Source organism: Vigna unguiculata, chromosome 6 (assembly GCF_004118075.2).
Source record: "Vigna unguiculata cultivar IT97K-499-35 chromosome 6, ASM411807v1, whole genome shotgun sequence".
Taxonomy (NCBI): domain Eukaryota; kingdom Viridiplantae; phylum Streptophyta; class Magnoliopsida; order Fabales; family Fabaceae; genus Vigna; species Vigna unguiculata.
The window spans coordinates 21998969-22107200 of record NC_040284.1 but is presented as its reverse complement, the minus strand read 5'-3'; the positions used below and the strand labels follow the sequence as shown (position 1 = coordinate 22107200).

The window sequence follows — 108232 nt, the reverse complement described above, 5'->3', positions numbered from 1 at the left end:
TATATGATTTTTCTATTAATATATCTATGAGTTGCTTAACATATATAATACTATTCAATTTTGGTTTTTAATATCACAAATGTGAGGACAAAAATAAAAATTGCCATTTAATACACGTGTCATACTACATGCCAATTGTGACGTTATCATGCAATATACCAGCAAATAAATAAATTATAAGAACGAAGAGATTAAAAGAACACTGATAATACTAAAATATAACTAAATCTTAATTATATATTTGTCATGAGTTTAAGAAACTGTATATTATAAACAATTTTACTTAAACGAGATAGAACTATTAGAGTTTAATAGTTATGTATCGAAAAGGGAACTAACTTTATTACATTATGAAATCACACATCATAATTAATATTAAAGTAGTTATTATGAAAAGTAATAATCTTCATTTTTTGGGCAAAAAGTTAATATATGTTGAGGAAACTAATTATAGCATCTATTGTAAAAAGGTTTATAAAACCTGAAAATGGTTGATTTGGTGGGTCCTATGGTTGCTCACAAAACAATCTCAAGTGAAAAAAAAAAAAATCCAAGCCACCATGAGAATTTCTAACAATTTTTTCATATGTACTGATTTTAATTTATGAGATTTTTTTTCTAGAAATACTTAAAATAAATTCATCTATGCTAACGATTAGTCATACATATAAATGAATTAGGATATTCCTTTCAACTTTTATGTCGAATTTACGAGTTTCTATAATATATACACTTTATCTGGTTGATTATTATGCTATGTGGGACTTGAATTTAGAATGGAAAATTAGTGTCATTATATATATGATAGAGTGGTGAGAACTCAAATGCAGAAATTTGCAACAATGGTGACACATTGTTAATTTAGGAAGATTTGAATATTGATAAATTGATAGCATTTTTGCAGGTTGCAGTTGCAGATAAGATTAAGAAGAGAAAGTGGCAATGGTTGATTGGGTGCTTGTGTTTGTCTCTTACTTCACTCATTGGATCCATTCTCCACAACAAGACAAACTCACCAAAAACCCTTTTTTCATTCTAACCATTTTCATGTGCTTCCTATTCTAGCCCTCATCACTTTGCTTCAATCAACAATCAACCAAAACATATCTAGTGCTCAACATGTGACATAATTACAATTTCAATTACATGTTTCTTTGTTTTTTTTTTATGCTTTCAAAAAAAAAGGTAACTAAGAGTTAATTTATAGGGTTCATAGGGCACCCTAAGATATAGCAATGTGAGTGTATATGTTGCATTGTCACTCAACATATTGATGGAGAAGCCATCATGTAATACTACACAAAGTTACACATTCACTTCAAAGTTTGGTGACAATATCAGAATCACAAAAAATAATAAATCATATATAGAAAATGTAGAGTGATGATAAATTATTATATAAACTTGAGATAGTTCATATTGATTCATGTCAGCTTAATTTTCCACGTCGACAGTTTCATAATATATAAGTGATGGGTTTATATATAATATTTTTCATGGTTATTGAGAGATTATGGTTCTATATAGTTATAGGACATTAGTCTTACATATATAAGATCTTAGACACCAATTTTATACCAAAACCTTAAGACAATGTTGTTATGGGTCCTTATTCACACTTGGACTATTCCCACCATCAATCACTGATGGGTTTATATATTTCTATATGGTTATAGGACATTAGTCTTACACATATAAGACCTTAGACACCAATTTTACACCAAAACCTTAAGACAATGCTTTTATGGGTTTTTATTCTTATATAGTGTTTAACTTTGTCTTTTTTATCCAATGTGGGACTTTGACTCACACTTGGACTATTTCCAACAATAAGTGATAAGTGATAATCATTTATATATTATAAAATTGTCTTATTTTTAATTAATGTGAAACTTCCAACCATTATAACATTAAAAAAATGTTCATTACGATTTTTGTATTGAAAACCTAAAATTTGGGGTGTGTGATTCAACAAAAAAGCGTGATCATGCAAACTAAAGTTTAGCTTCCGATGATTCACAACACAGACAAATTCTGTATGTTATATCATATTTTCAGTAGATAAGTGTTTTAATTGGTGTTATAAATTCATCTAGAGAATGTTATAAGATTATTGTGAACAGTATAAGAGTTTCTTTAAATATTTAATCCACCTAAAACTCCATTATAGTATTCATTAAAGTAGAACATTATTATTTATTCCAAACCTAGCCTTAGATTATTAACTTATTGCTGCCACATAATCAATATGGTTTTACGAGTGAAAAAGGATAATTTAAGCTCTCTTTACGACTGAAGAAAAGAAAAATGGTCACATTTTAAATTATTTCTCTTTAAAAAAATAGTATAAATTGACCCATCTTATAAATGATTGGATTTCATTTAACATATAATTAAAAAAAACATGAATAAAAAATTGACCAACATGAATTAGTAGATTATGAAACATATAGATTTAACTAAATTTTAAAATAAAATAAATTTAATTTAATTTTTGTTATGAATAAAACTTAAGATTCCACAATCAATACTTAAAAATTTCATACATTACATATTTAAAAAATAAAAAAATGTCAACCCAACTTTATTTCTCATATTTTATAAACTTCAACTTTTCTTTTAGGTTGTAACATTATTTCATACCATAAATAATAAGTTCAAGAAATAATGCTTTATTTTTGTAATTTTGATTTTTTTTCAGTTAATGTTTAGGGTTTAATTTTTAACATTCAATCAACCACACATTCAACCCCATATAGAGATGAGATTCAAATTTTTACACATTATAAAATGTTTTTTCTTTTAATTTTTAATCTAACCCAACTTGTAATAATATGAGTTGACCTATTAATATGAAGTGTTTATGCCGGCTCTAGTAAATAGATAGATCCAAGGGAAACAAACTAAGAAAAAAAAGGCTATTTGAGGCTTTCAATGACGTGAGAGGGACAAGGGGACAAAGCAGATACCTCAAAGATTATTTATTATTCAACAAAAAGAAAATAAAACAATTTTTGAAAATACGTGATCAGTGATAAAATATTTACTATGGACATATCTACTGAAATGTTTGTATTTGACTCGTATAAAAAACTCGATATAAATTTTTTTACAATAGAATTAATATTTAACCAAACAAAATATGCAACTTTATAATAAATAAATAGAAAAGCTAAATGTAAATTGAAGAGAATAATAAATTCTGAAAAGTGCATAAGGGATAAAGGAAGGAAGGTTCATAGAAGGTAATAGCAAACTTTTCTAATGCAAGAGTGGTTGTGTTCAGCATCAAATCTGGTAGGTCAAGTATATAAGTCATACTCAAACAAATTTTTTTTATAATGTCACTGCATTGAAATTTCACCTTACAAATTAATTTTATGAAATTAAATTAGATTTAAAATATATTTTTAATATGGTATCAAAAATATAATTAGAAAATTTATCTTTGTAAAACTTATCTTAACAGGATGTGTGTATGTGTTGAAAATTCTACATTTATAGTATATAAGTGAAGTGCAAACCTCACCTTACATGATGATTATGTAAAATTGAGTTAAGTCTTTAAGTCTCCTTCCTAACATATTCAAACCCAAATTATCATTATTTAACTTTTACTATTATTTTGAAATTGAATAAACTGTTACACACATTTTATATTTTTGTTATCTAAAAGAACATTTTTCCTAGTTTTAGGAATTTATGAAACTAAATTTATTAAATTTACAACAATGTTCCTGTGAAAAACCAAAGTGTAACCACTGAAGCATAAGATACTAGTTTGATTTTGTTTTGGTTTGAAGAAAATTGCATAAGATACACGTGAAAGAAAAAATAAAGAAAAAGAAAAAGACAAAATGTTGAAAAGTGTAGTGTGGGTTATAGTTATGAGGAAATTTCAGGAACCGTGAAAGAGAATAGTGTTTAGGAGAAGAAGCAAAAAATGAATGGGTTTTGGAAGAAGAAGAAGTACATAAAAACAACCCAAATAATGTTTAAGAGACATTTCACAAAAACCAAAATCCAAAATTCTAGCTTCCAAGAAACCTCCCAACACTTTTGTGATAGAGACCTTTCATTCCAATATTCAATTCTTTCATCTCACCATTCAAATTTCAACAACAACCTCTAACATTTACTTCCATCTTGCCTCTAATGCCCTACATTCTAGAATCTACGATATTCAACTTATCGTTTTTTTTAGTGTTAATAAAAAAATTAAAAATAAGAACGTTATGATATCCTGCTAGGTCAGTATCACGAAATAAGGTTGAGTTAAAATAATATATATAATTTTATTTATAAAGAAAAAATAAAGTATAACTTATATAATTATAAAAAAAATCGCTTGTTCGAAGAAGGTGAAATATAAATATTTAAGTTCTTATATTCTAACTACTTTTTTCGTATTAAAAAATTACACAAGAAACGGTAGAAAGTTATATATCAGAAATATTGTACTATAAAACTAATATCTATTGTCAAAAGTCGATAAAGAATTACTTTTAATTTCAGAAATTGATCAATGAAAAATAAAGACAAGAAATTTTTATTTTACTTCTTTTTCGATTTTAAATATGATAAAAGAAAAAAAAAATAAATATGTTCTTGGTATTTTGATCTCCGGTGAAGATTGAAATTAGTTCTTATTCAAAACTGGGGCTTAATTTAGTCCCCAAATTTTATAAATGTGTAAATTTATTTCTTTTAACCAAATTTTGTTAAGTTTAGTTTACATTTCAAACGTGTTTTATGTTGTTTAGACCGTTTGACACATTTTTACCTCAATGTTAGTTAGAAAATATGGTTGAAACATCAAATAAACTTAATAAAATTCAGTTAAAAAAAACCAAATTCACGTATTTTTAGAGATGGATGACTAAATTAGTCTAAAGTTTTGAGGAGAGACTAATTCCAACTTTTTATTGATATTTAAAGGACAAAAACATATTTAATCCAAGAAAAAATTATATTTTTTTTTCAAATTAACTCTATATACATTTTATTATTTTTTATTCTTTATTATACTTAATTGTATGTTTTATTATTTATTAAATTAAAAAATTTATTTTATAAAAATTTATTTTAATTTAATTGTTATTATTATAAACATAAAATTGTAAAAATATAATTCTCTCTGGTGGTTGGGACCTCATTCTTTCCATGTGATGAGAGTAATGATGGACACGTTTGCCCCTACCCTCTTTAAGTACTGTTTAGGCACCATGTATTTATTGTAAACAACAAATTGTGGCAGATATTCAAAATAATGACAACATTAATTTCTAATGTACAAACAATAAAACATTCCCAACCTCTCTTTCTTTTACTCTAATGTCATGATTTACTTCTTAAATCATCATCATCTTATAAAACATACAAAAACATCATATATTCTTTTAAATTTTAACTCTGATTTTTTATTATTTTGTATTACAGAAACTGTGTTTCTTAGCATAGGTAATATTATATTTTTGTTCACAATTCTATTAGAAATTGTTGTATGATTATTGTTTTCAAGGATTAAAATTTAACAAAAAACTGCTTTTAAATCAAGATTATCAAGTAAAACTATTCAGAAAGTAAATTTACTTATGCTATCGATTCTTTTTAATACAATAGAAACTTTTAATTATGTAAGACGTTACTCCTTTTTATTTTTTTCATTAGTGGTTTATTTTTTCATATTTTTAACATTATTTTCTAACACCCTGAATTAGTAGAATTACTTTACTAATTAAAGCATTAACATAATTGGTTTTAAGCATAAAAAGAATACATAGGATGTTTCATGTATTACATTATTTCAATAATTTACATATAAGAAAGTTTTCAAAACATAATACTGAAACAAATGAAAGAAGAACTTTATGTAATACATAAGAATCTAACATAAATAACTTTCACCATCTACACTCTTATGTGACTATTTTAGTGTTGATGTCCTTACTTGCCCTATATATCATATACTCATATATAATATATAATAACATATTATCATTGTAAGTGGATAAAACTATAATAGACACAAAAAGGTAAAGGTAAGTTAGAATTATTAAATTTTTACCAATAGTTCTATATTATGATCATAATAAAATATCATACTTATATTTATATAAATTTACATATGATGATCATAATAAAATATTTATTATATAATTATATTCTTATATTATTTCATAAAACAAACAATTACATAGTTTCACTTTACACATTCACAGTATTTCATACTTATCTATGCTTTCATTCAATAGTTTGTGGTTTGATTTATGCTTAATGATGAATTAAAGACTCGTCTATTTAACTGGCTTGGATTGAGTTGAAAAATTGGTCTCAAACAGTGGTCGAATCAAATCATTACACTCTTGTTAGAGGCTACCACAAGATATAAAGGGTGTGTTGGATGAAAGAGTCTTGCACAGTAAAGTAATGATTGATTCAAACGGAAGTGGAGTAATCACATTGGGTCTGAAGTCTTTAGGTTCTAGGCTCTAGGAATGCACCTAAAATCCATTTTTTTTTTTAGATTTGCCATTCCATTTGTAGCATGAAGAGTAGAAACTAAACCTTCATTTTTTAACCTTAATCTTCACATTTATTTTCAGGAAAAGATCATGAAGATCCCTAAGCTAAGCTTGAAACATTCAATGAATGTTGGGCGCAACAAAGGGAATTGACATACGAGATTTGAATCCTTGACCCCACTTAAAAGACATAACTAACTAGTACTGAAGTTGGCCAAATAAGTCAAAGTTTTGAACCAGAAACACAATTTACCAGTACTGGAGCTAGCCATCAATTTGTCAATACTGAAGCTAGCCTAACAGTTAAAGAACTAAAGCCATGACAAAGGAAGGGAATGTTGATGCCTTTAAATTTGAAAATGGGCTCAAAAATAGCCATCAGATAGATCGAATATGACAATCATAGCTAAATTAATTTTGTCCTGCAAACAATAAGACTATAACAACCTAAAAACAATGGTCCAAGCTATAAACAATTTATCAATAAGTTCAACATACGATAGATCAACACATACCATAGAATTTACAAACACTCTACATTGCTCATCACATATTAGTTTCCAAACAAACAAAACCACAATCAAACAATCATACAATTCCAATTGAAACCAACACAGAAGTTAACAAAGATATTGGCAAGTATATAATTATTATTAGCTTCTCTTACCTAGATAGACGTTCCTAGACTTAGGTGTTCCTCACAAACTCTACCTCACATAGGTTGCTCTACACATGTAAAACTCTAATCAACGATCATAATACATCCTAACAATTCTAACTGAACAAAGATTCATCTTGAATCCTTAAACACCACATGCAAGCCCAAAAGACCCCACATGCAACAAATTTCTTAAAAGGCAAAAAAGAAGGGCAAAAGATAAGCTTACTTTGTTTAAAGATTATGATCGGATATGATTGTAGACCTTGATGCCAAGAGCCTTATGACATACTTCGATCTTTAAACAAATAAAAGATGAAGTCAAAGATCTACAAAGGAGACAAATGTTAGAAAAAAGTTTTAGAAAGATGATAATTCTTATAAAATAAAACTCGATTATTATTAATAGTTGAACTTTTAATAAATAAAATAATCAAATATCATCATTAAAATCACTACTACTCTTAAACTATTTCTTAGGTCCTTAAAGCTTTCAATAACAATATTAATTATTTTAGTCACAAATTTGTTTATAAAATATAGAAATGTCATTTGTTTGTTGTATTCATTTAATGATAATGATAGGTGTAACTAAAAAATGTCTCAATATCTCATATGATTACTCTAAATTCAAGTCAATGTAAAGAGTTTAAATGAATTAAACATTTCAAAGAAGAAATATTTATAATTATGAAAATTTTTGAATAATTAATTTCCCCATAGTCTTAATTAAAATATACATTAAAAGAGAAAAAACATTCAAAATTGTAAAATAGTAAGTTTGAAAGTTGACTCAAGGAAAAATTAACTATATTTACGTTAAAGTTGACATTTTAATCCATGATTAATATTTTTTTTATATATCTATCTAAAAAAAGTTATAACATTCAGAACATTAAATTTCATAAAAAAAGCAAAATATTTTTCTAAATTCATTAATAATTTTTCAATATAAGTAAGTTTGACTAAATGGTTTATTCAATTCCTGAAAAAGCTATTTGATGACCTTAAGGGGTGTTTATTGGAGAGAAGTCTTTAAAGTTTTTCAAAAATCTTAGGTCAAAAATATCAAATTCCTTCATCTGGTATGGCAAATTTCAAAATACTCAAGAATACGCATAAAATTCTTAGAAATCGTTTTTTATCAAGTCTTTCATTAATTTGTTTTTTCCTATGTCTAACATTTTGAGATATTTCAAACATGACATTTCCAAAAAAATTATCCTTAGAAATAAAATAAAAAAATTGTATATCAAACACTTACATTTAAGAAAATCAAAACCAAAATCTATGAAGTTTTCCTTAGTTTTATTTAAGTCTATTAATGCGATGACGCTGTTTTAGTTTCTTAACATAAATATATATATATGTTAATATCATTAATTGTTTGCACTTTTTTACTTTTAATTCTTTTTACTTTCCTTAATCATTCAATTAGAAGCATTAATAAAGAGGGATAGAGGTTGAAGAGAAAGACACACACTCATATAATTCTCCATTTTCATCAAAAAGTTTCACACACAACAAAAACAAAGTCTAAAGTATAAACGGGTATTTCTTTCTCATTTTAAAATTTTGCTTCTTTGTTCATCATTTTCATTCATTTTCTTCTATTTTTATTTTATTTTCTTTGTATATGATGGATTCTTAGGTTTCATCTCATGCTATTTCAATTCATTTTCTTTCATTTTTCAGTCAATTTGATTCTTACTGTTAAATTTATCTCATGGAGGTGTAATTTGGTTGCTTTCAATATTGTTATAAATAAGTTTTATGTATTCTACCATTGGTAATAGATATTTAGCACCTAAATTTTATTGCACACATAAAAAAAGTTTCTACAATTTAATATACAAATTTTAGTGCTAGTTCTGTATTTCAAAAGTAAGAAAAAAATGTTTCAAAATATATACTCTATATTATTAATTTTTGCCTAGAATGTCAAATACTCTTACGTCGAATCTTGTATGAAAGTTTTCTAACCGAAAAAAAAAAGAAAAAAATAACGATGAAGGGATATCCATGTTGAACAAAAAAAGTTTTCTTTGATTTTTCACATTTTTGTAGAAACATTTTTTTTAAGTGTTACTGTTTTGCAAAACTTTGACCTCATGCATTCAACGATATATTTAATTACATTAATATTATTAATAATGACATAAAGAATTAACATTTTCAAAATCAGTCTGGTCACTAGATTAGGAGACACAGTTATTTAGGTTGAATATGTCAAGTATCGTTAAAAAATATTTATATAACCACTAATAAAAATTTATTTATTTGATAACCTACTTCAATTTTAAATTATTATTATTATTATTATAATTATTAATATCCAACACCAAAGTGATATCGATTTCCTTTTCATATTTTCACAACGTTTACAAATTTCTGAAATAAGTTTTGTTTTTCAAAATTACCGAAACCAAAAAATAAATGTTAGGTTTAAAGAAAAAAAGAGAGCTTATGTCTAATTTAAAATAAAAAACTAAAATCATATTTAAGTCTAACTAAAGTTAAATGTCAGAACATCTAGAGTTCAAAATAATTATGAAACTAAATTTCATAAAATTTAAGGCCACTAACACACAATAACGTTTATTAAAAATAAACTAAATAAACATAATTATGTATTATCACAATCCATTGAGCAAAGTCATATCAATTATATAATATATTTTAATAAAGAAAAAAAAATCTCCCAAAACAAATTACAGATTTTGGCCCATTAACTAAATTTGAACAAATTCAACTAGATTTAGTGATTTTAACTAGAATAATTTTAAAGGGTAAATGAATCATTCAGTGACCAATTCTCAATTCAACCAGCTGGAGCACCTCATAAAACTGTAAAAAAATATGTTATCTCTCTCTTAATATGGTATAATATAATGTCCAGAATTTTTAAGAAAAAAAAATGTATCATTTTCAAATCAAAAATTGGATGCATTTTAGGACACAATAACATTTTTTTTTATGATTTTCAGATTCACTCTAACAAATTAATAAAGGATGGAATCAAAAAAGTTGCAGTCTTGGATGTGGGGCAGACTCATCAGGTCCAAGACTTCTAAGTGGCATTCAGAAAATCTTAGAAGTATGTAATGCAAATTACAATTGGAATAATCTTATGATATGCTTTTCTTATCATTGTCAAAAGCAAAATTATAATGTCTAGTAAATAAGGATTCAACTTTTTCTAAATATATTTAAAATAATATAATTACAACTTTACTAAATATCACTTAATTAAGTTATATATATATATAAGTAATTAAAAGTTGTCAACTTAATAACTTGACCACGCCCATATTAATTTTTGATAGGATTGTGACTTTTTACTACATTAATATAGTTAAAATAATGAATAAGTTCATTTAAATACCTTTAATTTCTCAAATCAAAATAAAAATTGCATTTTTTTTTGTTTCCTTCAGAATATTAGTTATTTTTAGCAAGAACTTTGAATTCGTGCCTGAAGAATATATAAGCTAAAGTTCCTGAGTGTTATATTGTTATTTTGAAAATACATGTGATTTATAATAAGCAAGAAAATTAATTAACAAGAATGGAATATTTTGGTGCATTTATTATTAATATTTTGTCCATGAACCTCAGAACAAATATTAAGAAATTGTTGTTAGAAATGTAGCAGGGTATTCCTTAATTAAATCTATCTGTGTCTGTGATAACTAACGAACCAAAAGGTTCTTCCAAACAGACATTTGTAGCTAGCTTTAACAAGAAAACAAAAAATAACGTTGGTGTCATGTTATAACATCTTGTTTCAATACTCTTCCTCACAAAACATACTGGGCAAAAAGAGGATCCACCATTCCCAACTTTTGTTTGCATTGCAAAAGTTGGGAAGGGTTGTTTGAATCTTGTTTCTTTTTCCATTGTTTTGTTATAGCTTTCTCATCCAAATCAAAAACCAAGATAATCATTTATATAGATACATACATACGTATACGTAGATACATTCATATTACATACTTTGCACCTTGTGAATGATAATGAAGAACATGACAAAACGATCCTTAACCACAGAGATGGAACGCAACGTGAGGCAAATGCATAAGCTGATTGAAGATAACGGAGATTCCTTTGCGGAAAAGGCTGAGATGTATTACAAGAAGAGGCCAGAGTTGATCTCTCTTGTTGAGGAGTTCTACCGGGGCTACAAATCTTTGGTTGAACGTTATGATCACAGTCCCACATCGTGTGATCTTCAATCACAGGCTTCTTCTGGTGTTTCAGATTGTGGTTCTGAGATGGCTTCTCCCTCTCCGAGGAAGATGGGGCGTCGCATATCCCCCAACCGTGCCCCGGGGTTCGATGTGTTTCTGGGTTCTGGTGGGAACGGGAATGGTTTTGATGCATGTCAAAAGGATGGGGATGGTTCTTCTACTTTGACAGAATCTGATGAGGATTATTATGATGATAGTTCTTCAATGAACAGCTTTTCAGGATTCTTTGGGAATGGAAACGATCAGAATGGTATGAACAGAAGGGTGATGGAATTGGAGATTGAGATACCGTCTGAGGGGAAAGAGAAGGTGTTGAATGAGGAGGAACGTGTGAAAAATGGTGAGGATTTTGGTGCAAGGATCAGTGCGTATGAAGAAGAACTAAGGAATGTGAATGAGAAGTTGAGGGTTTCTGAAGGGGAGATTAGTAAGCTGAAGAATGAGGTTGAAATGTACAGATCAAAGGAATTAAGGAATTTGAAGGGTGGCGTTGGATTATCTTCAAGTGTAGAAGGGGTGAGGATGGGAGGGGAATCCTTGGAGTTGAAGAAACTTGAGGAGGAGCTAAGGATGAGCAATGAAAAACTTGAGTCTGCGGAAATGCAAGTTACTAAAACGTTTGAAACTATTCAGCAATTGCAGGAAGAGTTTGAGTTGGCTCAGAAGGACATTGCTTCTTGGAAAATAAAGTTCAACGCTCAGAAAAGAGAAAACTCAAGACTGGTAGAGAGGCAAGCAAAGATGAGAACTAATGTAGCAGAGAGGGATCGTGAGGTGAGGGATTTAAAAGCTCTTCTGTCTGATGTACAACAGAAAGTGTTCTTTGAGAGATCAAGTTTGAAGTCTGAAATAACGAGGTTGTTGGGAGAAAAGAGTGTTTTAGAGCAGAAGATGAAAGAATGGGAATGTCAATGCCAATGTTTAGAAGGAGAGATAAAAAGAATGGAGTCTGAAAAAACAGAGAGGGTGAAAGGAAAAAGTGAAAGTGGTGAGGGTTTGAAAATAGAGAAAGAGAAGCTGAGTGCAGAAGTTGGTGCACTTAAGAAAGTGATAGAATCAAGAGATAATGAGATTGAAGAGGGTCGTAAAGAAGTGGAAGAACTAAGATCAAGAGGTAAGATACTAGAGGAAGAGATTGAGAGGCAAAGGGTTGAGATATTAGGAGGAGCTGAAGAGAAACGTGAGGCCATAAGGCAGCTATGCTTCTCACTTGAGCATTACAGAAATAGGTATGATATGCTTCGCCAGGCTTTCGGAGGAAACAAGAGGCTTCCTGTTTCGACCACCTGATATGTCAAAAACATGCATGTCTACTTGTACAATCTTCCTGCTGTGTATTACAATCTGTCTGTCATGTCTTTCTTATACTTTGTGGTGTGTGATGTGTATCACCCAAGTTTACGAGAATTTAGAACTTAGAAGTCGTAGTCATGTTTCATGGTTTGTGATAATGTCGTTTCTTTGCATATATTGGTTCAGTTAGGAAGCTCTGCAGGACCATCTCTTCTTGAGGAGGAGGCCCGTTAGAAGATTAATGGAAAACTGGTTAGGTTTGTATGCTCTCCATCTTTCTGTTTAGTTGGAAGTTGGTTGTGCTGCATAAGTAAGAAATTATGTCGTCGTTCAGTTCAGAACAATATGTGATAATATCTCATTATCATGAGTTGTATTCTTATAATTTCGTGATGTATTTTACGATTATAATTTATTTTGTCACTTTCCTCATATATATAAAGTGAGAACGATGTCGTTTGTTTCTGCATTCAAAGATTTTATATAGAAGCTACTCGTTACTGAAATCACAGACTAAAACTTATAATAAAACTTATTATAAATGTTACATTTTGTACACATATGGTACATGGACAATAAAATCCACCCCCATTCAACTGTTACGCAGTGGCGTTGTGATGTTCAGAGATTTGAATGGAAACCAACTTCATGGTGTCTTCATATGCAGAGAGAAAGGGGTGCAATGCCCCACACAATTAATCTCATTTGATTTGGTGATTGTTATAAACAATCAAAGGTGAAAGATAAATCCCTACCACTACTTTCTCAAAATTGCTTCGTTAATCTCGAACATTTGAATCCTTTTAAATCTTATATAAGATTTTGCGGGGAACATCTAATATTTAAGCCTTAAAAACGTTGCGTCAAGGCCTCTTTACGATTAGTTGAGTGGCATGCTCAACACAGAAAAGTTTTAGTGAACATTTATTTCGCGGATAGTCTATGAAAGCTCAAAAGTGCCAACAGAGAAACATAGTTGCGAAATGCAGCAAGCAGGGTATATATACATTTCATGATGATGATGAAATATCTATGCGAATAGAGGAATATTTTTTTGACGCAAAACAATTAAAAAAGAAAGAAAAAAAACTTGAATATTTCTACGATTACAAAAGATGCACTACCTATATGACTACTCTACAAACCACCTAATAGTCTAGCAAGCTACTTGTGACTAGTGTGCTAGCTACCTACCACAACGATGCCAAACAACACGTAGCGTAGACTTGGAATGTTAACTAGAAACTTCTCCATCACCGTCATCTTAGAAGCAACAGGCCTATAAATGCACTTGGTCTGAAGAGCGTATCATATCAATAATGCACCAGCACTGCAAAACACAAACAATATGCACGATGGAGAGCAAAAAAATGTAGAAAAACCAGAGACAGACCGCTGAGAAGATGGAAACAAACCCGCCACAAAATAAATAAATAAATGTCATATATCACCCACCTTAAGGGCTTTATCAGGTGTCATCAATCAAATATGGGAAGCACCAGACAACACATTAATCGTCCCAGGCACTATCTGCTGCGCCCTCTCTTTTAATGTTTGCGGCAGTAATCATGAATTTATATTTATCTTCGATGTTAATTGAAGCAGCTCCCAATCCTAACTGTTTGGATAAAGCAATATTTGCCTCTTTTTGTGCAGCTGCTGCTTCTTTCTCCTTCCGTCTAGCAACCTACAAATCAAGGGTACAAAGTCAACCGTGACATATAAGGTTCAATACAGTATATTGAAAATGAAAGTTTTTTGGGAGAAATTGAGCATCTTGGACCGTCAGACCCAAACCTGCAGCGCCTATGTATACTAACTAATCTAGGTAAAAAAAAATCAATATAGATGTATAACAGTCTAGCACAAGCCCACCTCAATAAAGCTACTAATACCGTAAGACTTCTAAACCACTAGTTACCTGTTTGGTATATCTTTTAATATATGGGTAAAAATTCAGTTCTTGAACTTCTACCCTCATTTTTTACGGTTTGCCAAATGAACTCCAAGAATCTTAAAATTATGGCAGAATAAAAAATATAGTACCTTTCCGGTTGCAAATGTCAGCGTGTTCCCAGATTCGGCGTCAGCTATTGCCTTCCTTATATTTGCAACAAGGAACTAAAGAGAAGAACCATATTAATGTTAAAATCTATAGAACAATACAGTTCACTTTTTACAAAGAAAAAGGAGAGTGGCAAGCACCATGTCACGATCAGTGTAAAATGAAGTAGCTAAGCCAGTTGATCCTGCACGCCCGGTCCTTCCAATCCGGTGTACATAATCTTCCATGGTCTATAATTGAGGCAGCCATAACTGATGCTTCAGGTATGCATTTGTCAAGAAAATTAAATTTGACTGAAAAATACCAGGCACATGAGATGCCAACATAGCAGTAGCAGAAAGGCAATCCACAAACAGTGGAAAATACCTGTGCGCTTTCTGATAATCTTTTCCTACTGTATTACAGATAAAATTCAGTCATCTCAATTAGTATATGCTTGAAGCAGAAATACCTTGGGAAGATCTAGATTGATGACATGGGACACTCCAGTGACATCCAAGCCACGGGATGCAACATCAGTGGCAACCTGAATCGTACAATATAGTTAGTGGATAAAAAGTAACTGAACCTTTTTAAAGTAATTATGCAAAATTGTTAAGATTTCAATATTTTAACAAGAATTACCAAACAGTGTGTTTGGATAAGGTATTTTAAGAGGGTAATTCCATTTATTTTGAGAACTTGAAATACTTTATGACAAGATATATTGTTTGGGTAGGGAATTTTGAAAATTTCAAATTAAGAATTTCTAATTCTTCATACTATCAAATTCATATTTTGGTAGAGCTGTCAAAATGGGTTAGAACACGCGAGCCAACCCGGCCCACTATAGGTTCGGACCGAGTTGGGTTGAAATTTTTTATTAAATTTTAATACGGGTTGATTTTGACCCGGTTCACTTAGAACCCGGCTCACCAACCCGCAAATAAAGAGTCACACAAGTGTTTTTTGTTAAGTTGGACTTTGCATTTTGATCAGGTTAGGTTGTTTTTTTAGCCAACACAGATAATTTGGTATTTTTTTTATTTTAGTTTTTATTTGGAATTTATTAAAGTTTATTTAGATTTTAATTATAATTATAATTTAGTTTTGACTAAAAAAATTAAAAAAAATTGTAGTTTTTTAATTAAGTGAACCTATGAGCCAACCCGTTTAACCTACTAACCCGTGGTGGGTCGGGTCGAGTTCGACTTTTTTTGACTCGCTAATAAGTGAGCCGGGTTGGGTTAACTCACTAAGTGATCAACCTGTGGTGGATCGAGCCGGACCGGGTTACCCGTTTTGACAGCTCTATTTTGGTCTTCAAAGTTTGGCTCGACCTAGGTAAGGACACATTTGGCTTGATCGGGTCAACTTAGCTCAATTTGGATCAACGCCTACTTGGTTCAAGCTGGGCCCAAATTGACTCAACGCGACCTAAGCTCGATCAACTAGGCTTGACTTTGACCCGGGTTGACCTTACATGATTGTGACCTAGTGCTATCTTACTTAGGTTGGGCTCAATCTATCATTTCAAAGTTGAAATAATCTTGTTTAATGTAAAGTGAGAAAAAGTTTTGCAAATATAAAATAAACAAATCTTCAAGAACTTTGACCAAAAAATAACATCAATCAAGATCAATTACAAAAAATTATCAATATTGACTTTTTTAATTTTTAACAATTACTTGATATTTAAATATTTTTTGAATTTGATGGTAATTGAAATACTTTATCCAAACAATATATTAATCATGCATAAAATACAACATGGTACCTTAATGGGCTCACTAAATTAAACAGCAATTAGATATTTTTATCATAACAGTAACAACTTTGCCCTTAACATTTTCTTCTTTCTCCGTGTTGAGAATAAAAAGATAATATAAACTTGGAGGGCTTTAGAGATCCCTCTTGTTATTATGATAGAAGGTGATACAATGGAAGATGAAAGATAAAAAAACTATCCTAGATTTCTAGGTACAACTCATAGAGTGCACTAGACTCATAGGTACAGTTAGAAGTAGTTCCCAACACACTACTCCCTGCTTTAGACTTAATAATTACTCTAACATACATAAATTTAACAATTATTCTAACACTCCGTTTGATACAACAAGAAATGTCATTTTTAGCAATCAGGGAATAAAACAAGCCCAACACTATATTTAGACAAGCTACAGCAGGGTTATTTTCAACAATGTTTTCAATACTGCTAAATAATGTAGAGAATATCAGATTTTAGACAGGAAGAAATGCTAAAAAACTTGAGTAATATGCACTGGTAGGAGAGATTACCAAAATGTTGGTAGAGCCACTACGAAAATCATGCAAGGCAGCCTCTCTTTCACTCTGACTGCGACCACCATGAAGAGAAACTGCAGATAATCCTTGAGCTACCAATGCTTCAGCAACTTCATCGCACCTTGTCTATGTACACATTAAAAAAGAAATAACAAGAAACATATACACATCAATTTTCAAACAATCTATTTAGATTTTCAAGACCGTAAAATAAAAACTTCATGTATGAATCTCTAGCATAACTATCTATGATTTCCAATTTTTGGAACTAATCCACTTAGATCATACCCAGACTTGAGACTGGGAAATATGAAAAATATTTCCAAAAGAGCTTAATCATATCTTAGCTGATTCATCCGTTTACATAGATTCTTACATTGCAATGGTGGTAGCCATTCTTCATTGGGGTCTTCATCAATTACATATTAAAAATATGAAGAAGTCTACATGATGCAACCTCTTGGGTTTGTTGTTCAGGGGAGTTTGGTTTGGTTTGTAAGTTGTCTCGAACAATCTCCCCATGCTTGCTTTGGAAAGTTTAACCACATTGTTCAATCCTTTGGATTGAAACACAATGAGGCAAACCACTTTGTTTTCTATTGTCATACCTCCCTTTTTAAAAATGTGTACTTAATAATGTATGTTGATGATATTGTTATTATTGGGAATGATGCTACTAAAATCTCTCAATAAAGGAATACCTATGCAATCATTTTCAGATCAAGGATCGTGGAAATCTCAAATATCTTTTGAGCATAGAAGTAGCTCAATCAAAGAAAGTAGTAAAATAGCTCAAAGGAAATATGCTTGACATCAAATAAGAGACAGAATAGGTTTTCTCTAACCTAGAGAGATATAGAAGACTGATTGAAAAACTTATATATCTCATATTTACCAGACCATATTACCATATTTGTCTTTTGCAGTTGGAGTTCATTCATGCAAAATCCTTGTATTGATCACTAGAATGTTGTCATTCCTATTCTAAAATATCTCAAAAAGACTTCAGGACAAGGACTACTCTATGAAGATAAAGGGAATACCCAAATCTTTGGATTTTATAACACTGATTGGGCTAGTTTTCCTATAGATAGATGTAATAGTAAAATGTTGTTACCCGATCATCTATTGAAGTTGCGTATAGAGCAATGGCATCCCTCACTAGTGTGAGATTATATACAAGAATTAGATTTTTGAGACATTTAGGCGATGAAGATGTATTGTAATAAATAATCAAGTTGCTCTCCAAAATGTTTCCAATTCAATGTTCCATAAGAGGACCAAACACATTGAAATTGATTGTAATTTTATTCGAGAAAAGTTGTTGTCCAAAGAAATCTGTAGTAAGTTTGTTCGTTCCAATGATCAACTTGCAGATAAATTATAAGAATCCTTGAAAGGTCCTCGAATTAAATTTATTTGTTCCAAGCTTAGCATATACAATTTGTATGGTCCAATTTGAGGGGAAGTGTTAAAATAAATAGGATTTATTGTAAGAAGTTATGTGTTTTGTGTTGGACCTAATTCCTAGATGTATCTTTTTGAATTCTCTTTTCTTCCCTCTCATACATTATATTTGATGTATCCAAAGTGATTATAAATATGAAATCATAAGAGAGGGAAACATACTCTCTCAATTTTATTCTAATTCCTTTGTATTATCTTCAACTACATTGATGCATATCAGGGACACAAAACAAAGCATACCTTCCTCTCAACAAACACAATTGTTAATGGAAATGGATGACCACATTTTTCAGCCTGTGATGCATCCTCTACAAGTAAGTCTAGAAGTCGGTCAATCTACAAGAACAATATAACATCTCAGAACAGAGGCCAAAAGAAAGAGCAAATAAAGGTAAAAATATCATGGAAAATGACCATGCCATATCATGGGGTCAAAAATGCAAATAAACAACCTAATTTGTCACTATTCTCAAATTTCTTCACCCTAATCACTACACCTTTGCTCATCACATCTCATTCTACCAATACTTCTTTAATTTTATGCACATGTGTACCTCATGGTAAGTATTCAAGAACTTGTGTGAAACAACAATTTTCAGTAAACTTTTAGGAAGCATGAAACATTAAAAATCTTTGAAATCAATGACTGCCTTCTAGGAAGCATGAAACTAAACTTTTAGTCCAACTATTCACATATATGCTTCATTTTTAAAGTAAATAAACAAACCTTCTCGTTTTCAGAAATTTTCACAAGCGTTTGCGAAACATTAGTTGTTGGGCTACTCACTTTCCCCACCTTCACTTGCACTGGGCTAGCCAAGTACTCCTGAAATCGAACAAATGATTGGTGAACCCCAAAAATATTCCTTCCACAGCTGAGCATACAAAGAAATATATTGCTGAAATATAATATTCTTCAAAAGAATGTATTTTGGGGATATATTTAATTTTAAGGAAGAGAATCATGGAAGAAAAAGATAAAATTGAAAATCCTAAAAAGAATAACTATACTTCAATTACAACACATCTAATGTGCTACATGTTATGATCAAGTAGCTAGGCTGCTTACAAAGTTATGCGAAAAGCAAATAATTAATGATAGAATTATTGTTGCCTAAGCATTTTTCCAAATCAGAATACCAAACTTCATTATTTTAGAATTTGTATAAAGGAAAAAATAACAACGTTGAAAATTTTCTATCAACAATGAAGGAAACCTAACCTTTGCTAATGCTTCAATCTCCACAGGCATTGTCGCACTAAAAAGCAATGTTTGATGCTTCTCTGGAAGACTTCTCATTACCTGAGGATAATATAGAATATTCATATTTTCTTGAGTAATCTAGAAAAGGCAACTATTATTAATTTAACACGAGAATGTTATATTGAAACAACATAAAGGTTATCATCATATTAGAAATATTGCTGATAACCCATTCAAATGGGACCATAATATATATACAAAAATAACATAAATTTCAAGCATGGTCATAACAGCTAGATCACAAAAATCAAACTAAGGTACAAACTAAATAAAAGTTATAGAAGATTAAATTGGAGTATGAAAATCAAGTTTTGTCCAAAAAGAGAGACCATTTTCATGCTAATTTTTCTTCAAAAAGTATAACATTGTAACCTCTCTATGCTTTCTGATGGAAGGACATCTTCTCCAGTTAAATGCTTAAAGAACTGCAACTCAATATAACTAGTTCTAGTGTAGCGTCATTGGCTTGACTTCAAAGTTCAATGACAGAAACAATTTAAATAGAGAGGGAAAAAGTTACGAGGAAACAACCGTTTTGAAACACCGTATAGAGAGCACAAACACCACAAATAGGTCACACTAGTTATCTTACATTAGGTATGAAGCCGTCAAGAAAATAAAGGAGAATCCAAATACAAGCAAAAAGCTAAAAATACAGACCTCTCTTATCTGTGGTTCAAACCCCATATCCAGCATTCTATCTGCTTCGTCTAGAACAACAAAAGAAATTCTAGAGAGGGAAGTGTTGCCTTGTTGCAAGTGATCAATGAATCTTCCAGGCGTGGCAACTGCTATTTCAACCCCAGCTCTAAGTTCCGCCCTCTGTTATAGAGACCAGAAAGAGAACACAGAAAACTGTGTTACCTTCAAGAAGGGGAGTTGAATTAACTTGAAATAAAACTTGTTACAAGACTCCTTGAAGCAGAAAGTTTTGCTTTGTTGGACACTATTTACAAAGTCCCCAGTACCAGTTCTTAAACTAGCCTCTAATCTATGAAACACAGTGATACATGCATTTCCTCCAAATACAAACATGAAAGAGCATCCACTACCACTACTCAGAGATACTTCACTATAGAAGTATCCAGTGTTAGACTTGTCAACTACATATCTTGATTTTAATGTTGCATTTGCACAGTTATAATTGTACATCTGTATGTTTTATAAATTTTAAACATACATAACTCCGTATCCTGCAAGCATCGTAACCTATACATTTTAAGAATAGTTGTATCGACAAATTGGAAACAAATCATATAAGTGCATCATACAAATAACATAAATATCAGCACATCAGGAGAGCTAGCTCTGCAAAACTGAATACACAGCATCTCCAAGTTTCTAAGGAAAAACATTAAAATGATACTAAATATTACAAATGCTTATGCATAATTAACATACAAAGACTTTTATGATGCTCTCAGATCATACTTAACACAATGGCAAAAAAAACAAATAATACCATCACTTATCTTTATGAAAATTTTTAAAACAACAGGAGAAATAGCCAAGAAATAAAGATTATGTCCACATTTATTACCTGCTTCTCAATGTTAGTTCCACCCACAACAATAGCAGTTTTTAATGACTCAAGGGATCTGCTAAAAGCTTTAACCTACCAAAAATCAAAACAAGAATGAATAGATAAGCTGATAGTTGGAGAAAGGAAAAACATTAAGTACGAAATGACCTGATGTAGAACATGTTCTTTTCAGGCATAGTACGAGAGATGTCAAGCTCAACAAAACAACATATAATTCAAAAGTAAGATAGCAAGAATCTTGTACTAACACAGACAATATTTATTAAGATCCCAATTCAAAAAGGTAAAAGCATAGAGAATAGACAAACTGCGAACCTAGGTATATGAAAATTATTAGGAGATAGTTTAAAAATCATTACATGATGGGAGAAACAAACAATAATTTTGTCTCCAAATTACCCATTATTCATCCACAACAAAAACAAATACATATATCACCTCTTTTTCTATTTGTTGAGCAAGTTCTCTGGTAGGAGCCAAAACTAATGCCAGAGGACCATCATTGCGCCGAATTGAAGGTTGGGCTAAGCAATGCTAAAAAATGAAGGAGAAAAATTAAATCACAACTAAAAGGTTGATCATTTACATTTGGCTTGTTTTTCACAAATATACAGTATCTAAAGATGAGTCCAGTCCAATATGCCATGTCTAAGAAGTTCCGACCTGTATCATAGGAATTGTGAAAGCTGCAGTCTTTCCACTACCAGTTTCAGCACAACCTAATAGATCCCTTCCACTGAGAGCAATTGGCATGGCTTGTGCCTGGATCGAAGTTGGCCTGGTGTATTCATGGTAAGCAATATCCTTCATGATACTTGAGTCCAAACACTGAGAACAAGAAGTTCACAATTGCAAACACATTTGCAACAAATTAAATAACAGTTCCAAAAAAATGGGTGCAAATAGCTCATAATTACCGAGCAAAGTATGAATACGATTAAATATTAACAAAACTAAATACCATATCAGTAAACGACTCTATTGGTGCAGGTGCAGGAGGAGAATCAGATGCAACAGTAACGTCAAGATTAAGCCGAGAACGGACCTCTTCAATCTGGACATGACAAGCACATGAATTTCAGTAACCAATATTTGTTTGTCTAGTCACAAAAAGACAGATCAGCAAGACAACCAAACATCGAGATAAAATAACAACACGATAAATAACAACTCTATTGAAGGCATCGGAAAAGAGTACAAATTGAGACTGTCAAATCAAAGCACATGAAAGAGGGAGAGATTATTAGGTCAAAGTATAAAAGAGAAGGACAAGCAAAAGGAAAAACTCATCAGCGTTCAGTAAACTGAAGAAGAAGAAGAAGAAGAAGAAGAAACTCTGTAATAGTCCTCAATCAACCACAAAGTTCAAGCAAACTTTACTCATTTATTTTCACAACATATATCCTACCCGTACCAGGCATAGTTTCATACTAAATGCAGACAACCTTCCAACAGATATGTCAACCTTAGTAGTCATGTTAAATTCTTCAGCTAGACCAAAAAAAAAGCCCTTACTTCATGACAATACCACACTGCCGTACAGTTTCAAATTCAAACAAAGCCTTCAACTTTATAAAAGTAGTTAAAAATAACTCGGATTGTCATCGTTACAAGCAAAGCAATGCATTTCACTATAAGCCTCGCTCAGATTAATCCGAACCCTCAGTCCTCGTAATCAGCTTCCTGAACTGACAAGCAAATTAGCAATTCCCCCAAACACGCACGCACTTCAATTGAAACACAATTTTCCTCCGCCGAGATTCAAGAAAAACCCTAACCACGCGAATTTGAAAAGAAACTCACATTGGTCCCAAAAAAAATATCGAAATCAAAACATTACACGCAAAGGTCAATAGGAGAGAAGCCCGTGAGATACGAGACTGAACAGAAAAGACGAGAAAACAGAGATTGGATTGCGACCTGCTCCGGAGTCATGCGCGAAGCGCGTTCAGAGGGTTGCCATTGCGGGAAGACGGGGTCAGGGGTGGCGAAAATCCTCGGGGACGGAGGTGCGGCGGAGCTCCGGCGAGAGGCATTGTGGAAGGTGGGGAGCGAGGGAGAGCAATTGGCGTTGGTGTTGTTGTTGTTGGAGGTGAATGCGAGCTTGTGGTGATTGTTATGGTGGTGATGGTGGTTGTTGTTGTTGTTGTCTAGGGTTACGGAGGGGGTTCTGGCGGTGGCGACGGCGGCGGAGCCGTTATTTCGGAGGTGCGGAGGCACATACGACATCGTTTGGCGTAATCTTGTTGTTGTTGTAGTTGCTCTTCTGGGTAAGAAATAAAAGGGGTGAGGGAGTGAAGTGAGATATGATAACGATAATAACGAAAGAACGATGATGAGTGTCCTCACTCTCTCTCTATGGGCTTACAACTTCACGTTCAAACCCAAACTACGAACAAAAACTAGCTATGACCTATCGCACAAAACCACATCTGAATTATAAAAGCAAGATCTTTTCTTGATCAAAATTTAGAAATAAAAATATATTTGTTTTCTAAATTTTTTTCCTTTAAATTTTTTATATGTTTAATTCGTAAAAATGTAAAAAATAACATTTAAGAATCTTATAATTTGGTTAGTTCAACGTGGTTTATTAAATATTATTTTAAATTTTAAATTTTAGCGTAAAATTAAAATTCGTTTATTTTACATTTTTGATAGGTTTTGATTTCAAACTTTAAAAATTAACAAATATAATTTTTTAATCTAAACAAGTTCATTTTTTTATATGTATTTTAGAATGATGTTTGAGTTGTCTTTGGATTTACGTGAACAATTTCTTCCTTCAAGTATGTTGATAATCTGACCTCCGCCTCTTTTATCTGTTTTTGAGGTTTTAATTTTGCTTTGATCATGATCAAAATTCTAATTTATACATGTGTTCTTGGGTTTTGGTTCCTTTAGGCTGAAATGGGTTTTTAAAGCTCAAAAAATTATCTTGGGGGTTCTTAATTATCTTAGTTTTGGTCTACGTTTGAGGTGAGAGAAGCTATTCTCTTTTTATAGAAATAAATTTGTCTTGCATGTTATAATTTGATATATTGAATTGCTTGAAATTGTTGTGTTTGATGTGTTGATTTGATGAGCACATCTTAAATGTTAATGGTTTGGGGTTCTGGTTTTTGCAGGTTGAGAATAGTGAAAATTTGTTATTTTAGCTTAAGCGATAGTCTTCTAGCTTAAGCGAGAAAAATCTAGTTTAAGCGAGAGTTTTTGTCGCTTAAGTGAAAATTTCTAGCTTAAACGCGAAAATCACTGAAACTCTTTTTGTTTCTGTTTAATTTTAGCTCAAACGAGAATCTTTAGCTTGAATGAAAGCTCATGTCGCTTAAACAATAATCTCTAGCTTAAGCGAGAGCAATGTCGCTTAAGCGAGGATTTCTAGCTCAAGCGAGAATTGCTGCAAAATTTTTAAATTCCTTATTTTTAACTTGTGGTTGACTGCGTTAATTTTAAAAATATGATTTATGAAGCTATGCATGAATGATGTGGTATTTTTGAGACTTGACTTAGTATGTTGTTGCAAAATATGTGATTGTTTGATATTTCAAATTTGAGATGGAATTATTGATACGTGAATATGAAAATATGATCAAGGATGTATACAATTATGAAAGTATTATTGTGGAACTGTGATAATAATGGGTTTATGAATATATATATATATATATATATATATATATATATATATATATATATATATATGAGCATTATATGTGTTTGACGTAATTCTACATGTCTCATGGGAAGATTTTATGGTAGTGTTATTTAGTGTATGCATTGGACTATGGATTCAAGTAAGGTGACATCCTGAAACTCTAATGATCATTCACACTCAAATAAAGTATGATGGTCATGTGGTAAGAGTAGCATGAGGTTCTAGTCTAAGGCAGGATAATAACCTTAGATGGTCATGAACTAACCTTGTATGGTAGGGTGAAACCCCTTGGCAATGGCTCTACAAAGCAGTAGAGGTCACCACAAGTGCAAGTATCTGATGATTCCAATTCCAAATGCATGTATCTAGATAATTGAGTTTAGTGTCAAATGTATGTGTGCAATTATGTGAATTATAAAAGTTTGTCTATGTATGGCTTATAATATTGATACATTTTAATGGTTAAGACATCTTTTTTGTATACTAGCTTATCCTTGCACTTTGTGGTCTTGTGTTATGTTTTCCTTATCGATTATCACCATTATGGTGGAAGCAGATGAAGATACAGGTTTTAAGGCACTTCTGAAGGATGAGAATTCCATAGTTAAAGTTGTGAAATTGCGATGGAGATATAAATGGTTTGTATGTTGTATATAGGGTTATCTTTAAAGGTTTGATATTGTTGTATAAATACTATATGTTTATAGTTTGAACTCTTAAAATATTGTATTAATATATTTTTTATTCCATTAATCTACTTTTAAATATCATTATGAAATGTCTTATTTCATTAATTTTATATTATTAAAATAGAATGTTACAAAATATCCTAGTTTGATTGTCCAGAATTAAACAATTCAATTTGACCTATTTTAGTTTGATTTTGTATTTGGTCCTTTTTTATGAATGTGCATAATAAACTATTTGATACCTAACTCAAGATTAAATAGATTAAATGAGCCTATCTACATTAGAGAAACTTAACAAGTTGTAAGGGAGTATGCTTTATTAAAATTGATTGTTTATCCTCTATTACAACAATCAAATATTAGAATTATATAACGTTTAACAAATATTAAATTACACAAAGATCACGATTTATGTATTTCATACTTTTTCTAAAAAGTTATTCCATCTACAATTGTATTTAGTTTAATATAAGTTATTATTTTCTCAACTTGTAATGCAATGCATTCAACAATAGTTACAATTGATATAACACACTAAAAATAAAGTTGTAAAAAATTATGGCGAGTTGAATATCAAAGTCAAACTAAATAGTTAAAATAAGTAATTCTAACAAATTCTTTTTATTATAAAAACCTTTGATTTATCGTTAATAAATAATGCACTTAAATGTACATTAATATATTTTTTGATTAAGGTGAACATAACAAAATTATATTCACTTGTTTAATTTTATAATAAGTGAAGGTTAAACTTAATATCATAAGGCTACTAACTTTTTCTTATATTTTTATGAAATAGTTTAACTCTCACTTGAATTCAACAAACTCATCAGCTGTGACGCATGTAGGGATGTCAAAAAAATTCGTATCAGCAGGTATCCGTAAGTGTTTGCGGATAAAACCTACAATTGGTAGAAAATAAATATTGTAAATAGATATTTACGGGTAACATATATGAGTATTATTTATACCCGCATGTATATTCATGTTTGAAAATTTTACCCGCATGTCTCACATGTATATTCATGTTTATCATCAATTTTAATTTTACTTTTCATTTATACAAATTAACTTTTTAATAATGCTTTTAATACATGTAATTTGGATTAAATCCATTTTTAGCTCCTTAAAGTAAACAAAAAATTGGAGTGCCATTGTAGTAATCCTTCAAATTAGATATCACATTATACTTTTCAACCCCAATTTATTATGTATACAAATGGCAGACCTTAACAGAGACTTAGCCCATTTTTTTTACATTTATATATTTAATATATTTTTTTAATATATTTTTTTTAAAATTTAATATTTTTAATATATTTTATATATTTGATATTCTAATAAAGTTTTATACTTTTTTATTTATATATATAAGAAAAAAAATCTTTTTGTTGTCCATATTTATTTTATAATTTTACCTTTTAAATATTTTAAAATAAAAATAGTTATTTTATTAATATTATCTTTTAAGTGATTATTTGTTTAATTTAAATATTTTTTATTTGATTAGTGTTTTAAATTTTATAATTATAATAATACATAATTATAACTTTATTATTTTTTATTATTATAAAAGACGTAAATACAATGTTTTAATTAGTTTATATAAAAATTTTGAAGTTACTCTTTTGATTATTGTTTTCGTTCAAAAACATTAAAAGTTGGTCTTTCAATTCTTCTAGTCTCAATTTGGTTCCAATTAAAAAAAAATGGGTTAAATATGTTTTTGGTCCTTCAAGTTTTAGTAAATTTTGGAATTAGTCCCTTATCAAAACTTTATACCAATTTAGCCCTTCATCTTTTAAAATGCGTGAATTTAGTTCTTTTAACCAAATTTTGTTGAGTTTATTTGACGTTTCAAGCGCATTTCATGATAGTATTTAAGTTAACATTGAAACAAAAATGTGTCAAACAGTATAAATAATTTAAATACTATCATGAAATGCGCTTGAAACGTCAAAAAAACTTAACAAAATTTGGTTAAAATGACTAAATTCACGCATTTTGAAAGATGAAGGACTAAATTGGTCAAAAGTTTCGAAGAGGGACTAATTCCAATTTTCGCTGAAACTTGAGGGACCAAAAACATATTTAACCCAAAAAAAATTGATACATTTTTGTCATTTTTTTGTTAATTTCTTGAAAATGATCAATATTTTTTCATCAAAAATTAAGTTGTGAATAAGGATGGTTTGCTTTGTTGGTGTAATTGACATAATTCTCATGTCAATTTTAATGAAAAATTCTTGCTCCGCTTTAATAAATTTAACGAAAAAAATCAAATTGCATTAATGTTTAAAAAATTGGGACCAAATTCAAATTAAAAAACCTAAGATGACCAACTTGACATTTTTGAAAAAAAATGAATCAAAAAGTAATTTAACCAAAATTTTGACATCCCAAAATATTGGCCAAAGATCTGCCACTGTATACAATGATCACACGATTACAAACCAATTTATTATGTATTCAAGAGTACACGTTATCATAAATCAGCTCCTGATTTAATTTCATGAAATTTGAATAAACTCAACTAAAATTATAATTTAACCACTTCTTTATAAAAACAATTACTAAGCACAGAAAATATATACACCAAAAAGTAAAAAGTCACAACCATCCCACTTATATATAGAGGAATTTAGATTCTCTGTTGAGTTTTTTTTGTGTTGTTTCTCTATTGTGCCTCCATAATACACTGATTATCACTAGTTTTGACGTTTTAAAATATATTGAAAATACAATACAATATATTTTGAATGTTCAGCAAAGGACAACACCAATAAAATCAATAAAGAATCTGAACTTTAGATGGAGTCATTCACATAAATCAATTTATCATTTTCTGAATGGAAAAACTTTTAACATCTTATCACTTTTGATATCATCTTTTACGTAGTTTGCATATTAGCGAAATATAAATCTCATGTCATTTTTAGCTTATTGTATAAATCTCAAGAAGACCAATTATCATCACTTAAGTAAATTAATATTCCCATGGACCATATTTATATAAGTTCAAACAAAACAAATTTTATCACGTAAAAATTCAATTAATTAATTAAAACAAAGCAATAATACAAATATATACATTTATCTTAGTAATATTATCAACAAAATCATGCAATAGACATTGGAATTCTTTAAGACATGCATTAAACTAATAGAGAAATATTACTTGAAGGAAATTGTGTTGTATAAATATTGATTGATAGATCAGAGTTTATATGAGTAATCAAAATCTTAGATAGAATTGTCATAATAAGAGTCTTCTTATTACTTAAACTATCACTCAAATATTAAACATCGCCTCTTCATATCATACCATACGAGATATAAATTTTATAATATAAAATTACACTTAATTAAATTAAAACTTGAAACATAACAATTGAAAACTATTTTCACATTCATTTTTTCACAGACAAACCTGTTTGTGTTATAAATTTGTTCATATATAAATAATATGATTGAAGTTCATATAATTTACAAAATAAATGAATTTAGCGTTTTTAGTCAAATATTGATAGTTTAAAAATCAATGAAATTTAACACTGAATTTAAAAATCATTTGACTCTCATTTCTTCAGCTATGAGTCCACTCTTAAAAACGCACTTTTAAGACATGCACGTAATGAGAATTTTTACACTTTTAAGAGTCTAATAAATAATACAGAATATATCTATCAAACCATTTTAATCAAATACTATAAAATTTACTTTTAGATATCAAGTTTTGCGAAAGGAATCTTGTCCCTGAAATTAAAAATAAATAACATTATTCTTTTTTGTTTTGTTTATAAAAAATAATTTTCCTCACCAACCTCAAACCACGTCACGGCACGGGAACAAAGGTGACGCGCCGTTCTTTTAATTCTTCCAAAAAGTCAAATTTGACGCCGTTAAGTTCTTCACTTCCCTTTCTTTAACTTTGTTACCTCACTCACACACACCTCTTACAGTTCCAAGTTCCATCAACTCTAACGACGTCAAACTCCCATTTCTATATAAAGTCCCACACCCTCACTTCATTCCATAACCATTTCTTACACAGTTTTTTTCCATCTCAAACTTTCTTTCTTGTTCCTTAATCCATCTCAGATAAAACTCTTCAATGGTGTTCATGTTTTGGATAACATTATCCTAAATAATTTCATATATAAATTGTTTTGGTTGAAGTTATCATTAATTATAAACATTGTCTCTATCAAAGTTTATCGAAGAAGATTGGTTTTGGTGTAAGAAATTTGAATGGATATCTTAGGAAAAGTTCTATCCGCGCTCTTCTTTGCGGCGGTGATTGCTGTGACCGCTGCAAAGCTCCGCGGGAAGCGGTTCAGGCTGCCGCCGGGACCGTTTCCTGTACCGATATTTGGTAACTGGCTTCAGGTCGGCGATGACCTGAACCACCTTAACCTCGCCGACATTGCGCGTCGCTATGGCGACATATTTCTCCTCCGCATGGGGCAGCGGAATTTGGTGGTGGTCTCTTCGCCGGAGCTCGCGAAGGAGGTTCTCCAAACGCAGGGCGTGGAGTTCGGCTCGCGCACGCGCAACGTCGTCTTCGACATCTTCACCGGGAAAGGCCAGGACATGGTGTTCACCGTGTACGGCGAGCACTGGCGCAAGATGCGCCGCATCATGACGGTCCCGTTCTTCACGAACAAGGTCGTGCAGCAGTACCGCGTCGGGTGGGAGGACGAGGCGGCGCGTGTGGTGGAGGACGTACGCCGCAACCCCGACGCCGCGGTGGGAGGGATCATTCTGCGGCGGAGACTGCAACTCATGATGTATAATATCATGTATAGGATCATGTTCGATAGAAGGTTCGAGAACGAGGAGGACCCGTTGTTTCAGAAGCTTCGGGTTTTGAACGGTGAGAGGAGTCGTTTGGGGCAGAGTTTTGAGTACAACTACGGTGATTTTATCCCCATTCTACGACCATTTTTGCGTGGGTACTTGAAGATTTGCAAGGAGGTTAAGGACACAAGGTTCAAACTCTTCAAGGATTATTTCATCGAGGAACGAAAGTAAGTGGTTTCTTTTAATCTTTACTTTCCATTACTAGGAATTTTATGTGACTTGCAGTGGTAGTAAGTTTACTATTTTGAGTCATTACAAGTGTGTACTAATATAATTTAAAGTTTTGTTAGTTTCATTATGTTCTTTAGTAAGTAATTTTATTGGAAATTTTATTTGTGTTTTGATGTTGATTTTGTTATAATTGTAATTTTTGTAAATTTAGCAGTTTGAATTTGTCATTTTAATTAGTTTCCACGATTTTATTTTACAACTTTGATGTTGTTAGTTTAGTATTTGACAAAATTATTGACACTATATTGTATTGCCATCTCAAAATATATTGTGATCTGGTAATTTGCATGTCAACATGTTTTTAAAATGTTAAATTTTAGACCAAAAGTTAGACTAAGACTAAGACTATATAATTAACATGGCAAAGATCCTGTTAGAAAAATCAAATTTGCAAAAGGAGATAATGATAAAACTGATATAACATCAAAGCATTAATAGAATTTGATATCACTTGTGAAAAGTTTCAGTTTGACTTTTGGTATTGTTGTTTTGTTTGATTTAATGGAATGGAACGTGACAGGAATCTTGAAAATACCAAGAAAAGGGACAATGGAGGACTTAAATGCGCCATCGATCACATTTTGGATGCTCAGAAAAAAGGAGAGATTAGCGAGGATAATGTCCTTTACATTGTTGAAAACATTAACGTTGCTGGTAAATTACCTTCTTTCACTCTTTTATTTTGTGCTCAGAACAAATACAAAATGCTAATCGAAGGGAAAAGGAAGGCCTGGACACGAAAATAATTCGATATTTTACAATTTATAATGAAAATATATCAAATCAAAATTCAATTCATGGAATTATTATGATAAGGTAAACAGAAGAAAGGTTTGGTGGGGGAATACAGAATACTACCTTTTCAGGTAACTTTAAAATGCTGATGTAATCAATTATGGGATATGACAGTAGTGACCACTTCATCTCATAGGAATTGGTAACAAATAGTGATTAGTGGACCAGGCACAACCTTGGTAGGAGGGTGATGTTATAAATGTTATAATAGGTAACAGATGCATTATTTTTAGTGAGAATTTTGGAAAAAAAAAGTTTTCTGATGTGGATAATGTTGAATATGGAGCAGCAATTGAGACAACTCTGTGGTCAATAGAATGGGGCATTGCTGAGCTTGTGAACCACCCAGAGATCCAAAAGAAGGTGAGGGAGGAGATTGAGAGAGTTGTAGGAGCAGGAAAGCAAGTGACAGAGCAAGACAGTGAGAAGCTACCTTACCTTGAGGCAGTGATAAAGGAAACACTTCGTCTGAGAATGGCAATTCCACTCCTTGTCCCACACATGAACCTCCATGATGCTAAACTTGGAGGTTATGATATCCCTGCAGAGAGCAAGATGTTGGTGAATGCATGGTGGCTTGCCAACAACCCTGCTAAGTGGAAGAAGCCCGAGGAGTTCAGGCCTGAGAGGTTCTTGGAGGAAGAGTCCAAAGTAGAGGCCAATGGGAATGACTTGAGATACCTTCCTTTTGGTGTTGGGAGGAGAAGCTGCCCTGGAATTATCCTTGCATTGCCTATTATGTGCATTACTTTGGGGCGTTTGGTCCAAAATTTTGAGCTCTTGCCTCCCCCAGGACAACATATGCTTGATACCACTGAGAAAGCAGGCCAGTTTAGTCTGCACATACTCAAACACTCAACCATTGTCGCAAAGCCAAGATCATTTTAAGCTTGTTGGGTTGTCTTTCACACTCGTCACGAAAATCTCTCGAATCCGAATGATAGTTTTGAGAAGATTTTGGAATAAAGGTTAAACTTAAACTGTGCTTCTTGAAATAAGAGTTATACCCTTCTCCTTCACACCCTTTCTTTGGTTATTTGCATCTTATCTTATTAAGGTAATTTATTGACTTCTCAGCTTAGGATCTAGGTTTGATTATGTTCAATCCAAGTTATGTAACTCTGTTTTTTTACGTCTTTCTTTAAAACTTAACATGTTCAAAATTATTTAAATTCTCTCTCGACATATAATACTTATTTCGATTGCAACGCTGGAGATATCATTGACAGTAAATAATAAGGTGAATTTGATTCTTAATACACTACCAATCAATTTCAGTCTATAATTCAGTAAATTTAGATAGATTAAATTAATCCGCAGAGGAATGAATCAGTCGCCGATTAACAAGAATTATGGTTTTAAATCATTTGACATCTTGAAATCAAAGATTTTATTCATCTTCCATAATATTCTCTAAAGGAAGTGATTTGTTATAATTATTTAATTTAGTAAATTTGACTAATTATATTTAAATTTCTTATTTTTTCCATTATAAAATATTTGAATATTATTTCTCGTTTCATTTTTGAAAGAATTATTATTCTTTTAATTAATTTATTTATTCTTGTCCTCTATAAATTTCATAATTCTTAATTATGATCCTATATATTTCGTCCATAGAGTTCATCCGCAACGTCTCACTGTTTAATAAAAATGACTGTAAATCACCATGCAAAATCACCACTATTTGGCACAAAATGAATGTAAATCACCACTGTTTGGCCCAAATGAAAGTAAATCACTGACTGTTTGGCCAGAATGAGAGTAAACCACTGACTGTTTGGCCAAAGTGAATATAAATCACGACCTCTTGGCCAAAATGAATGTAAACACAGTTTTGGCACACTTTAAACATTAAACGAAGAAAAACAATAATTTAAAAACAAAATTGTATAAATAAATTGAATTAAAAAACACAATACAGACACAAAACTGGTTCAGATTACCCTAATGTTTCACTATAGGTATCAAAGTATCCTGTTTTTAAATAAATACATACGAGATAAGACACTGATATTGGAAAAAGCAATTAAAATGTTAAATCTAAGATAGAAAAGAAATGTAGGTCGCAACCAGGCCCTCCCATCATTGTGTTGATCAGGGAGAGCAGACATATTAACCTAAAACATCAATTTCCGTGCACACAACCATGCTGCCTTCATCATTTTAATCCAGAGCATCGGCTTATTGTGCACGGCTTCACACCTTCAGATCGCACAGATCGCAAAAACATTCACAAATTATCGAATGAATGAACATGCACGCTAATATGCTAATACGCAAACCTAATAAATCGATAACCTCAACCTCAAATCAAAACCCTAGGAGAGAATAGTAGTCAAAGCGAGTCTAACCCTGCGGCTCAACGATGCTTTATCAATAGACGAGGAATCCAGAGTGATGTGAGACGCTATTTATAATGGGATGGAACAATTTAGGGTTTACTTGCGCCGTTGGATTGGAGGTTAGTTTGGTGAATTTCTCTGTGCCGCTGTATTTCATGGGCTTTCGTACTTCAAATGCCTGGCCCAAATACAAATGTGGTAAATAGTTGTTCAGATAGTTTTTTCTTTTTCGTTAAGCGAGTTATTAGATTTTTTAAGTTTTAAAAATTTGTTGGCAATCTACAATATTCGTTGAGTAAATAAATTTTCTTACTCCTTACTTTGCTCAGTCAATTTTTAGGCATAATCAATTTTTTTTCAAAAATTCTAAAATTTATTTACAAATCTGGAATATGCGAAATAAATGCCCTTATTAGCTCCCTTTTGACTCTTATTTAGTATAGAGAAAATTGGTGCACATTTTTTTTTCTTTCTTTTCTGTTTTAATCTATAAATATATACATAAATAGATAATCATGACTGCAATATTTTAAAAAGTGGCAATATATAAATGTTTTATTAGGTCTACAACACATAATTTATTTTATAAACAACAGATTCTAACTTCAGTACTACTATCATCATAAGAAAAACACAAACACACATGGTAGTGTATATATTTCTTATACTTAATGTTATATGATAACAGATATGTATCTACTGAAGTCCATGTCTGTGTTTATATTGCAGGGCAAAATCATATATCTGGTGAGGGTGAGGGAGTGATGTAGCCACACTCTCTTTCTGCATGCACCTTTTGGCCCACGCCACAAGTTTTGGACACTCTTCTTCAATGCTTAGTTTCCCAAATGTCTCAACCGTGTAAAACCAGGTAGTGAAAGGAACAAGGGCCACATCCACATACCCAAACTCTTCACCACCAAAATATGCCTTGTCTCCAAGTTCATCTTCCAGGCTCTTCAAACATTCTATCAATTGTTTCTTCCACTCTTCTTGCTCTTTACCCTTCCCCGTCCATACCCTCTTCACACCATTGTATACCTGCATCAAACACATTCACACAATCCTTTATCCTCCTTATAATCAATTTATAAAAGTATGTGTATAACTTACATTTTTGTCGATGTAATCGCCCCAAAACCTGGCTTGGGATCGTTTGTAAGGGTCAGAGGGAAGCAGAGAAGGTTTGTGTTTCCATGCCTCATCAATGTACTGAACAATATTGAGTGACTCACTGATGGGTTTTGCATTATGAATCAAAACTGGTATCATTTTGTGAACTGGGTTCATCTCTGTAAGAAGAGAGCTTTTAGCTTCTAAGTCTTCTTGCTTGCATTCATACGAGATTCCCTTCTCTGCCAAAGCGATTTTCACTCTCATTCCATAAGAGCTTGGCCAGAAATCCAGCAGAACTACGTTGGAATCTTCCATTTTTGCCTTGAAAACGTGTGTGGTTTGGTTGGATTAGTTTCAATCCGAGACTGAGATTGTTCATATGGTTTAGTTGCTTCTGGGTTTGGGGTATTTATACACGTCCATTACTTGTTTGCCAAGAATGAAACATGGAAGTTTTACCAAAGGTGGTGTCTTTGTTCATTTTGGATTTGAGATCTATCTTTGTTATGCCTCCTGGTCGTTCAACTTGGTCTTTTGTTTTGACTTCTATTTCAGGGATATCGTTATCTGATAATTTTTCAATATTTAATCGTTTCATTTGTAGAATAAGAGCATACACGGTATATCTTTGATGCTTTGCTGGAACCACTCAGAGTGTGGAAGGAATAAATTCAGATGAATTTCATATACTTTAAAAGAAATCAAATTTGACACGCTAATATAGATAGATATACACGGTGTATGAAATTGCATGTATTGACACAAATTTCTTCTTTATAAATGCTAACGACTATGTAGATAAAAGCATTTACTGCTACATCAGCTTTTTGGCAATGAAGACAACCTTTGTTGATTTTCATTCAATGTTAGCACTTCAAGAATCACAATGTTTTGTGTTGTGTAGTGACATTTTTTCTTGACAGCAGCACATTGCTAGCAATATACAAGTTTTTATATACAGCAGTTTTGCTTTTCAGCGTTTTCATATATAGTTATCTGGTTATATCATGTTTGTTTCAGGATATAATTTTACACTGTTAAAATAAGTCTTCTTCTTCGTATCATGATTCATGTGGTAAGAAATGCTTACAAAAAATGATTAAGAAATTATTTAAGATCTATAAGTATTACATTGTGTACCATTACAATAAACATTGAAAACTACAATCTATCTATTGTATGAATTATTCGAAGAAATACCCTCTTCTTCAATGACAATTGCCAAATTACTGTTAGAATTTATGGTCTCATGATTCCAACTATGTACTGGCTAAGTATGTAGGCATCAAATAGAATATTTGGTTTCTTGTATAGTGATTTTTGGGTTCCACTTTCTCGATGTAATTTCTTCATTTTCAAGAAACAAAGGCTAAAAGCTGAAGAACTGAGTAGCTCAAATTTGAGAGACGAAGTGTTCTGCCACAAGTCGGCGCAAAATCTTTCCTGTAGCAGTCTTGGGCAAAGCATCAGTGATGAAAACCTTTTTGGGGACTTTGAAGGATGCAAGATTCTTCTTGCTGTATCTTAGCAACTCTGCCTCGTCAATGTTTGATCCTTCTCTTGGGATCACAGCACAATATATCTGTTAAGTGCAAAAAGATGTGATCAGTACAATATAGTTAGCCACAAATTTCTGAAGTCTGTCATTTGTTTCTTTAAGTACAAACACACTCAGCTTTTGAGGTAAAACTCATAAATAAATCAGAAAAAGACATACCTCCTCCCCATATTTTGGATCAGGCACTCCGAAAGCAACTGCTTGAGCAATGTCCTGGTGTGAAAGAAGGACAGCATCAACTTCTATTGGTGATATCTTTTCACCTGAAAACACAAAAAACCTTCACCAGTTAACAAGCACATTCATTGAAGTTTTCTGAAAGTCAAACAGATGAGTTGGACATTGTTTCAAACAAAATAACTGCGAAAATGAATTTTAACAAATCAACGTTCTAAATATGAGTTGTTGGTAACATAATAATACCAAATAAAAAGCCTACTTCATCAAAACATCTTGTCAGGTGTGAAATATAGAGTCAGTTAACACGATGTCAACCCAGCTAAGTAAGTTGTTTAATGTTATCAAATATAATTAACCATGATTAGTTTGAACACGCTCAAATATTAAGAAGTTTCATGAATTGCGCGTGCCCACAAATTGGACAGCAAGAATGAAACTCACGTCACCAATGCTGAAGTCAACCTAATCTTTTAGAAACAAACACTTTCAAAGGCAGTTTCATAAAATTACACCTTCACAAAATCAATGGTTAAGCTGAATTCAACCTAATATTTTTCTTTAAAAAGAGTTGTGTACAGAATTTCAAAATCAAACAGAAATTATTTAATTGTCATACCCATTCAAAGAAAATAGCAGGGCATTATTATTGTTTTTTTTATTGTTCTAAAGGTTTAAATTTAGATATAAACATATAATGAATATGTAATACAAGCTTTTATTAGATAAATTTGAGATAAAAAATTGATTTTGATTAAAAAACAATAAAATAACATCTATAAACGTATTTAAATAGTTCTTTTAAAAATTAAAAATTCTTAAGCAAAATAATACTTTAATTTGTGAATCAAAATTAATTTGCTTTTAAGTAATGAATATAATATAATAAAGAAACTGTATATATGATAGAATGTGGATATACCTCCGCGGTTGATGAGTTCCTTGATCCGACCCACTAGGTGCAAATACCCATCAGAATCAAAGTATCCAATGTCACCGGTGTGAAACCAACCAAACTGAAACGCTGCCGTGTTAGCTTCCACGTTGTTTTTATAACCTTTCGTTACATTGGGTCCCCGAATGCAAACCTCTCCACTAACTCCAACGTCCTGGACCCGACCCGATTCGTCCAATATACCCATTTCTTGGCCTACGGGCTTCCCAACTGACCCGGCCTTGTGGGGTCCATCTTGGGGCAAAGGGTTCGAAGCCATGAGATGCGAGGCTTCGGTCATTGCATAAGCCTCCAAGACGGGGGCACTGAAAGCCTCCTCCAGTTTACCCATAATAGCCGGTGCAAGAGAAGCGCTGCAGCTTCGGATGAACCGGAGCCTCGGGTAAACCGGTTCGGGATTGTTAAAGTGGCGTTCCAGAATGATTTGGTGTATGGTAGGAACTGCGGTGTACCACGTGGCGTTGTACTTAATCATGTCCTTCCAGAATGCTGAAGCGGAAAACCTCCCTGCCGCCGGCAACGCCACCGCCGCGCCGGCGCCGAGAGAACTCAGCAGCCCGGCGATCAACCCGTGCACGTGGAACAGCGGAAGCACAATCACCGTCGAGTCAGACTCAGTGAGTCGATACACCGAGTCAATGTTCCTCACGGAAGAGAGCAAGTTGTGCTGAGTCAGCGGCACCCCCTTGGGACGGCTCGTGGTTCCGGAGGTGTGAAGGAAAAGCGCCACGTCAGCAGGATCGTTAACGAGTGACTCAACCGAGTCAAAAGATTGGCTCAACGAGAGACTCAGCTCGGCTTCTTCGTTTTCAGCTTGGGTCAGCGAAGCCGCGGCGTGAGCGATGTTGAGTTTCGAAGCCGCAGCTTGAGCCGGCGTGTTTCCTTCCAATGATGTTACTAGAAGCTTTGAATCTGAGTCGGATAAGTAAAACTCAAACTCCTCCTCCGTGTAAGCTGGGTTTAACGGCGCCGCTGTGGCTCGCGCTCGAATGACGGCTAGAAACATGATAACAAACTGAAATCGAAACAGAGAAAACAAAATGTTAAGACATTTCTACGTGTTCTTAAACAAGTTTATGTTGAGAATTTAGTAGTTAAGGATTATTATCCGAACCTCGACGGTGTTGGGGAACACGAGGGCGACAACGTCGCCCGGTTTGATGCCGGCAGCGACCAATCGAGCAGCGGCGGATTCTGTCAGGCGGTGGAGGCGGGAGTGGGTGAAGTCGTATTTCCCGGCGACGGAAATGGCTCGGCGGGAGGGGAATTTGTCAGCCACGTGGTGGAGCAAGCTGGTGAGTGTCATTGAAGTTTCAATTGTGTCTTTCATTTGTATCTGTTTCCCTTGACGATGATTATTGAAATGTGTGTTGTGTTGTGTAGTGATAGATTTGGGGGGATTTGTAAGTATATATAGAGGTGTAGATGGAAGGCGCTTTGGGTGGCATCTGGGGAAGAATGGAAGATATGAAAGAGAAGCGAAGTTGGGTACGTGGAAGGGATGAGAGTGGCATGCATTGACACACGCGGCTTAGTCAAATCTGACCACCACTCAGAAGTCATATTCTTGTAGGAATTATTTTCATACAGAACTTCTCACTAATAAAAACAAAAATTAAATCAAGAAATAAAAGAAAAATAACTGAACAGTCAAATATAAACTATAATTTAATGATCAATTATTTATTTATTATTTAACATGTGTTATTCTTCCTTTGGTGAGTTATCAGATGATTTAACGTGGTTAAAATCCTTCCTTACTCAAGACACGCTTTTAAAACGTGGGTTTTAAGTTGTGCCAGGAAACATAAGGCGTCGTTGGACCGAGTGTACACCTATTTTTAGAGGAGTACTGGAGTTTCCTTCTTTTGACAAAATTATCACAATTTTGAAACATAAAACACAACTTAAATATATTTCAAAATAAAAACAAAATTAGGAATGAAATCAAATATATTCATGTGGATTAATATACCATGTAACCTCTTTACAAATATGAAGTGAAATTACCACAATTATAAGAAAGTATCAAAATCTTTAAAATGACTAATATGTCCGGCTTTTAGGTGAAAAGTCTAATATATTTTTTGATTCTGGAAATTGATAATAAATGTTTCTAGACTTACAAAGGCAACTCTCCCCAACATCTAAGGGTAGACATAAAATATTTCTAACTTAAACATCTCTTCAGTTTTTACTAGAACAATTACATTGATATTATTTTATCTTCTATTTTTAATAATTTAAGGTTAAATATGTGATTAAACTTATTAATTTAACCACAAGTTTCAATATCAACTCATTAACGATATTTTAAACCCATCTAATAAAAGAGTAAAAAAAAAAAAAATCTAACTTACACGTTTACACAGTTAGAGTTTTAAGTTAGACTAGTCCACGCGTCATAATTATTTTAATTTGTTTTCAACCATTTAAAACATATTTCAATTGAATAAAAATAAATTTTAACTAGTCTAAGATAAAGTCACTTTTTACACAGAAGAAATATTTGCTTTGATCGAGACACTTTTGACTTCACCTTAAAACATGTTATCTTAGATATGGTGAAACATTTTTTTACTGTTTTTAGTCAAAAGATCTTGTGGTTGGTCTTGGTAAGGGTTTTTTTCAACCTTTATGAAATTTATCTTTATTACTTTGTCTTAAGTTTAATCTTCTCAATGAAATATTTGTCATGGTTATATGAAAGATATTTTTGGTTAACTTTAGTCAAGACATTGTTAAAATATAAACAATAATTTCATAAAATTAATACCAAACAAATTTTGTTGTATTGTTATGAGTATTTTTGTGTACTTGTACATGTAATCGATACTTAATTAGTGAAATTATTTGCACGTGATTTGAGAGAATCGGATACAATCCATATTCAATCAACATGTAATAGTTATATTCAAGCCAAATTACATTTCAACATTTATTTCTTTGTTTTATTTTTTCCATTTTATATTTTATATAAGTTTTTGTCAAAGCAAACTAATCAATTTTGTTAGGCAATATGGTAGTAAAATTTATTGGCTATTGACTCTGACCTAAGTAATTTCACAGTTCTACTTATCACAAACTATTACACTAGTAACATACATTACAAAGTTTACACAGAATTTCTGAATATAATGTAGCATAACTTAAGATCAAACAAGTAAAATCTTAGGTAGTTTGTAAAATCTTAATACATAAACTCAGTACTAAAAAACCTTCTTTATATAGCATTGGGTTCAGTTTTTTTCCCGCGGTGGCATTCGAGTTCAAAATTTCGGTATTCACAAGGGCTCTCCTAAGCTCCACCTTTCAACGATCATCTCCTCTCCACTACGTTCCGAAAAAGAAATTCAGATCTGGATTCGCTATTATAGGTATCATTCTTTTTCTCTGTAATTGAATACTCTATCTGAGACCACGATTCGTCCTTATAGGTGTCATTCTTTTTCTCTGTAACTGAATACTCTCTATCTGAGACAACGTTTGCCTTTAGAATTTCATTTCATGATAATGCTAATTTTTTTGAACTATACTTTTTCAATCGAAACTCTGAACGCGATTGTTTGAACGTTGCGGATCTGCTTTGTTTCGTGTGAGGTTGCAGATCGCATCCTGCACGATGTTACAATGGATGGGAGGATCCAGGCGGAAAGTTGCTACTGTGAGTTGGAGCTTTGTTGAAACGAGCTAATTGCATATTGCAATATATTTTCAATCGAATCTAGATATTATGTGTACTTAGGAAGAAACAAAATCTGTGTATCCTTTGAAGGATTACAGTATCCTATAGGACCACTGAATTTTAGCATTTGTAGATGTTTTTGGAAATCACAAGGTTTTCTGAATAGAAAATGAAAGTAAAAAATTCTAGTCATCGCCTCTGGCGCAAACAAAATTTGATTTTCATGTTATGCTAGCTGACGTAGTTGGCGTGGTAGTTGGCGTGACGAGCCATCCAAAACTGCAAATTGTTTACAAAAATATAATTGAATGATGTTAATTTTGCTTCTGATGTCCAAACATTCTATCTAATTGATGCATGATAATCACTGGCGCCGGGATGGGAGATTTTCAGTCAAGGAAGTCTACACAAAAGAGGTAAAAGTTTGATGTTATGTTAGTTACAAACCTATATGGAGGTTGGTTGGTTGAGGCAGGGAAGAGTGGTTCTGCTGAAATTGGGAGGTTATATATATTGTAGAATTGTAATGAACTCCTTATTTTCACCAGGCAAAAGCAATACTTTGAACAAAGAAAGCGTAAGCAACAAAATTTGCATATGATGGGATCAGATAACTGTTATGATAGTCCAGGAATAAGTGGACAAAGCCTCAAGGAACATCGGTCTCTGGACATTCTTAATTTGCTTAACTTGTCAACAAAAGCTCAGCAGTGCAATCCATTTTTTCCAGAGGGTAAGCATCAAATCTTCTTTCTGCATAACACTATTTCTTTACAGACTTGAAATATTTCATGTTCTGAAAAACTTCCTGAAGAACAACCACATTGGCAGGGAAAAGGACAGCCAGCTAATACAGCTTTCTTTTTTTGGTTTGCTTTGTCCTGATGACTATCTGCTTCTTTTCTTGCTTATGTCTTGTTTAGTCAAATTATCAACTTCCCCCCACGCTAACTGTACAACAACGAAAGAGAGGGACGATGGAGACATCAATATTTCTACCCTGCCAGTCAATGTCTCAACAGATCAGCCAACAATGTTTACCAATATGGATACTACAGTAAATTCTTTCAGATTCGAAGAGGCAAGTACGTGATCTAGTACATTAGCCAACGCAAAAACCGTCAAGTCTGTTTGGTTCAATTTAAATGCAATTTGGAACTAAGATGTGAAATATATAATGAATGTATATGCAGGGGCACCTTTGTGCCGCCAGACTGAAACATCACCGAAGTGAGTGATACTTTTACATTGTTATTGAGCCTTCTTCTATATTGTTATATTGGTTAGTCTTAAAGAAATTGAATGGAACCAAGGGGTTCTTATGAGGTTGGAGAAGGACTGCATTGCCTACTTGTAGGCATTGTTTCACTTGTTTCGTCTTAACTTATTGCTCCACATAGTAATACATCAATGGCTGGCAAACATAAAAAAGGTGTCTGCAACGAAGCTAGAAGGAAATGTGAAAACATTACATTCGCTGGTTTTTTCTGAGTTCATTTTCTTTTTCTTTCCTTTTATGGGTATGCAGGAGTTGGATTGGCGTGGATCAAAAGCTTCTAATCCTTTTATTAATCGAGTTGGTTCAGTCTGGCCTCAAAATTTTCAGATTTCTAGATGAAACTAGTCAAAACAAATTTAAAGGCAAACAAAATGACAGAATTTGAAACTGAACAGAACTTTTTATTCATTTGCTTTCCTGTGTTTGTTTCACCATTTCCTTCTAGACTTTTCTCACTTCTCTCTAATTTTCCCTTCTCATTTTGAGAGTTGGACGACTATAGAAAAAAAAAAATTACAAGAGGGATTCTTTCTAAATGTATTGGCTTGGTATTCTTAGGCTAACCTGCAACCAGTACGCATTTGTTTCACATAACACCACTTATTTCTCAGCTTCCGAAAATTTGACACTTTTTTTTTCACTTGACAGGAGTTCTTCCGATCACCACAATACTGCCTTCAATGGACCCCTGAATCAATGGAAGACAGTATCCGATCAATGTAAGTAGCATATTATAGATATTCAATAAACATGTTGGAAATGTGTTTCTTGCTTTAGTAAATTTTAGATTATTATATCTTAGCATATTTTGCTTTCGAAGCCATTACAGTGGAATTTATTGAACATTTATCTTTACATTCAAATTCAGCGCCTGCCTCTCACCTATTGGTTTGTCCTTGTTCTCAGACTCGGAATTTTCTGTTATTGATTTGGTGTGTGATGATGAACCTAATGCCACTGCAGAAAAGTGTCCGACCTGCGAAGATCATGTTTCTTTTTCACTTGAAGGTACATATTGCTTTTCATTCATCTTGGTTCGCCTCCCGTTTCATATTTAGTTATTCGTAGGATCACTGTGACTATTGTTATATACTCGTCAACTAAAATGTAAGGATATATCCCTTTTAGTTGATTTAAAATATGTTCAGATAAAGTGAAACTTTTTACATATAACAATTTTATGAAATTGTTTTTTACTCTGACATTTTCTTCGCATATATATATGTTAATTGAATCCTTCTAGGCCTGGGTAAAGTTGGGACAGAGACGCCAGTTCATTCGCCAGAGCAACGTGCTAGGTAATTAAATTGATCCTTTTTGCATTTTCTTTTCTTTTTTGTTTCTTCTCTCCGTAAGAATAACCCTTTAACCTTAAACAATTTAGTTTTCCCACCGTGTGATTGGTGCAACTTTGCCACTTCAATGACTTTGTGGCTAAATATCTTCATTTAATTACAATGTCGAAAATTTCTTCAGTTCACATTATCACCATATCATCTCACACATCTATGAAAATTTTAGTTAAGCATATGTTTAACATTTGTCATTTTATACATGACCTGTTATTATTTAATATCCATCAAGACTTGTTAAATTGTTTACGAATAATGATGCCCGTTTTTTAATTGTTAAGTAAGTTTTTTCTTTAACAAATACTACAAAGGTAGATTCTATTGCTACCAGTCGCCTGTTTGTAACAAAAGCAATGGTACCATTGCTGTCTCAGAGAAGGATGGTGTTTGCTATCTGATAGCCGCCCTTTTGATTTTACCTGTATCCTATTTTTCAGCAGTGTTTAAAAATGCATAAAAAAAAGTCTTATATTTCATAACAACAATAAGTGTTAACTATAGTTGGTGTTCTTCTTTCAAATTTCATATCTTATGCCACTTGTAAGTTTTAAATGTTTGGGGCTATCGTCCCTTCAGTTTCATGAAAGGTAGGCTTAATCATAAAATTATTTTAAATGAACAACATAACCTCACTTGTTCTTTTAAAAAAATGATAGTATCATTCAAGAATTTCACTGGATGTCACAGATTGATTTTTTTGTGTGCGTGTTTTGGAATTTTTTATTTGCAGAATCCCATATAGTTATTCTCCATTGCAGAAGGATGGAAGTAAATCAAAATTGAAGAAACTTAACCATGTGCTGGATGACATTGAACTTGAAGTGGTGAAGCAAAAAATCATCTTTACACACCACACACTTGCATAATCAGCATCTTCTATAGCTATATTTTCCTTGTCAATCATTAATGATACCTGAACTGATATACATCTTCTATTTTTTGTTTTATTTTGAAAAATCAACGAGTTCTTGTTTTATTAAAGTGCTTTCATAATTATATCTCATTTTATTTTATTCCTCATCCATGGAATAAAAATTCAGTCTGCAATTGATGACCATTAATTGGCAGGATGCAATGACGTAATTGTATAACATTGTGTTCGTAAAGTTATTGAGCGCTGATTAGTCGAGCCATAAATTAGTCCACAGTCTTCAGTGATAATATGATATTTATGCACAATATTGAGATTGCTGCTTTGGAAAAGTCAGATTAGTGTGTGTATGTATTGGGTTCTTGGAGAGAAACTTCGGAGAGTTCGGTAATAACCATGACCTAATGAGAGTTGACTTAATGAATCATCACTTAGTTGTTGTATTTTAATTTGAAACAATCATGATTAAGGCGACGGATCTGTCGGTTAAGCAGAGATGACTTAGTAATAACTGGGAACGATCATATGATTAAAGATATTAGGGAAAATTACACACTCTACCGCTTCACCCTTTTTCAAATTATATTCTCATTTTTCTTTTCTATCTCTTAATCACCTCAATGAAAGCTGCCTATAGCTCTTGGATACAAGGCAGCAACCTTACGATGGCCCATGCCACTTATTTTACATAGTATCCCTTAAAATTTTTGAGGGGATTGTTAAGTTTTTACTGCTGTTTATGTTAATCTTTTATTATATTTTGCCTGTTTTAGTCTTTTGATTTGATCACAGCTGGACTTGGACGTATAATACTGTTCACCTGATTGATAGACTTTCCAATAATTTACATTATATTCTGCCTAATTTAATTCAAAATGAGTTATGTTGGGTAATTCTGATATTATACATTGTGACACACTACTTATAGGATACAATGGTGCAAGATATCAAGGTCTCGCCTATTAGTTCTTCGGACTTCCCATTTAACAAATTAAGGCGAAGCTCAGCAATTGTTGGAAACGGCAATCATTTTTATGACATTGATAACAGAAATGGCTCTGCCGATAGGGAAGAATTCTTCTACAAGACTGAAAATAGTGATGGAGACTTGTGGAATGGTAATCATACCTATTTTTTTTCTTTCTTATTTGTTATATCTAATTACTTTTCTTTCAATACTTTTGTTCTGTAACACTTTGCGAAAATGCATTTGAAATAACTTGAACCGATTTCTTGTATACATAGTAACTATTTGTTATCATCAAGATCTATGACATGTAGCAGTAACAGATGAACAAAACATAAAACTGAAGAACTGTAAAATAAGAAAAGGAAAGAAAAAAAAAAACGTGAAATGCATGTAACTTGTAAATTTCAGAAATGACCACATTATTTGAATTAGATAATTTATATTTAAGCACTGGAGATATTGACCATATCATCATTTACTTAATGGATTCCGTGAATCGCGAGTCAATGATTCAATTAAAACCTATCTATCTGGACCAACCACATTTATCTAGATTTTATCCATACTTAATGTGGTAAATAATAGAGCTGGTCATTGGTTACATATTGAGGCTTTGCAGTAAATGACATGACTATCTCTTTTCGGTTATGAAAAACTGTTTCTCCGCCTTTTATGGAATATATCATGTTCAGTTTTCCTTGATGAGACCTTTGACAACGAGATGGGATATGATACCTCGTGTAAGAAGACTTTTCAAATGGGTTCTAAATCTCCTGAATTATTGAAAAGTGGAACCTATAAAATGGAGAACTATGCTTTTGAAGGCCTACTGCCGAAGAAATGGTATTTGCTATACTAGAGAAGCTAGACCGCACCTTCCCTTGTTTCCCATAATGATATTTTTGACTTAAAGATGGTTGTATGTATGGCTATGCAGGTCTTCTTCAGCTGTAACGAAGAAACAGACGGATATGGGCGGTACAATTTGCTTCCTTAAGCTACCAAATATAACCTTACTTCAATATTTTAAAGAATATTCTTAGAATGGAACACCGATGACACTGACAAGATAATTTAATTTATGCGGCTTTACCTATTTTAATTAATTCGCACCGAAAATTTAGAAATCACCTGGTCATTTTACACTTCATGAACGTATTTGGAAACTTATGTCCTATTTTCTCTAGAACGACAGTAGATACAATTGTTAGTTAAAATCAATTTGAGTACAAGTATGCATGTGTTATCACAATTAACGTTAATTTGTTAAACAGTAGTTTCTCAACCCTTTCCTACCAGCATGTTGTAAATGCTAAGCATCTTCTCTGGAGAGAAACTACATCTACTACAGGACTAACTATTTAGGTGATATGTAAATGTTTTTCAAACACAGAGACCTCATGACTGGTTGTGTTGTACTTGAATTTAGTGTTGGGCACAAACTATTTGACACCTAGCGAAAGAGAGAAATCCAAGTATGATGGAAGATATATATTATAAAAAGAATGGAAAATGATGAAATGTTTCGAATTATTCTATTTTCTTAATTTGAATTCTGCACTTGTTTTTAACTGCTTATATTGGTCAAATTTTCGTCTGTTAGATGGATAGTCAATGAGATCCACTTATTCATAGATCTGATGTCATCATCTAGCATGTATGAGATTATGTTGATTGGTTTGAGTCAAAAACATATTTGACATAAGTAACGATTTATATATCACTCCAATGTGGTGTTTTTACTCTTTTATGCTTTTTCTTTATCTTCAGAACCACGGTCTTCATTTTCTAAAGACGAATTAGAGGAAGATTTTGACTTTTATGTTGCTAGCAGGTCAAGGTATGAACATTATTCTTAGAAGGTCCGTAATGACATGAGCATTTTCTTATGTTTTTCTGCTGTCGTTAATGTTATAGATTAGATGGGAACTTCAATGCTCAAAATTTCATTCCAGAAGATGTAAGGGATAATTCGAGCTTGCTGAGGTAAAACCAGAATAATCTTGTGTTTCATGATCATTTTTTTTTCTGTTCCTTTATATTGCCACCTTGTCTGACTATCTGTGTACCTTCTGTCAGCGAAGAGTCAAGCTCATGCGCTGCCGGTAATATAAGTCTCTCTCTCCGTCTCTTTTGACTCCCAAGAGGGGTTATGCATATGATTAGTAGATCTATTTGATACATGATGAGACATAGGCGCTATTCCTAATTGGAATGTCTTCATTTTTGTGTCAGTGAGGGGTGAGTCCACCGCGCATTCACCAGCAATAATATTGACAGGAGAGAACAGAAGAAAGCATAGAAATGCTTTTGCAAGCCCTAGAAAACATAGAAATGCTTTTTCTAGCTCTAGAAATAGGTCCAGTACCAAGGACGAAAAGTACAGAAGTATGCCAAACTCATCAAAGCGAGTACCATCTCAATTTTCAAACTCTATTCTCCAGGAAGAGTTGGGGTCACGTAACAGTTGGCACTTTGAGGAAAGAAATCCTTCACTTGATAAAAGTTCTGTTGCCGCCTCATTCTGTCTAGATTTAGAGACAGATTTTGCAGTCTTCGGATCCAAGAATAGAATTGAAGATCCTTTTAGCGTCTTTAATACCCTCGAATTAAGTGACAAGGCCAGTCCTTCCTTCAGTGGATTTAATAAAACTGCACCTCGTCCAGATTCACCTCCTTGCAGTTTTACCTCTCAAAAGTTGGCATTTGACTGTTCAGCCGCATTCCCTACCGTTGATTCCTGGCCAACAAGCCCAAGTTTATCTCCAGATTTTCATTTCAAAGGAAAATCTGAGGATGCTGGAGGTTTTCATTGTGCGACTTCATCTACTGATATGTCAGGTCAGGGAAGTGTTAGCAAAAGCGAGAAACAAGTGAAACTGCAAAAAGACAGACGCAAAAATTTTGATCAAGAAAATGTTTTCATGGGAGATAATGAATTGCTCTCTGAAAAGAAACTAGCAGAAGATGCCCCATCTTTCAAGAATCATGAGCAAGAATGTGAAGGAACAGAGGACACAAATCCAAAAGCATCAGCAACTGAGTGTCTTGTAACAGCTGACTCTTCGGGTCATGTGGAGGAGATATCATCATTACTGAAGAAACCTGACAAAGAAGAAAGCCAAGTAGATAAAAGAAAGTATGTCTATTCTTAATTCTACATATATATCTTTTTTCTTGCATTGGAGGCAGGGTCAACACTGTCATAATAATTCTTATGAGATATATACTGAGGGGAGTGAAATTTTCACCAGGAGCAATTGCGAAGCTGAAACTCCTCTTAGATGTAAAACTTCAAACGAAGGTATGTGATTAATTTTCTTTATCCATCTAATTTCTTGCTTTTGAAATGAATTCAGTTCACATCTACTTGTGAGGCTATCATGCTTTGAAATTTTAAAAACTCCAAAAATTAAATGGATTTGGATTTTTTTTTTCAATTTAATTTAGATCCATATCTATTTATTTTGAATAAAATTGATATTAAAATCGAATCTATCATTTTTAAGAAATTAATTTTAGTTTATTTGAATTAAGTTAATTTTTATATTTTCAACTAAATCATTGGGATATTTTTCAAGATTAAATAGTTAATTTAAATATATATATATATATATATATATATATATATATAATATAGTGACTAATAATGGTTCAAAAAGAGAATAAAATCATTTAATATTTGTAATTGAAACTTTTATTATTTTCCATTTATGCATAGTTTTCCTTTTATAACTATTTTTTTCTTATAGTTTAATATAAGTATTATTTGTCTCTCTATATTAAGTATAATATAATGATTATTTTTGATGAATTTTTATTTTCTTTAATAATAATCTTCTTTAGGTTAATATTACATAATAACCATATTCTTTATCCTTTTTATGTTTAATAACCTATTTAAGTTTATTGATTTGTTTGTAGGTATGCTCATAAATCAAACTACAAAATAAGACTGCGTAGTTATGCCAGACTTTTAAGCATTTAAATAAGCCATATTCAGATGTAAAATAAATTTATAATTTGTAAATAGGTTAATAATATCTTAATTGAAGTTGTGATAATGATATTTTTAAGTGGAGACCAAACAAATAAAGTCTCGACTGAGGCGTAATTGATAACTTCTAAATCTAGGTTGTGTTGAATGATATTTTAGTCAATCTTGAATTAAAAATGATTTAGACGAAGTAGAATCAATAATATCCCATTCAAGACCGACTCAGCAATGTCCTTTCGTTCGAATTGGAAGAAACATTTTACAAATAGAATAAAAACTCTGTAATTCAGAATTAAAAAATAAAATATATATCTTCACCAAAAAATTTCTTCATAACAACATTTAATTTTATTTACTGTAAAAAAAAATCTCCAAATCCAATTAAATAAAATATATGAATTTAAATATGAAACGAATTTATTAAAGTGGGTAAGTGTAACAATGGATGTAATTTAAATATTTGAATTTTTTTGCACACATTCCCTTATGTGATGCAAATGCTACATTTGTTTCTTTTTACAGATATTCAACTATGGTTGCCCGAAGAAACAAAGAAGAGTGAAAAACATAATAATGATAAAATTAGCATGTCAGGGCAGGTGATGTTTGAAAGCTTCATCTTTCAGCTTCTGCATGTTCAGAAGGTATTGAAGTAGGCACCTCCCTGAAGCAGTAACGCTTTCGTTGAACATAGCAGTACCAATAAAATTTCTCTGTAGATGCCTCGTGAACAAAGGAACGTTGAATCATCTTTTTTTTCTCTCAGCGACCATTCCTAATACGGATAATTTTCTCGGCCTAGTTACTGAAATCGTTCTTTTCTTCGCATATTAACGTGAAGGTTTAAATTTTTTTTCGTCTTCATTTTTCTCATTTTTATAGTGTTTGTTGTGGATGGTCTTTATTTTTACTAAATGTTTAGAATGGTCATCATTTTCACAATTCGTGTTTAATTTAGTTTTTTTCTGTGACGTCGTTTAAATCAGTAACGGAGCCTGTACATATGACACTGTTTGTATTACATTATATTGGGGTATATTACGTGTACTATACATGTGTAATAATTAGATATTTGGGGATAAATAGGTGAACTAGGGTTTATCGTTGAACCACTAACATTGCACGAATTGCTACAACACTGTTGTCTCCAACGATTACATCCAGAGGTAAACGAAGAAGATTGGATCGTGACATGGGATTGCAGGAAGAAGAAGATTGCAACAACACAAATTGTGGGAATGGAGGAAGAAGATTACAGCAACTGATCAACTGCCCAACAATTCATTCTCAAAACCCTAGCATTTATTCCTAAATATTTAATTACTACATTGTACAGTACACGTAATACACCTCAGTACAGTGCTCCGTAACTGATTTAAACGACGTCACAGAAAATGACTAAATTAAACACGAATTGCGAAAATGAGAACCATCTAAAACATTTGGTAAAAATGAGGACCATCCACAACAAACACTACGAAAATAAGGATGAAAAAAGTATTTAAGCCTAATATAATCTATATTCCTAAAAGTAATTTAAGTATTCATCTCAACTATATTTAATACTTAAAATTAGTTTCATCGCATTTTTAAATATACGTGTCAGTCGTAAAAAAATGCTAAAAAAGCTCAATGTTTTTGATAATTTGGAAAAGAGAGATTTAGGGAGAAATTTAAGTTAGCTATAGAATATTTCATTGGTTTGTTTAAGAGAATTGAAAAGGAAAAGGATGTCAAATTTACTCAGTCTCTCCATATTATGTTCTCTTAAAAAGGCATTTAAGGTGTTACTTTTAAAAAAGATAAAAACTGGAAAAAAAATTGTTATAGAATGGAACAGTAAAAAACATTTCCATTGATGTATTTTTTTTACGTAATTTAATTTTTTATCGATGCAAAAATAAATGAAGAGAAAATTTTCTATTTTTTCTTTTTTAGTTGTATCCCTCTAAACATATTTTAATAATAAAAGATTTAAAGTATAAATATAATTTTAATATATGAAGTTCTGAGATTTTTTAATTTTTTTTTTAATTAGGAAATGTAGAATTGTTTCTAGTAAGAAGTTTCATGAAATCAATTGATTAAAGACTTAAACAAAATAAGTTCTTATTTTGTCCTTATTACGTGTTTTAGGTCTTGAGCTGCATGTGAACTATAGGATATTGCATGTGACTTAAGGTTATTCTTATTGAACCTTTGTTGCTCTATGATCATGATGTCATGTTTTGATCTAAAATTGGGATTTGATTTGGTTGTTTAGGTGATATGTGGATATAAACTCTAGAGAGCAATAGTGTGAGAAAGGGTGTTTGTATCGTGTGAGGAAAGCTAATTCTAGCTACTAAAATAAGATTGTATCTCATAATTGATTCTGAATTGTATTTAGGAATTGTGGTTGTATGCTTAATTAGTATGTTTACTTTGTTGTTAGATGAAAAAATTAGGATTTATTGTTGATATATGTTTTGTACATTATGAATTTGGGGGTTTTATAATGGTTGTGTGGAATATAGATATTTTCTCATGTGTTCAATTTGGTTTTGAATTGTGAAATGATAAGTGGAATGATTAATGATGTATTCAAAGCTAATATGAATGGTTTAATGTGATTTTTTGGATTCCAGGTCAACTCGGGTCGAATTTCAACTTAGGTAAAGACACTGATCGACCTTTAACCTAGGTTAAGTTAGTTCGACCTTTGTTTAGGCCGACTTAACTCGATTATTCGACCTAACTTTTTGCCTAGGTCACTCGGCATGGTTCGACGATCGGTCTTGTCCTGGACCGACTCAACTTGGTTCTTCAACCTAGTCGACTCAACTCAATTTTCAATTCGAGTTGACTTGTCCCGACCTTTAGCTCGAGTCAATTTTACTCAACCTTCAACTTAGACTGACTCGTCTTAATTATTCGACTTGAGCCTGCTTATCTTAACCTTCGACTTGGACCAACTCAACATAAAGTATATTTGGATCAACTCTATTAATCTTAACTTAACCTAAACTTAATTTGATCTGAACCTAACTTAAATCATCTACTTGACTTAGTCTTAACTCAACTTTGCATATTTTAAACTAAAATGGATTCACATGGACCAATCCATGAATTATTACTATTTGTCGTATGAATTGGATTTCATGTTGTTATATGCTTTTTTTACCACGATCCATATGGAAAGTCAAATCTTATAACTAAGTCACCATATTAGTGTAATTTTATTTTAAATGCTAATATATATATATATATATATATATAATATTATGTCTTTAAATTTAAAATGTGTGTAGCGTTATGAAAGGGGAAAGCTTAAAAAAAAAGAAAACATTATCCATTATGGATGCTGGCACCGCCGGTTGCCATTCCTGTTATCTTATTTCCATCCAATTATTTTCACACCCAATGCTGCCTTTTTCATTAATTATTATCATATTATATATTTTTTCCTTTTTCTTGGGATGGGGGCGGAAGGCAAAAGAAGGGTGCAGAGTATTTTAACATAATTGATTTTCATCAATTATTTTTCAACTTGTTTACAAACTTAATTTTTTCAATCATTGAATCTTTTATTTATATTGATTTCATTATAAAAATGCTTAAATTAGTTGAATATTTGACTACAATAAATTTTATATATTTTACTCATGTTTAATCTTTGAAGTATTGTTTCTTCGATATAAGATTTATTACTTTCAACTAACCATACTTATATTTTTACAAGTTTAAAATAAACTGTATTTCTACAAGTCGTAAATAATAAAATATTAGTGTAACAATTTTAATAATACTCATATTTTTTATTAAAAATGATGTCATAATATATTACATTTTTTTCTTAATTATTAATTAATATTTTGTTATTCACAACTTTTACTATTAAACTTTGATATAAATATCAATACTTAATCGTGTAAATATTTTTAGTAACAAATATCAATATAACATTTATATAAATAATAAATGTTATCTTAAAAGATATACAATATTTTTCTATTTTGAAAAAAAAAATATTCGAACTAAATTAAAACAAATAGAGTGAAGACTAGATTAGATCGAAACAAATAAACATATATGAGTACTAAATTGAAATAAATAGACACATGTGGGCACTAAAATGAAATCAAAACTATAACGATTGACAGGAATACCGACACATGGCAGTATCTTGTTATGTGGCATTGACAATCCTATGTGTCACACCAAGGATTTGACATGTGACAATTTTTTTTAATTAAAAAAAATTAAAAAAACCAGAAGTTGACAAGTGGCATGTTATTAACGGTGTTAATAATTTTTTTTTTTTGAAAAAGACTAATTAAAACATTTTTTCAAAAATTGAAACAAAATTGAAATTTTTTAAAAGTAGATATCAAACTGAAAGTTCCTAACGAAAACGGGTACTATTCAATTAAGCCTAATTTTTTTTTAATTAGTAAATACGACAATTAAAAAATTTCTCATAGAAATCACTGTTTTTATTTATTTATTTATAAGAATAGTTACTAAATAAAAGTTAGATCTTAGTCTTTGAAAAATCAAATTTCGATATTTTCAGAATAAAACGTGTATAATAAATAAAAATAAAAATAAGTTGTATGTGGATTTTATATCCACAATCCCCTAAAAAGTAAAAAAGAAAGTAAAAGTATGAAAATAAATTTTAAAAAATGGAGTTATAGCGTTCATTTGATGTAGGTCGGTGAGAATAAATAATATAATAGTGAGTGGTCCTCACTGGTGTAAAAAACTGCTATTATTCACCAACTAAAGTGTAAAAAAAAGTTTGATATTTAGATTATATACAGTTGTACGCTAAATTAAATTATATTTAGAAACAAAATCAGATTTTTTTATTACATTAACTAATTAATGTTAAAATTAAGATAAAACATGTGGGTTTACAATGATAGTTTCCAAAAATATTTTCTTTGAAAATTATGTGCTAAAGCACTTTTACTCAACACAATAATTCAAACTATTATATAGATGCACGATATTCAGTATTATGTTATTTTGAATGATATTAAAATCAACTCTTTTAAATAATTTAAGTAATTAAGGCGATCTAAATTTTAAAATTTTGTGCGCAATCAATGAATATAATAGATTATGGCTTTACAAAAAACATGATGATAGTTTTGTGGTGGTTGTTGGAACCAATTAATACTTTTAAGATACATAACCTCATCATATCACTTTTGCAAAGATTCTTTATGATGTGATCACTTTCGGAGCTTCCTTCTCTTAATGTGAAAATCTTGTTCACTTGAATTTCATATATGTTTGATATTAATAATTTTTATCCAAATAATTTTGATTTTTTAAGGTTTTATAAGGAAATATTATATAGAATCATGATATTTTGATTTTTACAATTTTACTCTCATTTTGTATTTTTTTACGTGATTTAGTATTGAGTATTAAATTTTTAAAAAAAAAATAATGATACATTAATCAATGTTATACACTAAGTCAAATCAGAAAATACAAAATAAAAATTTTGAAGTTAAAATATGATTTTTTTATTTTATATATATATATATATATATATATTATTTTTTTTTTCGTCCATGTTATACAACAAACCTAACACAAACATAATGTCTTAATGGAACCTTTCATGTCCCAACCAAACATTTTTAAAATTAAATTTTGGTTTTATATGATCTCATTCGTCTAGGTAAGCAAGCCAAATTAAATCCAAAATTTGCAAAGTCTAATCCATTGAATATTGCTTCTTAATATGAACAACCATTATAGAAGCATGATAGAAATGTTTTGTAAATTACCGAGTCTCATGCATAATTGTGGAGATGATGATGATGTGTTATTTTAACCATCTCACATGAAAAAGTCAACATATAAATATTTCTATTATTAATTGCCGACTCAAAAGTTCTCCATCAATTTGGTTTCATGCATTGTGTGAAGAAGTATGGAGTAATGTATTATGAATGCATTTTAAATGTTCAATTAATTAATTCATCGGTTTGGATAGTCAATGCATAATTAATAAAGTGTTTCATAATCAATGGATTTTCAATTTACTATCAAAAGAAAAAGTAGGATTTTATTTACTTCTGTTGTAATTTCTTATTTAAGTGTTTTGAAATAAATTAAATTTTATTAATATTTTCTCTCTTCTTTTTTATAAGTATATGTAAGTACAATATTTACATATGAAGTGAAAATAAGGATATATAACTCAAAAGGTCTTCATATTTTAAGAAATAATCTCGTCATTAATGCCAGTTTCATATAACAAATTAGAAAGTGAAATGTAATCTTATATAGCATTATTTTTTTAACGAAAGACATACGAGAAAAATAAAAATGATTTTTAAGTAAATTAAACTCGATTTATTTACGCTAGTTTTGAAGAAAATTAAACATAATAAATTAGTTTATAAAAAAATGTTCCATTTTAATTTTTTTAAATAAAATATAAAAATATATTTACTTTAATAATATTAATTTGGCATTGAATATTTTTGTACATAGATGATCATATTTAAGATAAAATATGAAATATGTACAGAGTCGTGGAGTCTTCATATATATATATATATATATATATATATATGATGTGATGTGATGATTATAAAGTATTTAGATAAAAATAATATAAATTGTGGTTATATATTTAAGATGATATATGAATTTTTATTTGATTTGTGAATTAAGTATCGAGACCTATATTTTAATATAGATCTTATAGTTTTAGTGATAAAATCCAAGAGAGGTTGCAACATGTCTAGTTATGTGGTGAGTTGTAATCAACTTATTATGATCCTATATTATTGGGTTCATATGTAAATTTAGGTTTTTATCGAATCAAATGTTAATCTAGTAAAACTTATTTAATAGAAGTCTTTCAAAAGGAGTTAGTTGACATTCCATTTATCAAATATGAAAATGCTATATTAACTCATTTTTTCTTATCCACTTTTGACATTTGGCAATTGAGGTTTAATTTTAATTTTGCATTCCAGTTATTTTAGGATAATTGACGTTGGCATTTTGTGTGCATTAGATTTAGGAGATTAAAAGGGCGTGTGATAAGCTTTTGAAAGAGAAAATCTAGTTTCGTATCCATTCTCTCATGCTCGCTCAAACCAAATCGCTCCTCCTTTCCAATTTCTCCTTCTCGCTAAAATGAAACCGCTCATCCCACTAAAGGTGTGTGTCACTCTTTCACTCCACTATTAATTACAATCTTTCAATTTCTAGAAAAATAAAGGACATCAAAACAAACCAAGATATTCAAATGACATATATTATCTATATCATTCTACAATACCTATTATACCTTTCGTCATTTTAGTAATACCATTAATTGTTATTGCTTCGCCACTGAAAAGTAAACCCACAAAACCACTTTTATTTAAGTCAAATTTTACGTCAACTCTAACTACACATAACCCCAAACCCATACATACATCTATCATAGTTAAGGGCACCAGGTGTTACCTGATACGAAATAATTCCTCCACCACAACCTATCGGCTAAAAAACTCCTTTAATAGCGAACCACAAATATCTAAAGGCATCTCCATATACAAACACCATTCGAAAGGTGTGTCTCCAATTTGTGAACGATAAGCACACCATTCATTTCAACAATGTATGTTTTTTTCTCAACACAATTACGAAGTCGTACCTATAGTTCCATAGAAAAAAGCACAACACATTTTCTTTATCTGCTTTGACTTTAGCCTTACCACCCACATGACTGATATAAAACATATTACACCAAACATAATCAAGGACACATAAACAACATTCCAATTAACCTAAAAAACGCTAAAAACATCATTAAACAAACTTCATAAAGGTTACCTTACCTATCCAATTACTGCACAAAAAATTGACTGCACATAAACACTTCAAGTAACAGTACAAGTAAGAAAGCTAACTTTTTTTGTGTTCAACTACAATTCATGAGTTTTGTATCGTCCAGGGAATGACCAACCTCAACATGCTCATTTCGATTTTGACCAAATAATAAAACGAAGAGTTTCATTAAATATTTGTCATGGGCTGAGGTGACGAGCAATGAATCTGAGCAGGATTTGGGCCGAGTTTCTCGGCAGAGAGTTAGGATAGGTGTACTGCCTAGGGATCGAGGTCGGAATCTGACCTAGTTCCATTCTCGGATAATCTTTTACTTGCTCAGAATACTCGGTTAAGTCATATGATTAGTTGGCCCAAAACCCAATCCACATGCGACAGTCCCAACCCATTAACAAGATTAGCGTGGTCCAAAGAAAGCGGTCCAAAGAACTCCCTGGATATTCTCCGAGATATTAGGGCAGAAAAATAGGAATCGGTTGCTGATATTTTGTCACATTAACACGTCTTCCTACAAATAAGGTAAGTAGGAGGCCTATATAAAGGAGAAGAGAGGAAAAGATAGGGGGACCTTTTCTTGGAACCAGAACTACGAAACTCCAGAAAGAAAAATGCATATCTACTAGTATAAGAGCCAAAAATGTAGTTTATTCTTGGTTTTGTGTCTCCTTGAGATTCGAGACCGAACATTAACATACCCAAACTCAATCAACACTTTAACCAATCATTGACAACCAAACCATTATAATTAAAACATTTAAATGATGAAAAATATCCCAAACACGACAAAAGAAATATCACATTTTTAACCCAACAATAACAAAGATGAAAACCTATTTATCGCCATGGAAATGGGGTTACAAGTATGTTACCAACAAGTGGTGAAATGGGTATTGTCTGTGCAAAGTACGAGATTCGCGAAACTGAGAACAATCACACAATAAACCTAGTTTTACTTACGACTGACATAATCCCAGTGTGCAAGAATGACAATGAAATACTGCAATGTGGTTTCCTTTGAGCAATAAAGAGAGAATATCGAGACAACAACAATAACAACTCAAGAACCACACTCATGACTATAGGTTTGTAACCACTGGGAGAACGAAAACAATGTTTCGTAGGGACTGGAAGAACGATGGAAGTGGAATGTGCAAGAAGGATATAATGGAATGAGAAAGTGACACACATTTAAGATGAGCAACTTCGTTTCAGCGAGAAGGAGAAACTGGAAAATATGAACAATTTTGTTTGAGTGAGCCAAGAGAATGGTCGCGAAACTAGATTTTCTCTTTCAAAAGCTTATCACACACCCTTTCAATCTCCCAAATGCAACGAGTACAAAATGTCGGCACCAACCATCCCAAAATAATTGTAAATGCAAAATTAAAATTATACCTTAGTTGCCAAATAGGTGTGTCAAAAGTGGGTAAGAAAAAGGTGGGTCAATGTATCATTTCCGTATCAAATATTCTTTATATATAAATCCATGTAAGGTCTATATAGTTGTATATGTTGGATTTTTAATAAAATTAAATTGTTGTGATTTGTTAATTAAAATGTATTCTTTTAATATTTATCTTTTAAGTAAAAAATATATTTCAATAATTTATCTTGTACAATAACTATACTTTCTATACGGACAAATATAAATAAAAAACCTTTCACGAGTTTATAAGTTTGGACAATGATATTATGACTCTCATTTTTTGATTCTCATCCTTTATTTCATGACATGACTTAGTGTGTACCATTGATTAATGTATCACTATCTTTTCTTTTGAAAAAAATCAATGATCCACACTAAGCCAGTCACACTAAAAGTAAAGGCTGAGAAAAAAAAATGAAAGTCTAACTTATAATTTTCATGAGTTTATAATATAATAGGTCTTAGTTTTTGAGTGTTACAAATTTAACATTAATTAGTAAGAGATATAAAAGTCCCATGATAATTTTTGGTTTGACCCGTATATTAAATCTACATACAAATATTAAATATGAATTATATTTGAATAAAAATACTAAATAGATTAAACAACATACATTTGTATAAGTATCTATTTTTCATATTCATTTAAAAGGAATATAAGGGATACGTATTCGTACAAATGAGAATCATGGGTGATATGATTTTTTTTATTATAATTTCCAAATATATTTACAAAATAAACTTATTATGTTTTTCCAGTCATGTTATCTTGTCTCAAAATTTCATTTTTTAGATTAATTTTAACTTGACCGAAATGTCAGTAAAGTCTAAAATACAGGTATATTAATTAGTATTATTTAATGCATAATCAAACTTACGTTAAAAAAGTGTGTTTAAATAATCGTGGTGTTATTTTACACACATCAAATTTACATTATTAAACTACTAAATGGTAATATATTATAAAGTAGTAATATATGAGTCGCGATGCTAAAAGTATTCCGTAATTAATTAGGGTCAGTCAAAGTAATTTAATTCAATTATTTAATATTATTTTTATTGGATTTGAAAATTTAATTAAATAGGTACATCCAATCTAACACTATCATTTAATATTTTAAAATTATAATTTTAACGATTATTAATAAGTTAAATATAATTGTATTCTTAAAATAACATTTTTTTTCATAACGTAATAACACTTATTTCAATATATTCATTCACTAGTATCTTATAAAGTGCCACTTCATTTATTTTTTCTTTTAACATCAAATTATTTATAATTATTATTCTGATTATGATTAACAACACGAATAAGTTTAAATTAAGCTACACAGATTCACGTACACATGCATATACCTTATAGTAATACCATTATATGTAATAAGTAAAATCAAACTTTCTACAACAATATAATAAAATAAGACAGAGGAAGGATGGACCATTAACTTTCACATGGATTTCTCGTCTAAAATATTTTTATTCTTTGTGTATCAGTAATAATTTCCGATTTTAATATTCTTGAATCCTTCAACAAAATAAAAAAATGCAGAATTATAATAATATATTTAATAATTCTAAAATAAGTTTTTCTAGAAACAGTAAAATGTAAATATTAGTTTTCTAAAACTAAGAAAGTTTAAATACATTTTTAATTTTGTTAGGGTTTCAGTTAATTATGTAAATTTATTTTTTATTTTGAGTCTTATGAGATATTGTTAGTATTAATCATTCTAATTTTTAGATTAAGAATCAATGGAAAAAAGTTAATTTTAAAGACTTTAAATTAAAATTTTTAAAATAATAAGATACACGTGCAAGGCATGGATGGATGTTTCACCTAGACGGATACACCGAGGGGTGAGACAAAGGAGTCCAAGTCACAGTCACAGCCACAGCGAGACAGCCCCGTGAACAGAGGGTGAGAATATCAGTGTCGCCAAAGTGAAAACATAGTGAAAAAGAAAAGAAAATAAACGACTTGTGTGCGTTAAGGTTAGTGGTGGTGTGTATGTGTTATGTCTTCAAGTGTCCTGCATGCATTTTATGCATCTGTTGCTTTGCATGCACACACACTCTCTCTCCTCTTTCTCTCTCATCACTTTCTCTCTCTACACAGACACACATCCTCGGTTTCTCTCTCTGTAAAATTTCAGGTCAATTTCCATTGCCTTATGCTGATTTCAGTGCTTTCGCTCTGTTTTTCTTCGTTGCTCTGCCTATATTCTTCCCCAGCTAAGTGTTGATGTAACAGATGATGTGTGTGGTTGTTAAGATTTGAGGAGATAGATTGATAGATAGAGGTAGCTAGCACTACGAAGTCGGGTTCTTTTATGTTCATGTGAATGACCCATTGGTTGGTTTTCACTTGGGGTGAGACAAAGGTTTGTTTTTTCGTCTTGGGGTTCTGTTTCATTGTAACCCCTTTGTGAATCTTGAAGCTTTCTGCATGGGTGTGTATGGAGTCTGAATAAATTTGTGATGATGGGTCAAAGTGTTTTTTTGTTGTTTTGGATTTTGGTTTAGGGTTTGTGATTTTGATTTGAGTTTTGGATTGTATTTCCTTGGCAGTGGAATTTTGGATTTTGCATCAATGGGTTCTGATATTTGCGTCGTTAATGGTTCGTGCACTCATGAATGGAGAAAGGGGTGGCCTCTGCGATCTGGTGGATTCGCCCAACTGTGCTGCAAGTGCGGGTAAATTTGAGTCCTTTTCCTTTGAATTTCATCTATTCGTCAATTATGGGGGGAGTGGATGATGCGAGGGTAGTTTTGGGGATACGATTTTGGGACTCGTTCTTGTTGATGTTGTTTTTATAATCGGATGCATTTTTTAGTTTTTGATTTTGGTGTAATTAGTCTCATGAGGGTTGAAACTGTATTTGCGAGGCTTGGTTGGGTCCTTTTTTTTGCCCTTCCCGGGATTTTGTGGTTTTAAGTGTGTCTGTTTAATATCAAGGAACTATCGCATTGATGTGAATAAGAATCACATTAAGTGCTCAATTCAGAGAAGAGTATTTATGCCATGCAATGCTTTTTACTTTTCTGATGACAATATGAAGTTGTTGCTGATTAAGGGCGGGGATTAATGCTGCTAATTTGGGAAATATTTCTAGAGAATGACTTGGTGACGGTGTTCTGGTCATAATGATTGTGAAATAAAAATTCTTAATTGTTATAGTAAAAAATAGATTATGTATTTTTTTATTTCATAATATATATTTTGTTGACTAATGTTGGCTTATATCTGTAATGCTAGATTTATGGAGGAGTGGAAGGGTGACATCCATGAGCCATTGTAAGTGTCATAATGTGGCGATTGTATAAAAGGCAATGTGGCGAATATATATATTTTTCCTTAATGTGGATGCAGTAAATGCATGATTGGTTCATTTTCAATATTTTAGTGTAGTTCTACTATTCTAACCAAGGTTTTAAGTCGTGGTTTCCTTGCAATCCTTGACATTGCGAGAAATTGCAGGTATATGTGGCTGATATGGCAACTATGGTTGCAGGCTGTTTTTTAAAACCAAGATTCCAGAATAACTTTTTAAGTTGGTGATTGTTGTCATAGGTGTTACTGGTTATTGTAAAAAAACATTTATTTTATCCCTCATAATGATAAGGAAATTTTAGTTCATGTGATGCACTAGTACTTATGTATATGTATCTAGCTGAGTCTATTTAATTTTTAAATAAATGTCACTTAGAGTTATTTTTTCTGTTAGATAGTTTCATAAAATGGTACCTGGTTGCAGTAATTGTAGTGCCATGTTTCTTGTTTATCCTGGAAAGTACTTTTTCTCTGTATACCGAAGCATCTTGCTCCTTCATAGTGTAGGGTGTGTTAAACAGAGTTGATTGCAAATGGTAATCAATAATTGAAAGTATGAATCGATCTTAGGTTTAGTTTTCTTATTGAAGTTTTGTCATGGTAATGTAATATTATCTCTGTACATATCTTCCCTGTCATATCTTTGGTAGTTTTGCCATGCATTTTATTAGTAATAATTCATTTATTGATTCTTTATATTTCCCACTTGGAAATGCTTAATATGTCAGATCCGCATATGAGAATTCAGTTTTCTGCAGCAAATTCCATCACCAACAAACTGGTTGGAGGGAGTGTAACTTTTGCAACAAGGTAAAATGGTCTTCTATTTTCATGTAACTATTCAGGCATTCCCTTTGTTCCTTAGTCATTGAAGTCTATTTGATTTGGTTTCACAGCCTATCCACTGTGGTTGCACGGCATCTAGATCTTTGTTCGAGCATCTTGACTTTGGTGGTATAGGATGTGTTAGCTGTGTAAATACTAGCCAACTTAGTACGGTAAGTTTAATCTGGAAGTTTTCCAGCTATAATTTTTTGTTATTTTCTATTTAATGCAGCATGTCCTCATTTCTTGCTAAATCTTGAATCTGGGATCTCACTTTTATTGTACAAGAACGCATGTTTAACATCATTCTTTTGCCCCATAATGTATGTGGAATGCATGCATATGCTTCGGATTTGGATAAATCCTATATAAAAGTGATCATTGGAAGACCTCAAGCTTTTTTATATATAGAATACTCTTCTAATTATGTTCAGCACGTTACTTGCTGCTGCTTGCTTGCTGGTTCTTTGAAGTGATCCCGTGTCTTGTTGTTCTGCCATGACACATGCAGTTGGGCAAGATTTTGGAAAAAGTTGACTTAGGTGTATTGTGTTTTTTATCCTCTGACAATTTCGCTGGTTCCTTCTGTTTGATGTTTTTCTGCAGATGAGGAATATTGAAAATCCAAATGGGCCTGTTTCATTGATAAAAAATAATGCAAGTGATCGGCCTTCTCGTTCTGAGGGAAGAATGTTTGCGCGTGGTGTTGATGAAGGAAAACTTATGCAGTTCTGCAAAATTATTGAAGCTAGTGAATCCAGCAGATGGAATAATGCTCAAAGAGATGGTATCGTTTCACGTCATGGCCACAAAAACCAAGAAGCCAAATGTTCATTTGGGGAAGGAGACATTGGTTTTTCAAATGTGGTGAAGCCATCTGTTCCGTCATTAACATTTGGTACATTAGAAAATAATAGGTCACCATGGGAGATTAAAAACATTCACGAAGCAAATGCTCAGCCATCATTGAGTATGTACCTGGGAAATGCATCTGGGAACAACTCTGTCATGCCTTCTGCTGGAGAGGCTGTGGAAGGAAGACTTGAGGGAAAAACATCTCCTTTTCATCAAGGCCAAAGATCTCGTCCTATATTTCCAAAACCACTGAAGAGTAGTGGGCTTACCATGAATGTGGAAATAGAAAAAGGTGCACTTTCTCAATCTCGAGTTGCTCGGCCACCTGCAGATGGCAGAGGAAAGAATCAGTTACTTCCTCGATACTGGCCGAGGATTACCGATCAAGAGCTGGAGCGACTTTCCGGAGAGTATCCTTTATATTTTTTATTTGGCTGTTTTGAACATGTATTATGGACTCTTAGTATACAGTACACCCCTTGTTTATCATTAGTTTTCCTTAATGTATGATAACAGTTTGAAATCTGCAGTTGTGCCATTATTTGAGAAGGTATTAAGTGCCAGTGATGCTGGTCGAATTGGCCGTCTTGTTCTCCCAAAAGCCTGCGCTGAGGTATCTTTGAGGTTTTGTTCTTTAGTTTCCTTATTTTCTGTGCATGCTTTGTTATATCTGTATAAGTCTATGGAGAGGTGTTTCTGCAATTTTTTCTGTTTATAAATTTTAAAATATCTCTTTATCCTGTAATGGCTGAAATAATCCAAACTGGCCTATGATTTGCAGGCATATTTCCCTACTATTTCACAATCTGAGGGTGTTCCTCTGCGAATGCAAGATGTGAAGGGGAATGAGTGGACATTTCAGTTCAGATTTTGGCCAAATAACAACAGTAGAATGTATGTATTGGAGGGTGTGACCCCATGCATACAGGCCATGCAATTACGCGCTGGTGATACTGGTAAGAATAAAGCCAGGGAATAAACCTTGCACATGCCTTAGATAGGCTAGCTGTGTGTTATAAATATTGTTCCTATAATCTTTTCAAGACAAATAGAAGAATTCAATGCCTTGAAAAATTAATCTCTTGTGCATAATTTACTGGTTAGTATGAGGGGTCAAGCTTCAAATATTCTTTGAGGTTAATATGAATTGCAAATCTGAATAGCTATTATTCTTTTATATGCTGCTTTTATGCAGTAACATTTAGTCGGATAGATCCAGGAGGCAAACTTGTAATGGGTTTCAGAAGGGCATCAAATTCTCCAGATACACAGGTTTTGGGACAAATTTCCATTACTGTGTGGTCTCTTCTTTGAATAATACATCTCTGTTATTATTATTAATTTTTTCTGTTGCTGAGTATGATAAATGACTATTGTCAAACAGGATACCTCCACATCTGCACAATCTAATTCAGCAAAGGGAACCACCTCTGCTGGAACTGAGAATCCGCCATCAGGAAGTAATCATGCCAATCTTCTCCTTTCAATGAAGGGGAATGTGGAACCTAACTTTAATGGACAAAGAGAACATCCAGTTTTGGGTACTGGAACTTCTGGGTTGCTTATAACTGAAACTAATGGGATGATGACAAACAATACTTCACTACAGCGAAAAGTTTCAGTTTTAGAGAAGAAGAAGACTCGTAATATTGGGCCTAAAAATAAGAGGCTGCTTATTGACAATGAAGATGCCAGGGAGTTGAAACTTACATGGGAAGAAGCACAGGATTTACTTCGTCCTCCTCCTTGTGTCAAGCCAAGCATCGTCACAATTGAGGACCAAGTATTTGAAGAATACGATGTAAGTGTGACGGTGTCAAATGAGTCCATACATTTTTATTTTGTAGGTTAGCTATTGCGAGTTGAATATGGACTGATGTAGTTTGAAGAATTCTATTCAAATTTCTTTGCCCCAGCTAATTTATGTGATTTATGCACTTCATTTCATTCAGGAACCCCCAGTTTTTGGAAAGAGAACTATATTCAGTACCTGTTCTTCTGGGTAAGAATCCAACCTTCCGGCATATTTGGCATTGTATTTGGTACATTCGAACACTACTTTTTTATCACTCAGGATTTAATCTTACCTATGAATTTGTTCATCCACCTGACAACTGTTTGGTATTTTCCTGAATTCATGTGTGCTGTGGCAATAGTTGTATCAGAATTAGGCATTGGATCTTAGTTATTCTCCACAAGAGCACTTGGACTTGTTATATTGATGTGAGCAAATTTTCAACTTGTGCTTGATTATGTTAACTATGTCATTCAGGGTGAAGGCACAATGGGCTCAATGTGATGATTGCTCTAAATGGCGAAAGCTTCCCGTTGATGTTCTTCTTCCTGCCAATTGGACATGTTTTGACAATATTTGGGATTCGAGAAGGTGTTCCACTATTATTTACTTGAAGAAGACTACTTCATATGAGATAGTGATAGAATGATCTAAAATTCTTATTGTGACATGATTTTTTCAGATGTTCATGCACAGTACCTGAAGAGCTGAGTTCAGGGGAATTAGAAAATCTTTTGAAACCCGACAAAGGTGTGATTCTGATATCTGTAATTTTGATATACTCTGTGTGTCATGTTTGAGATTGGGTTGAGGTTGAGGTTTCTGTCGCTTACAATTAATTGAATGTTCAAATTGAAAGATTCACCCTGCAAGTTCTGCATTCAGCACTATACTTAGATTCCATCTGGGGGTCTAACATGCAAATTGCTATGCTTTTATAACTGTGTGTGTTGTAGTGCCACATAAACCGCAATTTTACTTCCGAAATCAAAATTAGTCCTACATGGTTAACACAAAATCTTTGTGCTGTTCTCAATGCTTTGCAGATTTTAAGAAGCGAAGAAGTGATGAAAAGAGCAAGTCAATCCAAGAACATGAGGCATCTGGCTTGGAAGCTCTTGCCAGTGCAGCAGCCCTGGGAGATAATCTTGTTGACACGGCCGAATCGTCGGCCGGAGCCACCACCAAACATCCTAGACACCGTCCCGGCTGCTCTTGCATTGTGTGCATCCAGCCACCAAGTGGCAAGGGGCGACACAAGCCGACATGCACATGCAACGTGTGCCTGACCGTGAAGCGGCGGTTCAAAACCCTGATGCTGCGAAAGAAAAAACGGCAATCCGAACGCGAAGCAGAAGCAGAAGCTGCCCAGAAAGATCAAGTTCTCCCCAAAGAAGAGTCAGATACCAATGAAACATCAAGAGATGATGCAACTCAGTTGGAGAAAGAGGTAGTGGGACTAAGCAGAAGTCAAGCTGAAGCGGGTGAGTCCAGTGCTGCTGGACAAATTGATCTGAATTCTGATCCCAACCGTGACGACATGGTAATTGATTTATCAGCAGTTCTGTTTTGTGAATCAGACCCTACTACAGAACATGAATATATGAACCAAAATGATCCAAGAAGCTACAATAATGAATTGCAGAACGGTGAGAATTCTTCTTTGCACACTCCTCAATCCAATGGAGAAGGTCAGAGACACTTCTCTGATCTAAGAAGCTTTGCATCCCTTATGTGGAACCAAGAAAGAAGAGATGAAGAAGACAATGAACCCAACCAAAACCACAACAATCTTTGTTAACAATTTCTTTATTCTTACATTCAACCCTTGTTATATTTATCTTTACTTGCACTCACAGTACAGTTTTTGGTTTCTTTTACAGAGGGGTGGTCCAAGATAGTTCTTCTTCATATAAAAAAATAATGTATTTTTTAGTAGTTTATCTTTGAAGCCTTTTTTTTTTCATGGACGTGGGTCGTGCACATTTCTTTCTCCGACAATGATTTTGTTAATTTGTTTGTTGGTTATATGAATGAAACACAGGAAAAGGTTTACATGTTAGTATGTTTCTCTGCATATGTTCATGATTATATATATTTTTGTTTTTATCATTAAGCGGCGAGATTCTACGGCAATAACGATATAACACGTGGTTATTGCATTAATTATGATTGTCTTGGAGTCGATAATAGTTTCTTTTTGGGTGTGAAATCATTACAGTTTTTGTTAGATATAGATTCTTTCCAAGAAAAAAGAACTAGGGATGATTAGATTCCAAGGTTCCCAATATACAAACCTAATGTGGTTTTTTACAAGATCTAAGTTCGAAAATTTCCTTAAAATCTAAATGTTGTTTTTGTATTAACTATTTTTTCAATAAATATATTTATTTGAGTGTTTTTTAGTTTAATAAACAGTAGTAAAATACGTTATATTACAGACTTTTTGAGAGTCTAATTTGTCTTGTATAAATAATAGTCAAAACTTCAATTTGACTTTTCCATATATATATATATATATATATATATATATATATATATATATATATATATATATATCAACACAAAAAGTTAATAGAAATTAAATTAAAAAAATATGAATGATGAGAGATTGAAAATATTAAAATGAATACATATTTGAAAAAAATTATTATTTTTACTGATCGTAAGGTTAATTTTGAAAACAAATTAAATATACTTTAGTTATACTAATTAAACTAAAGACTTTTAATATTATAAAATTAATTAATTGGATCTAATTATATAGCAGGACAAAAAAATCAAATGTGTACTTCATAATTTTGTTTGGAGAATGTAACCACTGTCCTAAGAATACGGATTAAGGAATAATAAATGTGCTTTGGTATCATCATTTTTACATTGAAAGCTGAAATAATTAAATACAATAATAAAAATAGTATAAATACATATAATATATTTTATAAGGATAAAAATACCTTTTTAAAGTTTTAGGCAATAACTTACTTTTACAAAACAAGGACTTTAAAATTTTTAAAGTGTCTATTAAAAAGAAAAAAAATTAATTAAGTTTCAAATTGACACTTTAACTGTTTTTTTTATAACATTTTTAGATGTTTAACACTACTTTTTTTTGTTGATTTTTCTATTAATTTATAGTCTCTTATGTTTTTTCTTAATTTTTAGATGTTTAACAATATTTTTTTTGTTGGTTTTTATGTTAATTTAAACTTTTTTATATTTAATTATATTTAATTTTTAGCAACATTAAAATAAAATTATTTTATTATTTAATTATTTTTTAACTTTTATTTGTGAACATTAAATAAAATATTAAATCCACATGCACAATATTTATAGACATTTTTGTCCTTTAAAAAAAATAAAGTTGCATTAATGATTATTAGATCAGATTTTATTTAATATCACATCTATCTATATATTTTTGTAGGATCCAACGTATATTAATTATCCTTAACACTGATTAAGAAGACCCATTTTGTTTTGGTAGTTTAATGCTGGCACTTTGGAAGTCAGTAATCCTTTGTTTTCGAACTCAATTAAGAGAAAGGCACAGAAAAAGCGGTTTAGAAGAGAAAGAAATAAACCTTAACTTTCCTCGTAAAATTTAAAAAGATTTGCATAAAAATTGAAATAATTTATTAATATATTAATGTTTAATAAATTATATCAAAAATTTTTTATTAACATTTACTGTATACTATTATTTTAATAATAAATATTTTATTTATATCTTTTTCTTTATTAAATTAAAATAATTTTATTACATAATCGCATTAACTTAAAAATAATTATTCAATTCTTATATTCTTTCTTAGCAATATCTATTTTTTTTTTGTATTTTTCAAATTATAGTATTTTAATATAAATATGTATATTATATGTTTACGCTAGTTCTTATAATAACAATAATAAATAGTTAAAAATCATATTAAAATTAGAAATAAAAGAAAAATATTAATAATAAGTACGTTTATTTTATTTTCTCCTTATTTTTATTATCTTACACCTCATTTAAATAATATCATTTTTTCATTTCTTTTTTTTTACCATCAATCCGATTAGCTCATTATTTGAATTCTAGTAATATTATTTTAGGTGTATAATAAATGATGTTTAAAAGAGAAGATTCACCTTATCATGTTCAAAGTTTATGATAATGTTAATAACGGTTAATTTATGAAAGGAAGGAGGGTACTAAGAAAAACAAGATAATTCCTTTCTAAAGTTTAACTATTGTGAGTGAGTGTTTGCTGAAAAAAAAAAGAGACTTTTACTTTTTTTTCTTTCTAATAAATAATTTGAGATCTATTTGCAGAAAGAAAATATTAAAAAAAAGTGAATACCACCTACCAATAAGCTATTTAAAAAACTACGCTTTGAAGTTGTTCAGATATTTATTGAAATGTTGTAAGCTATGTGGATAATATAATTTAAATTGAATTGATTTGTTGTACTATCAAAATCGATCATACGTTAATTTAGGTTTAACTAATATTTTGATCTTCACTTTATCTTTATTTTTTTCTATTTTTATTTAATTTATAATTTTTTTATAAAATAATTTAATTAAGTAATTTTGGTTAGATTTACATAAACTATGTAAAAATTGTGTTATGTATTAGTTTGTATTTTTATTTTTTTTTTAATTTTTTAATTTGTTTTTCAAGTATTAAGATTGTGTTCTGTCACGTATAAATACCACATACAATTATATGTGTTAACGTTAAAGATACGTGAAAATATCTTGTATTCAATTCGATCTCTATATTTAAAATTAATCAACGTTGTCCTCTTAAAATTGGAACTAAATTACAACTAAAAAAAAAAGTAAAGCACACAACTTTCATATGCATGGATTTACTTATTTATTACTTATTTAATTGTAGGTTAAATTATCCTTTTGGTCCCTCTATTTGTCATGAAATTTCATTTTGGTCCTCACATTTTTTGTTGTCTCAATTTGGTCATCATTTTCTTAAAAATGACTCAACTTGGTCATCACCTTTAACTTTGACCAGACGGTGTTAAAGTCAATGTTACATGTCAATTTCTAGTTTTTTTGAATTTTTTTAATATTTTTTGAATTTTTTTTTGAATTTTTTTTATTTTTGACATGTGTCATTTCACCGTTGTGCCACATGTCAAAGTGACTTAATTTGGTCCCTATATTTGTTTTTAGTTTCAATTTAGTTCCAATTTTTGTAAAAATGAAGCAATATTGTTCCTCCTTATATTGAGACTCAATTTAATCTTTGTATACAACTTATGATGATATTCTTAATAAAATTGATATTTTTATTAAATATTTATAGAAATATTTTTAAATATTTTTTTTTAGTTTTATTATTAAACAAAGTTAAACCCCAAACTTAATTTCAAAAATTAAGAATTTTGTCATCATATATAAAGGCATCAAGTGTATCATATTATACAAACTTGGTAAAAATTAAAAATCAAATAACTTGTCACACATAAATTTAGGAACTAAATTTGAAGTTCAAAACAAAATCAAAGTCTAATGTTTTGTGTAGAATTTAAAGTTAATTTAAAATATTTATAGAAATATTTAATAAAAACGTTAATTTTAATAAGAATATCACCATAAAATTTATAAAAAAGTAAATTTAGTGTCAATTTGAGAAAGGACAATATTGCTTCATTTTTACAAAAATTGGGATTAAATTGAAACTAAAAACAAATATAGGGACCAAATTGAGTCACTTTGACACGTGACAAAACTATGAAGTGACACGTCTCAAAAAGAAAAAAAATTCAAAAAATTCAAAAAAAAAACTCAAAAAGTATTAAAAAATTCAAAAAAACCAGAAATTGACACGTGGCTTTGACTTTAACACCGTCTGGTCAAAGTTAACGGTGATGACCAAATTGAGTCATTTTTAAGAAAATGAGGACCAAATTGAGACAACGAAAAACTGTGTGAAGATCAAAATGAAATTTCATGACAAATAGAGGGACCAAAAGGGTAATTTATCCTTTAATTGTAATACAACTTTGATGCTAATCTTGGTTTGGCTTCTAAAACAAGTGGTTCAGCAAGCATACCACCACTATCAGACTTAAAAGTGTTGATACTTGATAAATTGGGGGGTGCACTCCAGGAAAATGCATGGATCAACCTGGCCAATAACATCACAGTCATGGTGGACCCAAGTATGATTGCAGGACAACCTCTTCTTCCTGTGCCAAATGATATGAACTTCAAGTCAAGTTCTGACAAAACAACCATAGATCCATCACTCTTTTGATGGCGTTCAGGTTTGAACTTGTGAGGTTCACTCCACACTTTAGGGTTTCGTCCAAGTCCAAGTCTGCTTAGCAGTACATGGCTACCCTTTGGAATAAAATAGTTTGCCACCATTGTGTCATTGCTTGAGACATGGGGAGGATTAAAGGGTACCACAGGATGAAGGCGAAAGGCTTCTCTCAAACAAGCCTTTAAATAATTGAGATTTGGAATATCTGATTCTTGTACCATTCTTTGCTTACCTACAACCTTGTCTACTTCATCAATAGCTTGTTGAAGTATATGGGGTTGATTTACCATTTCTGCAAGGGTACATTCAACTGCATTAGATGGATTGTCTGCACCTCCGAGCATTAGTTCCTGCATAATAAATGCTTACAAATTAAATATTATTTTGTTCTCTATAAATAATAAATAAATAACATTTAGAATAATGATACTTTAATTCATTTTTATTAACCACTTCAATCACCCTTAGATCTTCGTATTACATTACTAAACAAATTAAAATTGATAATTGAAAAATAATCATAATGATAGATTAAAAATAGATCAAAATATCGTTATTCTTGTGATAATAATTATATAATATTTGCCGATTAAAAAATAAGACAAAAAAAATCTTTATTTCTAAAATAAATTATTTAGACATATATAAAAAAGAAAACTGAAAAATGAGTTTATATTATTAAAAAACAAAGCAAATCTAGAAAATAGTAATAAGGAGTGGAGTGGAGTGATATATTACTATCGTAAGCGCCTTGATTTCCTTGGTTGTCAAAGTAGGATTATTATTGTGATCTTTGAGTGATATGAGAACATCCAACAAGTCTTCTTCAACGCTCTTTGCTCCATTCTTCCATTGCTTCATTCTCTCTTCAATCATCGGATCATGATACTTCTCCATCCTTCTCATTCCTTCCTTCACCTTCCTCTTGTGCCCATCCAAATCAAAAGCCCTCAACCACGCCACATAATCAGAAACAGAAAATGCATAAACGTGTTTAAGCAATTTGAAAATGGCGTTCACTTGTTCTACTTCCTCTGGCCCTGGCCCTCCATCCACCCTACCCTTTCCAAAGTACCTTGTGTTAAAAATCATTTTTCTCGTCACATTGCAGCAATAGTGTTGTGTAACATCCCTCACATTCACGAGGCCCTTACCGTTCACATTGTTGCATCTGTTGTAGACATAAAACATGATGTTATCAGCTTCTTCGTTCCTTTTGTGTTGGAATGAGTGGTGCCTGAGAGGGGAGAACAAGTCGTTGACGAAGATTCTCCTCATTTTCTTCCATTGCTCCCCAAAGGGTACAATAGCTATGGTCACATAACCACTGGACATGATATCAGTGGCCATTGTCAGTGGTCTTGATGCAAACTCAGCATCATGCTTTCTCAAAAACTCACATGCTATGGAGGGACATGTGACAGGGATTACATGGACATTTCCTAGACGAATGCATGCAATTTCAGTGTTCATATCTTGCATGAGGTTGTGAATCCATTGAAAAACAGGTTTGTTTGAAAGCATTTCAGGAAGATTACCAACTATAGGCCAGGGTTTAGGACCTGGAGGCAGTTTAGGCTTCTGAATTATGTGATTTTTGAAGACTTTGATGATAGTAAAACCACAAATCACAACTAATAAAGAAATGAGAAGGGATTGAAGGTGCAGACATGAAATATAGGGATCGTAACCCATAGGTGGTGGGAATTGAAAAGGGTATTATTGAAAGGAAGAAAATGGCATGAGTATAAAAGTGTACGTAGGATTTAGTGCGAAACTGGGGTCACTCTTGGTTAATCAGGTACCTATTTATAAAGATTTCTATAAAGGAAGATGATACATTGAGAAAGCTTCTTTTGACAATTCACAAATAACTATTTTTAGTAAAAAAGTCATAAAATTTTATTATTTTATTATCTTAACTTCCATTAAAAAATAAAAAAGTTACTCTATTTGGTAACTTTGTTAATTTTGTCAACCAAATCTTTTTCAAAACATTATTTTCCTTCTATAAATGGTAATGGTTGCTTGTCAAATCCATCTCTTCAGAAGTGAGTTCTGTGCAGCGGTGCAATTAGTGTCAACTGGCCATTCCTTATCAATAGTTCTGTATTCTATAACTATATCACTATTTATATAATTTATTTTTCTGATAGTAATAAAAATGGTCGGAAATCATTTCAAATATCATATCAAAATTTTTAAAGTAGGTTGAATATATCGTATGATTAATTTGAATTTGTCAATTATCAGGGCTACCAAATATAGAAAAAGGCTTTAACACGATTGCTTCAAATTCTTTTTCCCATTCTTCGAAATCAATGATAAATAAATTATACTGTTTGGTGTATGACTGGGTCGGTTCGGATACAGGTAGGGTCATTCTATTATCTAATCCGTAACAAAAAATCTGGTATGTTATCTCTCGATATTTATTTAAAAAAAATTGTATATTTTTTAAAGCTTACAGATATTTATAGATATACCCGCAGAATTTAAAATTATAAAACAAAATTCAAATAAAATTACAACAATCAACACAATGTGCTAGGTAGGAATGACAACCGGTCGGGTCGAGACACGGATAGTGCTAAACGCAATCTAACTCACAAAAAAAAATTTGCTTGCTATCCGTCCGTTTATTTATCGGGTATCTGCTTAAAAAATACATGCGGATATTTTTAAAACCCGCAGGTACCTGTGGATACCCGATACCTGCAAATATTTAAAAAAATATTTATTTTATAAATTTTTTAATATAAAATTATAAAAATAAAATATAAATTAAATTAAATTTTAATTATAATTATAATTAAATTTGACATAATAAAATATACTGTTAATTTTAATTTTAATTAAATTTAACTTAATAAAATATAAATTAAATTTTAATTTTAATTTTTTGAGGATAACGAGTATCCGCAGGTACGGATAGTATGATATTCGTACCCGACACGTTTATAAGCGGGTATTAAAATATCCGTTACCCGCAGATAATAAATACCCGTGGGTAGTAACTATCCACTGCGAATTTTATCCGCGAATATCCGCGGGCACGAGTATTTTTGTCATCCCTAATGCTAGGTTAGGTATTCATAGAAAAATAATAAATTAACATATTTTATTTTTAACATATAACAAATACATGCGAGTATGAATAATATGATATCCGACTCCAATTCATTTAATAAATGAGTACTATTTTACCCGTTATCCATTATTTGCGAATATCCGTTTAAGATATTCATTTACTATCCATTACAAGGTTTATTTGAGGATACCCACCAACATGGATATTTTGTCATTTTAATATATATATATATATATATATATATATATATATATATATATATATATATATATCACTACTAAAAAACTCATATTTTATGTCAATTTTGTTTTAAAATTTTTTTAAGAAATACTTGTAAATTTTGTTATAAAAAAATTGCAGAAAATTATTGTTGATTTTTTGTAAAATATACAACACTTTTCACAACAAATTTTGTAAAAAATACTTATGAATTTTATAATTTTGTAGGAAATAATTATGCACGAAAGAATTATCTGTCAATTAAAATTCTTAGAAAAAATAGCATGACAAATTTATTTATTTTTTTGCAAATTTTCTTAATAAATTTGCAAGAAAAATTCCATATAATGTGAGAATTTTTAGTAGTGTATTCTATGTTTTATATTAATATTTTGTATCTTCTTACTTTTTTCTCAAATATTTTTAATTGTTCAATTTGTTTTTTTCTTTTGATTTATCCTGTTAATATTTCATTGTATATTTTGGTATTGACATTCGTGGAGTTTATTATCGGGATGGTATGGAGAAGCAATGGGATAGAAATGAAGTCATCAAAATGGCTTTTTTTATCAACTATAAATAAAATATTCAACAAACACTCTTGACTTAGCATATTACAAAATCATCCATGTATGCGGATATTCATAGATAAAATTCATAATAGATAATAATTGGACATTACAACATGAATATCCGCGAATAATGGGTAATAAATAATTTATATTAGCTCATAAATGGGTTGGTGTAGGTATTATATCACGTGTATTCACGTATATCAATTACTTGCAAAAAATTACAAATAAAATATATATTTTATTAGGTTAAATTTAATTAAAAGTAAAATTAAATTTTTATTTATTAGGTTAAATTTAATTTAATTTAATTTATATTATATTTTATAATTTTTTTTAATTTTATTCAGATTTATTTAAAAAATCTATAGACTACTTTTTTGTCAAATATTCACGTGCATACATGAATACCCGCAAGTTTTAAAATACCAGCATGTACTTTATAAATGGGAATTTGAAGCTTATAACAAGTTGAATTTTCTTGTATAAATTGAATAACTAGTAGACACATCAATGTTCGACCCGACTAGGGATGTCAAAAAAATTCATACATGTGGAGCATCCACGGATAAAATCCGAGAAAATGAATATTGTAAATGGATATCCAAAGGTAATGGGTACGGTAATTTTTTTAATTTTTACCCTCTATATTCTAACTTAAATTAAAAAATGATTAAAATATTAACACCTTGATTTTTGGGTTGTTTTTTTATCAATTGGTTTTAAAATACAATAGGGTTTCCTTTGTAAATTGTCATTTAACACTATTTAATTAGGTTATTTAAAAATTGTTTAAAATTTATGAATGTTATGTATTATATTTTATTTAAATTTATGGTTAAAATATGTTGTTAAATATTTTAATATTTTTTTGTAAATACCTGCAAATATCCACGATTATCCGTAGATATTAAAAAAATATTAGGTACCCCACTACTAAAAATTCTCATATTACATGAGATTTTTCTTGCAAATTTGTTAAAAAAAATTACAAGAAAAGATTTCTTTTCTGCTATTTTTTCTAAAAATCTTAATTGGCATGTAATTTTTTTATGGGTAATTATTTCCTACAAAATTATAAAATTCGCAAGTATTTCCTACAAAATTTGTTGTGAAAAGTGTTTTATACAAAATATTTTGCAAAAAAATTGGCAGCAATTTTCAGCAATTTTTTTCATAACAAAATTTATAAGTATTTTCTACAAAAAAAAATCACAACAAAATTGGCAGGTAATATGAGTTTTTCTAGTAGTGTCCGCATATAATAAAGACCCGTACGGATATGGAATGATATCCAACGGCTAAGCTACGGAAGCGCTATTACTTGTACCCTACCTGTCCCGTTGAAATTTGAGAATATTATAAATCAAATGTTATCTTTAATTATTGTTTTATAAATGATCTTGTTATCTATAACGATATATAAAGATGATTCCCTCTTTTGTATCCACATTTCAAAATACCAATTTTACCCTTTAAAATATAATTATTTATTAAATTTTTTAAAATTAGCCATTACTTTTACAAATTTTTTTTCTCTATTTATCAACAATTATTCTCTCATCTTTTATTATATATTTTACTTTATTTTTAATTAATATAATTTTATTTTATATATTAACTTAATAACATTATATTATCATCATCTATTCATGTAATATTACACATATTTAAAAAATAGGTACACACATGCGCGAGAGCAGTGTGTGTATGCTAGTATGGGTAAATTTGTATTTTCTCTTTCTACAAAAAGTTTATTTGAAAGTGGAGTATGCACAAACCCATTTATAAAGAAAGAGTTCCAGACAAAACATATGCATTGAAGAGCGAGAATTACGTAGCACCGCTATTAACATACTAACAACTCATTTATAAACTTAGTCATAAATAAATGTTTTCTCTGATCGTTGCTACACAAATCTTCTATACTAACTGTAGTTTCTTTTTATCACTTTAAAAAATAAATCTATTATTTTATTTTCATCAATATTTATAACAATCTAATCACAAATTGAGAATTCCTAAACAAAGTTTTTTTTAAAACAAAAATAAGTTATCAAAATTTAATCAAAAATTGAGAGTTTTTAAAGAAAATTTATGATAATCAAGCAACAAATAGTAGCTGGTTATGAAACAACACATAGTACATTACTTTTACTTCTATATTCATAAAAAATGAACATAACTCATGAGATAAAAAATATGCTAACTATTAAACAAATATTTCAAGATCAAGTGAGACAAGAGAATTACATTTTTTTTTCTTCAATAATGGAAGGTAACAAATGAAACGAAAAAAAAAATAATGAGTTTGTGTCCAACTGTTTTTCTTTTTAAAAAACAAAAAGAAAACACATGAAAGTAAGAGAAAACTCAAAAAGACAATAAAAAATAAAATAAAATATATCAAACTTAATATTATATTTCAAACTGACTCACCACGGGTTCAACCCGGTGAGCCGGGTCAAAAATTAACTCATATTAAAATTTGTAAAACAAATTCAACCTAACCCGGCCCGAACCCGTGGTGACCCGAGTTGGCTCGCGGGTTCCAACCCATTTTGACAGCTCTAATTACTTCAATAATAATATTTACAACAACATAACATGATTTTTATAATATTTCATTACATAATATTTTCACTATTTTATTATTTTAATATACAAAATAAAAAGAATACAACTCGTGCGTACGCACGGATAAGTGTACTAGTTTCATAATAAAGTAAAAGACTTTCTATGTTGTTTATATATAGAACCAACATAGAAGTCAAAACATATTATTTTAAATTTAAAATACAAATATTATGTCAGTTTTTAACTATATAACCACATAAAATCTTTATTTTTCCTATTCCTCCTTCTTCTCTCTCGTTGCACTTCATTCTTTTGCACCCTCGCACTCCTCCTAGCACGACACTTCTTCTTGGGCACTTGGTTGTCGTTCTCGTCTTCTCCCTCTCATTGTACTTGGCATTCGCCCTGGTGGTAGCTCTCACTTTTGCTAGTGGTTGATGTACTTCTCACATATGCCGCTCTCACAGACCCTTAGTGCTCTCACAACTCTCTCGCTCTTGTATACGTGTTTAGGGTTAGGGTATTTCCTATTTGAGGGCCCTCCATAGGCTTGGTTCCTTGCTTGGTTTTAGTTTTCACCTCAATGGTCTTATTGTTATCCTTTGTTGTTGTTGTCGAAACTCTTCATCACTTTGTTTCACTTCTTCTGATTTCCGATCTACGAATTTTGATTTGAAGGTTATCTGATATGTATTTCTAATTGAAATTAGTTATATGTCTTCCATTACATTTCACATTTTCGATTAGTATATCTGAAAATGTCTACATAAATCAAGAATAGGTATATATTTATGACTTCCTAACTTAATGGATATTCAAGAAATTTCCAAAATTTTAGTACAACTTGATGGCCTTAGAAAGCAAGCCCAAGGAAATAATTTTACTTTTAAGTAGCTCATATTCTTTACATTAGAAAATAAGAAAACATATAGATATAGAAAATGAATCGACATAGAATCTTGATTTTCTATGTCAATTCTAAAACAAAAATAAAATCTTTCCATATCGGTTGTATATGTTAATTTGAAAATTGACATAGAAAACATTTTTTTAACTGGCATAAAAATTCTCTGTTCCACTAATTTATTTCATGTGTATAAGTAATTTTCTTGTATAAAGTATACTCACCTCATGTTTCAAGTGCCTAATGAGCAAAAAAGTAAACATAAATTATATATTTGAAATAAACAAATTATGTTTTAGTTTTCAATAAATAACTACGTCGAAAATTAAATTTTAACTTTTAATATGTTAAGGAATTTAAGTTAAAGATAGGATCAGTAGTTTGAGAGAATTTATTTCATTATTAGGAATAATTTGCGAATTAATGCATCTCCAAAAGATTTTTAATGAATACGCCGGTGACCTAATTAACAAACATTATGTTATTTTAAGATATTCACATAAATATATTTAATTATTTATAATATATATATATATATATATATATATATATATATATATATATATATATATATATATGTTTCGGTAGGGATCAAGAGCCTACTAAAGAACCTCTTCAAGCTTACTCCACTTCTCATTACAGCGATAACTTCTTCAAGAAAATCCACTCCTTTACTCGATCGGCTGGGATGACGATCGGAGTACCCGTCTAAAGGGCTTCGATGCTTAAGTCAGTAATGAACCGATCAGTGTGGTGTATCAGTGTAACTGCTGTAATAAATGCGAATTTAAGATCCTCACCAACCTACCTTTGGGCCCTATTTATAGTTTTCGGTGTGGGCATGTGATTAGGGTTCCTTAATCACGGCTCAATGATCCTCTAATCAAGATTACTGACTCGTTTAACGTTAATTAATCCGATTGACTGGTTGTTTGACCGTGCGACCGATGGCCGCTTGACTGAGTTAGTTATGCCATGTTTTTAACAAGTGAACGATTCGTGTATGGCTGATCGACCGATTGGCGCATGTAAAGGACTACGCGAATCTAAAGAGATTGATCGACCGATCGACCCGATGGTTGATCAACTGGTTGTCGTTTATTAGGTTTAGGAGCTGTTCGTGTGGGGCCGATTGACCGATGTCACATTGGGGATCATAATGTCACTCGTTTGTGCGTTACCGATTGACCGATGGGCCTGAACGTGGTTTGATTGTGAGACCGATCAATCGATTGCTTCTGGCGATACAGTGACTTATTTGTAGAACCGACTGACCGATGGACCTATACAATTTATTCACCTGGCCGTTCGACCGATAGTTTCTTAACGATGCGATGTGGTGTTTTGTAGAACCGATTGACCGATGGTCCTATACAACTTATACACCAGGCCGTTCGACCGATGACTTTGTTTTATATACGAGTTTTTCCAACCTTGTCCGATGGACCTGAAGACTGGCTTTGGCCGATTGACCAATGGGGCATATAGTACAATATATATAATATTATAAGTGTAATGTAATAATATATTGATATAATACGTATCTAATATTTTTATTTAAAAAATAATAAAATACAATATATATATATATATATATATATATATATATATATTAAAGAATATGTAATAATTTTTAAAAATATAAAATATATGATCTATACTTTATAAATTTAAATTTAAATTATAATTATTAAAATTATTAATATAAAAAATTATAAATTTTTGTTATAATAAAAATACTAATTTATATATTAAATATTTTATTTATAAAATATCTAAATACGTAATTTTCGAAACACAGCATTTGCAGCGAATGATTTGAAGTCATAATTAATGTTATTTATTGTAAGCAGTTAGCATAATTTACGAATCTCATCAACTTTGAGAATTGACCGCCATGTGAATATAATGATTAAAAAGAGTGATGGATATAAAAATAAGGTTAAATTATATTTTTAGTCCTTATTTTCTAAATAAAATTTGAATTTGGTCCTTCAATTGTTTTTTATCTTAATTTGATTCTTATTTTGGAAAATTTGATCCAATCAAGTCTTTTCCGTTAGTGATGGAGTAAAGGTGTTAAATGGGGTGTCACGTGTCAGCTTCAGGATTTTTTGAATTTTTTTATTTTTTAAAATTTTTTAAAATTTTTTTAAAAATTAAAATTTTGCCAAGTGTCAAGTTGACATCATGTCACGTGGCAGTGACAGTGCCAAGTGTCACTATTTAGGAGGTGTCATTTTCTCATTCTCAATTTGGTCCCTGTATTTTATTTTGTCTCAATTTAGTCCCAATTTTTGTAAAAATTATGCAATTTTGTCCCCTCCAAATTGAAACAAAAATTATAGAATGTTATACAAATATTTTTATTAAATTTGATTTTTTTATTCAAATTGATATTTTTATTATATATTTTCAATAAAACCAAGTTTCTTTAAATTTGTTTCACATTAAATTTCACTTAAAATTGTTTTCAAATTTTAAACTTATTTATTTTTTATTGTTACATAAACTATTTAATTTTTCTTAAATTATATAATTGTTACTTTTATACTAACTAAAACATTTGTATAGAAATTATTGAATTTTACACATTTTAAAAATATATAATTATTTAAAATATAAATTCAAATAAAAAACAATATTAAAGTATAATGTAATAAAATATCAATATAATTTATGAATTTTTTATTAGCATTATTTTCTATTAACAATTTTAAAACAATTTTAAATAAAGTTTAACGTAAAATATAAATTAAAATAAACTTAATCTTGTTAAAAATGTTTACTTGAAATATCAATTTTGATAGAAATATTTGTGCATATTTATATAAAAATTAAATTTGGTTTCAATTTGGAGAGGGACAAAATTGCACAATTTTTACAAAAATTGGAACTAAATTGAGACAAAAATTAAAATACAGGGACCAAGTTGAGAATCAGAAAATGACGCCTCCCATAACCCATAATAGTGACATGTGGCACTGTCACTGCCACGTGGCACGATGTCAGCTTGACAAGTGACAAAATTTTAATTTTTAAAAAAAAATTTAAAAAATTAATAAAAAATAAAAAAAATTCAAAAAAAAATTCAAAAAATCCAGAAGCTGACACGTGGCACCCTATTTAAAACGGTTACTACACCACTAACGGAAAGGACTTGATTGGATCAAATTTCCCAAAATAGGGACCAGATTGAGATAAAAAATAATTGAGAGACCAAATTTAAATTTTGCTACGAAAATGGGAACTAAAAGTATAATTTAACCTAAAAATTAAAAAGAGAACGTTGGTGTCTTTAACGTAAGGGTTGAGGTATAATTAATAAGGATAAGTTTATAGTTAAATATGAATATAAATAATTTTAATTTTAATAATTATTATATCGTTTATAAGTATTATATAGTTATAGTTAATAATTTATTTATGTATATAAAAGAAATTATAAAATAATTACATAAGTATAAAGTTCATAATTAATTTAATAATTATTAATATAATTTAATTCATTTAGACGATAAACATGTTTATAATTATTATATACATGTAATTAATATGACATCTCAATTAATAAAATAATTCTAATAAATAAAATATCACATATTATAATCAAAGATAGAACAAAAATAGTAGAAAATATATAAGAATTTAATCATACAGTCATCCCAAAATATATTTAAAATAGAAGTGTCATGGACACAGAACAATATCATAGACATTTCTTAAAACATAAATCAGATTGGCAAAAAGTTGCTCAAAAGAACAAGGAATTACATAAGACCAATTTTTTGAAAGATACTCAAAAGAGTAATAACCAACAAGCCTAAATTACACAACAACATCTTCATCGTCTTGATGATCATCAAAGGTCTTCACATCTGCTCACACCAACATTTGATGATCATTGCAAAAAGAAAAATACAACAAGAAAACAAACACAAAAAGAAAGAAGGGTAAGCTAGTGTATTTAAACATTTATACGTAAGTATAGTTACATAAGTACGTCACTCAAGAAACACATACATACATGGAGTAAAGAAACATTAACTCAAAGTTTTCACTCAATTAAACACCCAACTGACTCTTGACGTGATATACAGATCATGGACTTGATATAGAATTCTAAGGAAGTATGTACCTACGTTGATTTCTAAACTCTACAGAGTCTAATCACAAGGGGTTATCACCCAATCAGTCACAAGGTTAATCCCAATATGTCTCAAACACCTTCCGAGACTAAGATCTCATGTCACTCTCACCACACAATCACTCTACTCTACATGAGTGTGATCGATTATTAGAGTTTAGAAGACCTTTTTTATCTAGACATCTCTCATATTATGGCATACACTAACCACACAATCACCAAGAATTTTCCTTGAAACTCTTTTACTATCAACATTCCACATGTTATCTCAGAATAATTATCATCCCAAGCTAAACACATCAAGTATAGGTTAAAAAATGCCACATCATTCATGCATAACTTCATATATCATATTTTTTAACATTAACTCGTTAATCACAAGTTAAAATAAAGAATTAAAATTATGCAACAATTCTCGCTTAAGCTAAAATTCGAATAGAGAGCAAAGTCAAATTCTGCAATTCTAGCTTAAGCTAGACTGATCTCGCTTAAGCTAAAAATTATCGCTTAAGCTAGAATAACAGATTTCCACTGGTTTCAACATGCAAAAACCTAAAATCCCAAACAACAAAGCTAAAAAAACATAAATAGGAACATCAAACCAACATTTCATGCACAATTTAAAACCAAAAACATGCAAGACACTTAAATAAAGTTTTAAAGCCCTAACTTCCCTTACCTTGACTGAGAGTTAAACTTAAGGGGAAAAAACACTAACAAAAAGAGTACCACAGCTCTAGAAGCAACTAAAGGTCTGAAAAGAATCATGAACACAAGAACAAAGATGAAGTTCCAAGGAAGAACCCATGACAGAACTAATACACAAAGCTGGAAAAGGAGAAAAACGAAAGTTTGAGCTCAACTTACATGAAGGAAAGACAGTTCCGTTAAGTGGAAGGGGGGTTTCGCAACTATCCTAGCACAACTTCTGCTTTAGAAGGGGAGAAAGAAGGCGAACTATTTTTTGAAAAAGACGGGATGGAAGAAGTGAGTAGATGGAAGGGTCCTGGGGGAAAATAAGTAGGCTGACCTTGGGCCCTCTAATAAAGCAAGACCAAATATTTTTATAAATAGAAGTGGACTTTACAGGGAAAAATATGTTTTTGGTCCCTCAAGTTTGACCTAAATTTGGAAATGGTCCATAGTCGAAACTTCGTCACTGTTTTGTCCTTACACTTTCAAAATCATTGTATTGTTTTTAGTCCCTATTTTTGGACGGCGTTAAAAATAACAAACGACGTGAAACTTGTTATTTAATTTTTTTACAAAAAAAACTAGCGTCGACTAGGCCGACACTTTTCATGAAAATTGGAAAAAAATGTTTTTAGTCTCTGAAGTTTGAACTTAATTTAGAAATAGTCCTGATCGAAACTGGTCATAATTTTTGCCCTCCACATACAAAATCATTGTTAAGCTATAATAATAATAATAATAATAATAATAATAATAATAATAATAATAATAATAATAATACTAGTATTAATTATAATAACATTATATAATAATAATATTATTATATAATTATTAATAACATTATTATTATTATATGATCTTATTAATTACTAATATTACTAACATTAAAAAATATTAATAAGAAATAATAATAATAATAATATTATTATTATTATTAATATATATATATAATAATTATTATTATTATTAATATTAATAGTAACTATAATATTATTATTTATTTTAATATTATTAATAATTATTATTATTGTTATTATTATATAATAATAATATGTTATGAAATAAAGCGAATAACATAGAGAATGACGACAGATAATAGAGAAGAGAAGAAACAAGAGAGACTATAGAATGAGAGAATAGGGAGCAACTCATCTGTATATTCTTATTGATAGGAAGAGTCCTATTTATAGATACAACATGTAATCCATAAAGGAAACAAATCAACCAAGTTAATACAAATATTTACATAAAGAGTAATGAATCATATGAGTATCAATCATATGAAATCATATGAGTAACTGTATCAAATCAATGGACAATCATTAATTCATAACACTCCCCCTTGAGTGTCCATTGATAAAAGAATGTGCCTCGTTAAAACCTTACTAGGAAAAACCCTTTGGGATAAAAACCTAGTGAAGGAAAAAGAGTACATCATTCTATATAATAATGTTCTTTACATCTTCTATTTCTCCCCCTCATGTAAACTTACATCATTAAGATGACGAAGTCCAATCTTGTGGACTAATTGCTCAAAAGTTCTTCTTGGCAAAGACTTTATAAATAAACCTGCCAAATTTTTACATAAATGAATCTTTTGGATATCTTTATCATCCTTTCAATACACTATTGTCTTCATATATGGTCATCTTTGTTGGGGATAGCCACAAGTTTCTTGCACATGTTGAATAATAAACCTTAACCAAACATTCACAACTTTCCTCATAATATGATTAGACGATATTGCTACTATGGTTTGTTTCATATACCTTCATGAAACCATTGTGCTACCACATGTGAACAAACATCTTGTGTGTGATCAACCATTGTGACATTGTAAGAATATGTAAAATAACATGCATATCCATAACCCATTGGTCTGAATCTGAATCATTTGGATGGAATAAGCTCATATTCGTAGTACCCTTAAAGTAACGAAGTATATATTTTACTCCAAACCATTTTCTTCTTGTAGTTGAAGAACTATATATTGCTTAACAAATTTACAGCAAATGCAATATTAGATTGAGTATAATTAGCAAGATACATTAGTGTTTCTATGACACTAAGATATGGTGCTTCTAGACCAAGAAGATCTTCATCATTTTCTTGAGGTCTAAGAAGAGTCTTTATCAACATTTAACGACCTCACAACTATTGAAGTGCATAATGGACATGACTTGTCCATTTAGAACATTTTAAGCACCTTAATTATATAAGCTTCTTGACGTATAAAAACACCTTTATTTAAATACTCAATTTCTAATTTCAAATAAGACTTTGCCCTTCAAAGATAATTCTTCTCAAATGATTTCTTTGAGCAATCAATTGCCTTTGTGAGCTTATTAGGAGTTCCAACGATGTTTATGTCATCTACATAAACAATAATTATGGCAAATTCATTATTTGGATCTTTTCATATAAATACAAGAACAAATAGGATCATTTTTATATCCTTCTTTTAATAAGTATTCAAAAAGACGGTTATGCCACACACATCTTGATCTCTTTAATCAATAAAAGAGCATGTTCAATTTTATTAAATAACTCTCTTTAGAATTTGTCTGGTTGGGCAAATAAAATCCTTCAGGGATTTTCATATAAATATGATTCTCAAAAGAACCGTATGAATAGGTTGTAACATCATTCATTAGATGTAAATGCAAACCTTGTTGTGCAACTAGATTAATCGAATATTGCAATGTTGTTGCATCCAATACTAGTGAAAATGTTTTTTTTTCACTAATCAATACAAGGTTTTGTGAACAACCTTGAGCAACCAATTATGCTTTGTATCTAACAATTTCATCATTTTTAATTTGATTTTTGCGCAAAAATCCATATGTACCCAATGGGTTTCACAACTTCAGGAGTGTGAACTATACGTCCAAAAACCTTTCGTTTAGCAAACAAATATAATTATGCTTCTTTGCATATTTTCATTTTGGCCAATCTTTTCTTTGCCGACAATCTTTTGTTGATCATTGCTTATTGATCCTCATTGTCATTCATAGCATTCATCGCTATGTTATAAGTAAAAGTTTCGTCAATGTTAACTTCATTTTGGTTCCATATTATATGATTCATGACATAATTTATTGAGATCTCATCATTTTCAACCATTTCAGGTACCTGAAATTCTTCTGGAACCGAACCATTAATTATGTCAAATGAATCTTTTGGGATTTCAACCTTTTCGATTAGGTTATTTTGCATATTAGCCCTCTTTCTCATTCAAGAGTTTTTATCTTTGGAACCAATAGGTCTATCACGCTTCAATTGTGTTCACATGAGTTTTTCAACCCTTTTTTTTTCGCATCATAATAACTAATCTTGTCAAACAAGGCAATCATTTTGATTTGTAAACTTCTAGTTTACCATGACATGCATTTAAATTGTACTAATAAACTTGTAGTACAAACTATAAGAGAATGTTGATAATTTCTCCAATACACTTTCTTTTTCAACTCAATCATAGAGATATAAAGATATTTCATATCTTTTTCATTGTTTGTCTCAATATAATATCCATTTAGACAAATATCATTGAAACTTAATAAGTTTCTATTCAACTTCTTGGTAGAAGTATAATAGCTCTTCTAGAGTCTTCAAATATATTTGTAGTACTATAAATAATACTAACATCGATGTCTCACATTATCAAACAAGAGAAAAATTTATTACTCTTGAGAATTGTATAAGTTGTTGCACAATCAATAAGACACATATCTTTTGGTACTAGTGCAAAACATTCGTTTTTCATATAAACGTAAATATCAATATGAGATTTTTTTTTCAACACTCTCATAATCAATTAGGTGATCAAGATGAGTAGCATCCATATGGCCATAATCAGAATCACCATCTTCATAAGCAAAGTGTGTTTCTATGTTATTCTCATTATTTGTAAGATGCTCTGGTGTACAATAAGTACAACTCAAATGGCCTTTACCATCGTAATGATAATATACACCTTCATCTTTTTGTCAATATTTTCACATTTTCCTTTTCCTTTTTTCACATTATCGTGCCACTTCTGGTGACAAAATGTATCTTTGAAATTTTCTTTATAACCATGTCCAAAATCAAGATCATGATCGATCATGAAAATATAAATAAAATGTTGTTGCATTCACTTCTGGGAATGGAGCAGAACCAATTTGGACAGGTTTCATGATTTTTTATCAAAAGCTCATTGCTTTGTTCAGCCATACAAAGGCATGAAATAAATTCATAATATTGATTGCTGCATTCACTTCTGGGAATGGAGCAGATTAGGCGGATCTCATGATTTTTCATCAAAAGCTTTATTGTTTTGTCCAACCAGCCATACATAGGTATGAAATAAATTCACAATATTTGTGAAATATCTTTTCACAATATTTTTGTCATGTTGCTTAGATGCTTTATTTCTATATTTAATTGTATCCCAATATCCATTGCATCTAAATATATTTCAACATTTAAAATCCAATATAAGGAATTCTTCCTTGTAATATCAAGGGTCACAAATCCAAATTTTGCAACATTTCATGTGTTTAGAACTAGCACATAAAATAATTATATTAATAATAATAATCACCGTCAAAATAAAAATAAAAATAATAAGACGAAGATGAAAATTGATAAAATTAAATAATTCTTATCACAAGAGGAAGAATATAAGGTAAAATTAAAATTATAATTTGAGAAAGGATTAGAAAGAGCCTGAATTGAGACACGCATAACACTGTCGTTATAGATAAAAAGCTTCCACTAGTCCTCAATTGGTTGAAGCATCGTGCTGATAACGTGTTATGAAATAAAGCGAATAACATAGAGAATGACGACAGATAATAGAGAAGAGAAGAAACAAGAGAGACTATAGAATGAGAGAATAGGGAGCAACTCATCTGTATATTCTTATTGATAGGAAGAGTCCTATTTATAGATACAACATGTAATCCATAAAGGAAACAAATCAACCAAGTTAATACAAATATTTACATAAAGAGTAATGAATCATATGAGTATCAATCATATGAAATCATATGAGTAACTATATCAAATCAATGGACAATCATTAATTCATAACATAATACTATTAATAGTTAATAATAATAATTATTATTATATGATATTATTATTATTACTAGTAATAGTATTATTATTATATAATTCTTATTTAATGTGCAGGACCAAAAAGTGATCCAATTTTTACCGAGTATCATTTTCAAATTAATTTCTAACTTCAGGAACCAAAAACAATTTTTTTTTAATATTCGTGAAAAGTGTTGGCCTAACCGATGTTAGTTTTTTATTTTATTAAAAAAATTAAATAACACGTAACACACCATTTATTATTTTTAACGTCGTCCAAAAATAGAGACAAAAACAATGATTTTGAAGGTGCATGAACCAAATCATGACAAAATTTCGTACCATTTCCAAATTTAAATCAAACTTCAGGATCAGAAACATATTTTTCCCTACAGTTAATAATTTATTTGATGTATAAAAAAAGAATTATAAAATAATAAAATAATAAAATAATATTAACATAATTATAACATATTTAAATAAAATTACATTAAAAATATGAATATTATAACATTCTTTTATGGTTTTAAAAAGTGTAGCATAATAAAATTTAAATTAAATTTAGAACGCTATATAAAAGTTTTTATTATTCAACATTTTCTTATTATTTTAATTTATTTTACCATTGGAGGTTATTATGATTATCTTACTGACAATGTTGTGTTTCTGAAAATAATTCTACAACGTTTTTTTTTTATTAAATTCAAAATATTATGATTTTATTACGTAATTAAAAATAAAATAAAATTTTGAACTGAGTGATGAATAAAAAAGTTAACTATAAAATTTCATAGAACAATATTAATAGCGGAAAGACATTAAATTTGATTATTTAATAAGTTTAAAGGTACAATTATTTAAAATTATTTTATTATTTAATTTTTTTTTAATTTTTTTATGTATTAAATAAATCATAAATGACAATTATATAATATTTATGAATATTTTTATTCTCTAAATAAAATAAAATTATATTAATAATTATTAAAATTAAAATTAATTTAATACTATAATTAGTTATGAAATTTTATAAAATTTAATATTTATTAATTACTTTTAACTAATTCTTAAGAGCACTTTTCTGCAGGATCCAAATTAAAATAAATAAAATAAAGATAATGAAATTTAAATACAAGATAAACCGTTGTTTGTACATGATTTTTCAGGGATTCGTCCAACAAACAAAGTTCTAATATATCTATAACAATATATAAAAATGGATTCTCTTTTTTGTGTTCACTTTTCAAAATATCGATTTTATCCTTTAAATATAATAATTTATTAAATTTTTAAAAATTGACTGTTACTTTTACCAATTTTGTATAGAATCAGATGTCTCTCTTATTTCTTTATCAATGGTTATTCTTTTATCTGTTTTTTGATATATTTCACTTTATTTTTAATAAATATAATTTTAATATATATATTAACTTAATAACATTATAATATTATCACATACTAATATAATATCACGCATATTTAAAAAATACATACACAGGCACGATAGCGCCTGTGTTACGCTAGTATATATATAATGAGAATATTTTTTTCAATATTTTGATATTTTTGTATTGCTTTTGATTATTATTTTTAAAATTAATTATTATTTTAAAATATTTTTTGTCTTTAATTGTTATATTTTTTTGTATATATTTTATTTTTAAATTTTACATCTAATTATATATTTTTTATTTATCTTAATTTTATGTGAAAAAGTAAGAAAATGCAAAGATAGGTGCGATAACTAGGGATGGCAACGGGGCGGGGCGGGTACGGGTATCATGATCCCATCCCCATCCCCATAATAAAAATTCATCCCCATCCCCATCCCCAAACCCAACGGGTATACAACTTTTGACCCATCCCCATCCCCACCGGGTAACGGGTATTTTCTTATACCCATACCCATACCCATTTTTTTATTGTTCCATATATCAATTAAATATTTTTTATAAAAAAAATTTAAAAATCACACCAACGGAATCATGATACTATCAAAATATTCAATATTAAAATAACATACTCTTTTTGATTTTCATGATGTCAAATATTAAGAAAAATATTATAATAGTATAAATCTCAAATTAAAGTATCAAATAACAACTAAATAAAATTCAAATAATTATATAAAAGCTAAAAAATTACACATTACTAAAATTTTATAATAACCAAAATATTTATTAATTTTACAAATGATCAGTGGTTTCATTTGCATTCGATCCACCTACACATAGAAAAAAAATGAAAAATTAGATATGATATAATAATTGAAATTGAAAATTTTAATTACTAGAATATAATGTACCTTCTTCATCAGATTCATTTTCACTCATGAGAACATCTTTTCCTTTTAATTTTTTAACACCTACAAACACCAAATGTAGAATATTAGATGAGAATTCACAAAAAATACTAACAAAAAATATTAATAAATTTGAGTAACTTACCTAGATGGTTTGAGTTCCATATCCAACTTCTTGTACACATCAAAGCCTCTATAGTAATATGATGAAGTCGACTACGGTGAGAAGTTAATATCTGACCACCAGTACTAAAAGCAGATTCAGAAGCTACAGTTGTTATTGGAATAGCTAAAACATCCCTTGCAATTGCTTGAAGGGTTGGAAACTTTAACCCATTTGTTTTCCACCATGATAGGATATCAAATTCTTGTGTAACCGGCAAATTATCTTCTTCCAAGTAATAATCCAACTCTGTTTTCATAACTGTAGTTCTAGATTTTTTCTTTTTTGCCATAAACTCTAAAAATTCATTCGCATCATTATCAACATCCTTTTCCAACTCCAATGATGTAGCTCTATAAGAAGAAGTTTCATTCTTTTTTGATTGATATTCCAAAACCAAATCATAGCACATTTGACGAATCCTACTAAGTTTCAGATCAAAATCATTACCATACAATTTATAAAAATAATATTCTAACATGTCCATCTTGTACCTTGGATCTAAAACTGAAGCAATTGCCAATATGTTATATAACAAAAAACAAAGAGAATGAGAAATATGTTATATATATATATATATATATATATATATATATATATATATATTATATTATATTATATTATATATTATATTACTATGTATATATATATTATATGTGTGGATATCTTATGTTTATATATATATATATATATAATTATTTATATATATTATATTATATTATATATTATATTATTATTACTATGTATATATATTATATGTATGGATATCTTATGTTTATATATATATATATATTTTTTTATAGATATATATTTATTTTAAGTATATATTATATTATATTATATAATAATATATATTATATTATTACGTATATATATTATATGTATATGCGTAGATATTTTATGCTTTTATATATATATATATATATATATATATATATATATTTCTTTTAAATTTTTATAAATTTGTAATGTTATAAATTTGTTTATAAAAGATCTCACTAGTTAAATGATTAATTTGTTTTATACGTATATATTATATATATTATATTATATTATTATGTATATATATTATATGTATATTATATTATATTATATTATATTATATTACATGTATATGTGTAAATATATATATATATATATATATATATATATATATAAGTATATTTTATTTATATGTATATATATTATATTATATTATATTATATTTTATGTGTAAATATATTATTTATTTATATATATTTTTTAGATTATTTAATAAATTATAAATAGTTTAGTAATTTAAGCGGGGACGGGTATTTGGGCGGGTATATATATATCCCCATCCCCATCCCCAGTTGAAAATTTCGGGTATTACCCATACCCATACCCATACCCAGTCAAAGCGGGGATTTCCCGTCAAAACGGGGACGGGTTCGGGTGATACCCACGGGCATGAGTTTATTTGCCATCTCTAGCGATAACGCTGTGTTTGTTAGTATATATATTAAGTTTCTTCGCTTAGTCCGATTGAAAATGCGTACTATTAATATAATTAAATAGATGGGATATAGTTCTACTAAGCATCATCATATAATTCTTATGGTTTCATGTGATTAAAATTTCTGACTCACATTTTGGTATTTACAAATGGAATCTTCATGAGCAATTAACTCGTTCCATAATCAAAATTGTTTATTTTTTTAGATCCTGTTTATTTATAAAACTTATTGATTATAGGGTTTGTTAACACAGGGATCTAATAAAACTATAAAAATATCTTAAAGAAAAATTATGAGAATATATACTCATAGTACTTGAAATCAATTAAAAAAAATCTCCTGGTACTTGAAATCAATTAAAAGAAATATAAATTTTGAGGATTCTATAATATCGGATTAAAGATATTTTGAGGATTTTATATATTTTAGTTTTAACTTTAAAAATGAATGAATGGTATAGTTTTTTTAATCTAATGACATAATTTTATTTTATGTATTAATATGAACTTGTTTAAGGATTAACCTGAAATTTTTGATCCAGAAGTTTGTATTTATTTATTTTTAAAATTTTAAAATTAAATTGTATCAAAAATTTAAAAGATGAACTAATTTTTTGTATTAAAGTTTGAAAACTAAATTCATTTATTAATATTCAAAGATACAAAAAGAATTAACTAAAACGTATAAAATATCACATCTCATTATGAGTAAATTCACTCAGACCTCAATATCTAAAAACTGTAAGAATCGTACCAAAGATACTTTTTGCACATAACAAAATAGTTAATAAGAAAATTAAAAGAATATTAAATGGTAAATAAAACAGGATTTAATAAAAGAATGAAAGGATAGAAAAAGATAATGAGAGAAGAGAAGTTGTGTGAGTGGGAGGAGAATTGGGCAGCAGGTGTAGATGGGTTCCAAAAATCTAACCATGAGTTGTTTAAATATATATTTGTTCTTTATTACCATGAATCGTTTAAATATATATTTCGCTTTTATTTTTATTATGTTTGTTCAATTTTATTTTTATTTTTATTTTGCGTTCAATTAAATCTTTATTTTTATCACATTTTAGTCAATGATTTGATCACATGTTACACTGCAAGAAGAAAGAAAGACAGAAAAACGTGTACTGTGAAATTCTAAGGTAGGTACATAATCGTGTTGAAATTGAAATTCTGGTCTCTTTCACATGTTTCAAATGGCTTACGAGAGAAAAAAAAAGTATATATTTGAAATAAATAAACTATGTTTTAACTTTTCAACAAATAATTAAATTTGGATTATTAAATATTTTTGACTTTTAAAATGATATCATTTAACAAACACTAATGTAATATAAACAGGATTACAACGCGGCAAAATTATGATGAAAGAATTTTTTCTACGGAGATAGGTATAGAACAACAAAACTTTGCCCCGTTGTCATTTTTATCTCCGTAAAAAAAATTCATCTTCATTTCCATTCCAAAATCTAATGGATATCAAATTTTTGTCTCATCCCTATCCTACCAGGTAACATGTATAATTTCGTACCCTGTACCTTTTACATGTTTTCTTACTACTTCAATATTAATTTTAATTAATTTTTATAAACTAATAAAAGTTACGGTAAAGAAAACATAACATTATCAAATATTCAATACTAAGAGGATAGTTGTTCCTTCGATGTCAAATACTTTGAAATAAATTACAATTGTTTACATTTTATATTAGAATATCAAATAAAATTTTATGAGAACCAAAACATTTATTAAATTTTCAAACATTAATGAAAGCTAGTTGATAAAATTTAAAAATATTTTTTTAAAAAATATAAAACGAAAATAAATTTTCAAATTAAAATATATTTCAAATTTTTGTTTACTTCAATTTTTAAATTCTAATGAATCTTTTTTATACACTAATAAAATTTATAATATATCACTTAATCAAAATGACACAAATAACAAATAATAAACATTATAATAAATTTTTGACATGGATATTGTATCTTTTGAACTCCAATATATGTTGGATGGTGATAAAAAAATATTCATGACAATTACATTAAATTTTTATATTGTAGTAAATAAAAGTTATTTATACAATTATAGTGAAAAAATTACAGTATGATTAATAATGAGTTAGAAAATAAAAAATAATTAGATAAAATATATCGAAATAGTATTCTACATGATAAAAATAAACAACAAATAAAAATATTAAAAAATTAACAAATGCGTGTCTTATAAATAATTTGAAAGACTATTGAAAGAAATCGTACAAAGAAAAATAAATGTATAATTAAGGGTATGATAAGATGAAAAATACCTTAGAGATCTAAGAAAACTTTTCAAATATCAACATATATACTCAATGGTTGAGAAATAACAAAAATTGTTTTAACAAAATAAAATAGTTCTTCAAATGAAACAAAAATGAATAATAATAAGTAATTTTTTTTATATTACCTAGTAAATGAAAGGTTTATGTTATTAAATACTTAAATTGAGAGTATTAAACATTGTCATGTGAAGGAAAATATACAATAAATAAAAAAATTAACAAATGTGTATCTTAAAAATAATTTGAAAGACTATTGAAAGAAATCGCACAAAGAAAAACAAATATATAATTAAGGGTATGATAAAATGAAAAATACCTTAGAAATCTAAGAAAACTTTTCAAATATCAACATATATACTCAATGGTTGAGAAATAAAAAAAATTGTTTTAGCAAAATAAAATAGTTCTTCAAATGAAACAAAAATGAATAATAATAAGTAAATTTTTTTCTTTATATTACCTAGTAAATGAAAGGTTTATGTTATTAAACACTTAAATTAAGAGTATTAAACATTGTCATGTGAAGGAAAATATACAATAAATTAAAAAATTAAAAAATAATAGAAATATTCAAATGTAAGACATAATTTTTTTTAATTGACATATATCATTTTAACATAATTAAATAAAGGTTATGATAAGATAAAAAATATATTAATAATGCGAATAAGTTTCATGACAAATCAAATAATTAGAAGAAATGAAAAATAAAATGTATACATATAAGGTTACTTAATTTATTGTGAATATTTTAATAATTATTATAGTAGGGATATGTACATCTCCATACCCATTTAAAAAAAATTGAGAATTTTTAATACCCATATTTATATTCAGTCAATACATAAATTTTTCATAAAAAAAAAACTGAATAATACTAAAAAAAACGAATTTATTTAGGGTCTCTAAATATGGATGGGTAAGTAGTTTGAGAGAATTTATTTATTAATACTGGAATGATTTGTAAAATTATTGCAGCTCTAAAAGATAAGAGTCTATCAATGAATATGCAGTGGCGTGTAATTAAAAAAAAATATATATATATATATATATATATATATATTTCTTTATTTATTTATTTGTATATACAAGTGGGGTATGTAGGAAACACAGCACCGACAGAGATGAAGTCATAATTAATGTTATTTATTGTAAGTAGTTAGCGAAATTACCCATCTCAATTGATTATGATGATCGACCGCCATCTGAATAAGAAAAGACAGAAAGAAAGATGAATAAAAAATTAAAATAAGAAAATAAATATAAAGAAATAAAATCTAAGTTAAGGGGTTATGTGAAAAGATGGCAGGTGATTTTATACGTAGAAATATCTTTTATCAAGGGCTATACATATACATATACATATATGTGAAAAGATGGCAGGTGATTTACGGAGTTTTTCTTTTTATCAACACACACATATATATATATATATATATATATATAAAATAAAGTATTTAGATTGCTTTAATCCATTTATTTAGAGTAGTGATGAGAAATAAATCCGTCCTTATAAATTTTGACGGAAAATCTTCATATTGACTGAGTATGGGTATATGTATGGGTAAAGGTATGAGGAATTCTCGACTTTTTCAATTGGGTATGGGGATGTACATATCTCCGCCATAATACCCGTTTTCGTTTAAGTTATTAAAATATTCACAATTAATTAACTAAACTTATTAATATATATATATATATATATATATATATATATATATATATATATATATATATATATATATATATAAGGTTACTTATTTACTTAAGTGTTTAATGTAACATCCCATTTAATAGTCTTTCACACTATCAAACAAAACATTAAATCATGATCAGACGTAGTAGATAGTGGAGTTAACATTTATATATACACAGTACATGAATCTGGTACAGTCATCCAAAAATATAAGAAGGGGCCTAATGACTTGCCCAGCTAAGACTCCTCAAAAGTCTGATTCAAAACTACTATTGCCGTGAGTAAGGGGAATCAATTTCTGCTCTGAAGGGAGGCATCATCATCTGGACTAGGCTCTGCTCACACCAACAATAGGCGATCATAGCAAAGGAGAAACCACGAACGCAAAACCACATGAACAAAAGAAGGGGGTAAGCTAACTGAAAGAAAAAAAAAAGATAACGCAGAACATCATTTACATCACTCACAACACATAAACCAACAATTAAAATTCTAGACTCGATATCCGGATTGTGTAAGCGGCATTGGAGCTCTTGGTGGCTCGCACCTGCAACGGTTCCTAGACTCTGCAGAGTCTGGACACAAGGGTTTATCACCCGACCGTTCCCAGGGTAAGTCCCCTTCGCGTCTAGGACTAAATCAAGTCCAAAGACTAGGACCTCCTGCTACTCCTCACGACATAATCCATTCTACTCTATCTGAGCGCAAATGATTATTGGAGTTTCAGGATACCAATCAATATGGATTCCGCACGCCCTTACCCTCTAACAACTCACATGAACTTCCCTTGAAATTCCATTCCAACCATCACACTATATACTCATACTCTTCAAATCTCATCACACAATTCAATAAATAATGACCTATCAAGCATATAAAAGCTTCCTTGCATAGAATCATAGTAAAACATGTCGTTTTTTTCCTTTAAAACAGAAGTTGATGTATTTCCACTATAGTGAATCTCGCTTAAGCTAGGCAATCTAGCCCAGGCGAGAAGCTATCTCGCTTAGGCGAGGCTACCTCGCCTAGGCGAGACATCAAACAGTGGCAAGGATTAAAAACTGGGCGAACTCTCACTCAGGCTAAACTGGCTCGCTTAGACGAGAGTGTGTCTCGCTCAAGCGACTCCAGCTCGCCTAGGCGAGATCTCGCTTAGTATCAGAGGTGAGTCTTCTGATAGTCTCGCTTAGGCGAGAACCGCCCGCCTAGGCGAAAATAACAGATCATCCCACTGTTTTCACATGCAAGAACGCAAATTCAAGGCAACCATGATCATACACTCATACAAGCCTTTCAATAAATCAATTCAGCACACCAATCTCATACAAAACATAAATTTACAGCTCAAATGGAAAAGTATCGGTTAGCTTCCCTTACCTTAAAAAAAAAACACCACAAGCAAGGCTCTAACACAAGGGCACCTCAAATCCTCAACCTAAGGGGGCTGAAATTCGAAAATTCTAGGTGAGTACAAGACTCTAATTCGGTTTTGGGTAGGTATTAAACTCCAAAATTCCCGAATTGAAGAAAATTAAGGAAAAATTGGATTTGACTTACCGGAAGGGAAGGATGACTCAGCTAGAGGAGGAGTTTTTTTTGCCTGGTTCTGGGTAGCAGCAGCTGTAACAGAGGGGAAGTGATTAGAAAGGGAAACGAAATTGAGTTTTGCTTGAGAGAGAGACGGGGCGACTGTTTAGAGGGAGGGAAGAACAGTGAGGTGTAGTGTGGTTTTGTGAGAGAAGTTGGGGAAGAAGAGGAGGTGTATGGAGAGGGGGTTAGTGGGTCCTTACATTTAATAGCACAAAACTTTCATTTATTAGGTAATATAAAAAAACATTATTTACTTATTATTATTAATTTTTGTTTCATTTGAAGAACTCTTTTGTTTTATTAAAACAATTTTTGTTATTTTTCAACCATTGAATATATATGTGATATTTAAAAAGTTTTCATAGATTTCTAAGGTATTTTTCATCTTATCATACCCTTATTTATACATTTATTTTCCTTTGTGCAGTTTCTTTCAGTAGTCTCTCAAATTATTTCTAAACATTTGTTAATTTTTTTAATATTTTTATTTGTTGTTTATTTTCATCATGTAGAATACTATTTCGATATATTTTATATAATTTTTATTTTCTAACTCATTATCAATCATATTGTAATTTTTTAATATAATTGTATAAATAACTTTTATTTACTACAATATAAAAATGTAATGTAATTGTCATGAATATTTTTTATCACCATCCAACATATATTAGAGTTCAAAAGATACAATACAATATTACAATTTTATTATTATGCTTATTATTTGTTCTTTGCATCCTTTTTATCAAGTGATGTATTATAACTTTTATTAGAATTTAAAAAATTGAAGTAAACAAACATTTAAAACATATTTTAGTTTGAATATTTGTTTTCCTTATATATATATATATATATATATATATATATATATTTTAAATATTTTTAAATTTTATCAAGGTTTCATTAATGTTTACAAATTTAATAAATATTTTGGTTCTCATGAAATTTTATTTGGTATTTTAATCTAAAATGTAAACAATTATAATTTATTTCAAAGTTCTTTGATATCGAAGAAACAATCATTCTCCTAATATTGAATATTTGATAATATTATGTTTTCTTTATTGTAATTTTTTATTACTTTATAAAAATTAATTAAAATTAATATTGAAGTAGTAAGAAAATGGGTACAGGTATGGGTACGAGATTATACCCGTTACCCGGTGGTGATGAAGATGAGACAAAAGTTTGATACTCATTGTATTTGGGTATGAGGATGAATTTTTTCTACGGGAATGGGTATGGGATAGCGAATTCGTCCTCGCCCCACCCTGTCCCGTTGTCATCCCTAATTAGGGGTAGCAATGTGAATTTGGTTCGGCGGGCCAGTCCGCAGGTCCGTCACAACAACAAGGGGCGAGCTGTAATATCGAGCTTGTTGACCTGTAGAAGTTTGGCCCATAAAAGTCCACCACCCGCACACACCGGCCCGTTGGTCTGCATAAAAAAAAAATTTCACTTGTGCATATCGATTACTTTCCTTTTAGACTTTTGTATGAAAGTTCCAAATTCTTGTATGACTGGAAAAGACAAGCATTATGTATTTTTGAATGTCCTAAAATTTGAAGAACACATCATGTATGTCAAAGTACGAATATGAATATGATGAAAATGTTGAATTATTAATTTATCATCTAACTCCCTAAAGTCTTAATTTAATTTTGTGAACTTGTTAAAATTTCACGATTTGTTGAATATTGAAGCTTTATGATAAGATTTCTTTTTTCAAAAAAACAGGCTGGCCTGCGGGATCGCACTTATGCGGGATGGACCAGACTTTTCAGCCCGTACTGAAAATGTGGGATGGACTGGGCCTAAACGAGTCGGGTCGGCCTGAATTTCCACCTCTACCGTTTACAGAATATATATATATATATATATATATATATATATATATATATATATATATATATATATATATATATATATATATATATATAATGAAGCACTTGGATTATTTCAACCTATGTACAGAAAATATGTATACAGCTAAGTTGTTTCAAAGGCTTACTATAAACAATGCTCATCAGGTTGTCGATGTTCTTACCAAACCTCTCGAGTATGGATTGTTAAAAAATGGTGTCTTCAAGATCGGGATGATAGATATCTTTAGTGGAACTTGAGAAGGGCTATTGGTTTTCTATTTCTTAAGTTTTCTATTTTTGATATTGAACCGTTTCACATACTGTTTTCTCTCAGTATATATATGTATCTATGTCTCTCACTAAAGGGTAACAACAATAATAATTAATATTCAGTCTTTTCTCCGTTTTCTTCATCATATGGAGAAATTCCATTATGTTTACAATTTTCTTAATCTTTATTTAAAAAAAAAAAAAAGTAAAGCACACACAACTTTAAGTTGCATGGATTTAAATTCTTATTACTTATTTAATTGTAATACAACTCTGATGCTAATCTTGGTTTGGCTTCTAACACAAGTGGTTCAACAAGCATACCACCCTTATCAGATTTAAGAGTGTTGATACTTGATAAATTTGGTGGTGCACTCCAGGAAAATGCATGGATCAACCTGGCCAATAACATCACAGTCATGGTGGACCCAAGTATGACTGCAGGACAACCTCTTCTTCCTGTGCCAAATGATACGAACTTCAAATCTGGTTCTGACAAAACAAGCATAGATCCATCACTCTTTTGATGACGTTCAGGTATGAACTTGTGAGGTTCACTCCACACTTTAGGGTTTTTTCCAAGTCCATGTCTGCTTAGTAGTACATGACTACCCTTTGGAATAAAATAGTTTGCCACCATTGTGTCATTGCTTGAGACATGGGGAGGATTAAACGGTACCACAGGATGAAGGCGAAAAGCTTCTCTCAAACAAGCCTTTAAATAATTGAGATTTGGAATATCTGATTCTTGTACCATTCTTTGCTTACCTACAACCTTGTCTACTTCATCAATAGCTTGTTGAAGTATATGGGGTTGATTTACCATTTCTGCAAGGGTACATTCAACTGCATTAGATGGATTGTCTGCACCTCCAAGCATTAGTTCCTGCATAATAAATGCTTATAAATTAAATATTATTTTGTTCTCAATAAATAATAAATAAATAACATTTAGGATAAAGATACTTTAATTCATTTTTGATTTACCATTTCAATCGCTCTTAGATCATCGTATTACATTATTAAAAAAATCAAAATTGATAATTGAAAGATAATCAGAGTGATGGATTAAAAATAGATCAAAATATCATTATCCTTAGAATAATAATTATATAATATTTTTCGATTAAAAAAAGGCAAAAAAATTCTTTATTTCTAAAATAAATTATTTAGTAAATCTAGAAAATAGTAATAAGGAGTGGAGTGGAGTGATAAATTACTATAGTAAGCGCCTTGATTTCCTTGATTGTCAAAGTAGGATTATTGTTGTCGTCTTTGAGTGATATGAGAACATCCAACAAGTCTTCTTCAACGCTCTTTGCTCCATTCTTCCATTGCTTCATTCTCTCTTCAATCATCGGATCATGATACTTCTCCATCCTTCTCATTCCTTCCTTCACCTTCCTCTTGTGCCCATCCAAATCAAAAGCCCTCAACCACGCCACATAATCAGAAACAGAAAATGCATAAACATGTTTAAGCAATGTGAAAATGGTATTCACTTGTTCTACTTCCTCTGGCCCTGGCCCTCCATCCACCCTACCCTTTCCAAAGTACCTTGTGTTAAAAATCATTTTTCTCGTCACATTGCAGCAATAGTGTTGTGTAACATCCCTCACATTCACGAGGCCCTTATCGTTCACATTGTTGCATCTGTTGTAGACATAAAACATGATGTTATCAGCTTCTTCGTTCCTTTTGTGTTGGAATGAGTGGTGCCTGAGAGGGGAGAACAAGTCGTTGACGAAGATTCTCCTCATTTTCTTCCATTGCTCCCCAAAGGGTACAATAGCTATGGTCACATAACCACTGGATATGATATCAGTGGCCATTGTTAGTGGTCTTGATGCAAACTCAGCATCATGCTTTCTCAAAAACTCATTAGCGATGGAGGGACATGTGACAGGGATTACATGGACATTTCCTAGACGAATGCATGCAATTTCAGTGTTCATATCTTGCATGAGGTTGTGAATCCATTGAAAAACAGGTTTGTTTGAAAGCATTTCAGGAAGGTTACCAAGTATAGGCCAGGGTTTAGGACCTGGAGGCAGTTTAGGCTTCTGAATTATGTGATTTTTGAAGACTTTGATGATAGTAAAACCACAAATCACAACAAATAAAGAAATTAGAAGGGGTTGAAGATGCAGACATGAAATATAGGGAGCGTAACCCATAGGTGGTGGAAATTGAAAAGAGTATTATTGAAAGGAAGAAAATGGCATGAGTATAAAGGAATTAATGATAAACACTGTGATCACTCTTGGCTAATGAGGTTCCTATTTATAAAGATGGCCAAAAATGGTAAGAACTGCGTGTCAAATCTACACATTCTCGATCGACAAATCTATGCAGTGGTAGAAGTAACTGTCAAATAATGGCCATCAGGTATCTGCAATTCTATATTATTAATTATAAAAGTAGATAAATAATTGATTTATTAAAATATTTATTGATATATTTTATTCTTAATATAATTAAAAGGATTACATTCTCATCATATAAATTTTCAATCATAATCTTATTTAAATAATTTTAGTGTTTTAAAAAACTTAAAACGTGTTTAGTGTTTTTAATAATTATCATATATATATATATATATATATATATATATATATATATATATGTATGTATGTTTATTAAAATATAAATTAATATAGTAAATTTAAAGTTAAAGTATATTTTAATAAACATATATGACGATTATTAAAGATACTAAACACGTATTTGATTTTTTTTAATTATTAAAAAATTCAAATAAAATTAACCATTTAAAATTTATATAATAAAAAAGCATATTTTTTTATTATATTAAAAATAAATTGTATTTTATTAATGTTAATTTTATTTTTAATGAACACAGGTAATAATTGTTAAGGATGAAATTATTTTTAACGATAGTTAAAATTTCAATAAAATTAAAAAATTTAAAATTTGCATAACAAAATTATATTTATTTTATTGAAAATAAAATATATTAATATTTGTTATATTTAACTGATTATTTATCTTGTACAATCTAACCTATTCTTTTGATATTGTTACAAAAGATTGATTTGCATATTTCATATTGTCCTTACATTTATCTTATTAATTTCTGACTTCCAAACATAAATTTTAAGAACCAAGGAGTAAGTTTTAATTTTATAAATGGCATAATTCTTTCAGATTTATTTTGCTTACGTGTTACACGTAAAAGTAGTTAACATATTTTTATTTAAAAACAAATTAAAAAATCTTTAATTTATTGTATATGTTTTGAAGAAATGTTTCTTTGAAAAATAATGTTAATCCCATTAAATTTTAGGAGATGATGATGAGAGTTTCAGTATTTGTATCTCGTTAAATAATTATAGTATATATAGAAACCTGAATGCTTCTTATTTCTCTATTAATTTCTGTCTAAGTATTTATCATATTATTGTTTGTTTATGTTAAACACTTTTGTCCTTCCTTTTTCTTTGTTGTTTTCCAAAATTAGAACTCTAGCTGTCAAATTTTCTTCCTTTTATGTAATTAATGTGTTTAAGAATAAATGTTATAAAATATTTGTTTGCTGTTTAACATATTTAATTTATTCAATGCAGGATCTGTCTTTAAAAAAAGTCAATGTATTGACGTTCAAAGTTTTAGAATTTATATAATATGTAAGAGAAATATGACTTTGTTTAACAATTATTTGCTATATATTATTTTTTTTATAGTATATATACACTAAATTTTAACAGAAAACGTGGAATTTAGTTTTTTTTTTGTTATCCGTGTTTGTAAAATATACCACTAATTTTAAAATATATTAAATTATTTTTAGACAGCAAAAAAAATTAATATTTTCAATACAATATTTTTTTTAATTCGTTGGTAAATATTACTTTATTTTTATTTAGTATACAATAATCATAATATTAGAATCTGAATTTGTTTATTGAATCATTCTGATGTGAGATAAAGAAAAACAAGGTTAAAATCTTAAATAGAACCTTACATTATAATAATATAAAATATTATATAAAGATGTTGAATAAGGATGCTCACATTTTGTAAATATTTTGTAGAAATAGCTAAAAAATATTGTGAGGAGGATTTGATAACAAACTTATAAAGAATTTCTTGATCACAATTAAAAAACAAAATATTAACCCTAAGAGAGAAGATAAATAATAAGAAAAGTTTCCCTCCTATGAAATTCTAAGGCATGATGCACGATCATGAGGAAATTGGAATTCTGGTCTCTCACGTCTCATAATAACTTCATGTTTTAAAACTCTGAGTTTATTAAAATAAATAGACTTTTGGAATAAAATCATTCTGGAATATATAGACTTTTTAAAATAAATAATTTTTAGTTCAATACGAAACATACAGTAATTTCAATTTATTAAAATTTGAAATAATATTATCCAGCAGAAAAGAAAGTTTAAATTTCCTTTAGACAAGCTCTGGTGTTTGAGTTTTATTATATATTATAATCTTTTTTATCTCTTTAGATAATTAATTTTTTTATTTGATTTACACAATAAAAAAAATATACTTTACAAATTGGTTCTTAATTCTGCTTAAAAATAATATCAGTCGGTCATCTTTTGCCGGTGATAGCTGCAGAAAGCAGGTGTGATGCGCGAGGTATGGATGATGTCTTCTTGCAATGCATATCCAACTTTTCAAATAAACAAATAAACCTTTTTTCTCACGTAATCTCTTTGTGTAAAGATCTTCATGATAAAAGTAATAGATTTATTAATGATATTTAATCACCACGTGTTTTAAGTGACTTGATGAGAAATAAAATAATAAATATAAATTATATATTTGAAAATAACTATTTCGGTATTTCAATAAATAATTAAATTTGTCATAAAAAACTTTAAATAATATCTTTTTAACAAAAAGCTGTTGCAATTCATTTTACTGGACCGGGAAAATTAATAAAATTATAATGCACGTATATAAATTATATATTTTAGGTTTCTTTTTTCCTTGCCTTTTGCTTATTTGGTATTTATTGATATTTACAAAAACTATAAATTTTTATTTGATATTTATTGATATTTATTGATATTTAACAACAACAAACAGGAGAATTATTGAATTCACATAAATAAAAATATAAAATAACATTAATTCATACATTATACATAGTAAGAAAATCAAACATTATCAACAATTATTATTTGTCGATAATAGTAAATATTTGTCATATGAACATAATACTAACAAATAAAAATTTATTGTAAAGTGGTCACCGATAAAATTTATTAACAGATACAGACATTCACTATTAGTATCAATAACTACAAATTTTTTCAATAAATGTTTATAAAAATATATTTGTGTAAAATGCACAATTGAGTTTTCCTTTTTCCTCCCTTCTTTTCCTTCTTTCGTTATCAATACTCTTATTTTTTCATTGTCGATCAGCCATCTCACCTCCATCACTATAAGTCATTTTTATCATTTATTATTTGGAGTCTCATGTATTTTATTTTCTCCTCTTCTTCCACCTTCTCCTTTAACTCCTTTTCTAACTTTGACCATCATCGTTATCGTTACTGTCGTCCGATTTTCTAACTTTGACCATCATCTTTATCGTTACCATCGTCCGATATATATATATATATATATATATATATATATATATATATATATATATATATATATATATATATATATAATTGGTGATCGACGTCATTATTGCGCATCACCAACACTCATCACCAATTAGCCTTTGCGGCATCCACCAAAGTCCACCTCACCACCCAACAACCTTCTCATCCTCTTTTTTTTTTCCTTACTTATCTCTCCTTAATATAATGTAAATAGATGAAATAATTTGCTGCCTAAAAGGTTAACTAATATGAACAGTAGGTAATTGTGATAGTAAGCTACCGATGAAAATATTCATAAGTAATGAGAATTAATGTATTGACAGATAATTTTGACAAACAAAGTCGTTAGTAATTATGATGATTGGTTACTAACGAATATGTCCAACGGATTTTGCAAATCGATCATGTTTTGACGACAAATTTAGATGTGAAATCTATTGATAAATTAAATTTTATTAACACATTATTGACCATCAATAATATTATATTGGTAGTCAACAAATGATTATCTTCTTGTTTGTATTTATGTTTCTTTTTATTTTAATACATTTTTGTAATCACTTTTTATTTTAATACATTTTTGTAATCACAAATAATTAATTTAGAGTGTTATCATTGTTAAGATATCAAAATTCCTAATAATATCTGATAAAAATTTATTTGAAACTCAGTACCCCAAATAGAAGTCTGATACAATTTCAACTAGAAAAAAATTAATATAATTGGACATAGGTTATATTTTTACTTAAAAAGAACAAATTTATCCAGATATATTATTAAATTTTTTACTTAATTTGTTTTCTCAAAATAAAACCTTTTTAAAGATTTTTTTTAAAATAAGCTCATTAGAACATTATTTTTCCAAATCATATGTTTTTTTTCTAAAATGAGAAGAGAAACAAATTAAAAATGTGGAAAAGTAATTTAAATAATAAATTGGAATTTTTTCAGTTTAAATTTAAATTATTTTAAAAGAAGAAATAATTTATAATTTTTTAATACAATTTGAACTTAAACTTGTTATTATTCATTTTTAAAAATAGAAATATTATAATAAAAATTATTTATGATGAATTAAATAATAACAATGATAATAATATTGTAAAATTATAATCAAATTTTCTTTTATTATAATTTTTAATGTTTTTTTAATACTTTTTTCTTCTTCTTTTTGTTTTTTTAAAAAAAATAACTCCACCAACAATTTAGTTTTTAGTCGAATTTCGAAGGGATTTATGATACTAGATATTAAATAATAAATTGCTCCTGTTTAGTTAGAGAAATGATATTCTATTAAATTTCTTCAAAGAATGTTTCAAGAAAAATATATTATTTATGAATTTTTTTGAAGATATTAACTTTGTAATATAATTTGTAATAAAATTGTTATTATT

At 30.0% G+C, this 108232-nt stretch overlaps 9 protein-coding genes and 1 non-coding gene across 17 annotated transcripts; 4 read left to right on the top strand and 6 right to left on the bottom strand.

Moving 5' to 3' along the window:
• Positions 1 to 11007: 11007 nt before the first annotated feature.
• Positions 11008 to 13135, top strand: LOC114187689 (protein NETWORKED 4A-like). The gene has a single exon (XM_028076001.1). It carries the CDS (start codon positions 11193 to 11195, stop codon positions 12720 to 12722), a length of 1530 nt encoding a protein of 509 aa, XP_027931802.1. The 5' UTR covers positions 11008 to 11192; the 3' UTR covers positions 12723 to 13135.
• A 563-nt stretch (positions 13136 to 13698) lies between these two features.
• On the bottom strand, positions 13699 to 23756 carry LOC114188719 (DEAD-box ATP-dependent RNA helicase 20-like). Of its 2 annotated transcripts, XM_028077346.1 has the most exons (15): positions 23268 to 23576; positions 22309 to 22401; positions 22011 to 22175; positions 21786 to 21881; positions 21345 to 21419; positions 20465 to 20626; positions 19763 to 19843; positions 19268 to 19366; positions 18781 to 18876; positions 17068 to 17199; positions 15242 to 15316; positions 14931 to 15020; positions 14772 to 14846; positions 14181 to 14412; positions 13699 to 14055 (listed from the first exon to the last, which is right to left on the bottom strand). In XM_028077346.1, exons 1-14 carry the CDS (start codon positions 23574 to 23576, stop codon positions 14236 to 14238), a joined length of 1725 nt encoding a protein of 574 aa, XP_027933147.1. In that variant the 3' UTR covers positions 13699 to 14055; positions 14181 to 14235. The 2 variants fall into 2 exon arrangements, with proteins under 2 accessions (XP_027933147.1, XP_027933148.1); XM_028077347.1 differs by lacking the exons at positions 13699 to 14055; positions 14181 to 14412 and having other exon boundaries at positions 14766 to 14846; positions 14931 to 15047; positions 23268 to 23756.
• Positions 23757 to 29735: 5979 nt separating this feature from the next.
• Positions 29736 to 32602, top strand: LOC114187493 (trans-cinnamate 4-monooxygenase-like). The gene is made up of 3 exons (XM_028075753.1): positions 29736 to 30724; positions 31309 to 31442; positions 31873 to 32602. Exons 1-3 carry the CDS (start codon positions 29946 to 29948, stop codon positions 32469 to 32471), a joined length of 1512 nt encoding a protein of 503 aa, XP_027931554.1. The 5' UTR covers positions 29736 to 29945; the 3' UTR covers positions 32472 to 32602.
• Positions 32603 to 33640: 1038 nt separating this feature from the next.
• LOC114189326 lies at positions 33641 to 33747 on the bottom strand. The gene has a single exon (XR_003605630.1). It is a non-coding gene; the product is annotated as a small nucleolar RNA snoR100 (small nucleolar RNA).
• A 708-nt stretch (positions 33748 to 34455) lies between these two features.
• Positions 34456 to 35948, bottom strand: LOC114187846 (probable glutathione S-transferase parA). Its single transcript, XM_028076227.1, has 2 exons — positions 35042 to 35948; positions 34456 to 34969 (listed from the first exon to the last, which is right to left on the bottom strand). The coding sequence occupies exons 1-2, from the start codon at positions 35357 to 35359 to the stop codon at positions 34625 to 34627; spliced, it is 663 nt and encodes a 220-aa protein (XP_027932028.1). The 5' UTR covers positions 35360 to 35948; the 3' UTR covers positions 34456 to 34624.
• Positions 35949 to 36081: 133 nt separating this feature from the next.
• Positions 36082 to 39136, bottom strand: LOC114187845 (oxalate--CoA ligase-like). The gene is made up of 4 exons (XM_028076226.1): positions 38849 to 39136; positions 37702 to 38749; positions 36762 to 36865; positions 36082 to 36626 (listed from the first exon to the last, which is right to left on the bottom strand). The coding sequence occupies exons 1-4, from the start codon at positions 39062 to 39064 to the stop codon at positions 36438 to 36440; spliced, it is 1557 nt and encodes a 518-aa protein (XP_027932027.1). The 5' UTR covers positions 39065 to 39136; the 3' UTR covers positions 36082 to 36437.
• A 1865-nt stretch (positions 39137 to 41001) lies between these two features.
• Positions 41002 to 50776, top strand: LOC114187693. 3 transcript variants are annotated; one of them, XM_028076004.1, is made up of 17 exons: positions 41002 to 41111; positions 41342 to 41835; positions 41968 to 42152; positions 42343 to 42504; positions 43347 to 43417; positions 43605 to 43706; positions 43942 to 43996; positions 44781 to 44874; positions 45850 to 46039; positions 46584 to 46734; positions 46829 to 46869; positions 47662 to 47731; positions 47809 to 47877; positions 47971 to 47996; positions 48127 to 49030; positions 49146 to 49195; positions 50411 to 50776. In XM_028076004.1, exons 9-17 carry the CDS (start codon positions 45856 to 45858, stop codon positions 50542 to 50544), a joined length of 1629 nt encoding a protein of 542 aa, XP_027931805.1. In that variant the 5' UTR covers positions 41002 to 41111; positions 41342 to 41835; positions 41968 to 42152; positions 42343 to 42504; positions 43347 to 43417; positions 43605 to 43706; positions 43942 to 43996; positions 44781 to 44874; positions 45850 to 45855; the 3' UTR covers positions 50545 to 50776. The 3 variants fall into 3 exon arrangements, with proteins under 3 accessions (XP_027931805.1, XP_027931807.1, XP_027931806.1); XM_028076006.1 differs by lacking the exon at positions 50411 to 50776 and adding an exon at positions 49816 to 49897; XM_028076005.1 differs by having other exon boundaries at positions 41002 to 41835.
• Positions 50777 to 61176: 10400 nt separating this feature from the next.
• LOC114188640 (B3 domain-containing transcription repressor VAL1-like) lies at positions 61177 to 68039 on the top strand. 5 transcript variants are annotated; one of them, XM_028077209.1, is made up of 15 exons: positions 61177 to 61324; positions 61740 to 61865; positions 62428 to 62466; positions 63231 to 63312; positions 63399 to 63500; positions 63934 to 64592; positions 64699 to 64795; positions 64964 to 65138; positions 65378 to 65454; positions 65567 to 65983; positions 66135 to 66184; positions 66455 to 66568; positions 66660 to 66727; positions 67024 to 67520; positions 67623 to 68039. In XM_028077209.1, the coding sequence occupies exons 2-15, from the start codon at positions 61762 to 61764 to the stop codon at positions 67776 to 67778; spliced, it is 2637 nt and encodes an 878-aa protein (XP_027933010.1). In that variant the 5' UTR covers positions 61177 to 61324; positions 61740 to 61761; the 3' UTR covers positions 67779 to 68039. The 5 variants fall into 5 exon arrangements, with proteins under 5 accessions (XP_027933010.1, XP_027933009.1, XP_027933008.1 ...); XM_028077208.1 differs by adding an exon at positions 61444 to 61552 and having other exon boundaries at positions 61178 to 61324; positions 67024 to 68039; XM_028077207.1 differs by adding an exon at positions 61423 to 61552 and having other exon boundaries at positions 61178 to 61324; positions 67024 to 68039.
• A 3936-nt stretch (positions 68040 to 71975) lies between these two features.
• LOC114188532 (isoleucine N-monooxygenase 1-like) lies at positions 71976 to 74014 on the bottom strand. The gene is made up of 2 exons (XM_028077105.1): positions 72994 to 74014; positions 71976 to 72605 (listed from the first exon to the last, which is right to left on the bottom strand). Exons 1-2 carry the CDS (start codon positions 73948 to 73950, stop codon positions 71976 to 71978), a joined length of 1587 nt encoding a protein of 528 aa, XP_027932906.1. The 5' UTR covers positions 73951 to 74014.
• A 27474-nt stretch (positions 74015 to 101488) lies between these two features.
• Positions 101489 to 103441, bottom strand: LOC114188531 (isoleucine N-monooxygenase 1-like). The gene is made up of 2 exons (XM_028077103.1): positions 102453 to 103441; positions 101489 to 102118 (listed from the first exon to the last, which is right to left on the bottom strand). Exons 1-2 carry the CDS (start codon positions 103407 to 103409, stop codon positions 101489 to 101491), a joined length of 1587 nt encoding a protein of 528 aa, XP_027932904.1. The 5' UTR covers positions 103410 to 103441.
• Positions 103442 to 108232: the final 4791 nt, after the last annotated feature.

Coding starts and splice junctions, on each gene's coding strand:
- LOC114188719 (XM_028077346.1), bottom strand. CDS start 23,576: ATGTCGTATGTGCCTCCGCACCTCCGAAATAACGGCTCCGCCGCCGTC. Junction 22,176..22,308: donor TAGAGTCGTTTACTGATATG/GTATTTAGTTTT, acceptor TCTTGTTCTCAG/TGTTTGGACTCAAGTATCAT. Junction 21,882..22,010: donor TCACAATTCCTATGATACAG/GTCGGAACTTCT, acceptor TTCATTTTTTAG/CATTGCTTAGCCCAACCTTC.
- LOC114187846 (XM_028076227.1), bottom strand. CDS start 35,359: ATGGAAGATTCCAACGTAGTTCTGCTGGATTTCTGGCCAAGCTCTTAT. Junction 34,970..35,041: donor GCGATTACATCGACAAAAAT/GTAAGTTATACA, acceptor TGTTTGATGCAG/GTATACAATGGTGTGAAGAG.
- LOC114187845 (XM_028076226.1), bottom strand. CDS start 39,064: ATGAAAGACACAATTGAAACTTCAATGACACTCACCAGCTTGCTCCAC. Junction 38,750..38,848: donor TGTTCCCCAACACCGTCGAG/GTTCGGATAATA, acceptor TTTCGATTTCAG/TTTGTTATCATGTTTCTAGC. Junction 36,866..37,701: donor GGAACTCATCAACCGCGGAG/GTATATCCACAT, acceptor TTGTGTTTTCAG/GTGAAAAGATATCACCAATA.
- LOC114188531 (XM_028077103.1), bottom strand. CDS start 103,409: ATGGGTTACGCTCCCTATATTTCATGTCTGCATCTTCAACCCCTTCTA. Junction 102,119..102,452: donor AAATCAAGGCGCTTACTATA/GTAATTTATCAC, acceptor TTTATTATGCAG/GAACTAATGCTTGGAGGTGC.
- LOC114188532 (XM_028077105.1), bottom strand. CDS start 73,950: ATGGGTTACGATCCCTATATTTCATGTCTGCACCTTCAATCCCTTCTC. Junction 72,606..72,993: donor AAATCAAGGCGCTTACGATA/GTAATATATCAC, acceptor TTTATTATGCAG/GAACTAATGCTCGGAGGTGC.
- LOC114188640 (XM_028077205.1), top strand. CDS start 61,762: ATGGGTTCTGATATTTGCGTCGTTAATGGTTCGTGCACTCATGAATGG. Junction 64,796..64,963: donor TCCCAAAAGCCTGCGCTGAG/GTATCTTTGAGG, acceptor TATGATTTGCAG/GCATATTTCCCTACTATTTC. Junction 66,728..67,023: donor TCTTTTGAAACCCGACAAAG/GTGTGATTCTGA, acceptor AATGCTTTGCAG/ATTTTAAGAAGCGAAGAAGT.
- LOC114187693 (XM_028076004.1), top strand. CDS start 45,856: ATGGTGCAAGATATCAAGGTCTCGCCTATTAGTTCTTCGGACTTCCCA. Junction 46,870..47,661: donor GAAACAGACGGATATGGGCG/GTACAATTTGCT, acceptor CTTTATCTTCAG/AACCACGGTCTTCATTTTCT. Junction 47,732..47,808: donor TATGTTGCTAGCAGGTCAAG/GTATGAACATTA, acceptor TTAATGTTATAG/ATTAGATGGGAACTTCAATG.
- LOC114187689 (XM_028076001.1), top strand. CDS start 11,193: ATGATAATGAAGAACATGACAAAACGATCCTTAACCACAGAGATGGAA.
- LOC114187493 (XM_028075753.1), top strand. CDS start 29,946: ATGGATATCTTAGGAAAAGTTCTATCCGCGCTCTTCTTTGCGGCGGTG. Junction 30,725..31,308: donor TATTTCATCGAGGAACGAAA/GTAAGTGGTTTC, acceptor GGAACGTGACAG/GAATCTTGAAAATACCAAGA. Junction 31,443..31,872: donor TGAAAACATTAACGTTGCTG/GTAAATTACCTT, acceptor AATATGGAGCAG/CAATTGAGACAACTCTGTGG.